At 37.5% G+C, this 115,070-nt stretch overlaps 6 protein-coding genes across 21 annotated transcripts; all 6 read right to left on the bottom strand.

Moving 5' to 3' along the window:
• Nucleotides 1-907: 907 nt before the first annotated feature.
• usp2a (ubiquitin specific peptidase 2a) lies at nucleotides 908-22,120 on the bottom strand. 7 transcript variants are annotated; one of them, XM_027175232.2, is made up of 14 exons: nucleotides 21,917-22,118; nucleotides 17,823-17,914; nucleotides 15,335-16,044; nucleotides 5,280-5,330; nucleotides 4,690-4,813; nucleotides 4,483-4,594; nucleotides 4,236-4,346; nucleotides 3,716-3,780; nucleotides 3,429-3,532; nucleotides 3,244-3,324; nucleotides 3,080-3,158; nucleotides 2,357-2,464; nucleotides 1,796-1,916; nucleotides 908-1,120 (listed from the first exon to the last, which is right to left on the bottom strand). In XM_027175232.2, exons 3-14 carry the CDS (start codon nucleotides 15,998-16,000, stop codon nucleotides 1,045-1,047), a joined length of 1,698 nt encoding a protein of 565 aa, XP_027031033.1. In that variant the 5' UTR covers nucleotides 16,001-16,044; nucleotides 17,823-17,914; nucleotides 21,917-22,118; the 3' UTR covers nucleotides 908-1,044. The 7 variants fall into 7 exon arrangements, with proteins under 7 accessions (XP_027031033.1, XP_047676616.1, XP_047676617.1 ...); XM_047820660.1 differs by lacking the exon at nucleotides 21,917-22,118 and adding an exon at nucleotides 18,250-18,479 and having other exon boundaries at nucleotides 17,823-18,005; XM_047820661.1 differs by lacking the exon at nucleotides 21,917-22,118 and adding an exon at nucleotides 18,250-18,479 and having other exon boundaries at nucleotides 3,244-3,321.
• A 5,799-nt stretch (nucleotides 22,121-27,919) lies between these two features.
• Nucleotides 27,920-34,484, bottom strand: tbcela (tubulin folding cofactor E-like a). Of its 3 annotated transcripts, none has more exons than XM_027175274.2 (9): nucleotides 34,366-34,484; nucleotides 33,087-33,230; nucleotides 32,699-32,903; nucleotides 32,459-32,598; nucleotides 32,166-32,347; nucleotides 31,432-31,688; nucleotides 30,672-30,798; nucleotides 30,471-30,587; nucleotides 27,920-29,139 (listed from the first exon to the last, which is right to left on the bottom strand). In XM_027175274.2, the coding sequence occupies exons 3-9, from the start codon at nucleotides 32,835-32,837 to the stop codon at nucleotides 28,815-28,817; spliced, it is 1,287 nt and encodes a 428-aa protein (XP_027031075.1). In that variant the 5' UTR covers nucleotides 32,838-32,903; nucleotides 33,087-33,230; nucleotides 34,366-34,484; the 3' UTR covers nucleotides 27,920-28,814. The 3 variants fall into 3 exon arrangements, with proteins under 3 accessions (XP_027031075.1, XP_027031076.1, XP_027031077.1); XM_027175275.2 differs by having other exon boundaries at nucleotides 32,699-32,873; nucleotides 34,366-34,482; XM_027175276.2 differs by having other exon boundaries at nucleotides 34,294-34,380.
• A 3,459-nt stretch (nucleotides 34,485-37,943) lies between these two features.
• Nucleotides 37,944-50,165, bottom strand: LOC113661212 (alpha-2-macroglobulin-like). The gene is made up of 34 exons (XM_027175211.2): nucleotides 50,020-50,165; nucleotides 48,888-49,068; nucleotides 48,661-48,817; nucleotides 48,514-48,566; nucleotides 48,302-48,322; nucleotides 48,032-48,197; nucleotides 47,859-47,943; nucleotides 47,581-47,695; nucleotides 47,337-47,457; nucleotides 47,076-47,185; nucleotides 46,755-46,925; nucleotides 46,427-46,660; nucleotides 46,068-46,280; nucleotides 45,796-45,945; nucleotides 44,864-44,989; nucleotides 44,564-44,657; nucleotides 43,484-43,604; nucleotides 43,005-43,230; nucleotides 42,798-42,924; nucleotides 42,564-42,685; nucleotides 42,443-42,494; nucleotides 42,236-42,319; nucleotides 41,015-41,191; nucleotides 40,843-40,918; nucleotides 40,556-40,712; nucleotides 40,398-40,472; nucleotides 40,082-40,244; nucleotides 39,666-39,856; nucleotides 39,125-39,340; nucleotides 38,722-38,843; nucleotides 38,499-38,580; nucleotides 38,324-38,392; nucleotides 38,095-38,200; nucleotides 37,944-38,015 (listed from the first exon to the last, which is right to left on the bottom strand). The coding sequence occupies exons 1-34, from the start codon at nucleotides 50,124-50,126 to the stop codon at nucleotides 37,975-37,977; spliced, it is 4,311 nt and encodes a 1,436-aa protein (XP_027031012.2). The 5' UTR covers nucleotides 50,127-50,165; the 3' UTR covers nucleotides 37,944-37,974.
• Nucleotides 50,166-53,648: 3,483 nt separating this feature from the next.
• LOC113661213 (alpha-2-macroglobulin-like) lies at nucleotides 53,649-68,098 on the bottom strand. 6 transcript variants are annotated; one of them, XM_047820942.1, is made up of 33 exons: nucleotides 67,900-68,098; nucleotides 67,367-67,516; nucleotides 64,809-64,915; nucleotides 63,622-63,802; nucleotides 63,299-63,455; nucleotides 63,154-63,206; nucleotides 62,880-62,900; nucleotides 62,581-62,746; nucleotides 62,407-62,491; nucleotides 62,197-62,299; nucleotides 61,982-62,102; nucleotides 61,756-61,865; nucleotides 61,500-61,670; nucleotides 61,143-61,376; nucleotides 60,800-61,012; nucleotides 60,537-60,686; nucleotides 59,908-60,033; nucleotides 59,619-59,706; nucleotides 59,280-59,400; nucleotides 58,968-59,193; nucleotides 58,758-58,884; nucleotides 58,544-58,665; nucleotides 58,417-58,468; nucleotides 58,252-58,335; nucleotides 56,635-56,811; nucleotides 56,455-56,530; nucleotides 56,175-56,331; nucleotides 56,008-56,082; nucleotides 55,700-55,862; nucleotides 55,161-55,305; nucleotides 54,610-55,087; nucleotides 54,082-54,272; nucleotides 53,649-53,773 (listed from the first exon to the last, which is right to left on the bottom strand). In XM_047820942.1, exons 2-29 carry the CDS (start codon nucleotides 67,439-67,441, stop codon nucleotides 55,737-55,739), a joined length of 3,504 nt encoding a protein of 1,167 aa, XP_047676898.1. In that variant the 5' UTR covers nucleotides 67,442-67,516; nucleotides 67,900-68,098; the 3' UTR covers nucleotides 53,649-53,773; nucleotides 54,082-54,272; nucleotides 54,610-55,087; nucleotides 55,161-55,305; nucleotides 55,700-55,736. The 6 variants fall into 6 exon arrangements, with proteins under 6 accessions (XP_047676898.1, XP_047676896.1, XP_047676897.1 ...); XM_047820940.1 differs by having other exon boundaries at nucleotides 54,610-55,305; nucleotides 55,683-55,862; XM_047820941.1 differs by having other exon boundaries at nucleotides 54,610-55,298; nucleotides 55,683-55,862.
• Nucleotides 68,099-80,957: 12,859 nt separating this feature from the next.
• Nucleotides 80,958-95,599, bottom strand: LOC113661216 (alpha-2-macroglobulin-like). 2 transcript variants are annotated; one of them, XM_047820934.1, is made up of 34 exons: nucleotides 95,464-95,598; nucleotides 94,289-94,469; nucleotides 93,972-94,128; nucleotides 93,827-93,879; nucleotides 93,553-93,573; nucleotides 93,254-93,419; nucleotides 93,080-93,164; nucleotides 92,870-92,972; nucleotides 92,655-92,775; nucleotides 91,319-91,428; nucleotides 91,059-91,229; nucleotides 90,702-90,935; nucleotides 90,359-90,571; nucleotides 90,096-90,245; nucleotides 89,784-89,909; nucleotides 89,487-89,580; nucleotides 89,221-89,353; nucleotides 88,911-89,136; nucleotides 88,701-88,827; nucleotides 88,487-88,608; nucleotides 88,360-88,411; nucleotides 88,195-88,278; nucleotides 85,934-86,110; nucleotides 85,755-85,830; nucleotides 85,475-85,631; nucleotides 85,308-85,382; nucleotides 85,001-85,163; nucleotides 83,429-83,619; nucleotides 82,902-83,117; nucleotides 81,772-81,893; nucleotides 81,550-81,631; nucleotides 81,346-81,423; nucleotides 81,119-81,224; nucleotides 80,958-81,035 (listed from the first exon to the last, which is right to left on the bottom strand). In XM_047820934.1, exons 1-34 carry the CDS (start codon nucleotides 95,547-95,549, stop codon nucleotides 80,995-80,997), a joined length of 4,299 nt encoding a protein of 1,432 aa, XP_047676890.1. In that variant the 5' UTR covers nucleotides 95,550-95,598; the 3' UTR covers nucleotides 80,958-80,994. The 2 variants fall into 2 exon arrangements, 1 of the variants encoding a protein (XP_047676890.1); XR_007144434.1 differs by lacking the exons at nucleotides 80,958-81,035; nucleotides 81,119-81,224; nucleotides 81,346-81,423; ... (1 more) ...; nucleotides 81,772-81,893; nucleotides 82,902-83,117 and adding an exon at nucleotides 84,533-84,773 and having other exon boundaries at nucleotides 83,434-83,619; nucleotides 95,464-95,599.
• Nucleotides 95,600-97,838: 2,239 nt separating this feature from the next.
• Nucleotides 97,839-111,088, bottom strand: LOC113661230 (alpha-2-macroglobulin-like). 2 transcript variants are annotated; one of them, XR_007144433.1, is made up of 34 exons: nucleotides 110,983-111,088; nucleotides 109,854-110,034; nucleotides 109,362-109,518; nucleotides 109,204-109,256; nucleotides 108,996-109,016; nucleotides 108,721-108,886; nucleotides 108,532-108,616; nucleotides 108,233-108,347; nucleotides 108,025-108,145; nucleotides 107,755-107,864; nucleotides 107,499-107,669; nucleotides 107,139-107,372; nucleotides 106,788-107,000; nucleotides 106,522-106,671; nucleotides 106,010-106,135; nucleotides 105,738-105,831; nucleotides 105,393-105,525; nucleotides 105,044-105,269; nucleotides 104,820-104,946; nucleotides 104,605-104,726; nucleotides 104,466-104,517; nucleotides 104,268-104,351; nucleotides 102,470-102,646; nucleotides 102,289-102,364; nucleotides 101,991-102,147; nucleotides 101,826-101,900; nucleotides 101,510-101,672; nucleotides 100,819-101,009; nucleotides 100,078-100,293; nucleotides 99,646-99,767; nucleotides 98,920-99,343; nucleotides 98,734-98,802; nucleotides 98,468-98,573; nucleotides 97,839-98,388 (listed from the first exon to the last, which is right to left on the bottom strand). XR_007144433.1 is itself a non-coding variant. In XM_027175246.2 (34 exons), exons 1-34 carry the CDS (start codon nucleotides 111,066-111,068, stop codon nucleotides 98,348-98,350), a joined length of 4,302 nt encoding a protein of 1,433 aa, XP_027031047.2. In that variant the 5' UTR covers nucleotides 111,069-111,088; the 3' UTR covers nucleotides 97,839-98,347. The 2 variants fall into 2 exon arrangements, 1 of the variants encoding a protein (XP_027031047.2); XM_027175246.2 differs by having other exon boundaries at nucleotides 98,920-99,001.
• Between the last annotated feature and the right edge of the window lie 3,982 nt (nucleotides 111,089-115,070).

Below are 115,070 nucleotides of genomic sequence, written 5' to 3'. Positions count from 1 at the left end.
ATATATACTTTGCCACTGTGAAAAAGTGACTTGTGAGCATAAATAGTATCCATTCTCTTTCTCCTGTTGGATGAACTGAAAACAGTAACAGGTCATTTTCAGCACCAAAGTATAGTACATTCTCTATATTGCATCATATATAAAAATATACATATAGTGTTTTTTTCCCACAAAACCTACGTTCCATGTTGTTCGTCGGCATGAAATCAAAGATAAATCTGTTTGATCAGGACTAGCAAGCAAACTATAATCAGCTCGACTCGACTGCCCTCTCGTTCACAGCGTTTGAGTACCAGATCAGTAGCAGCCACACTGAATAAAAACACGCGGCGGGTCACACAGCCTCCTCTCGACACGACACACCTTCCACAGACCTTCTGCTCCTTTCAGCCCTCAGGAGAGTAAGAGGAGGGAGAGAATGGAGTGGATAGCAATTGACAAGTGATACAATTAAAAAACCAAGCCACGGAATAAAAAGCAGAGATGTGTAACAAAACCAATGGGCTCAAAAACGTGTATGAGCTGCAGCTTCGAGGTTGTAAATCTTGTCTCCCTCAGCAGAGGGAGCCTCAGACCAGTTCATTTCCCCTCTAGTGTAGGGAATACAAATAAAAATGTTACGATTGATGAGAAAACACTACTAAGGTTAAACCAGTCTGTGTACTGAGGCCATCTTGAGCAAGGCGCAGTCGGGACCAGAGTTCTGTTGCAGTGCATAGCGAGAGACTTGTGAGACAGAGTCACGGGGGATTTATTACCCTATGGTGTCTCCCAAGGAGCTGCCCTCAGACTCAGACACACACTCGTACACACACGCCCATAAACACACACTCTCACACACATACATGGAGGCATCAAGACACTCCAGACCTCCTCACTGAAAATGAACTGGACACAGCAACAGAGCGACAGTAAGAAAGTTATGTTTAATCCTGTCGTGTGTCCAGAATGTGGCGACAGTGTCTTCTTTCCGTGAGGAGTGCTGCTTGAGAAGTGATGACCCCCAAGGGTCGTGGCCTCGCTCCTTCTGGCTCCTGTAAGCCCTCACAAGCCGGATCTCTCGTAGAAAAGGACGTACGCGTCACTGCTGCGCACCTGACTGGAGGACATTGGCGTTACTCTGTAAGAAAATGCAGAGCGGTCAGAACCTGTACACTTCAGTCTTATAGATCATGTTTGTCTTATGTACAGTACATGGCTTGGAATGATGTTTGGAGCTCACCAGCCACTATGGATGTCTGTTTTAAATTCAGTATTTTGGTAGCATTTTACAAACTAAAATATTGTCAGAGAAAAATGTGGAAGTTACAGCATTACTATAACAATCTGTGTTTTTCGTTTCATAAACCTAGAGGTTATTATGTAATGTGCATTCTGTAGTCATGCTTTGTTGGATGTTGCACATAATATCATACGCTAAGAATAAGGCTTCGGTGTAGATACATAGGAGATACAAAGACACTTGAGGTGAACCAGCACAAAAAAAGAGTTACAGAATCAAACAGGATGAAGCTTCGTCGGATATAAAGACGTGGTAATGAGCATGAAAATTTTCACCAAGAAACAGAGAATGTGAGTGGGAGAGAGGTTACAGAGCAGAAGTGAGTGTGGGGGCGACATGAGGAGAGAGAAAACGGAAAACACTAATAGCAGCTAGGAAAAAATTGGAGCTGGACGATGGCAACAAGCAGATTCAGAAACTTCAAGCAGGATAGATGTCTGAACCAAAGCCACATAAGAACTGGTTGAACCAAATGCTTATGAACTCTATGTCTTATTCATGTGGACTAAGTACCTGGAGTCGTTAAAGGTGTACCATTCTCCTGAGTCCGGATTGCAGCAGTATGCAGTGTAATGCCCACCCATGGTGGTGCCTGAGTGATTGGACACTGCATACAGATTATACACTGCACTACCTGTGGATAAAGCGAGACAAGCCGGAATACTGAAGAGAACGTTAAACACACTTTAAACAGTGAGAACAGAAACACAGAGAGCTACGATCTACACTATACCTCCAAATACGTCACACAAAACATGGTGACTTGTTTTTCTACATTCTGCCCATTGTTCCTCACGTGATTATTTTACTGTATCATGTTCAGATTGTCTGGGTCAGTGGTTCCACAAGAGGCATGTGAAGCACAGGCAGGGGGTCTGTGCTTTTTTTTTTTTTTAACATGGAATCTTGCAAAAACCCTGTGTCACAGAATGACTGTGCTTATACTGTACTTCACTTGTTTGAGCCTGTGTAGACCATTTTCTTTCATGCATTTCTATGTAATTCTGCGTGATACAGGAACAAGCTAGACTAAATGAGAGACGGTTGTTCTATGTAATATGTAACATTACTAACTGCTCCTGTCAGAGGCAAACTCCCTGAGGTCCAGGTCCTTCATGGGGAAGTTGACAAAAGTGGACAGTTTGCTTGATCTGACGCGAGCTTCTGAGAAACGCTTGAGATCTGAAAGTGTGAATCAAGGAAAGACTTTGTCCCTCCAGTCTGTCAGGCAATAAACATAAACAATACATATACAGTGTTTTGACAAAGCTGTACATTGTACTCTGATGTATTTGATCTAAAATGGAGTAAAAATTTTGAGACATTTCAAGCTATTTGCTTTCGTCTAGAGTCTGAGCATGTATCTGTTACAGGATATGTCCATAAAGCAATGATTCAATGACGCTTAAAGACACTCAGAAATCAAAACCTTGTGCCTTGTTAATTCCCTTGGTTTTATTGTAAATAATTAATAAGTATTAAAAATTTAAAAGATATCATTTATTAACATAATCTTCCAACAAAGTGCAATGACTTTTGACATGATATTGTCTGATTTATAACTACGCCTCCACGTGAGCACAGCCATGAGGAAAAATAAATTAACTAATAATATCTTAACATGTCTTATCTCTCCCTGTCCCAGCCCTCATCTGTCAGACTGAAAATGCTTCCACTTAGAAAAACATGATCATTTTATACGACAATCCCTCATTTCTTCCTTTAAAAAACAAAACAAAACAAAAAAACCAACACACTGTAAAGAGTGTATTATAAAATAGTCATGCAGAAGGATACGTAGCACTAAGATTTTTGGGAACTTCTGAATTGTGAACTTCTTTGTACATTTTCTTCTGGCTTTACATCTGTAACATGTCTGTGGAGACAAATGTGATCTTTAGGGACATCATTCTATTAAAAGGTAAAATAAAGCAGGCAGGATGTAAAGGAAGCATCCTCACCGGCTTCTCGTCTCCGTCCAGCACGTCTTCTTTAGTGAAGAGTCGCATGCAGTCCATCAGACTGACCTCTCCGTAGCCCTTCTGGGTGCAATACACACTGTCAAACATCACTTACATGCTCTCACATTTACGTTACAGAACACAGTAACAGCATGAGTGTAAGAGAGCTTCTGAGCTGAACTGACCTTGGAGATGGGTAAGGACAGATCCCAGAAGGGATCAAACACAGTGGAACAGTAGCCACACTCAGTGCAGGTCAAAGAGCTCTTCAGCTGCCCTACAAACAAGTCTGAACACATACGAATGCACATGAAATACACCAGATATTTACTTCTATATTATATTTAAATGTGTTTTTCTTAGTTTCATGCATGCAAGGTATAAGTACTGTCCAACCCAGAGCTTGGTGATTTCTCTTCTGTCACTCACCCAATAACTCTGAGAGCATGTGGGCGAGCTTGTGTAAACATACCTACAATTTTACTGTCCTCTCTTTCCAGATACTTGCTCCACATCTTTTTCCCTTTCTCATCATCTCTGCAGGAGGAAATGCAGAGTTAGTCATTAACACTGTCTGCAATAGACATCTTTAAATCTTTAAAACTTCATATCTTTGTTTTTCCATCCAATATATCACAGTGCTGTACAAATGAAACATTTCCATAACTAATGTAATAATCTATTGTTACTGATCAATGTTATAAATCTAAGAAAACATTAAAATCAAAATTCGATCAGAGAAAAAAAATCGCAATCCTGAATTACACTCAGTAGTAAGGCTTTCCTAATATTCTCTGGAACAAAATGACAATATTTGGGCTGATATACAAAAAAAAAATGCTTTCCACTGGCTGAGCTTTAAATGATCCACAAGGATATCAGCAGGTTTCAGCTTGCAATAGGCTTCGGGACATCAGCAAGAAATGGTGGATCTAATATGCTCTGACATGCTCTTTTTGGTGCTCATATTTATCAAATGCACACACGCTTACGGTAAATGGTCGAAGTCCTCAGTGTTGGCGCGGGGCCTCACCGTAACCCTGTTCACCTCATTGTGCAGGCCGTCGAGCAGGAAGCGCAGAAACTCCTGAGCATCTTGTTGGCTGGAGAACACAGAGTCTTTCTCTCAGTATTGGCTGGGTAACAGAACTAAAACAAGAAACTATACGCCAACACACTTGGGGACAACAGTTTCCTACCAAGTGTTCAGGTTTAACTTAAGGTCATGTGCGAACTTACTTGTAGCCCACAAATCTGGGCGCGTATCTCTGGATTTGCGTTTTGAACTCGGAAGGGCTGACGGCGTCGCTGGTTGACGACGTCCACAATGTCTGAATGAGCTTGGCAAATTCTGTGATGGAAGACATGGTGAATTGCTGTGAGCATGGTCTTGACCAGGGCTTGTGCTTTTATTAAGGAACACAGAAATCATGTCAGTGCTCTTACCCTCCATCAGTGCAGTGTTTGTGCGGCTGTTGTTGTTGAGGTCGCGACGATGGGAGTTGTGCAGACAGTAGTCTCGCAAACTGCGTGTGTTGCTAAGACATTGAAGAATGGAGTTCATAAAGCACTGCAAAAACAGACAGAAGACAGTAGGTTAAAAACTACAACATTGTAGGCTATAGAAAGGTTCGGTAGAAGCTGGAAGAGCAGTGGGAGCACCGGCTCAGTCTAGTTTAGCATGAATGGCCTAATGATTTATTTTTGGATCGCCTGATTACTGTTGCCTGGCAAAAGCAACCTAACTGAATTTCCAAGGCAATGAGATAGCATTAGAAATAAGCTCAAGTGGAGGGATGAAAAGGAATGTGAAAGTGATACTGAAACACTTTGACCTGCTGGATTTGTCTAGAACAGAAGATAAACAGTAGGACAGATTAAAGAGATTGAACGAGGCAAAGACTCTGTGTTCCCTACTAGAAGCTGTGTTCCCTACTACTACACCAGATGATCCCTTTTTAAGAAATCAGACTTATATATACAGTCATATGGTTTCTAAAAATACTATCATTGGAGAGAAAGTTTGTGGTACTCACTGTATTGCCCAGATTCTTTAATCCCACCAGACCTTGGGCAGCCTTGGAGTTCTGTAAAATGCGTAAACAGACATTTGATCACTTATAAATTCATCACCTTTGTTCATTTTTGTATGATTCATTTTTGTATGCAGATTAAACTTCACTGTGTGCAAATGTATCCTTTAATATATATATATATATATATATATATATATATATATATATATATATATATATATATATATATATATATATATATATATGTAGGGGGTCTGTAACTGAACACAATAAAAGGTCACAGTTCTGCTCTAAGTATGCTCTCAGCTGCATATTTGCTCCGCTTACACACGTTGTTTTCTGACTGTTCAGACACACTGTAGACTGACTGAGCGACTGGTTAGGCAGAAATTGCACTTTAATGGAGTAGACACTTGAAACTGTGCTGTTTTTTTTCCTCTTGAGCATTCAAGCAGAGGAGAAGAAATACAATCCACTCTGATTTAAATGAATGGAGCAGTGTGCTGATGACGACATTTTTTAAAGGCCTCGGATAGATGCCACACCACGATCACACAGCGACTTTATGTTCCTCATAACGCTGGGGAATATGAGCTAACAGACGCTTCATTGTTCCTGTGAACAAAGTCTGACCATTTCCTAATACTAATGCTGAAAAAACAACCTGTTTAATTAAGAATGGATTAACCAAATCCTTATTTACATACAATTTTTGGAACATACTTAAGATGCTCTGCACATGAATGTACACCAAAGTTCTCGCAGTTCCTTCAAACATCTGAGTGAAGACTCACAACAGCACTGATACTGCGAACCTGCTTGCTGTGTCATTTTGAAAGTAGACACTTCAGCTGGATTTGTCGTACTCTGCTCGTTTATCATGAATGCCAAATATAGAATCTTGTTTCTTTTGCACATCGGATGATCTGTTGTACATTGCAGCTATGATGCCATAACAGCAGCTGGTTGGTGACAGATTTCTCAGCTAGGAAGCTATTTTTACAGCAGGGTACAACTGAGGGTACATTTGTACATGTTACTCTGAGGCCTCCTGTGTGTGTGTGTGTGTACAGACGGTAAATGTAAACTCGATTATTGTACTGTAAACAATCGCATGCATTAACTATAATGTGATGATGTGGCCTTGCTTTAGATCATGATTTTGTGATTAGATTTCCAAATGTGTCATATAGCTGAAATCAAGTGAAGGCACTATCATTAATGACGAGAAAGAGCTCAGTCGGTTTATTCATACTCAAACAGCTAATGTATACGGGCTGAGGTCGTGCTACTTTGAGTGTTTTTTTAAGACCCAATTTGTTGTAATGACTTAAAAAATAATCACATTTCAAAATAGACAAATAGAAATGTTCACTCTAAAAGCCAATATAATGGAAGTCCATATTCCTTCTTGTTATTGCTACTGAGCAGCAGCTACAATTAATTCGATTCAGTTCTATATTTGGACAGTTCTTTTAACGGCCATTGTCACAAAGCGGCTTTACAGTTATGTATAAATTCAGGATATTAGTTTAGAACTTTAGCCCTAACGAGCAAGCCAGAGGTGATGGTGAGGATGAAAAAAACTCCAGGACGACACCAGGAAGAAACTTTGACAGGAACCAGACTCAAAAGGTTAGCAATCCTCATCTTGGTCACACCAGATATAAATAATTTCCCCTAACCAGAAAATTCTTTCTATTTCTAACAGGAAGTATATTTTGTTGCAGTTAGTTAGACCTTCATCTAACTGCCGGTATGGCATCGACGGGTACTACACCATTTTTTGATCAATTCACCGTATTTTGTTTTGTGCTGTACTTTTAAAACTGCAGAAGAGAAACTCGTATGAAACAGACAACCAACAGGTTGTCTGTTTCATACGAGTTTCTCTTCTGCAGTTGCAGTCTCTTCTGCAGTTCTCTTCTGCAGTCACCGGATGGTGATGAGTGCAAAGTCTTACAAACTCTTATACAGTCATATATGGCCTGTTATTTGCAACAGGACTATGAGATTTAAGCATATGCAATCATATGAAAAAACATGATCTCATGATTATATATGATTTTGATTTTGATGATTTTGATATATATATATATATATATATATATATATATATATATATATATATATATATATATATATATATATATATATATATATATGTATAAATGAATAATGATAAGTTCCACAGAGAACAGCACAGAAATGATTAAATGGGGCTGACATATTAAATAACATCAGCAATGTCCATGTACTTATTTCCCCTGACTGTACAACACACACGTTCATAATAAATGAGTCATAGAAATAGAACATCTGAAGTAAAATAAAAGGGCCTTAAATCAGCACCGATGTGGTGGTCACACAGCATGTCCTGGCTTTAATTGATAAATACCTGGAAACGAGTCTAAATCGGTTTAATGGTAAACCAATGCACTGGAGCATATCTGCCATGCGATTTGTATTCAAATGTGCAAGCCAATCTAATACAATTGAAAACTTCTTCAGAACATTCATTTTTGTAAAATTCACACAACTAGCAAACACCCTGCATTCAGTACATCGGTACAAATAAGTTATTCCCCTTTCATCAAAAGCGGGCAATTGCTTCAAAGGACTAAAGTTAAATAAATGATATATTTTATATGCTTACTTCATCCATTTGCTCAGGAAATCTAGAAACACTGACTTCATCCTAAAACCTAAGATTTACAACAAGATTCCTGAGGTGACTTGTTGGAAAAAAAAAAAAAAGGTGGGTATGAACTTGAAATGAGATTCCACCTTGCTCCCAAAACGTCATGCTGAGCTGGCAGAACGTCTTAGAAAGCTGGAGAACACTGTGTCCAGTCCTTCCTGTTTCAGCCAGCTGCTCATAAACAAGCCACACTTACTCTCTACCTGTCACTCTGCCAACACCCCAAGGGGCCAGAACAGAGGCCCACAGGAGGTTAGCACATACAGGACACATTCACAATCACAAAGCATGTGAGCTCAGTAATGTCTAACTTCTGATTTTAATCCTAAACCTTAACATAACACGTTAAGGATTAATACAGAAACAATGTTCATTATAATGCTGTATTATAACACAAATACACAGAAAGCTATGTGACATGACAAAAGGATGCAGCTGACGATGACGCTGTATATACAAACCAGCCTCTAATGTGTTCCTTGAGAAAAAAAGGACAGAGGAGCATTATTGTATCAATAATGTCAATGCTGTCACTCCTTTCAATGAATCCTTGCTGAAGATCTCTCTATTTCCTGTCAAAGTCAATACTAGATAATATCTAGATTTCCAAAACACTTGCACACACAGACCATCATCCTGTTTCATTCTTATTCATTTACTGACCTTTATATTATTATTATTTTTTATATATATACACTATATGTCCAGAAGCATATGGACTCCTGACCATCACATCCAAAAAAAAAAAAGTCTTCTTCTGTGCAGCATTCCAATTTCCTCTACCGGAATTAGGTTCCAAGCATGTTCCGATACCCCTGTGTTCATACCCCTGACAATACTCCTGCACACAAAGCGAGCTCCATGACAACACAAGTAGAAGATATTGAATGTTTGCACAAAGCCCTGACCTCAACCTCACTGAACACATTTGGGATGAACTGGAATGTTGACTGCACCCCAGATCTCCTAAACTGACATCAGAGTCTGACCTCACTAATGCTTTTATGGCTGACTGATCGCTCATCCCCATAGTCATGCTCCAAAACCTAATAAAAAGTTTTCCCAGAAGAGTGAAGCTTATTATAACAGCAAATGGAGATTAATCTGGAATGGGATGTTCAACAAGCACATAAGAATGTTACAGTCAAGTGTCCAAGTGTAACATTCGACCATATAGTGTATATTGTTTATATAAGCAAAAAATACAGGAACCTAATATCACTTTACTCGTACAGAAACTATAAAGCTAATCTGTTCTATTACTGTACAACGCTACATGCTAATGATACTACAGAGTCCTGTGGACTCATTCGTAGCATTCTCAGACAAGTTTCCATTAGTTATACACCACAATATAGCCTGGGTCTGAGAGAACACCTCCAAAGACGTGTTGCTATGTTTGCTCCCGGAAAAAAGGAAACTTCCCACAATTCCACGGCTGATACTCAGAAGTACTGCAGCTAAAAACGTTCCGATCAGTAAGGATGACGTAATGGTCAAGAGATACCGGGCTGGACAGATAATAGCTAATGAAATAAAATTAAGTAAAGTAAGTAAAAATAACATTTTCATTTCTTATAGCAGCAAGAGACATTTGTTTGAGAGATGTTATATATTCAAATGAATGCTTTACACTTTAAAGTTTAGAGTGTGCTGCTAGAAGAAAGCACTGCGAAACCAATCGAAACAACCAATCAGGGGATGCGAAAAGCTTCCACCTGCACATACATAGCCTGTGGTGTGTTCACCAGCACCGAGGTCCCCTAGTGCCAAGAAGAGCTGAACTCCTGTTCTATCATTTGAAGGGCCTTTGAATCGAAGCATGCCATCATGCTGTTTAAATATTTTAACATTGCTTTATAAAAAATGTTTTCTATAGCAGAGATTCACAAACCCTTTTTTTCCAGGGTCCTCTTTAACTCAAACCACTCTGTATGGATTTATTTCATGTACATTATTTATATCATTTATTTATTAATAAGTTTTTTAAAGCCATAAAGTTTTCTGTTGCTGAAATTTCCATTGATCAAATGCATCAGGTCTGAGCTGACTTTGGTGCTTGGACCCCTAAATATTAATAATTAATGTGCATTTTCAGACCCTTGAAGTCTCCGGACGCTACTGAAAAAACATCTGTTCTGTATTATCGGCTATTGTAATGCTAGAATAGGATCATATTTTATTTGTTTTGTAGCCAACATTAAAATCGAAGACACTAAAAACACTTCTAGCAATACACCCGTAGTTAATGAAGCTCTAAGAACAGAACCAGTTACAGAAATCATTGCGTTATATCAATGAGGAAAAGTCCTTAAAAATCACACACTCATACCTTGACTTGGTTAATCAGGAGCCCCACGAAGGTGGACACGAGCACGGAGCCAGACATAGAACTCTTCCGCCGCAGCTCGTGTGCTTTCATGAACGGCAATAAAGAAACCGAGCGCTCAGCAGTCACAGTGTACGACTGGTTCATTCTGTTCTTTAAATACAACGCGCTACAAATGTTAACCACAGAGAGATTTTTTTTTTTTACTCCTTCCTGAACGAATTTCAGCTGAACTCTCCAGTGCTCATGTAGAGAATCTGAGCTTATTAACCTGAAGGCACGATCGCACAGGTGAACAGAAGAATAAGTTATCCACAAAAGAAACACTCTACAATAATACGAACCGGTGAAAAAAAAACCGTCAAGAGCTCAGCGAGGAAAGTTTTGTGTGTGTGCGCAAAACAAGACACTTCCCACATTCCCGGCTGCTATATTTGCAGCTGCAGGTTTTTCCACTTTCATGCTAGACCCCACGTCAGTTTAGTGCGACACACACACACACACACACACACACACACGCACACACACACACACACACACACACACACACACACACACACACACACACACACACACACACACACACACACACAGTACATTCTGTGCATAGCCTCCCAGGACACCTTTTTATAAATTACAGTCTGAAAGATAAAGAAAGCAGACCTGTCTCTAAGAAACCTTAATAAAAAGGAGATAAATAATGCAATTCTAACATAACAAATATTCCTAAAGAGATCTAATGATGCACAAAAGCTAATCATTGCACAACAGTATTGACATAGAAGGGACAACTATAACGTTTCTGAGCTAAATATGGCACGAAAAAGGGGTTTGCTAGACGCTCCAGGGAGCCATCTAACCCTTATAATTAGCTACGAGTAACACTGCAGTGCTGATGGCAATGAAAGTAGGACAATAATTACAATCCTTAGGTCTGGGAATGTGTAAGAAGTTACTTTACATGTTGCACACTGGTGCACAGAGGAAGGCGGGTTTGAGCATACGGGTGCCACAGCAATTAATAATAACCTCAGTTCCTCACTAAGTATGTTGTTCCTTCCAATGCAACTGTTCAGATAGCCTTTCATATCACATGTGAAGGTAAAATCTGATATTAATCAACAGCATCTGGGATTAGACTTTAATAGGTTTGGGTTGAGCAATGATTTATTTCAGAAGGTTGCATCGACAAGCATAGTGACAACAAAGTGGGACAAACTATTATGCACACAAACAAAAAAAAACTGGAAGCTGCATTCGTGATTTCATTTTTTTGTTTTTATTTTAAGTGTTTCACTGCAAAAAATGACATGATTATGAAGTGATCATTTCTTGAATCTAGTCAAGTCTATTTATTAGTTCGTACTATAAGATTAAAATGAACTAAAAACGAGATTATTAATGCTGCTTCTAGCCATATTTTACTATTTTTAAGCTTTATATTTAAGCTTCGTATGGAGTCACTGGCGATGGCGTGTTCCTGATGTGGCAGTAAAACAAACAGAAAATGGAGATCTGGCTGCATAAATATACAGTCTGTGTTAGAAGGAGATTAGCCATAACTTTGCTTTGTCCTTTCAATCTATGTATTTTGCTTACAACCAACAGGGGTGCGGTGGTGCTTGGTCCCAAAAAAAGTCCAAAATAACAGCATATGGTAAACCTTATCAAATGCTAAGAAGCTTATCAAGGAATTTTATTATGCGGCGAATTCATTTTGCCCTAAAGAGCAATGACATATTCTACAAGAGCAACACTGCTCAATAACATAAACAAAATGTTAGTGGAGGACGATGCTCACTTTGCTCTGGTAAGATATATCCAATCATATCAACCATATGAGTATTTTACACCACATGCTCGATTCCCATTTGTCAGAAAGTGTGTGTTATTTAGTGTAACAGCACAGATAGTTCTGTCTCTTACGTGAATGTGATTAACCCTCTTCTTCTAATACCGTATTGTTACTAAAGGAACAGCTGTACAGCGGATAATCCGAATAAATTAAGGCTAATGATAAACAGATTCAAAATCGTGTTGGTTTTCTTGTGTAAGTAATTCTTATAATTGTTGATGTGGGGATGTTTTTTCCCATCTATGGTAACTAAGCACTCCAAGTCTTAGTTGCACTTTCAATTTTCTTGGAAAAATTACAGGCTGCTGTGTGTGTGTGTGTGTGTGTGTGTGTGTGTGTGTGTGTGTGTGTGTGTGTGTGTGTGTGTGTGTGTGTGTGTGTGTGTGTGTGTGTCTAAAAGAAAGAAAGTGAGAATGGAAGAGAGAGAGAGAGAGAGAGAGAGAGAGAGAGAGAGAGAGAGAGAGAGAGCACTTCCTATTGTTAGTGGTACTTGGCTTGCACGTCATGCTGAATCACAACCCCTCGCCATGCATTATTTTTGTATACCAGCAGTGTGTTGTGTGTAATTTCTTAAGTATTAGCGAAACAACTGCATCTTCTGGCAGTCTAATAAGCAGCCAGCCTATCAGCATGCGTATTCTGTTTGAAAGTGTAGTGAAGCCACTGTAACAGCGCAACAGAACTGAGATCAACTCCAAGCAATTGTCTGTAATCGATTGATTCACCCCAATGAGGCATTGTAAGGCGTTTACCACACAAACTGAGCCTATATTCCCTGAAATATTTGAATTGACTCACTTTATGTAATTCAATATATATACAGTCCAGCTTGTTTGGTAGTTTACATCAATAAAAAATGTAAAATAAATTGTCAGATATAATATACATTACCGTACCAGAACCAGCAGGTTCCGAGCACAACAACAGTTTTTTCCACACAACAATAGACTTACAATATATATGCTGCTATATGCCATATAGGTTTTATTTGTTGTAACCTAAAAAAAAAGCTCATTATTCATATGCATTATTTTTCTCTGATGGTGAGAGGACACTGAATAATTGCACCAAAACCCACACAGACTCAGGGACGACATGCTAAACCCATCTCAAGCTATAACCGGACCTCATAATGAATAATTCTAGATTTTCCGCTAATGTGTGTGAATTAACAGTGCAAAACACATGACACAGCACCAGAGGCACATCCTGTTTGTCTGCTAAAGAATTACTCTTGGACTTTCTCTGCCTCCAGCGTGTCACAACAGACGAGAATAAAATGTCCTGAACTGTTATCAGTGTCCCTGTGATCACTAATAATGAACACGCTGTTAGTGAAGGCGATCCCGACAGTTTAAAGATTTGTTCTGAGAATTCAATGATACGATCGTCACCGTACGCTAGACGACAGCAACAACTCTGACTATTGAACTTGCTAAACAGAAGTGGAAAACACATATTTCAAACATATTCTCATTTAAGAAAAAACATAAAAGGAAAGCTCAAACTGGCAAGAAATCTGACAGGAACGTTCTGTTAAAGCTCCAGTACTAACTCAGACACTCAGTCTACTGCAATACCACAAAGTATGTTGTTACTGGAAAATAGTGTTCGCTTCTTACATTTACAGACCTGTAGTTTGAACTAAGGGCCCTGGCCTTCAGATTTTATGTGTCAGGATTGCTACAGAAATGCATCGGAAAAGATGTGAAACATAAACTATTTACAACATGGCTTACTTTGGTCAAATTATTCAGTTATCAAGAGTAAACAATTTAGCTCTGGTTCAACATATTACTCTTCCCTTCTGCCGTTTAGATGAACAGCATATTGTCCTGGTTTAGTGTGTTATAAGTAGACTGAATAGACTCGGTCCTAGATAATTCAGAGCATTAGCAGGAGAATTAAAGTGAGTTGCACTCAGATGTGCACTTCTGAAATCCCCAGATGTGTAGACTAATCTGCGAAATCCATACAAATGATTTTGATGTAAGACAGACGTTGAACTAAATTTAGCCCGGCTTCCAAAAAAAGATTCAACAACTTGGATGACAAATAGGGAATCAAACATCCCTGAGCCAACAATCGAAAAAAGTCTAACTCTTAACTATTTTATTTTCGGGTTCGCAAGATGAAAGAAATATCATTTTAATATTATTTTTTATTATTTATTCCATAGGTGAAATGCACCAAGATACAGATGTTTAACATCCAGTGAAAATAATGTAAGGAGAGAAAAGGAGAGAAAAAAGCTATTTCATACAAAACTGTAACAGATAACAAGCTTATCAATTGAAATGTACTGCTACTTCCGATCGAGTCTGAGTTTAATCTGTTGAAATAAATCATAATAGTACCCTCAATAGCGTAGAAAAGTGTTTTTTAATAATTATTAATGCAATTGATATTATATTTTCAAGTTCTAACAAGCAGCAATGGTAATGAAGCTTTAATGTTTTTTTGTCTGGGTTTATTTAATTATCCATCCATCCATCCATCCATCCATCCATCCATCCATCCATCCATCCATCCATCCATCCATCTATCTATCTATCTTAAAACAAGTGTGTACTCTTGTCTGAAACAACACTATTTGTAGCTGAATATTTTGTCCAGATCTTTCACTATTTGTGTCACTTAATTGCAGTAAACTTCAGATTACATTCTCATGTAGTTCTTTTTCTGAGTCTGCTGAAATGCTAGTGATAATTCAGCGACTGTTATTACCGTGTACACTAACACTTCAATGTCATGTGTCTGAGCGGTGACTCAACATTCTTTCCACGTGGAACAGTTCCTCTGGATACATTTGTTCTCAGTCTTGGAGTTATTCCTGGTTTGTTTTAGCACATAAAGTGTCCACTGTGTGGAGATGATTTCCGTAGCATTGAACTAGTCTATCTTTGCAACTGCTAGCTAGCCAACTCAAGAATACAAGTATTTTTTTAATGCGCAGGTTTAAAATTTACCTTCAGCAGACAAAAATTCAGCGAGACTGATAATCTTACATTCCCTTTCCCAAAAAAGAATGTCAGCGAGCACTGAATCTACGCTTACTGTATGTACCTTTGCAACAGCGCCTCTTACAGTATGTCAAGTAAATAAAACACAGAGATTCTCCAGCAAGAACGATCATCACTAACATATTTAGAGAGTGCAGGAAGGCTTACCGGTCTCACTGGCTCCTCCCTGAGCGGTGAAGTAGAGCATCCAATGGAGGAGGAGAAGCGGCTACTGCTGCTGCTGCTCAATGCATCCTGTGTGGAGCTGCGTGACATCCCAAAACCAGAGCGCAAGCTGCTGCTACTGTAGGAGTCACTTGTGGCATCACTTGTCCGGGTCCTGTAGGACTGCTTCAGACTGTTGCTGCTGGGAGTGTCATTGAGGGCCAGCGAGGACAACTCCCGCGTCAGGTCGCTCTGACTAACAGATTTTCTTCGGTTTAGGGAGACACTTGACGGCATAGGAGAAGTGGAGAGGTAGCTGGTCTGTGCCGGCGAGTAGCCATAGGTCGAATAGGCAGAGCCACCATTCAGTCCTGAACTATAGCCCTTTAAGGGCGTACGACTCAGGCTCTCGCTTCGCCGGCCGCTCAGAAGGTCAGTGCGAGGGATAGGACGGCCGCGATCAGGCTCCGTGGAGCTGTAATTCCGTGTTCGACTGCTGCCCGAGCTCAGGTAGCTAGAGGAGGAGAATGCAGTCGAGGGGGCTTTGTAGGGAAGCTTGTCACGATCATAAGTCCCGAGTGAGGGCGTCAGGGAGGAGCTGTAGGTACTATAGTGGCTGGTATATGAGGAGCCACCGTAGCGCTTGGCCGTGGAGGAGACACGAGACATGCTGAGAGCTCGGACAGAGGAGAGACAGTGACAGGCCGCATCGACTGCAAAACAATAATAATATCTTTATTTTTATTTTTGCCTACTCAGGGTTATTTTACAATATTAAATGCAAAAATCAATACAAAACTCTACAAAACTATACAATCATTAGCAAAAATCGTGGATATCTTGAAGTATTGAGGTTACAGTGTTCTTAAAACCTTTCAATTATTCATAACAAACATTGCATAACTATTTTGCACATGGCACACATGACATGTGTGCAAACAGGGTATGGCAAGGTAGGGCATTGCATTGTCCAGCTTTCTCCCACATTTTTTAGAGAGGTCTGATGTGACTTGATGTGTGTGTGCGTGCGTGCGTGCGTGTGTGTGTGTGTAACATGAGAGTCTCCTGAGCAGAGCTGTACGTTAAGCTGGCACAGCGTGTTCTCATGGAGAGTCAGGCTCTTGTTCGGGCGCCACTGCAGTGTCTGAATAAATAAAAGTATCTGGTGTTGTGGATCCGTGTTGGGTTCAGTAAAAAGGCTCCTATTTCTTTAACTGGTCTCTTTTGGTCTCTTTGCTCTCGCTCTTTCTTACTTGCTCACTGATATGCATCCACATTTGATGTCTTTCCTTTCTGTGCCCCCCTCTCTCTCTCTCTCTCTCTCTCTCTCTCTCTCTCTCTCTCTCTCTCTCTCTCTCTCTCTGTGCAGTCCACAGGGCCATCAATAATTCAGCCCTTAGTTCTGGGGTAGGTAGCACTAGAGGCAGACCAAAACACATGGAATACTAAGACTACAAAAAGCCTCACTACTGAGAATACCAAAACCTAGAAGGCAATTTACCAATCTAAACCATGTTTCTTTAGTGACCAAAAGCAAACAAAAACTAACCGATAGTATGTAGCATTGTGGTCAGTCTCTAAGGTAAGTTTCCTAGCAAAACAATCCTAGCAGATACAGGAATTGTTTTCTTTTTTTTCTTATACTCTCTGACCTCTAAAATAAATTCAGAATATCGCTCCTTTTGTAAAACACTTATAATGATTAAAAATGAACTAAATACATAAAATCAATTCTTCATCTTCAGTAACCGCTTTATTCTGGTGGATCCGAAGTGTAGATCTGGCCATCACAGGGCACGATGCACACACAATCACAAACACAGCCGAATAGGAGTATTCAGCCTGAGTGGGAGGAAACTAGAGAGAACTTGGAGGAAACTCCACATAAACAGATCAGGGTTTGAATCAGGAACTCTGGGCACTACATTCTCTACATTCTCACTACAGAAGGAATTTAATCATTTTGTGTCAAAGACCTGAAGGTGTTTTTTACAGAACATAAACAATGCTCATGGTCAGCATGTTCAGTATTTAAACCGAAAGTCCCAGGCATGTCTATATTTACCCGGGAATATGAGCAGCTAAGAGCGTATGGTGTCATGGCCAAACTTATACCTTAAGTCAAGCTGTGAGTCCCTCTCAGCTAAACTCAGCCATTTAGTCATTGAATAACACAAACTTTATATATATATATATATATATATATATATATATATATATATATATATATATATATATATATATATATATATATATATTTTTTTTTAAATTTAGTTTCTTTTTATTATGATTCACTCAGAAACCCATTAACATACTAATTATGTTAATTAATTTTAACTAAACTCCATAAGCTCATGTAGTGTATGTGATTTAAGTTTGTTCAGAAATAATCAGCAGCCCTCTTCGTTCTTTGCATATGCGATCAGTGCCACCTGCTTCTTGGTATCATGTACATGCCCGTGTAGGAGACAGACGTTAGGTTAATAGGTACCTGCTGTACGGTGAGCCGCTCTCAGTTCCAGTCAGTGGAAAAACAGGGGTTGTGGCTTGCCATAGATCCCATCCAACCTTCAATGCTCAAGACTGAAGAATAAAAAAAAGGAGACTACAGTGTGGTCCAAGATATAAGATGAAATTTGGATTGGCAGTCAGACTGGCAGTCTATGTGAACCATCTGTGTGATCCAAATATTCAAAGTATTATTACAATATTTTCAAAGTGGCGCAATTCAAGTTTAAAACATGGCTGGAACACTTCACAAATCCCTCGTGAAACACAGTTAAAAATAACGCATGACCTAAAAGTAACACCCCTAATTTTCCATTACATTGTCAATGATACTCAAACTGAAAATACTATATTTTTAAGAAAAGCTACAGATTAAAGCAAGTACTTTAGAGATTGGCTTTAAGGCTCACCAGTGGCGCATTTCGCAGTTCGACAGTGTTCAGCTTTGAAGGCTGTTGCCCAGAGTGTGAAGACCAGAAGGATTGCATGTGCACAATGATCCAGAATGCCAGAGATCATGTTACCCTGATGGTAAATATAGCTGTTGCCTACGACCTCACTCGGTCACTCAACACTAGTGGCATTCCAATCTGCTCTTAAAGGAATAGCATTGATGCTTTTTATGGGATACTGGTTGACATGCTAATATTTTTCACCCTACATTCTTGCAACAGGAAAAAAGGATCTGTTGTCATTTTGGTGTCCATATAAAAAGAATCCATGCATCCATCCATCCATCCATCCATCCAGCCTTCTGCCCAACCATCCACCAACCAGCCGTCTGTCCATCCATCCATCCGTCCATCCATCCATCCATCCATCCAGCCTTCTGTCAAACCATCCATCTGCCCATCCATCCATCCATCCATCCATCCATCCATCTACTGTATACATCCATCCGTCAGTTCAAATGTTAACTGTTTCCCCTCTACCTGCAAGGCTGCTGAGTAAATATTGCTCATGTATTTATATCTGAACTAAATGATCTGCCATAACATATGAAGATTGTTTTTATTTTAAATATGCCAGAAAAAAAAAACATATTTACACACAGAATTACTTTCTGTTACCACCATAAACACAGGTGTAATGTTGACATCTGTAGCAAGTATATGAGGATCTGGATATGTTGTGTTATGTAATGGATTTTGGATAAAATTTCTGGTATTTGGCAGCTAAAAGTAACAAAGTGACGTGCTGAGGGAAGTGGAAAATTATTCCAGAATAACAGCTTACATATGCAGATCCGAGTGTGGTCTCTTCTAGAAATGTCCCAAAAGACTGTCTGGTGACAATCCTTCACACTCACCAGACCTCAACACATACAGCTGGACATTTGTGGGAGATTTTGAATTGACATGCTCTCCACCATCAACATCTAACACCTTTCATCGGATTGAAAAAAAAAATCATTTGAAAGTATGCTGTTCGGTTCCAGAAACTTGTAGAATACCATATACCAATATTATGTTGCTGTTTTTTTTACTCTTAATCTGTCAACCGTATGACAATAATAGTCACTAAAGAGAGTTGAATGCACTCTTTGATGAATTCAAAGCATTTTGCATGAAAAGATGCTGAAATTTTAAGCAGCATGCATGTTATATAATCTACCACTTATATTAATCTTGTTTTTTATTCACTGATATCCAAATTCAAAACAAACAAAAAAATCATCTATACAATATTTATGTGCAAAATCATCACAAGCTTATTTAAAATATAGTAATCCATGTTAGATGCTGTTTTTATACAATTCTGTCTTTAGTAGATTGCATAGAGAGAGCACATGAGCATTTGGGAAAACCCACTGAATCTACAGCTGAATCCTGACAAAAAAAATAAATTGATAGACCATAATTGATAGCTTTAGGACTGCAATTGCCACAAGCAGTTTTGCTCTCATGTTTCCATCAGTTGATAACCTCAGCATTATATACGTCATCTTAAAACATTCTGCCAAATGCTGTAAATGTAAATGTAAAACATGAACCCAGATAAGGATGGGTTTAATTCTGTTTCCTCTCAAGATTTCATCCTAATATCATTCCAGGGAACTGCCATCATTACCTCTGTCTTGCTCAATAAAAATATTGTGATAATGTCTATTGTTAAAAATGCTATGCAAATAAAATTTGACTGAAGTTAATAATCGGAAACTCGCTAGGAAAATGTCTGTAATTTTCTCTTTTTTTCTTTTCTCTGTAACCAGAATTTAAAACGCTCTTGACACTGACAGTTGAATATCTTGTCTTGTCTGTGATAACTTTTGTGGAGAGAGTGTGTGAAATATCAGGGATATGTTTCTGATTTGGTCGTGATACTGGCCTGAAATCCTGGATCGCTAGTAGGTTTGACATGTTTCAGTTGAACGATAAAGTTAATGCCATGGAAAATTATTTATCTTTAGGTAGACAGACTAATGATCATGCACGAGAACCCATGACTTGTTACTACCTGTCAGGATTTAGTGCGACTTTACCACAGGATTAAGTTACTAAATAACGTCATAAAGATTGAAATGTGGTACATCAACAGATAACTGTGATAACTGGTATTGTATTAAAAATAGAAAAAATGTGATGTGGCAAGTTCTGTATTGTATTGTTGATACACTTATGCTCCAAAAGGCTTGAGTTATCGGTTATTCACCCTAAGAAATAAACAATAGCCTTAAGAACCATTTTCCCCTATGTTATTTTAGTGTATTCAAATATGATCAGATATTGTATTATATCATATTTTTTGTTTGTTTTTTTTTTGTTTGCAATCAAATATCTACAAGACTCTGCATTAACTGAACTAACATTCCTTCATTTAGATGTTATATACACAGTCATATATAGTAATACAACAAGGCCTCTTAAAGTCCCTAAAGCATTGATTAATTTTCTATTACAGTAGTTATGACAATAAGTCACAGGATACAAATATCTTATTCTTTCTATATTGACAACTAACAGAATTACGTATGGTGTACACGCCACGTAATCGAAGGACAACAATAAACATTATATGAGAAAGAAAGTAAAACTTTATCTAAATAGATGTTTATATTTAACTGGTGTGCAAAGGTTGTGCCACAGCAAAGCCTTTAACCTTTAACTCTCTATACTCTATACTCTATTACATTTTACCTCATTTGTAAGCGACTTCACTGTATATCTGTACTGTATATCCCACTATACAGCCCAACTCATCACTTTAAGACCCAAGGTCCTTGATGGAGGCTGTATATGATGATGATGATGATGATGATGATATTGATGATGATATTGATGATGATGATGATGTATGTGCAGGTAGATGAATGAACTGCACCCAGACAAACTTTTAGAAGCTTAAAAGGTTTTGCAGAAGCAGATGTCACTGAGGTCAAAACCCCAGACAGACATCCAAGCAAGCAATAAACTGTACTGCAGTAAAACAAACATTAATTAACTCCTTTTAAAAACTCTGTGTGCTGCAATTATCAGTTAATTGACAGTCACTCATTTTGGTCTTTTGTCACACTCTCCCACCACACATTGTAATTCTCAAGCAGACTATTTTTGAGAATTTATCATATCTAGGCCAGTGGATCTCAAACTGGGGGCCCTGAGATGGTGCCAGGGGCCCCCGGCTTTATGACATTTTATAAAATAATGAATTTATCTTAAATTTTGTGTAATTAAATCTCAGAAAAAACAAGGCTACTATCCACAGCACTACATTGTATAACTTAATATGTTTTGTCTATTCAAATATTAAGTTTTGGAATGTTTTATGTCATAAAACATATTTAAGTTGATAGACATATTTACAATATGTCACTCTTGCCTGTCTTCAAAACTTATAATAATAATAATAATAATAATAATAATAATAATAATAATAATAATAACAATAATACAATATGACATAAAACAGCAATTATAGCTTTACATAAGGCATAAACATTAAACAGCTAGTTAACTATGAGTTACACACAGCCGTTTGCTATGAAATCTGTGCTCAGCTAATCCACACTTTAATCAATCCCACTCAGGTTAGCTAGCAGGCTAAAAGCAAACCGTTAGAATAACGTGCATTACTCACCACAAAGTGCACTATATCATCCACTGTGCTCCTTAAAATAACGCTGCTGAACACTCGAACCCGTAATTTCAGCCTCCTACGAACGCACTAAACAAAAATGACTGACAAATTCGTAGTCTCTAATACATTAATAATAACACAATTTATCGCACCTTTGGCCTTTGTAAAATTCCAGGCTGTTGTGTCCTGATAACGGTTCTCTCTCACTTTAACTCTGACGTCAGAGACCCGTCCTGTCACCTGATTGGTTCAAAGCTTTCACTCACACGTCAGTCTGTAGCCCCGCCCACATGGTCACCGTGGTGACAGAAGTAAACACTGCATTGTTCTCAAGTGGTGGGTGTAAAATATGTGAAGGGTTGGTGTTTTTGGTTTTTTTTTTTTTGAGAAATAATATATTAATATGGTATTAATGATAATAGGAATTTCCACAGACTATACACTATATGGCCTCATGTTTGTGGACGTGACCTTCATATCCAGAACTCTGAACATTTCAGAATCAGAATCAGAATCAGAATCAGAATTTGGCCAGGTTTATTGGCCAAGTGTGTTTACACACATGAGGAATTTGGTTCCGGCTGGCTCGCAAAAGTACAGACATAAATAACACTATACTATACAAGACAATACAAACTATACAAGACAACGCAGATGTGGTACAATAGACATTATGAGTATTAAATATGAATACAGAATATATGACTGATCAGTTATGTACATAAAGTGTGGGAAGTGCAAATAACAATATTGTGCAATATTATGCTTTTTGTACAATATGCAGCAGCAGTAGTGTGTAACATACACGGATGATGTGATGACCGACAGCTCTGATAATGCAGTACTTATGCTATGAAGCAGTGAATATAATTATGGTGAGTTGTTAATCAGGGTGATAAGGGGCCTGGGCAAAGAAACTGTTCATGTGTCTGGCAGTTTTAGTAAGCAAAGTTCTGTAACGCCTGAGAGAAGGGAGGAGCTGAAAGAGGTTGTGTCCAGGGTGCGAAGGGTCAGTGGTGATTTTTCCTGCCCGGTTTCTGGTTCATGTGTCGTACAAGTCCTGGGGAGTGGGCAGGGGGGTCACCAATTATTTTTTCTGCTGTTTTCAGCCTGTTTCTGTCCTGTTTTGTTGCTGTGCCAAACCAGATGGTGATGGATGTGCACAAGACAGATTCAATGACTGCAGTGGAGAACAGCATCAACAGCTCCTGTGGCAGACCATACTTCCTTAATTGGCGTAGAAAGTAATTCCTCTGCTGGGCCTTTTTTGATGATGGAGCTTATGTTGCACTCCCATTTCAGGTACACACTGTCTAACATTTCAGTCATTTTGCTCATACTGTACAATATTTCAGTTGTTGCTGTTTTTTGCACAATCTTATACACTATCTCAGGGACCTGCTGCTAAGAAACTGTGTCCATTCGAGTATTACTGCACACAATATTGTTTGAACTTACAGTATTTACATACAGTATTGACACTGGTCGGTCGGCACTGTTTTTTGTTTACTGTCTTTTGTGTACTATCTTTTTTGTATTTTGTGTATTGTCTTGTAATCTTTTTTCTGCACTGTCTTGTCTGTCTTGTCCTGCACTGTCTTGTCTGTCTTGTCTTGCACTGTTTGCACCAGGTTGCACAGTTGCACTTTATGTGGCTAGGAAACTTACTAAGTCATAGCCCTGTCTTTGTTTTATGTAGCACCTTGATCCTGGAGAAACTGTCTCATTTCCTTATGTACTGCAACAGCTATATATGGTTGAAATGACAATAAAAGCTTCTTGACTTGACTTGACTAAGGTCTTGGGAAATGGTAGTGCCCAGAAACTTGAAGGCCTCCACAGATGACACTGAGCTGTTGGATATTGTGAGGGGTAAGTTGTGTTGAGAGGTCTTTCCTAAAGTCCACTATAATCTCCACAGTTTTGAGGGTCTTTAGCTCTAGACTGTTCTGACTGCACCATAGCACCAGCTGCTTCACCTCCTGCCGGTATGCAGACTCATCGCCATCTTGGATGAGACCGATGAGCGTAGTATCATCTACAAATTTCTGATGTATTCCCTTTACTGTTATAATAACCTTCTTTCTCCTGGAACTGCTTTCCACCAGACGTAGAAGTGTGTCTTGATTTTCCAATTCAACCTATTAGTGAGGTCAAGTATGGTAAGGACGTCAGGGGCATAGTTAGCGTTCCAGTATAGCCCCATAGTGATCAGTGGGGATGTCGGCAAGCCATGTGTTACGTCTGTGTGGCCGTGTCTGTGTTTTGCTCCTTTTTTTTGCTCTCTTGCTCTCTCGCACTCTCTTCAGGTCCATCCTCAGTTTCCGATTGGTCCGTTGAACCGTCAATCTCCCGGCTTCAAAAGTGACTTCATGAGTCTCTGCTCCAATCACAATCATCCCAGTGCTTTAAGACACGCCACCAGAGGAGTGCAAGTGGCTCTGAGCGTCTCATTGATCCTCATTGTTACTCTTTGTCAAAGCTGAATGTTTGTGAGTTTGTGTACTGTGTCGTACCCGTCCGTTTGTTCTGTTCTGTCACTATTTGTGTATAGTGTTGGTGACTTGTTTCCCGGGTAAAGGGGAAAAGTGGACAGTCGAAGTCGACATACATTGTGCACATGTAGGATACTTTATTTTTGTATTAGACACACTAGGTTAGGAGTGAGTGCCACCCCTTGTCCCCCCCCCCACCCCCACCCCCCACCCCGATCATTTCGTTGATTGACATAAATATTGTATATACTTTCACCTTCTAAATATATATTTTGTCACTCACTACTTTTGGGATAAATAAACTACCTGAGTGATTGAAGTTGTTGTCTGGCCTACCTCCATTTCACACACATACTCCTGGGAATAAATCCTTTTCTTGAGTGTTACTTCCCTAAATACCCCTAGACCATAATTGGGTCTTAACATTTAATGGGGTCTCTCCCGGGATCAGCACCAGGTTCAGCACTTTCTGCACGTTTCTTTGGACCGTATATCATAAAAAAGAAAATAAGTGATACAGATTATATGATTTACACTCCTGATAGAAAATGCCAAACCAGAGGCTGTCATATGAACATGTTAAAACCATACCATTCTTTATATTCTCATGCTGGAACAGGTTTGGGCCAATTAGTTCCAGTGAAATGAAAATATAGCAAAGTATGCCAACTTTGTGGCAATGCGCTATTAAAGGGTCAGTTATGGGTGTGATGGTCAGGTGTCCACCTGGCTATATGATGTGTGTATATACTATGAAGCATGCATAATAGCAAAACCATAGTGGACAAAAAATTATTAATGTTGTAGTAGTAATTGTAATAATATATAATAACAGCCTTATGACTCTGATTCATGCCTTCAAGTTGTTTTTTTTTTAAAGAAATCTTTCCAGAAAAGTTCACACAGCATCTACGCTCTACTGAAGCTCCTCTTATAACTATCTAAACAACACAGCTAAAAACCATGGATGATCAGGCTTTTTCTTCTTTGGCTCCCAAATTGTGGAATTCCCTGCCCTCAGAGATTGGGAACGCAGAATACCTGGGTGTTTTTAAATCCCACCTTAAAACTTACTTTTTTAGGGTAGCTTTTATGTGATTAGTTTGTTTGGTATTTATTGGCTTTTTATTTTTTGTATGGTTAGTTTTAGTGCCTGTAATGTTATGTGTATCTGTCAATTTCATCTTTTTATGTCAGGCGCTTTGTGATGCGCTCTTCTGAGGTGCTATACAAAATAAAGTTTATTATTATTATCTGGCTGATACTTGAGGTTTGCATTGCTTTACTACAGTACATGTGAGTGAGTTAGCGATCAAATATGAAGCTCATGGTACAACGTAAGAATGCATTCATTTACACCATGCTTTCAATCAACTTTATTAACTGCCTGATCATGGTCAATTCACTCTACTTTGCTTATATTTATGTATATTTATGTACTAAAACTATTATTCATTTTCCAAGAGTTACTGAGGCCAAACGTGAAGAAATAAATCTCAAAGATATAATCATCACTCAGAAATGTCATTTATTTCCCTTCAACCTTAGTGGAATTTCTCTCATCATCCAGAAAATCACAGGCAACTCAATGCAAAGAGAACTTATTTAAGCAACAGCAGATTAGTTAACATGCATGGGAATTGAAGAATGGTGGGAGTAAATACAAACCAGTCACATTTGAATTGAAAATCAATTAGTTGGAGTTTCAGAGCTTGTGTTAATAGAGAATAAATGCATTCAGTAGATGGGAATAAATTAAGTCTTTTGTGTTGCGATATACTGTTAGGAAGCTTTCACATTATACATTCATCATGAACTTAAAGCGGTAAAGGAAATCCCTTAATTTTAATAATTAATGCAAGATTTTAAAATATTGACAAAATAAAGAGGCATTAAATTAGACAATATTAATCAAACACAAAACAACTGTTAGAAAATAAAGAATTTCTACAAACGATTTCCGTTAATGCAAATAAATAACACGACAATAATTAAACACCATTAAAGTGCAATGATCAAAATCAACACAATAGCATCTTTCGTATTATCCGTTATATTACCACTTGAAAATGGATCGTTTTACAAATCTGTTCGTTCAGACGTCCATCTGTAAAGATGTTCATTATGAATGTGGTCTACTTCATTTCTGGCTTCAACATAGATGTGTGTGCAATTTTATATGAAATTTAAAAATCTCTTTACTTATAGCTGAACTAGGTTAAATCTGAAAAGCATAGATTCCACTCTGGGTACTCGCTTAAAAAAACAAAACAAAACAAACCAGGGAAACTTGTTTTACATGGACAAGTCCCATAATGAAATATTCTAAAAAGCAAATAGACTTTATTCTCTCTTCAGTTATGATTATACAGATTAATTCCAAGTTTAATTATTTCTCTAATGAACTACTCTTCAATACTATTATATACCATCTACAAGATATAGAAAATGACCACACACACAGTACTTTATGAAATATGATCCGGAGAATTTACTCCTTACTATTCTGGGGGGAAAAACAAAAAAAGCTAACACCATGCTTCATGTTCATTAGGAATCCTAGCTAAAATTCCAAGATTAGTTCATCACACCGACCTCTAGGTATCCTCTAAGCTTGGGTTCAACCTAATGACTACATAGACACAAGAACAGTGTCTGTCATCAATAATATAGACACAGTGTTTGTGATTACGATTGTTATATCAGAAACGCAATAACCTCTAGCGTGATATTTTATACAAGAAATCTTTATATTCTCACCAAGGAGAATACTATGTACTGTAGCAATTACAGTAATAACTGCAATAAAACAAGAAGGGAATGTAGAAGAGTTGCACTGGAACCAAAAATGATTTCATTTGTTAAATTAAGCTTAAACTGCAAATTTCATCCTTATCTATGGGAAACAATACTAAAGTACAGGTCCGCTGCAATGTAAATAGAAATCTGCTACCCGAATGCTGACAAGGTTTTAATGTAATTGTCAGGTTCTGAAGAAAAATAAGAAAACCATGACAAACACTGTTACAGCTTGAATGAGTCCTAACCAGACATTTTTTCTGTTCAACATGAGATTAAATAGACAAGATTTTTTTTAATGAAAAATATATTTTTAAGAAACTTTCGACCTCACACGGCTTCATGTGTCCTATTCGTGTACTTTACTTATATATTTATATCTGCAGCATTATCTTTATCTCCAATCAAGTAAACCAGACTCCAGTGAAATGATAAAAAGAAAGAAAGAAAACAGCAAGGAAAATGCAGTTTCAGTGCACTTTGGGAGGTAGGATATATATATATATATTTCATATAATTCAGGTTATTACATATGCTACACCCCTACACTTTTTCTAAACAGTTCGGATGTACTTCTTTTGTTTTATAATGTCTGCAGAGTTGCATATTTCTTTGAATTAAAATGAGTAAATATGAGTATACTATGATTGCAAATATAAAAAAAAATCCAAACAGAAGGTAGTGGGTCACTGACCCATTTCGGCTTCTCTTTATATGTTTAAAAAAAAAAAAAAAAAAAAAAAAATGAACAGATCTCAGACGGGACACTGACTGACTTAAGGATTAATCTGAATGAATTCAGAAAACTATAAGGGTAGACAATAACTTGTAGTGTATTCATGCATGGACCAAACACTACAAAATATGTAGATAAACAGAAACCTTCATTTCTCTACAGGATGTCCGTCGTTATTATACTGTCAGATTATAAATTACTATTAAACGGTATGGCCTGAGTTACACTACACATATACCATCTACAAGTCCACTGTTTGCTCTGTATAACATTCGCAGGATGTGACACCCTCCCACGATATAACTGGTGGCTGATGATTGTCAAGTTTCACAGGACGCACTTATTGAACTACTAAAGCTCTTTGTGCTTTCCTTTTAAAGAAACAGGCATTAACTGACAGTTTAGAGCAAACCGCATTCATGGTCAAAGGCAACATAAAGAAGAAAGCCATATGTACGGCATGGCAACAAGCGCAGCGGCACACTGGACTGCAAGGTGAGCTGCAAGATGCCCTTTAAAACACAAAGTAATGTCTCTGAAATTCATAGATAGATAGATAGATAGATAGATAGATAGATAGATAGATAGATAGATAGATAGATAGATAGATAGATAGATAGATAGATAGATAGATAGATAGATAGATAGATAGATAGATAGATAGATAGATAGATAGATAGATAGATAGATAGATAGATAGATAGATAGATAGATAGATAGATAGATAGATAGATAGAATTAAAGCCTAGAATTTCTTTTTTTATATTTCTGGAATCCTGTCTCAGTTACACAGTGTGAAATCTATGTAGTGTTAACGTGCACGCAAAAGATTCCAGCACAGTTTTGTCTTGGTTCTTGTGCCAGTCAGTCATTTGCTCTTGGGCACTACCAGGAGCTCGTCCCCATCCCGAATACTGTAGGAATGCAAGGCCCTTGTGCTATACTTCATCTCTTCCGGCCCAAAGGCTGAGTGCAGGTCCTTGTCAATGTAGTAAAGACGCATGTTACTGGCTGAGAGTCTCACCACAGTTTTCAGCTGTTTTTTCAGCTCAGCCACGGTCTGGTCTAGCCTGATGTTCACCTGCTCTACCCGGTCTTCACAGTGCACTTCCACCTTAGCATGGCAGCGTGGCCGCAGGTCGATCTCGGCCAATGGCGCCAATTTCCCATACTTAGCTACCAAATAGTGGTACCTGTGAAGGACAAACAGGATTGTGGCTGTAACGTGTAAGAAATATCTATACACATAATTTCTGGCTATAATAACAAATGTAAACACAGGTCTTTCAAAACTATAGACACCATTTACAAAGTATTTATTTATTAAGTATGTATAAAAATTATAACACAGAGTAACTAATATGGGGTTTTTTCAAGCTGGATACAAAAAGAGATTCATGAAAATCCGCTTAGGTCAGAAAAAAGTTTGTACATCCTACCAGAACTCATCGCAAGAGGACTCATTAACATGAACTGCAAATTATTAGCTTGAAATCATATTACTGCAATGAGCTACTGCAGGTTTCATATATGGATCCAATTAAGCTTTATAGGATTATTTCTGTTAAATGCACACACAAATTTAATGAACATTTTGTGAAGCTTTCATGTTGATGACCTAAAAAAAATAGAAATCCAAACCAAATCAATACATTTAAACAGATGCGACCTTATAAAAAGAAAAAGAGTATGGCTCAGTATGGAGTAGCTTATATTGTATCTTGCATTGGCTTCTGCAAAGGGATGCTGCATGCAATGATAAGGAGGCGATCTTTAAAGGTGGGATGTACGATGTTTGAGAAATGCTTCAGAAAACTGAGTCGGGCCGACAAACAAAACAAACGTGTAGCCAATGAGCAGAAAGGGGCGTGTCTTGTCAATATGCGGCGGAGAGAGTGTTCAGTGTGCATGTCTGACATTAGCAGAAAGCAATTGAAACACTGACATGGCGGATAAAAACGAAAAGCAAAAAAAGGCTTACGATAAGGAAAGAAGTAGGACCTGTGTTAATATAGGATCAGCTTCCTAGCGCTGGAGAGAACTGAAGGAGCGGGAAGGCCTGTGATGGGACGCCGAGGTTGCTTCTTTCTTTCTCGATAGGTGAGTAACGTTGGTTTTGCTTTGTTTCACAGATCTAATATAGGCTGTCTTTTGCATGATTATGCTTGTGTGTCATTTTTGCTTGCCTGTTTATCTGCAATCGTATTGTTCTTCCCTTCAGCTATGATAAAGACACATTTCTTTCCATTAGTTGCCTGGGTTACATATGTATGTGTGGGCGGAGCTATCAATACAGGGGTGGGACCCATTTGGGTTAGGGGCGTGTTTGTTTTTGGTGATTTCAAATGTCAACATTGGCTTTACAGCTATACACATTCTGCACAATATGATCACATTTTCCCCTCTTCTGATGTTTAATAGCTTCATAACTAAATGAATGTGCATGGGTACAGGTGTTCCTATTAAATTGTCCAAATAAATATATGTTCCAAGTGATCCCCTCTCTGTATTGAAGTCACTGTACCTCTGAGGCAGCTCCTCTTCAGAGTAATCCCGATAGTAACGGATGAAGAACCTCTCAGCATCCTCGCGCTCTCCCTCTGTAACGATGCTTCCGTTGAGGCAGCCCACTGAAGGCAATCTGAGGCAGAACCACAAATGATCTGAGGTCGTGCAGGAAATGGTTGAACTTATAAGAGTAGCAGAGTGCTAAAGAGACACTTACTGAGCTATCATAAGACTGCGCCTCTCTGTGTTAGTGTAGGCCTGCAGCAGAGGAATGCCTTGCAATCGTACCTCCTCCAGTTTAGGCAGAACATTTAACTTCTCAATGTCTTCCCATTGATTCAGACCTACACACACATACAAGCAATATCAGAGACAGCTGGGTAATATGGGTTTAACTGATTTAAGAAAATGTGGTACTTAATATAATACTTTCTGAGCTTGTATAATAATGTTGGCAACACTTGATGAAATTTGAATGCTACTTAGAGTATTATTATGAAAAACTGCATTTGAAACAAAGACCGAGTTCAGCTTCAGCTATCTCGGTCAATGTGACATTGTGATTTTGAATCCCTGGTATGGAGCGATGGTTTTACTCTCAATCGGAACAATAATAACAAAACACAATCTTGGGTGACATCCTCTGATGATGATGCACAGGAAGTCAGCATCTGGCTCAGAAGAAGAACATGTGAGCCCTCATCCTCTCTGTTTACTAGGTGCCCTGTAATGGGGCGCATGAGTGGGTGGGTGTTAATTGGTTAATGACCAAACTAACATCTAATCACTAGTTTGCAAACAGAGATTGTATTTATTGATATAAAAGTATTCAGGTTTCAGAAAGCTGTATGATGACATAATTTATCACTATATTTATATCATGTCATCATATTTCCGTGATTAATCAATTACAGCTGAAAGCTTTGGCATTAAAGAAGGATTAAACATAAAGCGTTTTATCAAAAACTACAGTATACCCGAGTTGTGCAGATTGATGCTACGCAAGTTAGGAAAGAGTCGGCGAAGATTGTCCTCAGAGTCAAGAATGGAGTTCAGGTTGTTGTTAGCCAAGACGAGTGTGCTGAGCGAGGGAAACATGATGCCAAACTTGCGCACCTCGCCCCAGTCCTCCAGACTGTTGTCTGTAATGTGCAGCAGCCGCAGAGAAGGACATGGAGATGCAGACACCGTCACAGTGCTGTATTCATTAAGGCACAGGAACAGCTCTTCCAATCTAAAAGACACACACGGACTTAACTGTCAGCTAAAAACAGTGATTAACTACCTACATTCAGACAGCGATCATCATAAAAGGATGTAAAATGGTTCCAGGTTTGTTGCCCTGACCTTCAAGAGTAAATCAATCTTTTCCAACATTGTTCAAAAAAGTACATATGCACTGACCATATGATGCAAAGACATGATTAAAAATACACCGGAAGAAATATCTCCTGGTTATTATTATAATTTTACCTCAAAACATAAGTAAAAAAGTAACATAAACATGATTCAAATAACTATTAAAGCTATAAAACCACTCCCAGGATGTGGTTTTAACTGAGACTTAGTTAATCAGTAAACGTTTAAATTCAACTTTGTCCTAATTAAAGAGAAACAGTAAAGGAGAGTCAATGGCATTAAATGATCTATAACATTTAAATAAGATCATACTATTTGAATCATTGAAATGCAATGTCCTATACTTTCTTACTCAGGCATCTCGCGTGTAAAGGCGTGAACAACATCCCACGAAACCCGAGTGTTGTTGAGGACGAGACGGCGCACTCTACAGAAAGCCTCAGCCAAATCCGGATCCAGCACTGTGTCACTCAGAGGGTTTGAGCTAAGATTTAGGAAGTCCAGGTTTGGAATGCTCATAACAATCTTGCTGATCTGAACAGAGGAAAGTGACAAGTAAACTTGACAGTTCTAATAGAAATTGTACTGGTTATGTGTGATAATGTGTCGGCAGTCCAAAAAATTAGCACGAATGAAGACTCTTACCTCATGCCAGTCTTGGAGTTTGTTATGAGATAAGTCCAGTTCCACCACATGAGCACAAAAAGCTGCAATCTCTCCTTCATCCCCTGCATGGCTAATTCCACAGCCATTCAGGACCAGCACACTGGGCAGGTTCAGTCGGTCTGTTAGGGTAGTAAAATAATGACCTCCTAATTCATTATCTCTAAACTTTATAAACAAAAATACAGAGCAACTGTGTGTCAATGTCTGACTTGGTTATACCTTTCATAGGGGATCCCTGATGGCCTGACGGTACAACCACCCCCATGCCAGGGCCCCGGCGGTAGGGGAAGTTCTCAGGGCTGTATTTCTCACTGATCACCTGCATAAATGTGCGGCCTTCCCCCTCAGGTGCCTCCATGGCCCTGTCCAACACTCCCTGCCAACTGCTGCTCTGCTGTGATAAAAACCCCAAAATTCTATATTCCTTTGAAAATAGATTTCAAACAGAATCGAATTAACAATAGACAGCTCTGTTATTGCTCAAGTTAATGTTATATGAATGTAATCTTAACTAATTATACCAATATAAGCCACACAAAATGTGTGCTGTTTCTCACATGCATTTGTATCTGTCTAAAAATTAACAACACTAACAAACCCCTCTTACCTGGTGTAATTTGCACGTCTACAAATCTGTAACAAGCCAAAGTGGCAGGCCACTCGCGAAGGTGTGCTCGTCTCCTGAAAAGCCACTCTGCTCACTGTATTTAAACAGTGCAATTAGATTTAAGTGGAGGGACTGTAGAAACTCCTGAAAAACAATAGGTGACGCTTTTTTTTAAAATCAAAAACAACTTGCAGGTGTAACAACCGAGCAGGAATCAATGCCTTAACCACTGAACTCCAATCAATTGCTAAGTAATGTAAAACAGCAAAAGTAATTAGTGTCACATATGTACATCTCTTTTCAATTTATTCAGTTAATCTCTCCTGATAATGGTTGGATTGTATTTTGAAAAAAAAAAAAAAGAAAAATAAATAAATAAATAACAGATTTAATAGGTGTGAAACTAAATGGGAAATAATCATCAGTGGGAAGATGGTGCAGTCTCACAGCTCCAGGATTACTAGAGTTCTCCCCATGTCCATGTGGGTTCCTCTCAACTCTCTGGTTTTCTCCAACCTCTCTCTCATATCTATCAATCTATCTATCTATCTATCTATCTATCTATCTATATATATATAGAGAGAGATAGATAGATAGATAGATAGATAGATAGATTCTCTCTCTTTATATATGACTATATATGACACACACACACACACACACACACACACACACATATATATATATATATATATATATATATATATATATATATATATCTGTATAATTATACATACAATGTACATATTACATATTGTATATACTCTTCATTCTCTACACATATTGTGCTTACATACATCTTCACTATTTTATTATATGCCTAATATTTCACATTCATGTGTATGTACACACGTACAGTATCTCGCATCGTAGAAATGTAATAAAACAGTGATATATATATGACATATCTTCTATTCCTAGCCTATTCTATCATTTATGTTTGACAGCCTGATCATTCATTAGACTGAACATTCGGCTTAAAAGAAATAGAAATAAAAATGTAACGCACTGTAGTCTAACAGACGTGTTACACACGTGTGAAACAGTAGCATTAGCATCGTGTATTGTCCTTCTAGGAGAAAGCTAACCTGGTAACCTGGCTGTAACTGACAGTTAACACAAATTAGCTTGTAAATAAACCCTACAAACACCAGCGCCTTTAATATAAACCGGAGCTTTTAGATAAATGACCCGCAAAATGACTTACACAGCAGAACAAACAAAAAAACAGTCAACACACTCTTATTAAGTGGTCTATGGTAACCAAATATATATTTACTGTAATCGCTGAAACGTTCCGCTTTGCTCTTGTTGTGGATGTTTCAGCCGTTACAACGAGACACCTGTACAGGAAGTGACGTCACTCCGGGGGATTTGACACAGTTTTATGTTAAAACTGGGTATAAAATAAAAGTATGCAACATACAATTAAATGTTAATTATCCTTCATGGAAAAAACATTATCAAACCCTCCAGGCATCAATACACCATTCATCAGTCTGTATGTTTATAATCACACCCTCCAGTCATCAATACAACATATTGTCAGCAATACAGCCATCTATACAACATTCATCAGTCTGTATGTTTATAATCACACCCTCCAGGCATCAATACACACACACACACACACACACACACACACACACACACACACACACACACACACACACACACACACACACACACACACACGCGCTTATGTTATGTATGATGTTGTTTTAAAATAACAATAGTTCATAGCCCTGTGTGGAATACAATAGACTAGGTTGTATAGCTATTTGTACCCCAAATAGCTCTATCCATTATGTATCAGTAGGTTTTAAATTCAGAACACAAATTCTACATTCATTTGGTTGACCTGGTGAGAAATGTTATTGAGCAGGTTCCATATGTCCCCTGATCTAGATAGTGATTAAACCACAACATCTCTTGTGTCATTTGAGTTTTATTGTGGTGAATAAAACATTGTATATTGAAAGGCATTACTTTCTTGATGACAAGGATCAAGGTTCATGTATAAATGCCCATGTAATTACTGATTTTTACTGAGGCAAAAAAAAAAAAAAAAGTATAGAAGGTTTTTGCACATCAATTGAATCATTTTTCAAACCAAAATACTTATTCTTGAAAATAAAACTGTAATCTAAGCTGTGACAAAAAAGTTGTCACAATGGCCCTTTGTGTAAATATTACATTTAGATCCTACACGCATTGGACCTCATTTATCAATATTTTAGTGAAGTTAACAAGAAGATCACAAACTCAAATCCTTGCAATGTCACCAACTGTGGCTTCGGGCCAAGAGAGAAAACCTGTAATCTCTTTCTCATTACACACTCTTTACCCTGTCAATCACTGCAGCATTAGCCAAACACTGGTTACTTTGAGCTCATGTATGCTTTCCTCCAAGTCTGTGACATTGAACTTAAACTGCATGAATAGCATATGAAAAAGAGGCCCAAATTAGTGAGAAAAAAACTATTTTACTGAAAATTTATCCTGAGAAGAATTTATTTTGCACTGATGTTTTAAGAAAGCAGGTGTCATTCATTATTATAAATAAAGAGCTATACCTTAACTGGTATTGTGTATCATACTGTAATACACTATCAAATATTTTGATCTGATATATCACAGGATATTCGCATGATAGGATGAAACTAATCACCATCCCAAGTTAATATTAAGTTCCTTAACACGCAGTGTGAATTTGGTGAAAATCGGATTTGGGTGAATTTTCCAGCCAAAAAACACACAAACTGACTACTTAGCATTTTATTTATTTATTTATTTATTTATTTATTTATTTATTATTTTTTTTTTCAAGAAAAAGTCCACGCTGTCTGATCTTTATCATAATTGCACTATGTGTTACGGAAATAAAGACTAACATTGTGGTTTTATTCAAATACCATCATATACAATAGCTGAGATCTTAGTTTGTATTCTGTATTATACTGTATTAAATCATCAAATATTTTGCTCTGCTATATCGCAAGATATTTGCACAATGGGATGAAACTAATCACCCTCCCAATTTACTATTTAGTATACAAATACGCATTGTGAATTTATTGAGAATCGGTTTGGGTGTTCAAAAACAAGTAAACCTGTGGGTTTAGCATTTTCAGTTTATTTTAAACTGACGTATATATGCAATATGTATTGAGGGGTCAAGACCAGTGTTGTGCAGTAACGCGTTACTGTAACGCAGTTTCTTTTTACAGTAATTAATACTCTAACGCATTACTATTTAAATAAAGTAACTCCGTTACCGTTACCATATGGTACGTTTGTCCGTTACTTTTTTAAATTAATTCATTTAGACTGAAGTGTAGCCTACAGACTAACCTGTTTACAGCAGCGACGCACAGGATTGGTGGATGCCAACCTGTAAACACGAAGACGCCGCACTGTGGGTGTGTTTCCGTTTATTCAGGTATGTGTGGCAGTAATGGCGAGCCAAGGCGAGAGCAAGTGCACACACGCAAGGTCTCTCGCTCCCCCTCACTCTCTGCCGTGCGCGCGCTACACGGTTTGGATTGCACTCTCTGTCGCGCATGCGCGCTCTTGTTCGCTGGCTCTAGATTCCAGGAGATTGTGACTAATTTGCGGACATCAGGGAGCCGCTATCAATATGCGGGAGACTCCCGGAACATCCGGGACACTTGGAATGTCTAGACCATAAGCATAAAAGGGCATTAATGGGAACATTAAAGAACGTTCTTTTAAAAAGTTACTTTTAACAGTAACGCGTTACTTTTTGGTGTAAGTAATCAACAAAGTAATTGAGTTACTTTTTGACTGAAGTAACTAGTAACTAGTTACTATTTCTTAGTAACTAGCACAACACTGGTCAAAACTAATACTGTGGTTTAAATTATATCCATCATGCTTGAGAGCTGATAATTTATACTTTGAACTAGCATCATATATTTTGCTCTGCTACATCACAAGATATTTGCATAATAAGATGAAAGTAATCACCTTCCCATGGTATTATTGCGTTTCATTGTGAATTTGGTGAATATCGGATTTGGGTGAAATTTTTGGCAAAAAACACGTAAACCAGTGGGATTCGAATTTTGAGAGTTATTTAACCAAAATATTGAAATTGTCTGATTTTCATCAAATTTGCATGAATTGTTAGGTGGGTCAAGACAAACATTGTGGTTTGATTAATATCCTCCTATCGTGCACATCGTGAACTTGGTGGGAATTGGATTTGAGAGAAATTTTCAGACAAAAACCCGTAAACCAGCAGTCTTAGCATTTTGACAGTTTTTTTGTTGACAAAAATATTAAAATTGTCTGATCTTCATCAAATTTATTCATCATACATTTTTAGGTGAGTCAAATGGTCACTTTTTTTTATTCTGCCGGAAAGTTAAGCTCTTAGCTGGTATTCTTTTTTTATTCTGTAATACATTAGCATTAAATATGTTTGCCCTGATATTTTGTAGGATATTTGCATAATAGATTGAGATCACCCTCATATGTAACTATTGAGTTTACTATTGTGAATTATGAATTTTGTGACAACCGTATTTATGAAATTTTTGCCAAAAAACACATGGGGAGAAAATGGCTAATTGAGCCCAATTTGGACTTTTTCACTTAGGGGTGTACTCACTTTTGTGGCCAGTGGTTTAGACATTAATGGATGTGTGTTGAGTTATTTTGAGGGGACAGCAAATTTACACTGTTTTAGTAAAGTGTAATTTCTTCTGTGTTGTCACAAGAAAATATATAATAAAATATTTATGTGTGTGTGTGTGTGTGTGTGTGTGTGTGTGTGTGTGTGTGTGTGTACACTAGATAAAAGCAGGACACAGAAGATGTACAAAGGTTTTCTGAAGGTTATCTTTAATGCAGCTCTGGAAGCTTACACACAAGGTGAGGTGTACTCTGTTTCAGACTGGTCATCTAAATGAAAAAATCATTAAGTTAAAGCAATGTAGTCATAATAACAATGCTTAAATCACACTTGTTTGGCAAATCTTACTTGTTTGGTAGTAATCGTAAACTTTGATCACAGCTGGCTTGAGATTCTTGACAGGAAATGCTTGTTTAATGTGTAGATAATAGTTGACAGGAAGATTCCTTTGGAGCTGTTAGAGATACAGAAGAGTTTTTAAACAACACATCCCGTCATATTGTTTTATACATTTTAAAAATGAAACATATATTATTTAAAAGTAGGTGTACAGCAGATGTGTGTAATATTGGTGTACCTTATTGATGTACATGATAATATGGTCATCTTTGGAATCAACTCGTTGAACCAAAAATTGATTTTTCAGCTAAGAAAGTAAAAAGTCAGCATTACTAAATAAATACTTAACACACAAATACAGTAACTAATATTTTAGCATTTTTACACATTTTTGTATAGCTATTCTCACTTACTTCACCAGGATCTGCTGTGAACCCTGATAAGAGTTTTATGTCCACTATGATCATGTTAGTACTGTTTAGTTCCCCATCATATCTGAAAATAAAAAACAAACAACATAAATATACTCTAATATTTTATGCGATATGATCTAGTTATTTAATGTTAAAGATTGAGAAGAATCAGGCACTTATTTACTCATATTAGTATAAGGATTTATTATATGTTTATTCTTACGTGACAGTGAAATTGATTGCTAGAGTGTATTGGAATGATTTTGTGCATTTTCCACCAGATGTAGCTGAGATACGCAGTGTATTGGCATGAGTAGGTGTGGGGACATTGTAGAAAAGTGCTGTCTGCAAATTGGGATAAAAGAATATCATTTATAACTGCAGTGAAGTATCTGAAGTAAATAGAAATCTTTAGGAACATTCAAATTGAAGTTGTTGAATTGCCTTTAAATTACAAATACTGTAACTCAATATTACAAATGTATAATTTCAATAATAATAATAATAATAATAATAATAATAATAATAATAATAATAATAATAATAATAATAAATGTGTGTGCACTCTTATTATTTAACAAATAAAGAATTGTAAAAAATGTATTGAAATAATTTAGAGAACTGACCTGCACTGATACACAGGTGGAGCCCTTCACATCAATGCTGTATTTACCAGGAACATCCTGCAATGATCTTTCTTGGTACAGTAACTTGTTGTTCTGATTCACATCAAAGTTGTGACTGTGTCCAGCTGCAGACTTTACAGTTACTGTGCTAGAGCCTTCTGAGCTGAACACTTTAGTGGAGTACAGAGCCAGAGCTTGGAGAGCCACGACTGTGTCCTGATTAAGAGTATGAAAATATACATATAAATATTTACTAAGTAAAAAATATATAATAATATAATTAATATAATCATACAGGTATAGTCAACACTTTTTTTAATATCTACATACAGTATATTGTGTGTTTTTAAATATGAAATGAGATCTTTAGAAATTGGTGGTATCAGTCAGCATATATACTGTTTGGTGTTTTGTGTATTATTGTCTGTGTTTTATGTGCTGGTTGGGCAGGCATGTTGAAGACTGTATTTGGGGCACAAATATTTAGATCTTCTTGCATAATCATGCAGAAAATTTGCATAAAGGTCTGAAAATCGGTTACCTGGGTGGATGAAAAGCCTCCATAGGGATTTTGCTGTTTCACGAGCCAGCTGACTATCCTATTAGCGTAGCCCAAATCAGCAGCAGTGAGTTGACCTGTACTGAGAACAGCTAGGAGCACATAGGAACTGATTTCCACTGACAATGAGCTGGAATCATCTAATGCTGACTGAGACCAGTGAAGACGACCATCTAAAATAAAAGAAAATACAAGATAATTAAGACAACCTCATTGGGATGTTAGACTATCATATGTATTTGCCATTTGTATCATACATTCACATACGTATTTACACCAAAATTCCAGACCACCTACTAGCAGGAAGAAGTCACTTACACATGGTCAAGAAGTGAAACTCCACAGAAATTTAATTGTAATATATTTATATAATGCAAAATACTTGAACGCTCTCATACCTCCTGTAATAGCAATACTATTTAGCTCTTTTAGTAGCTGCTCTCGAGTTTCATTCTCTCCAGCCAGACTGAAAGTGTAAGCCAAGAGCGCAGTGGTGTAGGTGTTTGTCAGGTTACCAATAGAAGATTTTAGGCATAACAGCCCTTTATTAACAACAGGATCCTGCAATCAAAACATATTTAATGATATATAAGAACAGCAATCTTTTGGCAGATTTCTAGAAAACTTTCAGTTTTATTTATTTTATTATGACTCTTATGCCTATAGAGTTATGTGTCATTTAAAAGCAATCGTAAAAATGCATCATGCTCTTACTTGCACTGTAAGGCCCAATTCAAGGAATGATGCAGTGATGTATGCAGTAATGGTCACATCATCATTTACACCACCCTGTAATACATGATAAATTAGATTGGATACGATATATTTAGAAACATGTTCTCTCGATTTGAGAGCCTTAGAACCAGAAATACCTTCATTCTGTTATTGAACAGATTTCCCTGTCGTATAAAACAGCCATTTGATCCTTGGATACGTATAAGCCAATTCTTTGCACTGTTAATGATATCTGGATCAATAAAGATGTAACGCTGTGCTTTGCTGAAGGTCCTTAAGACAAATGCAGTTAACCTGGTGGTGGAGATTTATTTGTAATTAAATAATAAAAATATTGTTTTAAATTCACAATGTCTGAAAATCATTAGATAAAAATAGATTTGTAACCATTTTACATCATTACTACTACTTGTAAAATTCTTACCATGTGTTCTCCTCTCCACTGCCAAATGTGCTATATCCACCACTGATATGTTTATAGTTTAGCTGCCTCTGATATCCTGTGTAAAGACAAATGATTCTGAGTCTGATTACTTCAGCAAGACTTTAGCCAGTATTGACGTAAAGATTATAAAGAGAAATATAACGTCACTGACCACTCTTAAGGAAACCGGTAGCCTTCTCACGGATATCTGTGGTGAGCTGCTCAGTGTTCTCTAGATATTGAAGAATGTAGATATTTGGGGCGAGAAGAGCAATGTTTTGTTCTCCACAGCCATATGGCATCCTTAGTAGTCCATTCAGATTTTTTAATGCACGACCAAGTATGTCTCCTACGAAAGAACAGAATAATTTTTTTTTATAGTTTAATTACATAGCCTAATAAATAATAATAAATAATTTACCTAATAAAATTTTGAGTTTATAAAAAGTACCATGATTTACCACGTCAATCTGACTATAGAGAACAATTATAATAGCCATTACAAAAAATATATACACCTGACTATTTAAAGAGACAGGCACCTTGGTGTTGTTAACTTTTGAATCGCTGGAATTCTGCTATATTCCATTAAAGCAGAAATAAACCTGTATCTAATCTATAGTTTTAAAATGACCTCTGACTAGACACACGTATTGACTTTCTTAAAGAAATGTATGATAACATGAAATGTAAGAGTTGTAAGACTGCGAAAACTGAAATGAAATACCTTTAGATATGTAAAACTTTGACCTCAACTATAATAATATTTTTATTTTATCTAAATTCTTGTGATGCTTGCTGCCTAAGTTAGTTGCAATTTGACTTAGTATTTTCCTTCAAACATAATATTGTTTTATTATTGATATAACATTATTTATTTATTTATTTATTTATTTATTTATTTATTTATTTATTCATTCATTCATTCATTCATTCATTCATTCATTCATTTATTTATTCGTTCATTCATTCATTCATTTACTTCTGCATAATAGGGAACATGACTAAAATTTGTATTTCTAATCTTTTACTCTTTTTATTAAGGACCCAGAAGTCATTAACTGATAAACAAAATTTGTATTAAATTCCTTTGAAAGTCCTATCAATTTAAACTTTGAGTGTAATCAACAAGCTGATCATACCTAAAGAATTATTTTCCTCTATAATATAGTCTATTTAAGACAAGATTAGTTGCAATTCTTTGTGAAAATCCATGAAAATGAATATAGTAAATTCAATCTTCGAAAAAAAAAAAAATATAATAGTATATATAGTATATAAAAATAATATATGCATATTATATAGTCTTCTATAATTTCATATACATTTCTATTGTTTCTGTTGGCAAGATTAAAACATTACATATTTGTTATTAATGTATACTGTTTTTTACCAAGCACTGAAACAGAAGCTCGTGATGATCCCTTTATTACATCCTCAGGAAGAATTAGCTCCAGCTCCTCTGAAACACTGTTGCCTGTAAGTGAAAGGTAAGACATCTCTATCTTTTCTGAGTGGTACTATTATACATTTATACAGTTATACATGAAAACGTAGACATAAATAAAGGTGTGGACATAAATCAAGAGTATATTCCAACCTTGTGGACATAACAACCAGCTTTGGCTCTTTGTCTTTTCAGTTCCTTCAGCCTGCATGAAAATAAAGTTTTATAAATTCAATGCAATTAGCTGAAACTTCATTTTTTGAAAGACACTGACCTTTACAATGAGGCTTCGTGTAACTGTGTCAATACGGCCTCTCTCGGGAACACTCACAATCTCATTATCACACACAGTCTGGGATTGTTCTGCCTCTGCACTCACTGTCACATTCATGACTCCTGTAGCACATTTAAGGAGATGGATTTTATTGCTTTTTTTGTTATTTTTAAATCTCTTTAATTCTCCACAAATAATGCAATAGACACACACTTGCAACTTTTTATGCCTCACCAAGCACAGAGGGAATCAGAGTCCATTTGAAGGTCTTTCTTCCATTTGCACACAGACAGGATGAATATTCACCATCAGAAGATTTTTCCAGAGTGTAGTCTGAGGAAGGGACTGGAGTCACTTTAACCTGTCAATGAGACACAGGTGATTAATTTATATCTCAACATTTATAAAAACATTTCTGTTGAAATCTTGAAAATAAAGTACCATAATGCATTTGGAAAGATAATTGAAGACAGTAGCCTTCAGCTCAAAAACCTCTCCACGTATAATGGAGTAAGGCAACGAGAGCTCCAGGAAGAAGGGCTGAAACACTGTGAGCTGAACAGGAGGAGCGAGACCCAGACCTATAGAGGACACGCAGAAAGCATCAGTTTCCCAAGTGGTGATGGTGTCAGGAACAGTGAGAGGAAGCTGTACAGATCCAGAGTCCCTGTGGACAATCAAAACACTTACATGTCTAAATTTTGTTTGTTTATCGTAAATCAGTATACTATCAATGTATATTCTTATAGATTTCTCTAAAAAGGTGTCCATGGCAAGATTTAGCAACTAATTACAACATACAAAGTTTTTTTAAGTCTAATTTAATCTTCAGAACACTGATTTGCATTCTTTTCTGTTACTTAATTTTTTTTTAAATTATATGCCAAATAAAACTAAAAATGAAATACTAATTCACTAACCCCACTTCCACAAGTTGCCAGATCCAAGTTTCTGGGAAGAATTTACGGTCCGTTTTGATGGGTCTAGCTTCTGAGGATCTTGCAAATGAACCCTCTGAATAAATTCTTGACCTGAGGCGCCCTGCAAATCAGTAAAAATATGACAAAAAATAACTTACTTAGAACTGTACTTAGAATGACTTCCTTAACAGAACCCATTCGGTACTTCCCAACTCATAAGATACACAACATTTTCAGACACAATTTAATGTAGATACACTATATGGCCAAACATAAAACCACACTGACACTCATACCTGCTTGCTGAAATTCCAATTTCAGATTTTGTCCCCCTTTACTGTTATAACACCTTCCCCTCTTCTGAAAATTTTAGAGATTTTGGAGTGTGGCTGTAGGGATTTGCCCATTCACTTACAAGAGTATTAGTGAGATCAGGCACTGATGTCATGCAAGGAGGTCTGGGATGCAGTTGGCAAGTGTGGTTCATCCCAGTGATGTTCAGTGGGATTGAGGTATGTGGGATTTGTGGGATGTCTTCTTAAAGCTTGATTTGTGCAAATGTGTTGCTGGAACAGGTCTGGGCCTCTTAGTTCCAAGGAAGCAAAATGTAATGCCCCACCTTACAAAGCCATCCAGTTTTATTGAAGACACAGGAAAACAATTCCAAAATGGTTGGCAAGGGCATTGTCAATAAATAAACAGAGGTCAGGTGATCACTAAACAACTCAACCTTGGCAAGGCAAAATGTGAAATGTAAAACATCTATATATCTATCTCTCTAACCAGAAGGACTATAACAAATACAAAGGCTTGCTAACAACTGGTGGGAATCACAGAGAGTGTTCATCACAATGTGAGTGTGACTTCAGAGACCTTTAAATACTGTGTGCTGTGATTGTGAACTGATGTATGTGATTAGTATCATGGCTGTGTGTGTTGTAGTTGACACGACCGTGGTGATGTACTGTAGTCGAACAGCAATTATAGCACTACATGACAATGTGATGGTCAGGTGTCCACAAACCTTTGGCCATATAGTGTTTTCCCTATTAGGAAAAAAACAAAATGTTCCATAATTACCATTTGAACGTCCACGATTATACCTCACACCTTTGTATATCAAACACTCAGGGTGTCTTACAGCCAAGTTTGTTGCCATCTTTAGCCCCACATCCTGTCAGATGATAATAATTCATGTACTGTAGCCAGGTGAACCAGGTAGTTTCAGAAATTAAAAATTTTATATTCTATACATAAAACTTATTATGGTATTTTCATACTCAATTTGTTTTTTAAATCAGAATATCACAAAAATATATAAGAAGTTACATAAGAAGTTATATACACTGTTATTCAGAATTTTACTGGTTAGTCTGTTACCTTTAATGTTCTGTAAACATGGTCATAAGGTACATCACGCCGAGGTCTAATATGTAAGCACTCAATTTCTTCTTCAACATCATAGGGATAATAATCTGCTGATCTCATTTGCAAAATATCAAATATCTATGGAAATATATAACAATAACAACAATTTAACAATTAACCTCAAATAATTTTGTGACAGTCTCTGGCAAACCGATCACTTGATCTGAAACTAATATCTAGTATATGCACCATGTTGTAGGGAAAACCCCTAGACATCACAGCATGTGAACTCCTCATTATTACTATCCTAGGAAAATAGTTCTCAAGTTCTCCCGGTGAACTAAGTGAAAAATTTTGTAAATAATTTGTAAAGGTTTTCTAAAAATTAGATGTTGCAATCACAATATATAGCACAGTTGCTCATCAACAGTTTTTGAATGTCTACATCAGCGGTGTCCAATCTTATCCAGAAAGGGCCGGTGTGGGTGCAGGTTTTCATTCCAACCAAGCAGAAGCCACACCTGATTCCACCTGTTTAATCAGTTGTTCTTGGCTTTTAGTAGACTCTGGTGTGGCTATTGCTTGGTTGGAATGAAAACCTGCACCCATACCGGCCCTTTCTGGATAAGATTGGAGACTGCTGGTCTACAAGAGGTCTGAAGAGATGTGTTGTGGAAAACATTAAAAATGGCTGACACATTTTACACATCAAAGTGTATTTGAATAATAAATCTTAAATAAGAGCTATATGTTCAATAGTAACTCCTGAACATCTGTAATTGAGAAGGCTATGAAAATATAATTGCAGCATTTTAAACCATGCATGAAAACTAAACTAAAATAAAATAACATATAAAATAAAAGAACAAGCATTAAAACAAAAAACAAGCACTTATATAGTTATAGGTATATAGTATAATATGTGTAGCACATCTTAATTTCACCTTGTCAGCATTTAGACGGTTTCCTGGCACTAAGATGAACACACTCTGATCTACAGCACTGAGGCCACAAAGTGACCCAGGATGAGCTGAGACCCCAAGAGTGTTCTTCTCACCTGGAACTGCTTTAGAGGGAGAGAACTGTAGTGAAACCTGCAGCACATGATGAAAGCAAGTTCACACAGTTTTTTTTTTTTTTTTTTTTTTACAACAATCTGAGCAATCAAACTAATTGAATGAAAATAAAATGCTCACAATGTAGGTGCTAGCATTACCTTATTTCTGAAACACTTTTCAACATCAAAATTCCTTCTAGATGCAATGACGTTCTCACTGGGCAGGACAGAGTACGCCACAACCTGCACTACAGGAGCCAGCTCAGCAAGAACAGATAGTTTAAATGAGATTTTTCCTTTTCTGAGATCTGTAGATGCTTCCACTTCAACTATCTCATGCCCATAATGGAATATGGCTCCTTTAGACAAGACCTGAACCAGAGGCACAAAATATATTATAATAAATGTGCCGTGAAATATATATATAAAAAAAATATATAAGATCTGAAGGAATAAAGGTAATACAGGTGACTCTCATTTCCTGTCTCAAGTAGCGTACAATTACTACAAGTACTTACCATGTATATGAGATCAATACTGTAACTTTCAGTAGTTTCCCCAACAATATAGTAGTTAATTGTTATGGGAATTTCTGCACCACATTTAAATGGTTCTCCTGAGCTCTCTATTGACAGTTCACTGTACACTGGACTGTAAGGTGTAGCAGGTTGGAGCAGATGGATATGTGCAGCATCATTGGAAAAGAATGGTGTTTTGTATTTTTTGTGTTTAGCTTCTGGGTGGACACTTGCCTATACAACAGAGAAACAATAAAAACAGTCACATTGATCTTCGATATAATATATATATATATTTTTATGTACTGCTTAGGTAATCCTGCCATACCAACAATGTTAGATCTGTTTTAGGATGTTCAGGAGAAGCAACTGAGAAGTTTGCCAAGCCATTACTATCTGTTGTAAGGTTGAGTAGTAAGATTTGAGACCACTGATCACGTTCAAAAAGATACACCTTCTTGTTAGGAATTGGTGTTCCACTGTAGGTAGTTACTTTAATCTAAATAGGAAAAAAATAATTATTATCAATCACCTATTTGTCATCAAAAGCATAAAAACAATAGTAAATGTCAATGCAAATGTAAATAATAATAATAATAATAATAATAATAATAATAATAATAATAATGAAAAGCATTGAAAGACATACCTTTCCTTCTATAACTTGCCCCCGTTCAAAGTTTTTTGGTAATTCGAGTATTTCCACTTTACCAATTTTAAAAGAAAGCCTTATCATTTTATCTTTCTTCACTGAAATATCTAAAGAAACAGAACCAAATTGCAATATGGTATTATATAGATACCAATAAGATAAATATAAACCCTGTTAAGCTTATATATATATATATATAAGCTTAATATATATATAGTCATTCTCTGCTTTGTTGTGAGAGATCTGTTAGTGACTCACCTGTCCCTTCCTCCGTGAGTATAATATTAGCAACAAGACGATTATTTAACTTTTGTTCAAATTCAGTATTCATGAAGGTTGACACATTGATGATAATCAATGAACAGCCATTCTGACTCATCTGAGAGGAGCAATCAAAACAAATGCATGACTTCATTAAAGAGAGAGTGAGAGAGAGAGAGAGAGAGAGAGAGAGAGAGAGAGAGAGAGAGAGATTATTTTTAAAAGAGTGTTACATGCTTACCTCCACCGTTTCACTCAGGCAGGGTGAAATCATTGAGGTATCATCATGACTTGAACTAAACTGGCGGCACAGCTGCACCACTGTTTGACCAACTACTGGTTGTCCATAAGTGTACCTTCATAATCATACATTTTATTTATGTAAGATATATATCAGATAGATGTTTTATACATGTGCACTGGACATTCAACGTAGTCAACACTATGTGATGTATTAAAAAACTGAATTCATCACAAATGTGAAGAGATTAGTTTTTTCCCCCTCAAATTTGTACCTACTTTCCACAAACTTCAAGCTTTAGTTCCTCCTCACCGATGCTGTGTTCTTCTGGTGCTTTTACTGTAACCTCGAACTTGGGTAAAACTAAAAGCCAAATGCAGTTAGTTTATTTTTACAGTAAGATGTTGGTTACAGTTGTGATTAGCGTTGTGTTACTAGTAATTTCACTTACCATAATTGTCCACCTTAAATGTGTGCTTTGTCAACTTTTTTCCAGTCTCAGCAATTATCTGATAATCTCCCTTTGGAGCCTCAGCGTTTAGTTCATGAGAAAGCTGCAGTATCAAACCTGTCGTGGACACATTTGTCCACTGACCAATCCTGTTATGATTTCCATCCTGTTTTGTTCCACAACAAATACTTAGAATTGACACAATATGGATATTACATGACACAATATGGATATTACAAATGTTTAGATATTACAAATGAACCAGTTTACCTCAAGACTCACTGTGCTGTACTGTGGAGTATAAGACAATACATCTTTACTAACAATGTACAAATATTACACTGAGAAGGGTACAATTTTGGTCTGCTCTTATAAAAATGAGCATAGACTAATGTCGATGTACATCTTCAAAGTTTAATGTTCAGTTGAAGGATTGTCAGTTTTTTTATATAAAATATTTAAATGACAAAATCAGCTCTTACTTTTTGTTCCAGGGGAATAAAAGTAGAATCCATATTAACAATTCTGAAATTTACTGTGGAAAAACAACGGTACAGAAATGTGTTGTTTTATTTTACTAAATATATAAGTATGTTTTAGTAGAAATGGCGGGCTATTGAATGAGTTACCTGTTTGTCCTGGATTGTAGATGGGTTTATCAGTCTGAATGAAAATCAATGTGTCGTAGGATTTAAACATCACTTTCCTTTTCTCTGTCATCTTAAAACGTTCACCTGTGACTTCTACTTTAATATTTTGCACTGATTCACGCATAACCCATGGAGCCTGTAGAGTTGTTTCCATGTTAATAATTAGACATAAAAGTATAATAAAAGTAGTCATTTGTATTTCTGACCTGAAAATCCAAGCAGTGGTGAAAGTCCTTTTCCACTGTTTCTTGCAAAAGAGTTTTGCTACGGTTGTTGCGAACCAGAAAGATGTTCATTTGCAGAGTCTCATTAGGCTTCAGAAGACTTGCACACAATTTAGCAACAGAGCCAGCCTCTATTACTGCAGGAAATGTCACCATGAAATATCTAAATACAAAAACAAAGGCTTGAGATGATTTTTAATGGACTACTACTAGTCAATGACAGTTATATATTACTTACATAGTATTGCAGCCAAATCATATGACCTCAATTTTTGCAATATGGCTGCACACCACATTCCATTCCCTCATCCAACTGCTGCTATAACAGTGTATATATGTTTGCAAGATCCCTCTTTTTTTTTTTTTTTTTTACAATCCTCTATTTTTGAACAATGAATTGTATAATAAACAGAATGCACATGCATCTAAGCAATTTTGTGTATCTGTCCTGTAGTGTTTTGTATTGTCTTTTGTCTTTTGCACTCAGTTGCACACTATACACTTTCTGTGGCTAGGACAACTTACTTTAGTCCTTAGCTCTGTGTTGTTTTATGCAGCACCAGGGTCAGAGAGGAATGCTGTTTCATTTCACTGTGTACTGTGTCAGTTATATATGGTTGAAATGACAATAAAAGCTTGAGTTGACTCGACTCGACTTGAATGTCAAAGATTAGTTAAAAAGCCTACAGCTTTCCTGTGATATCTGACTCCATTAAAAACTCTTTTTATTAGGCTGTGTCTCTCATCACAGTTGAATTTTCACAATAAAAATAATATTTCTTGATAATAGATTTTACACCATTTCCTTTCTTATTGAGTCATACTTTTTTCTGAGCCAACGACATTTTCAGGAAGACCCCAAAACAAGATCGATTTTGATATTGTGATATTATCTAATCATTTTTACCATCAGCAGATTGAAACTTTTTTCTAATGTGGGTCATTTTTTCTAATGTGGGTCATAATGTGTTTCCATGCCATGTTTGCTATGATAGCACGTTCTGCCACTGCAAACTCCAACTTTGCAATTTCTTAGTTAGAACATTTTTTTACATGATGGCTACAAGATCTGGAATAGTTTATCACAACTTTTCTAAAATTATATGATACTTACGGTCCTGAAGTTTGTCCATAGACAGAGAGAAAGAGTAGGCTGACTAACAGTAGCCTTATCATTGTGTTTGTATGTTTAACCTCCATCACCACTGCCAAGCTGTACATACTGAAAGCCTTTTTAATGTCACCACTCCATCTGAACTTATCCTCATCAATGATTAATCACAATCTGAGCAAATATAGCATTCTGACTCCATAAAATAAGCATAATAGTTTGGCATACAGTGGATTATCGATTGTGCTTTTTTGGTTAAAACATTTGCAGTAGAAATACAAATAAGACAGCTGAATAACATGCTTTGTACAGCACTGAATTAGGAATATTTTCACATTCATTTATTTAAATGTAATCTAGTAAATCAAGAGAAGTATTACAAATTTTCTGACATTGCAGGTTGAAATAATTTTCTATAGCAGTCATAAGTGATTTTCTTGGTGCATTAAATGATTTTAATGTAATTGCAATGGACAGTCATCATGCAATCATACCACATTATTTAAGAATGTGTAATATTAATGATTTTTAATTATAATTATGATTATGGTTTATAATAGTTAAAACATGACTGTGATAGCCTACAATGCTTCTAGTAGAAGCACTACACATTTAGACAACTCTTCCACACTTGAATGTCACTAATAGATATTTATATGAATTTCCATGCATGGGTTTTATGACAGGGAACTTCTTTACTATTGATTGTATGATTATTATACTTTTAAAGTAGTCATATTTAAACTGTGTGGAATTGCTATTTTATATTGAGACATTTGTGTTCAGTTGTTTTCAACAGAAAAAAGTTCAAAGTTGCAGTCTACATTTCGTCACACTGTTCAATGCCAGTAAACATATAATCACTAACCTATTTCACTTGAATTCAAACAAATCTCTTCAAACAAATCTCACCCACACAGACTATAGGTAATTTACTTTAACAAAAATTAGGAGTTTGAAATATAAGGTACACAAATACAACAATATACTCATACTTTTATTAAAGCATGAAACTACTGCAAGAAATGAAAATCAAATACTGTGTATGACAATATATATTAATAACATATAACAACTGAACTTAGGCCTTATCAAATCTTTATCTGTAGTACATAAAATTGTGAAAGAAGCTGTACTGAATCCTTTTCGTTTATGTTATAGTTATAAAACTATAGATGCGTTAAAAAAAGAATAACGGAAATCAGAATGTTGGCTTCTACAAAGCCAACATAATTAAACAAGTTGTTTAATTATGTTGGCTTCTACAAAGCCAACATAATTAAACAAGTTGTGATTGCTTAATTGTGAAACCCCTACATTTGCTCTAGGCTGACCAATTGGCATCGGAATGTATACATAAACAAACACAGAGAAGTCTATGGATCTACTAAAGCATCTAACAATTAAAGTTCTGGAAAAAAAATCAGAACTTGGTTATACAAAATATCCCAAACATCTTTTAAATGACTATTATATTTATTATTTAATAAATATAATAAAGAATGGATTGGTCATACAATATACATGAAATGTAAGGGATGTGTAACCCTGTTCAAACACCTGACATGAGTGTCAGACTCTGATTTTACTGTGCTGGGCTCATTAGGACTAATTACATTTATACCCTCATGAGATATATATAGAGAAAAACATTAAAACTTGAATGTAACAGCAATTTAATATGTATGTGAAGTGCATGTATAACCAGTACATTAAAGACCTTTTCTGAATCTTTAATGCAGATTAAAAAACGCAGCACACAGATGATATCCATTCAGCTTTTCTAAATCTTTAATGCAGATTTTTAAGCTTACACACAAGGGGAGGTGTACTGCATCTCAGACCGGACATCTAAATGGAAGAATCAGTAAGTGGAAGCAATGTAGTCACAATAACAATGACAATAACAATCACAGAACACAGGAGAATCTTACTTGGTTGGTAGTAATCATAAACTTTGATCACAGCTGGCTTGAGATTTTTGACAGGCATCGCGTGTTTAATTTGTAGATGATAGTTGGCAGGAATATTCCTTCGGAGCTGTTACACCAGAGATACACCAGATAAAACATGCATGTTTTAATAGAGTAGAGCAGATGTACAGCAGATGTGGATAATGAAGGTGATAATTCATGTTGTGTACAGATTTCTAATCTTTACCTTTTGTATATACATGATAATATGGTCATCTTTGGAATGTACTCTTTTCACCAAAGGAAAATACTCCAGCTTGTAAGCACAAAATTAACTCTGCATTAGTAAATTAGTAATTAAACAGCATAAATGAAAGTCCTGGCATCTGCTTTCTAGATATACTAAATAGATTTTTGTGTTTAGCGTGTTGTCTCTGCTTACTTCAAACGGATCTGCTGTGAACCCTGATAAAAGTTTTATATCCACTATAATCATGGTAGTGCTGTGTCGTTTCGATTTATAACTGAAAATTAAAATAAACAATATATATATATAATTCAGTTAATAAATAATATATTTAAGGATATTTATTCATTAACTAAAAGAAGTCTTGATTTGAGTGTATTTATGACACTTTCATTCTTACGTGATGGTGAAATGGAGGGACGCTATTTCTCCAAATGATTTTTTGCAGTTTGATTCAGTTGTAGCTGTGATGTTCAGTGTATTGGTTTTAGTAGGTGTGGGAACATTGTAGAAAAGTACTGTCTGTAAAGAGGATAAAAGTTGCATGAAGCAGTTATTAAAGTGAAAAATGTGTCTTTTTAAGCTTCTGTTATTCTTGTCATCTTGAAATAGTCTGAACATTCACCTCTGACCTGCAGAAATGGTAGTTATTGAATGTTTTCTGTTTTTGTTGCAACAACGTAGTGAATTGTTTGTGAATATCATGTGTATATGTGAGAAAATTAACATCAAAATTCTAATATACTGTTCGTCTCTAGATCTCACTCCCTATTGTCTTCAGTGTATAGAAAATAAAAAGAATTGGCCTTGCCATTCCAATGCGTTCAGAGGTGTATGTATATGACATATGATGTATATAACAGAGATTGATCGGAAACTGCATACCGAATCTCTGTACTCATTTGTACTAAGGGTTTGTAATTTATTCATTCTTTATATTCTAGGATGTAATATGTCATAACACACAAATTGTTGTTGAATAAAAGTAAAAAAATAAATAAATAAATAAATAAATAATAATCTTGAGCATTTTTAAAACTTGGGTTTAAAGACCAAAGTATAAATAATGTATAAATAAATGTGCATTTAAATTATTATCCGAAACAAAAAAAACATTTAAGTTTGCCATATTAGACATAATGAAGATCATACTGAAGATTATACTTTAATTATTTAGATTATACTGTTATTTTGTGTAATTTTAGGTATATGATTAGTTTAGAAATGAAGACTTGTGAAAACTTGCATGCTACCTCCTAGAATGCATGTTACTTTCTAAACATCACAATTTAGGATTTGGAAATGGCCTGGTTTTATTTACCATTAGGCCACCTAACAGAAGATTCATAAAACAGTTATCGAGATGAAAAGATGCACTGACCTGCACTGATACACAGGTGGAGCCCTTCACATCAATGCTGTATTTACCAGGAACATCCTGCAATGATCTTTCTTGGTACAGTAACTTGTTGTTCTGGTTCACATCAAAGTTATGACTGTGTCCAGCTGCAGACTTTACAGTTACTGTGCTAGAGCCTTCTGAGCTGAACACCTTAGTGGAGTACAGAGCCAGAGCTTGGAGGGCCACGACTGTGTCCTGATGAAAAGTGGAAAAGTATTGTTTTTCTCGTAATGTTTTTACATTTACAACAACATGTATGTGCTTTATATTAAATATTTTATTTTAAGGATTTTGTGTAAGTAAGGATGCAAGTCAGAGCTATTTTGGCCTTCTCAAACAATCCTATCAAGGGTTATACACAAGGGTCTAAACATATCGCTCTGCAATGCTATGTAGAAGCTTATTAAAACATTGATTCTCTCAATTGTGTTTGTAAATTGTTTGGTATTTTGTGAGTCCTATTCTGAGACAATAAAGGTTTAATTAAAATCACATAAATGTACCTGGGTGGAGTAAAAGCCTCCATAGGGATTGTGCTGTTTTACCAGCCAGCTGACTATCCTATTAGCATAACCCAAATCAGCAGCAGTGAGTTGACCTGAGGTGAGAACAGTTAACAGCACATAGGAGCTGATTTCCACTGACAAAGACCTGGAGTCCTCTGATGTTGAGTGAGACCAGTGAAGACGACCACCTAAAATTCAATCACAAGATAATTTGATTGAGATACTTATGTGTTGACTTAGATAATGTATGACCAGAGATGTCAGCACTCTTCCCACACTTCCTGGCTCGCTACAATACTTTCAGGTCAGTGGCCATCTTGGATTTTCTCTTCCAGGGCGGTGGCCATTTTAGGTATAAGGCACTATATAAAGACGCTGCTTTTACATGGTTCCTTGCCAGATGGTCTCCTCAGTTTACCCTGTGCACCTGTGATATCATCCTGCCTTGTTCCTGTTCTGCCCTGCCTGGTTTGACTCTTTGTTTCTGGGTTCTGGGTTTTGTCTGCTCTGCATTATCCTGATTACCTGTGCACCGGATTATTGGTTTGTTCACGATCCTCCCAAGAAATCCGTCTCCATCCTTGTTCCTTCTTCTCGAGGCGCCTCAGTCCGGCATAGCAGGAATATCCTATAGGTGAACAGGAACTTTTGGCCACCAAGTTGGCCATGGAGGAGTGGCGGCACTGGTTGGATGGTGCTGGGTAACCCTTCCTAGTGTGGACATACCACCAGAATCTTGAATATCTTTGCTCGACTAAGTGTCTGACTTCCCAGCAAGCCCATTGTGGTCTTTTATTTGGACGTTTTAATTTCACCCTATCACCAGGGATCAAAGAATGCCAAGCCAGATGCTCTATCTTGGTGGAGGAGGATGAAGAACCTGTTGTGGAACACATACTCATATACTATATATACTCCCTTCCTCCGTCATGGTCTGAGTCCTTTGCCTTGATATCGAGAGGAGGGTCCAGCAAGCCACCTTCAATCTCCCAGTTCCGGATGGCTGTCCAGAGGGAAGGTTATTAGTTCCTGACCGTCTACACTTTTTAATCCTCCAATGGTGCCACAGCTCCAACCTTTTCTGTCATCCCAGCTCTGTATGCACCTTGTCAGTCCTCCAACAGCACTTCTGGTGGCCTAAGATGAAGAGGGATGGCGGCATGTCCTTTCTAGGCTCAGCATAAGACACTCCAGGCCCCTCCAGCTGGCTTGCTCTGTTCTCTCCATGTTCCCAGGTCATACAAATTGAGGGTAAATCCAAAAAACAAGGCAAAAGGCAAGACAAAAGTCAAGTCCAAAACAGGCTCTGGATAGTAAACATGACAAAAACAGAACTCTGGATGGGCTAATAATAAAACTGATGAAAACAAAGTGACAGGCAGGTCGGGAACAGGCTTGGACAGAAACACATGGAAAGGCCGACTCATTTAGTCGACTCACTTACATCATGACTCAAATTAATCTTGACTTATTAATGACTCATTTTTCAATGAAACAGGAAAAACATGACAGAGAAAGAGAAAAGACAAAATATGATATGCTCATGATGGTATGTTTAACTAAAATAATGTATCTGTTGCAAATTATTCTGCTAATACCTCCATGTACTCCATACCTCTTGAAATAGCAACACTATCCAACACTTTCAGCAGTCACTCTCGAACTTCATTCTCTCCAGCCAGGCTGAAAGTGTAGGCCAACAATGCAGTGCTGTAGGTATTTGTCAGTTTGCCAATTGAAGATTTGAGACAGAGTAACCCTTTATTTACCACAGGATCCTACAATCAAAACATAAATAATGCTAAATAAGAAAGTATACTTTTGAAAGTTTCATTTAGTTGTAGCTTTATTCTGGCTTTTGCAGACCCTCCCTAATGAATCATGTCAAATGAAAGCAATCGTAAAACTGCATCATGCTCTTACTTGCACTGTAAAGCCCAATTCAAGGAATGCTGCAGTGATGTAGGCAGTAATGGTTACTTCATCATTTACACCACCCTGTAATACATGAAAATAATGCACACATAAAATAGAAATTTGGTACATTTATACAGAAATGTGATCTCTAGTATCCTTAGAACCAGACATACCTTAATTGTATTATCGAACAGATTTCCCTGTTGTATAAAACAGCCATCTGATCCCTGCATATTTATAAGCCATTGCTTTGTTTGGTTAATGCTTTCTGAGTCAATAAAGATGTAACGTTGTGCTTTGCCAAAAGTCTTTAAGACAAAAGCAGTTAACCTGGCAGTGGAGATTTATTTGTGTCTATAATTAATCTTTTTTCACAATTTTCAAAGTAAATTCACAATAGCTGAAAATGTTATGTATAACAGGCATTATTACTACTTCCTTTAAAGTTCTTACCATGTCTTCTCCTTTTCCTTAACAAATGTGCTATATCCACCACTTGCATGTCTATAGTTTAGCTGCCTCTGGTATCCTGTGTAAATATAAATGATTGATTCTGATTACTTCAGAAAAAAATATATTGGACAGCTAGTATTGACCTGTAAAGATTAAAAAGAGAAGTATTATGTCACTGACCACTTTTAAGTAAACCAGTAGCCCTGTCATGGATAGCTGTGGTGAGCTGCTTGGTGTTTTCTAGATACTGAAGAATGTAGATATTTGGGGCGAGGAGAGCAATGTTGTCTTCTCCACAGCCATATGGCATCCTTAGTAGTCCATCCAGATTCTTTAATGCACGACCAAGTACGTCTCCTACAAAAAAGGAACAATAATATAATAATCTTTGTATATTCTTTTTACCTTGGCAAAAATCCATTGCAGTGCCTACTGTACTGTATATATGTCCATATATGTTTTCATTTCATATGTTCTGGATTGCCAGAAAAGCTCAGTAAACCTTTTGTGTAGAGTTATTTACTAACCAAATACTTTTAGCCATCAAAATAATGAATCAGTATATAATTAATAAGTTTATAAACCAATTATACACTCAATAGCATATAATTGAAGACAGGGAAAAGCATTTTCCAGCTTTATGTCACACATTCCTGCTCACTATGTAATCATGCCTGGTTGTGCACCTATGTTGTTATCCTTTGAAGTTATCATATTTTCTAATAATTATTGTTGTAAACATATGAAATCTGGCAGCAAGGATTGCATTATTCAGTTCCACTTGGGCACATTTGACTTCAGCTGTCCTAGAGCTTGTCAGCTGATAAATGATTTTTTTAGACAATAAAGCTGAATATGGCAGTTGCACCCAGGTCATATTCTCATTCTAAATTTGGTCAATGAGATATAAGTGGCGGTGAGACAAATGACAGCTTTGTAGATGTACACCATGTATCATTCTTCCCAGTGATAAACATCTTAAAAAAGCAGTGTGACGAGAAATAAAAAAGATGAAGCTCTCAATTTATCCTTCCAGGAAAATTGACAGACCTATGAAAGAAGCCAGGGCGAAAATAATCCTTTGGATTTTAGGATTAGTTGAGCTAATATTTAACTCCTTGTGAAGGGATTTTTGCCCAGAACAGAACCATACTGCCAACACTAACTGTATGCTATCACCTAATAAATGCTCATTTGACAAAGTGCTCCTGACATAAAAAATAAACATTCTTACATTTTTAACTATTCTTTAATATTTAATTAAATATTCTTAAGGTATATGAATTTTCTTTGTAGAAAAATGGAATTATTTAAAAATTAGTTCTTATAAAAATACAGTACAATATATGTCAACAAGTATGTGGACACCTGACCATTATACACATATGTAATTGTTGAACACACTATTCCAGATTTACTCATGTGCTGCACTATTCTGGGAAGGCTTTCCAATAAATTCTTGAATGTAATTTTAAGGGATTTGTGCTCATTCAGTCACAATGAGATGGTGAGGTTGGGCATTAATGTTGAATAAGAATGCCTGGCATGCATTCTGTGTGTTTCAATTCAAACCAATGATGTTCAGAGGGTTTGAGGTACAAATTAATGCAATTCAGCAACATTTGCATGCTTTTTTGAACTGTGTAAATTATTCTATTTTTTGTTGGCTTTCACCAGTGCTGTATCTATCATTTTATATAATTGTTCATTATACTCATTGCCAACAGTACATTTTACACATCAAATTCATGGCATATGAGAAAGTACTTTATTTCACGGTAATTTTTTCTCTCTTACCAAGCACTGAAACAGAAGCTTGTGCTGATCCCCCTATAACATCCTCAGGAAGTGTCAGCTCCAATTCCTCGGAAACACTGTTGCCTGTAGTGCATGTATATTAACTCATTATCTTTACTGAGTGGTACAGTACCCTGGGAACCAGTTCATATGTGTAAGTCTAACCTTGTGGGCATAATATCCAGCTCTGGCTTTTTGACTTTTCAGACCCTTCAGCCTACATAGGGGAAATTTGTCATTAAATCATAGAAATAATTTGTAGAAGCATACATTTTCAAGCTTTTAGACTAACCTTTACAATCAGGCTTCGTGTAACTGTGTCAATACGGCCTCTCTCTGGAACACTCACAATCTCATTATCACACACAGTCTGGGATTGTTCTGCCTCTGCACTCACTGTCACATTCATGACTCCTGTAGCATAATAACAAACTCCCCAAGTCTCTACAATGTAATGAAAGAGAGATACTAGGTTCTGTCTTAGTTGAAGAGGTTTCAAGTCTCACCAAGCACAGAGGGAATTATAGTCCATTTGAAGGTCTTTCTTCCATTCGCACACAGGCAGGTTGAATACTCGCCATCAGAAGATTTTTCCAGAGTGTAGTCTGAGGAAGGGGCTGGAGTCACTTTAACCTGTCAATGAGACACAGGTGATTAATTTACTGTGCATCTCAAACGTCACAATACTTTCAGAAATAAAATAAGAAATAAAATACCATAATGCATTTGGAAAGATAATTGAAGACAGTAGCCTTCAGCTCAAAAACCTCTCCACGTATAATGGAGTAAGGCAACGAGAGCTCCAGGAAGAAGGGCTGAAACACTGTGAGCTGAACAGGAGGAGCGAGACCCAGACCTATAGAGGACACGCAGAAAGCCTCAGTCTCCCAAGTGGTGATGGTGTCAGGAACAGTGACAGGAAGCTGTACTGATCCAGAGTCCCTGTGGAGAATTACACTGGAAGCTGTTCAATGTGTAAATGTTCAAAAGTGCAAATATGCCAAAGTAAAAAAGAAAAAAATTCTAACCCCACTTCAACAAGCTGCCATATCCAAGTTTCTGGGAACAATTTGCGAATTTGCAGTTCTGTGTAACTAAAGAATGTAATGGAATCAATAGATGCTGCAGGTCTGAGTTCTGGACTGAAGCCTGATGCAAAAAAAAAAAAAATCATAATTAATAAACATATTGTAAACATAATTCATTAATTTGTACAATAGGTGTTAATTTGAATAGGACTATGTATTTATGCTTATGAAGATGTTCTTAATGTTGCCCTCTAGTGATATATGAATTCCAAAGGAAAAATTTGAGAGAATGAAGCACTACTATTGAACAATAATATATGAATAAATGCCTGGGTGTACCGTGGAATTGTTTATAATACAGGCCTTTGTACACCAAACAATGAGGTTCTCTAACCACCAAATTTGTTACCATCTTCAGCCCCACTCCCTGTAACATGATAATTATGCATAGTCATCAAAATTAACAGTACACCATGGAACCAAATATTTTTTTAAGTTAAAATAATCACTTTATATTGAAAGTATTAAAAAAAATGTGTATTTAGAATATTCATCTACATTTTATAGTTTTCCAAGATTCACTTTCACAAACAGTTATGCAACATTTCCCAGTCAGTCAGTCAGTTACCGTTAATGTATTGTAGACATGTTCAACCCATACATCCCGCTGGGGTCTAACATGCAAGCACTTCAGCTCGTCTTCAACTTGACTGGGATAATTTAATACTGATTTCACTGGCAACAAATGAAATATCTATGGGTGATAAAAAAAACATGACAATCATTCAATACTATTTTTCTTTTATTATTAATGTTTCTGATATGAATGTTTCCATAACATACATATATCATATGTTTCCATACAAATTAGACACCTAGTTGTAAGGCCAAACCCCAAATCATCACAAATGGGGATATATATTATTTAAATACACTAAAATATACTAAATAAATATTCAACTATACCAAAACAAACAAACAAACAAATAAAAAAATAAAAAAATGTAATAGTACATCAGATAAAATAGTTGACAATCATATTTTGGATTATTATGCATCAAACTCAACATCAATCAAAGTTAAAGCTGAGGGTACACTAGAGTTAGTTAAACAAACTGTAGGTTCAAGCATGTACATAGATGAAAGTAGATCATTTTAAACTATAATGCAGATGTAACCACTCTATTAAAAAATCTTTTAAAAAGCACTTGTTAAAAGCACTTTGAATGTTCAGGACTTTAAGTATCTAAATTTCACCTTGTCAGCATTTAGACGATTTCCTGGCTCATTGATGAACACACTCTGATCTACAGCACTGAGGCCACACAGTGAACCAGGATGAGCTGAGACCCCAAGAGTGTTCTTCTCACCTGGAACTGCTTTAGAGGGAGAGAACTGTAGTGAAACCTGCAGCACATGAAGAAAACTAGTTTAGATGGGTTTAGTTTTTTATGCCAAACAAGAAAGAATTAGATTATTTCACTGAACATAAGCTATTAAGCTATTAATGCTAACATTACCTTATTTCTAAAACATTTCTCCACACTGAATTCCCTGCTAGACGCAATGACATTCTCACTAGGCAGGACAGAGTACACCACAGCCTGCACTACAGGAGCCAGCTCAGCAAGAACAGATAGTTTAAATGAAATTTTTCCTTTTCTGGTATCTGTAGACTCTTCCACTTCAACTGTCTCATGCCCATGATGGACTATGGCTCCTTTAGACAAGAACTGAATTAGAGGAACAAAATATATTACAATAAATGTGCAGTGAAATATATTAAGATCTGAAGTAATAAAGGTAATACAGGTGACTTGCATTTCCTGTCTCAAGTAGCATACAATTACTACAAGTACTTACCATGTATATAAGATCAATACTGTAACTTTCAGAAGTTTCCCCAACAATATAGTAGTTAATTGTTATGGGAATTTCAGAACCACATTTAAATGGTTCTTCTGAGCTCTCTATTGACAGTTCACTGAACACTGGACTGTAAGGTGTAGCAGGTTGGAGCAGATGTATATATGTCTCCGCAGTTAAAAAGAATGGTGTTTTGTACTGGTGGTATTTTTCCTCTGGATAGACACTTGCCTAGATAACAACAACCCAAGAACAATAATAACCATAAATGTTTGCTTTACCACATGATGGTGTACTAAAAATTGGTTTCTTTTTCTTTCATTTCCTATTTTGAGGTATTTTGCCATAACATACACTCAATAATATCTCTGTTTTAGGATGTTCAGGTGAAGGGACTGAGAAGTTTGCCAAGCCATTACTATCTGTAGTAAGATTGAGTAGTAATGTTGGAGCCCATCGTTGACCTTCTGAAAGATACACCTTCTTGTTAGGAATTGGTGTTCCATTGAAGGTAGTAACTTTAATCTGTTGATGAGAGAAAGAAAAACTACTGTCAATATAGTGTCAAACATAAAACCAATAATAAAAAAAAAAGTATGAAAAGACATACTTTTCCTTCTATAACTTTTTCTCTCTCAAAGTATTTTGGCGAATCAAGGATTTCCACTTGGCCAATTTGGAAAGAAAGTCTTATCTCTTCAGATTTCACTATGAAATTATCTAAGCAAAAAGAAACAAAATGCAGTATGTTATAATGAAATACAAACAAAAGTTTTGTTAAAGTATATTAACCATTTGTTCTTATCTTTGTTTTTAGAGATCCAATACTGACTTACCTGTTCCTTCCTCTGTGAATGTAATACTAGCGTGAAGATAATCCTCAAAACTTTGATCAAATTCAGTATTCATGAGGCTTGACACATTGAAAATAAGGAGTGCACAGCCATTTTGACTCATCTATGGGAACACCCAAAACAAATGGTGTGAATGTTTTATTAGTGAGAGAAAGAGAGAGTGATATAGTTGTCTGTGAAGTTTGTTACATACATACTTTCACCGTTTCACTCGTACATCTGGCCTCATTATTTATCTGCTGTACATTGCGACACACCTTCACCACAGCTTCACCAGGTACTGGCTGTCCATAAATGTACCTTCATATAATAAAGTTACATAAATACAAAAATAATTCTGAGCTAGATATCGTATATACTGTACATGTGCTAAACATTCAGTTGTGTAAAATACACTTGAAACATACTTTCCACAGACTTCTAGCTTTAGTTCCTTGTCACCAACGCTGTGTTCTTTTGGTGTGTTCAAAATAACCTCGAATTTTGGTAAAACTAACAGTAAATGCAGCTGATTATTACAGATATTACATTATGTTGGATACATTTGTAAAAACTGAACTGTTACTAATAATCTAACTTACCAAACTTCTCCACTATAAATCTGTACGTTATCAAACTTTTTCCAGTGTCAGCAATCAACTCATATCGTCCCTGTGGAGCCTCAGCATTTAGCTCATGAGAAAGCTGCAGTATCAAACCTGTCGAAGACACATTTGTCCACTGACCAATCCTGTTCTGATGACTATCCTGTTTGGTTTCACAAAAGGTATCTACATTTAGTTCAGTAATATGAAGATTTTGACAAGGCATTGCCTTATAGATATTACATCTAAACAAGAGAGTCATAAAATATGTAATGTTGTACTTGGTTCCACTTCACCTGAAGACTCACTGTACTGTACTGTGAAGTATAAGAGAAAAATCAAACTTTAGAATTTCCTTTATATAATAATTGAGACACCATAAAATTACCCAGAACATTATAATCAAAACAAGTATGTTTTATTTAATGGAATTTGAGCAATTTAAAATATACAAATTATTTTTAAAATTGCTTATTGGTCTGTGTGATTATTAATGAATTAATAGATATAAATGACAATAATCTGTTAAATAGGTGTCTTTTATGTATTAACATAAATCTCTCCTCCTACCATTTGTTTAAATGGGATTAATTTATAATCCATAGAGACAATTCTGAAATTCACTGTGGAAATATAATAATTGTGAAAAAATCTTTCATTAAATAGTTGAAATTGAAAACTGAAAAGAGTGATTGTTATTGCAGGAAGGAGTCACCTGTTTGGCCTGGACTGTAGATGGGTTTATCAGTCTGAATAAAAGTCAGTGTGTCATATGGTTTAAACATCACTTTTCTTTTCTCTGTCATCATAAAACCTTTCCCTTTAACGTTTACTTTGATCTCCTGCACTGATTCACTCACAACCTGTGGAGCCTGTGAAGATGTATTCCATGTTGAACAACACAAACAACTTAATAAATATGAATTAAATTAAATTAAAATACGTAAACTAGCTAAAAAAACTTATTGTGCACTGACTATCGTAATAAATAAATAAATAAATAAGTAAACAAACCATTATAAAAAATACATTTCTGACCTCAAAATTGGAGCAACGATGAAAGTCCTTTTCCACTGTTTCTTGTAAAAGATTTCTGCTCTGACTCTTGTGAACCAGATAAATGTTTATTTGCAGAGTCTCATTAGGCTTTAAAAGACTCACACAAAATCTGGCATTAGAGCCAGCTGATATTAAAGCAGGAAATGTCACCATGAAATATCTACAGACAAAAAGAAAGGTTTATGATCAATCAATTTTCAAGTGAATAATATGCAATCAATGAAAATTAGAGAAAGGTTGTTGAAGCAAACTACTGTAGCCATACAGTATCATAGTAAATGTTTGAGTAAACGCTTAACTAAACAGAACAGATCTCAACAAACAATAGTATTGCAAAAGTCTAAACAGAGGGCCTTAACCTAACATTGACCTGTGCGCTTACCTGCAAACTGAATCATGCAAATTAAATGTCATTGCTATATAAGATCTGTGTAAGATGTTTGCAAAATTAGCTCATTTTCAATTTAATGCATCAAAACAAATTGTTTTTCTAGGGCACAAAATTGTATCAGTCATAACATGTGAGCCAATTTCTTTACTTCACATTATACCTGAACTGTTGTTTATTATAAACAATGGTATCATACATCATGTCCACAAATGAAACAGGCAATTAAAAGAAGAAGAATGTATTTATTTATTTAATATGTGCTGATAGTATTATAATAGTTTAAGTTTATGATTCAATATATCATAAGATAAAAACTAAAAGTAGACATACTTCATATGTTTATTTGACAGAGGTCAGTCACAATCACTGATAACAGTAATATCAGTGTAACTTACATGACAATAATAAATATGATCTTTTGAGCAATAACTTTGTTACTTTTAATTTCTTTCTCTTAGTTGAATCCACAGTAACTGAAACAAGGACTTATGCTCTTCTGGGACCAACTCTGGTAAGTAGATCATTTTTTTTTTGTTGTTGCTTGAAAGCTTTGTACAATGTCATGGTAAATATGATAGATTTTTTTTCAGTGCATGAGACCTTAGTGGTCTCATGCACTGAAAAAAAAACCAATCAGTTTTGTCTGTAATGTGTCTTTATAGGTGAAATGCTTCACTGGAGTACCGTAGCTTCTTATGCATTATCACAGTGACAATCTGTAATTGTTAATGACAAATAATATTAAATTGTTTATTTATGATTACATGATACTCACGGTCCTGAGGTTCGTCCATAGACAGAGAGAAAGAGGAAGCTGGCTAACCACAGCCTCATCCTAATGTAGACCCAACTGACCAACATGATGATATCTCCACTGCCAAACTGGAGAGATCAAAATCCTTTTTAAAGACAGCCCAACTCCACTCATTCTTTTATTAATGAGTAACCACTTTGAGCAATCTGAGTACATTTCAAACTTCTGTTATAAGCAAAAATATAAATATAGCATAGTCATAAAACAAAGAAGCATAAGTTTTTCAGTCTTAAAAAAAATCCAATAATCATGCAGACAGAGAAATTGACATCTACGGACACTTATTTAGGCACGCATTGTGTTTTATTTGAACTATTAATTACAGAAATATTACTGTGACATTTTCACGGAGTCACCAGGTCCTTCCCTCACTCACCAGAGTACTAATCAGCACCAGTGTCCCTCATTCACCAATCACCACACACTATATAAACCACTCTCAGTCACTCACTCATTGTCTGGTCTCATACTGTACAGTACGTACCAATGTGCTTTCTGTACAGACATTTCGTTCTAGACTTCTAAGTTGGTTCTCCAGCAATCGGCTACCCTCTCATCGTCCTTGACTCCAGATCTTCTGGATTTGCTCCTGGATCTTCTTCCTCTAGATAAGGATTTACTATTACTTGCATTCCTGTGACTTTCCCTGTGTGTGCATGTGTGTTTCAAAGATTCAGTGCTGTAATGAGTCTGTCTGTGTTTTCCTTTGTTTCTGTCTGCTGTCATTCCCTGCTCTTAATTGTTGGCCCCACCCATTTATTTGTTACCATGGAAATTAATTGCACCCAATCTCTTCCCCAGGTGTTTTGTCCTAGTCTTTGATTGTCTCCGCCTTGTGATTGGTTCTTGTTCACTATATCTACTCTGTTTGTCCACTTCCCTGGTGTTAGTCATTATTGGTATGTAGTCTGTTTATGTCTCTGTCCCTGTTCTGCTCAGTGTTCTGTCCTGTTTTTGCCTGCTTGTCTGTTGCTCATTTCTTGTTTTGGCCTAATAAAAAGTCAAACTACAATTGGATCCTCACTCGCCTGTGTCTCATTGTGACAGAACGACTAACCACAAATGGATCCAGCAGAAATCTTGTTTTGCCTACGTCGGGAGGATTCCCTAGTCGAGGAATATGCTAAGGTATCCGTGGACTTGTGTAACCAGGTCGACTTTGGAGAGAAGGCTCTCAAGGACCTATTCAGGTATGGACTAGAGAACAACCTGCGCTACTCAATGCCGACTAGCCGAGAGATAGGATCGTTGTCGGATTTCGTCAACTTGGCGTTGATTCTGGGTGGGTCCTCGGTAACCATGGGCAGTGGAAAGACGGAAGCCGGCCTTAAATATTGGGGGGGGGGCAGCAGCAAGCATCAGGGTCCGTGGGCTGCGGCGCCAAACCACCCACGGACGCCCGAATGCCCTACAGTGCCTCCGTCCAGCCCAGTCCCGTGCACACCTGTGACCGAGCCGGTTCACATGGCTACCATACCGGCAGGCTCGGCTGAGGCCCGTGCGAACCGGCTGGTCTCCTAACTGGCGGATAACCCGATGAGGTGTTCTGTCCTGTTTTTGCCTGCTTGTCTGTTGCTCATTTCTTGTTTTGGCCTAATAAAAAGTCAAACTGCAATTGGATCCTCACTCGCCTGTGTCTCATCGTGACAAGTGCATTGTTCCATCCCCTACTCTGATATGTTCACCGAATACAATAAATGCCTATTCCGTTTTGCTTACCTCTATTCTGTCTTTAGTGTGTTTATCATTAGACATGCACATATTGCTTTTTACCTACAGTATGTGAACACCTTTCTTTCATTAAGCACACAATGCTGACAAACAGTATATACACTGTAAAAAACAAATAAACCTCACATTTTACGGTTAAAAAAAATGGCAGCTGTGGTTGCCAGTACTTTACCTTCAAAAATACAGTAGGAGCGTTGTTGGTTCTACAGGATTGCACCCATTGTACTGTACATTTTACGGATTTTTTTATGCTTTATAACTGTATAACTTTTAGAAAAGCAGTTTATACCTGTCAAATTACAGGATTTACATTGTTCTAATTATAGTTCATAACCATCTTTTTTACAGCTCAAAACTGTTTAATTTAAAGTTTTATTTTGTAATGAATACAACCTATAATTATTTCCCAGAGCAGATTGGAAACTATTTAAACTAAGGAAAAAACAATAAATATGTAAATGCTGTTATACTATTTTGTATTATAAATAACCAGTGAATTCAAAGCATCATTTAATCACACTAGCAGGGAGCTGAAGAGATAGAAGTTACATTTCTAAACATTTCAGATTTTACTTTAAATTTTACTTTCAGATTTTCTCATCAATTAGAAAGGTACGAGATTAGGGTGAAGACTCTTGGGTTCACTTGGAGTCGCTTTTTGTTCTTTTCCACAACTTTTGCGCCCTTTTCAGGATTGATGATGAAAAAACACCTTGAAAAGAAAGAAAACACATTGAAACTCTGTAAATATTAAGTGAACCTCCCCTCCTAGGTGTCTTTTTACATACCTTTTGCAGGAATTCAAGCACTGACACCAGTTCAGTAGGGTAGTGAATGTTGAAACAGTAGTAACTGCCAAACATTAGGCAAACAGCAGCGATGTCATCGTTCACAATCTAGCGGGCCACAGTGAGCATGAATCTAATAGCAGGAGTGTCCTGTGGATACATTTCAATTCAATGAAGGCGTACATGTAGCAAGGTAATTGTGTATTTATATATGACTATCATACACATAGCAGTTTATTTAGTACTGCTCTGAAAATACTATTTAACATAATAGATTTCTACACATTCTACAACACAAACTCCATTTAATAAAATAACCCAATTCAAAGGTTTAGATACCCCAAATGCTTAATACTGTCTAATATTACATAAAAGATAAACATTGTTTTGTTCATTAGTCTCATTTAATTTGAGACATTAAACAAAATCCACTAGGTCCTGAAAATACTTTGAATTTCCAGCATCCAAATATCTGACCATGACCCTCATCTTTAACACTAATGACAATTATAAGACTCATACACAACTATTACCTGAGTCTCTCAAATGTCCACATTATTTAAAGACAAATCTCCAAATTATAGTCAGTGTCAGCTTACTCCTCCGAAGCCCACTTTCGCGGCGCGCACTGGTGACGTCATCCTCGAGTCGCATGACTTTTATACTCGTTAGCGCTATTTAAGCGTGCCGTTCATGCTGGATTGTCGCCAGATGAGCTTTCGTTCCTACGTGGCGATTTGTGAGTCACTCTTGCCATCTTCCAGTCTGAGTATTATCTGTGCCCCCGCTGCTGTTTGTTTCCTAGTGGACTTCCCCGGGATTTTATACGTGAGTTGTTCATTCATTGCTGCCGGTTGTTTTTCCGGTTTTTGCCGTTAGGATTGTTCTTTTTCCTGTGTGGATTACTTTTGCTCGTGCTTGGATTAACTTCCTTTTCTGTGTGGATTACCTTTTGCCCGTGTTTGGATTATTTATTTTCCCCGTGAATCGAACTTCCGATTTTGTGACTGTTACGCCCGTGGCTTAAGACTAGCACCTGTGCTCTGTTTCCCTCCGCTACTGTGTTCTGTAGGCGGTTCAGCCCTAGACTCTGCCCGGCTACATCCCCTGTGCATTTTATATATGTATATAGTACAGTTATTTATATATATATGTATATATTATACCCTTTTTTCCATTTCAATAAATCCTCTTTTTGGACACTGGCCTGTGTTTGGGTTCTCCTCCCTTGCACCCTCGTTGACAGTCAGTGGTAGAAAGGAGCTAAATATGCAGAACATGTCAAAAAGCAAATAACGTGCAAGTACTGGGTTAATTTTGATAGGTTCTCTTTCATCATCTCATGTTCGAGATCCACCTATGGGAAGGGCATCTGTTCCTGACCTCTACAGAAGCATCCAATTGCACCAAGTCTGGCTTGAAAGACAGGAGCGCGTGCCAAAGGCAGGTAAGGTAACGCCTTTTACCCGAGTGCATAATGCACCTGCACGTGCTGCCTTTCCACAGTTCACTTTCGCTTCTCGTGACTTCTGCTCCTACCTCACAGCTCTGTTTTTTTTTTTTTTTTTTGGACTGCACTTTCTGTCTTCAGGAGGACATATCGCTTGATCAGCCTCCGCCGGGCATGCTCGTCCTCAGCCAGGTTAGCTTTGCGAGCCGCCCACGCTCGCACCCCCCTTTTTTTCCGTGGGCTGCCCGCATGCTTTTTTGCCTTTTTTTCCTCCTTATGGCGCTCTCCAAAGCGGCTCCAGCTACTCCGGTGGACAACCTATCGCGAGCCTGCCCCACCTCAATCGGTGCTGTTGGAGCTTTGCGAACGCGCTGCCGCGAGCTCTCAATGTCTGCTTGTTGTTGTCTGCGTATCAGGCTGAACTCCTGCTTGATTTGGGCCAGCAGCTGTAGAGTGGGTCACCATCCACCGATCTCTGGAAGGAGATCGTCACGGTCAATGACCTCGTCCTCCGCAATGCCCGTCAGGCTGTCCAGGCTAGCGGGCGCTCTATGGCTTTGTCGGTGGTCGGAGAACGTGCGCTGTGGCTCAAACTATATGGTCTCCCCGATAGTGAGAAGCGTCGCATCGCTGGGGCACCAGTTGAACCGGGTCAAGCTCTTTTCGGCCCAGCCGTTGTGCTGATGCAGCAGCGCTGCATTGATGAGAAGAAGGAGGACAAGGCCTTCAAACTGTGCCTTCCTAGGAAGCCGGCGCCGTGCCAGATGCCATCTGGGCGGCTGCCTAACGCTCCTGCTGCGGGACGCCAGTCCTACTACGCTGGCAGGTCCAACAAACCCAGTGGGAAGCCACAGGCTAAGCAGGGCGGGCCCCCTCCCCCCCCCGATAGGCCCTGGGGTAAGACGTCTTTCACTGCGGCCGCGGCTCTGAAACCTCCTATCCCCGCTCCCTCTGTTCCGAAACGTAAGCGGCCAACCTGATGTTCGGCCTCTGGGGGTCTTCAGTCCGCGTTCATGGGCGGCCAGCCCTCCGGACACCCGTTCTACCCTCCAGGTTCACCCGTCCAAGAGACGGAGGGTCTCCTTCGGTGAGATCAGCCCCCTCTTGCTGGCGAGGGTCATCCTTTTGTTCCACACAGGCTTCACCGTTCCCCGTGTCGCCCAGAGTGCGTTCCCCGGTCCCAGTAGGGACGGTTGTTGGATCGAGTGCAGAAGCAGTGTCCCCAAACACCCCCCTTCAGACACCTCTCACATGTCCAATAAAGGCTATGGCCCCAGTTTTTCACAAAAAAATTATGATAACATCTCTGGTTTGGCCACTGGAGGGCGCCGTCACACCATCAATGAACGGTCCGGCCGGACTGGCCCCTGGCGTCCCGCCCTCCCGTGTAGGGACGCTCGGGAGTCATGTGACAGCCTGGCTGTCTGTCTCGGCCCCCGATTGGGTGATTCACACAGTCACGAGGGGTTACAGACTTCAGTTTGTCCAATCACCCCCGCTGCTCAACAGAGTGGTCTGGTCCCACACGGACCAGGGCTCCGCCCACATTCTGACAGACGGGATCTCATCTCTTCTCGAGAAGGGAGCGATTTGAGTTGTACCCGCGCATCTAAGCAATCGGGTTTTATTCTCGTTATTTCCTGGTCCCGAAGAAGGACGGATCTCTCCGTTCTATTCTGGATCTCAGAGTGTTGAACAAACATTTACGGAAATACAACTTCAGAATGTTAACACACGGCTCTCTCATACGTTCGATAAAGCAGAACGATTGGTTTTGCTCGATCGATCTGAGCGATGCTTTTTTCCACATAAGCATCTATCCTCCACACACAAAATTCCTTCGTTTCGCCTACCAAGGCGTATGTTAGGAATTCACAGTCCTTCCGCTCGGGCTCACGCTGAGTCTGCGGACGTTCCGCCTGTGTGTGGAGGCGGGACTTGCCGTCGCAATGCGCGTGCGCCTAGTGCGGGGGCACGTCTCTTCATTCATAAACTGTCTATCGCGGTTCAGGGAAGGGGCACGGATACAGTATCGCACATGTCTCAGATTACAGGGTCTTATGGCTTCGGCTGTCCATGTCATGCCTCTAGGTCTTCTGAGAATGAGGGCTTTCATGAAGTGGATTTTGTCCCTTCATCTCTGCCCGTTGCACGATCTTTGCTACTTTGTCTCGGTGATGCACGCATGCATGGCCGCACTGCGCCACTGGAGAGCTGCAGAGTTTTACGCACATGGGACCCCTCTCGGGGCAGTCATGATGCGGAAAGTGGTCACGACAGATGCCTCGGTGACAGGGTGGGAAGCCACTCGAGGGCAGATCAGTGAACGGTGTGTGGCCGTTCTCACTTCGCTCAGCCCATATAAATTACTTGGAGCTCCTCACTGTGTGGAAAGCTCTGATGCATTTCTCACGTGGCATTTTCTGTCGTTACGGGCGACTCACGTCCTGGGCCTTTTGAACAGGAGTGCAGACCTTCTGTTGAGGTGGAACCCTCTGTACGGAGAGTGGAGGCTCAACCCCCAGATAGTGGGACTGCTCTGGGAGAGGTTCGGCCAGGCTGCCGTCAATCTCTTTGCCTCGCGCGAAACGCCTACTGTCCTATGTTCTTGCTTTCTGGACGAGGACGCCCCTATCGGCGTGGATGCTCTGGCTCATCCATGGCCAACACGCTGCTCTCCGCTCTGCCTGATATCCCCGTCCCTGGCCACGGTCGTGGTGCAGGGTTTATCTCTGATCCTCATAGCTCCCAGGTGGCCCAATGCACCTTGGCTAGTGGAGATAATTCCTCTTCTGTATGCGGAGCCAAGGCCCCTCCCGTTGCGTACGAACCTCCTGACCCAGGCAAACGGGGAGATTTTTCATCCTCACCCAGGCAGGGTGGTTATCTGGGCCTGGCCCGTGAGAGGGCAAATTTGAGCACGTTGCCCCCACCCCCCCACCCCCCGTGTTATCACCACGATTCAGAGTGCCAGGGCACCTTCCACACGCTCTCTCTGATTGCAAATGGCGTGTGTTTGAGACGTGGTGCGAGGAGCACCAGATCATCTCGTATCTGTGCTCAGTCACTGATATTCTGGGTTTTTGCAGGTCCTTTTCGAAGATTAAGGTCTATTTGGTGACTATCGCTGCATGTCACGCTGGTTTCAGCGACGCTACGGTGGGGCAGCACCCCCTTATCTGTAGATTTATGAGGGGCACGCGGGCTCCCTGCCGGTCACCAGGAGTGTGGTCCCAGATTGGGATCTCTCCATGGTGCTGGAGGTGTTGGCCCAGCAGCCTTTTGAGCCCTTTTGAGGGGGATATCTCCCTCAGGTTGCTGTCCTTCAAGACGCCGCTGCTCCTGGCTTTGGCTTCCGCCAAATGTGTCAGTGATTTTCATGTGCTCTCAGTTCATTCCTCGTGCACTAAATTCTCGCTCAGCGGGGATAGGGTTTGGCTTAAGCCTAACCCGGCCTTTGTGCCTAAGTGCTTTCCAGCCTTAACTGGTGGTGTGATTGAGCTCTCCGCTTTTCACCCTCCTCCTTTTTCCTCAGTGGAGGACCAGAGGTTGAATGCTTTGTGCCCTGTGTGCGCCCTATGGGCGTACGTGGACAGGACGAACTCTTTTCAGGGGAGCGATCAGCTCTTCATCTCTTGGGCCCCGCCGAACACGGGAAAACCCATCTCTAAGCAATGCCTGTCTTGTTGGATTGTAGAAGCTATCTCCTTAGTATATGAGTCTAGGGGATGCAGCCTCCAGATGGCCTCAGGGCTCACTCCACTAGAGGCTTGGCTGCTTCGTGGGCTCTGTTTGGGGGAGTTCCCTTGCAGGACATTTGTGCCGCGGCGAGCTGGTCCTCTCCGCACACCTTTTGTCAGGCACTACCGGCTTGAATTTACCCGTACCACCGTCGCTCATGTGGTCTTGAGTGTGGGCTCTTCGTAGCCATGTGCTAAGAGGCCCGCACTCTTGTCAGCCCTGTCCGCCCGGCCTGGCTGTGCATGTTTTCAGGCATGTGGTCTTCTCCCAACCTATACTGCTGTTTTAAACATCTACATGATGTTTCACGTTTTGGGCTGGAGTTTGCAAGTCTGACTACAGTACATGTGCTGCCTAGACATGCTTATGCGTCATGAAAACAGGTACAGGATACATGCTACTCGTGTTTAAAACCACACACTGATTTAAACAGTTCATTCCAATTTACCAATGTGCCAATACACATTTATATTAAAGAATATTTCTACCTATTTGTAGTTCAGCCCGACAACGCTCCACAACAATCGCCATTTCGCCACTTCTCAAATACTGTAGACACATGTCAATTTAAGCATACAAAATGTTTTTTAGAATTCCTTATATTACAACTTTACGCAAAGATGATTTTATCAAACATATGTTAGAACTATTTATGTCCTGTGCCCTGCATTGTGGTTTTCAATTGCACACTACACAGGGGTGTCAAATATGTTTATGTATTTGTAATAAGATTAGGAGGGCAATTCCATGAAACAACTGTAGCGATTTTGGCTCGCGAAGCAAGGTAAATATTTATAAGTAACTATAACGTGTTATAGTGACTTCTAAATATTTTAACCTAAGTTGAAATTAACAGAAATGGAATTAACGTTACACTTATTTGGTCTGTTCGTCCGGCGAACAGGCCGTGTTACCTTTATTAATTCTATGAAGGCGGTATCTTCCCGGCCAAGAAAGATTTGCTTCCCTTTTACTTTATACCGTAATTTAAATTAAATTAACTTAATAGAGCATGTAGTTCAGACCAGATGTTGCAGGTACCTCAATTTGTGAGCGATACTCAGAGACAATCACTTGTGGCGTAAAAATATGACATTTAATGAATGAGACAAACACAACATAAAACTAACTACACAAACAAAAGAAATGGGGAGAACAAAGATGAAAATAAAATAAAACAAAAGAAATTAAAATTGGGGAAAGATTGGGGAAAGGGAGGAAGAGACTGGAAAGAAGAAACTAGAGAAAGGAAGGAGAGGAATGGGAAGCTTAGACTCAAAAATTAATCACACCATAACTGGGAAATCATCACAGAAACTTAAATTCACCTTATGATTCAATGAAAGATTCCTACTTAAAATTACGCATCTAAATTGGTTGGTAAAGGAAACGGTTACTTGCATTGGCTTACTGCACAAGAGTCCGGATGCAACAGAGAAATCTCTGAAGAGTCAGTTAGGGTGGGGTCAGACGTTCTTTCAAGTTCTCCTGAAGATCAGAGCAGTTGTCATTCTTGGAAGTGAAGCTTGCTGGAACTTCTTTGAAGGAAGATGGAGTTGTCTTGAAGCTGTTCCGAAAGTCTGACCATGGATTAGTGGTGTTTGACAATTTAAAGGTCGCGAACTCCACCCATCTTTGGGGAGATGGCCAATACTACGCCAAGATTTTGGAGGGAAAACTCCCTTTGTTTTCAGTTGTCTGTGGGCGTGGTTTAGCTATCAAACTCTTAGATGACTTTAAAGTTTGATCCAGGGTGTATTAAGACGGTATGGCGCCTTTCGTGCTCAAATAAAATACACCATTGTTTGAAAAACGAGTAACCGATAATTTTGTGGTCATTTGATACTAAACATGAAGGGTAATGACAGTATAAAGGCAGCGGTACATTACATACACAGATCAGTAATCGAAGGGTAACTGATGTTAATACGATATTGTGTTCTTATAAAGGCAAAGAAACAAAAAATGAAACATAAAACAAGATGCACTTTCATTAGGGAAGTAAAAAGTAAACGATAGCTTCGTATACATTCTGACATCAGAACTTAAAGGGGCATACAGCATTTGAACAGGTATACATTAACATGCCATGATCAGTAATTAGAGTATAACTGATGTTAAATACAATGTTGTTTTCTGACACATGAATAAAATACACCCTTGTCAGGAAATTAAGGAGCAAATAATTTTAAGTCAGGCAAGCCTTAAATGAAGCACACATTACAAAAAGGGTTATAAGAATGAGAACCTTAGAGTACCTTATCTTTGGGTTTTATTAGTAAAAGGAATGTCTCATTGTGCTGTGTGTGTGTTCTGGTTGAGGGCCCCTATGAGTTCAATCAGAGAAGCCGCATGGGGTTATCTGGTCTTTGTGTAGGCTCCAGACGTTCTGGAGCCAGTTGTGGGTGTGTGACACTGTGGAGTGTTGCCCTCAATAAAATCGTAAAACTGAATGGTCATCAGTTAATTGAGGAGTAGATGTTGAAATTTAGGGTGCCTGGGACATGAAATCTAAAATGACCTGTACCAGATGCTACACAACCTTACAATGAATTTTTTTTTTTACCAAAGGTATTTTCACATTCATGACATTTATTTCCCTTTTGTAAAACAGAAAGACAAAATTATTTTTTTAAGGTAACTAATACAGTATGTTGTTAATTTTAGTGCAATAAACCATATTTTCATATGTTTTTAACTGTTAAATTTAAGGTCTCACTCTGTATAATTACAGTTTTTTCACTGTAAATTCTAAGGTTATTCTAACACGTTACAATCCTTCATGCTCTCTGAGATCACAAAACTCAGGACTTCTGGTAGTTCCCAGAATATCAAAGTCCACTAAAGGTGGTAGAGTGTTTTCTTATTTAGCTCCCAAACTTTGGAATAGTCTTCCTGATAGTGTTTGGGGCTCAGACACACTTTCCCAGTTTAAATGTAGATTAAAAACTCATCTCTTTAGTCAGGCATACACATAATACATCCCATAGTACTGTTCACTATTATATCAGAATTGCAAATTTTATGAACAGCAGATATGTTAATCCCTCTCTATTAGTCAAGAAGCTTCAAGAAGTCAAGAAGCTTTTTATTGTCATTTCAACCATATATAGCTGTTGCAGTACACAGTGAAATGAGACAACGTTTCTCCAGGATCAAGGTGCTACATAAAACAAAGACAGGGCTAAGGACATGTAAGTAGTCTTAGCCACATAAAGTGCAACTGTGCAACCTGGTGCAAACAGTGCAGGACAAGACAAGCAAGACAGTGCAGGACAAAAGACAGTGCAGACATTAAGTTACAAGACAATACAAAAAGTACAAAAAATGCAATACACAAAAGACAATACACAGTAACAGAAACAGCGCCGACCGACCAGTGTAAATACTGAATGTTCAAACAGTATTTTGTGCAGTAAAAGAATGAACAGCAGCAGGTTCTTAGCAGCAGGTCCTTTGGATTATATATGGAGTTGTGCAAAAAACAGCAGATGACTGAGATATTGTCCAATATGTGCAAAAACAGCAGAAAAGTGTGCAAAACAGTGTGTGTGTTTTGTGAGGGTCTGTGCAGTCCATACAGATGATGTGTGTGTATGTTGTGCTCAGTATAGTACAGTTCGGTTATTGAGAAGTCTGATGGCTTGTGGGAAGAAACTGTTACGCAGTCTGGTCGTGAGGGCCCGAATGCTTCGGTACCTTTTTCCAGACGGCAGGAGGGTGAAGAGTGTGTGTGAGGGGTGTGTGGGGTCATCCACAATGCTGTTGCCTTTGCGGACGCAGCGTGTGGTGTAAGTGTCCATGATAGAGGGAAGAGAGACCCCAATGATCTTCTCCGCTGTCCTCACTATCCGCTGCAGGGTTTTGCGATCCGAGATCGTACAGTTCCCAAACCAGACAGTGATGCAGCTGCTCAGAATGCTCTCAATGGTCCCTCTGTAGAACATGGTCAGGGTTGGGGGAGGGAGATGTGCCTTTCTCAGCCTTCGGAGGAAGTAGAGACGCTGCTGGGCTTTCTTGGTGATGGCGCTGGTGTTGAGTGACCAGGTGAGGTTCTCCGCTAGATGAACACCCAGAAATTTGGTGCTCTTGACGATCTCTACAGATGATCCGTCGATGTTCAGCGGAGAGTGGTCGCTCTGTGCTCTCCTGAAGTCCACAACCATCTCTTTAGTTTTGTCCACATTCAGAGAAAGGTTGTTGGCTCTACACCAGGCAGTTAGTTGTTGCACCTCCTCCCTGTATGCTGACTCGTCGTTCTTGTTGATGAGACCCACCACGGTCGTGTCATCGGCGAACTTAATAATATGATTCGATCTGTGCATTGCTGCACAGTCGTGAGTCAGCAGAGTGAACAGCAGTGGACTGAGCACGCAGCCTTGAGGAGCTCCAGTGTTCAGTGTGGTGGTGCTGGAGATGCTGTTCCCAATCCGGACTGACTGAGGTCTCCCAGTCAGGAAGTCCAGGATCCAGTTGCAGAGGGAGGTGTTTAGTCCCAGCAGGCTCAGCTTCCCAATCAGGTGCTGAGGGATGATTGTATTGAATGCTGAACTAAAGTCTATGAACAGCATTCGTACATAAGTGTCCTTATTGTCCAGATGGGTGAGGGCTAAGTGGAGGGCTGTGGTAATGGCATCGGCTGTGGAGCGGTTTGGACGATACGCGAACTGTAGGGGGTCAAGTGAGGGTGGTAGCTGGGTCTTGATGTGCCTCATGACGAGCTTCTCGAAGCACTTCATAACTATGGGTGTGAGTGCAACGGGACGATAGTCATTGAGGCAAGACACTGTAGACTTCTTTGGGACAGGAACGATGGTGGTAGTTTTGAGGCACGTAGGAACAACGGCGCTGCTCAGGGAAATGTTGAAGATGTCCGTAAAGACATCCGCTAGCTGTTCCGCACATTCTCTGAGCACCCTGCCAGGAATGTTGTCTGGTCCAGCAGCCTTCCGTGGGTTAACTCTGCATAGAGATCTCCTCACGTCGGCCGTGGATAGACAGAGTACCTGGTCGTCGGGACGAGGGATGGTCTTCCTTGGCGTAACGTTGTTCTGTACCTCGAACCGAGCGTAGAACTCGTTCAACGCGTCTGGGAGGGAGGCGTCGCTATCACAAGCAGGTGAAGCTGTCTTGTAGTTTGTGATCGCCTGTATGCCCTGCCACATGCGCCGGGTGTCTCCGCTGTCCTGGAAGTGGCTGTGGATTGTCTGGGCATGTGCACGCTTTGCCTCTCTGATGGCTCGGGACAGTTTGGCCCTTGCTGTTCTTAGGGCCACCCTGTCCCCTGTTCTGAAGGCTAGGTCCCTAGACCTCAGCAGAGCACGCACATTAGCATTCATCCACGGCTTCTGGTTGGGGCGTGTAGTGATGGTCTTGGAAACGGTCACGTCATCAATGCACTTGCCGATGTAACTGGTCACTGCTGACGTGTACTCCTCCAAGTTGACGGAGTCGCCGTTGGTTGCAGCCTCCCTGAAGATATTCCAGTCAGTGCACTCAAAGCAGTCCTGAAGAGCAGAAGTGGCTCCTGCTGGCCAGGTTTTCACCTGCTTCAGAACCGGTTTTGAGCGTCTGACGAGTGGTCTGTATGCTGGAATTAGCATAACAGTGATGTGGTCTGAGTAGCCGAGGTGGGGGCGGGGCTCCGCACGGTACGCGCCGGGAATGTTTGTGTAAACAAGATCCAGCGTGTTTTCACCTCTCGTAGCAAAGTCCACATGCTGATGGAATTTAGGGAGCACTGACTTAAGATTTGCATGGTTGAAATCTCCGGCGATGATAAAAAGTCCGTCGGGGTGAACATTCTGTAGGTCGCTAATAGCTCCGTATAGCTCACTTAGCGCCTCTTTAGCATTAGCGCTAGGAGGAATGTAAACTCCGACAATGTAAACAGTAGTAAATTCCCGTGGTAAATAAAATGGTCTGCATCTAACAGTCACAAACTCTACTGACGATGAGCAGTAAGTAGAAACAAGCACAGAGTTCTTGCACCATTCCGTGTTGATATAAACACACACACCACCACCGCGAGTCTTACCGCAAAGAGCTGCATTTCTGTCGGCTCTAAATGAAGTTAGCCCGTCCAGCTGAATGGCGGCGTCCGGAACTCTGTCGCTGAGCCACGTCTCCGTGAAAACAAACACACAGCAGTTTCTAACCTCTCTCCGTGTAGAGCGTTCGAGTCGGATGTAGTCCAGTTTATTGTCCAGGGAGCAAACGTTGGATAGTAGAATGGATGGGAGAGCCGGCCGGCTAGGGTTTGTTTTTAGCCTAGCACGGACGCCCGCTCGCTTACCACGCTTCCGCTTCCTCGCGAACCGCTTTCGGCGTCCCCTCCCCTGGTCTCTGGTATCAGGCGACACCGGGGACTGGAGGCCTGGTCTCCGCAGCAAGCCGAGGTCACGAAGCCTAACCAGTACATCATCGTGCAGGTTGGTTGTTACACGATTTCTGTACTTTATTAGGTCCTGGTGTTTGTATACATGTTTGTATACATGAACACCGCTGTCTCTGGCATCCATGTAGAAGCAATGGTCGGGCTCAGAACCGTAAATAAAAACTTAAAAACGTAATTAGCACCGTATTGAATCCGGAGAGGCCGCTGCGTGCTACTGCCGCGCCGCCATCTGAATATCTGAATATTACTTCTCTCTTCTACCAATCCCGAGGCATCCCTAAATTATACCAGCCCTGATCATCTTCTGTGCGATGAAGTTTTTGGACCACTGAGATGAGGCCGACCCAGCGAACCCTGAGGCATCCAGAGATCTACCAGCTACACTTAGACTCTGCTATACTAAAAAGATGTGAACTCCATGTGATCTTTTGCATCTATATAACATTTGTTAGACTGTATATTTATAATCACACCCTCCAGTGTCACCCATATTAGGATGGGTTCCCCTTGAGCCTGGTTCCTCTCAAGATTTCTTCCTTTACCATCTAAGGGAGTTTTTCCTTGCCACTGCTGCCTGAGTCACCTCAGACTTGCTCATTGGGGATAAATACATACACATTGTGAACTAAATCTATCTAATATTAATCTTGAATTTTGTATTCTATTAATCTTTATATTATTCTTATAATAACCCTTTGTTCTGTGTTTATGTTCTGTAAAGCTGCTCTGAGACAATGTCAATTGAGAGCAATGTATGGACATTTCTTACATATATGTAAGAAAAAAATTTACATCAAATTCTGTTCAACCAGTTGAAATTGAAATGTATTAATTTCCCTGGGCATCTGTAAGAAGCCCCAATTAAGTCATAAAATATAGTCATACTGGTCTACCTGTTTCGGTTCCTTGTTAGCTTAATCCAGTGCCTCAGGGTTCAGTCCATTAATACATCAGAAATTACCTTCTAATTAATTTACTGAGGTTTTTTTTGCAGCTTTGATAGCTTTGATAGTCTTTATCTACACCTTTCGCTGCTGATGTAATGCCTCTACTCAAATTAGAAAAATAAATTTTTAGCCTTACTAAATCAAGCAACTTCGTATTCTGACCAGCTACAGCAAGTGTGAAAGCACTTTCTGTCAGGGAACAGCGGTGTCTTAATAGACCCAAAGGCAGGTATAAAGTAAATGGAAAAAAAGAAAAATAGCTATAAACACTAGAAAACTGGAAACACAAATACTGTACCAATACAAAAATAACAAACAAAAGACAAGGACTCTAGCACATTACACAAAAAACAAAAGCACATGGCACAGACACAAACTGTCAGAATGTCCCCCAAGTGTCCAGGTAGGGAACAGTTGAATCCATTCCTGACAATAAATCCCCCAACCCCCTTAAGGCACGGCTCCCAACGCACCAACCCTGAACCACGCCCGAAGGTCCAAAGGGGTGATGGTCCCAGCTAGAATCTATGGCGGCATAGCCAGAGGGGGGCCAAGCAAAATCCACAGCCGAGCAGCCAGAGGGGGCCGAGCAACGTCCACAGACAATAAACATAAACGCAGAGAGGTCTATGGATCTACCAAAGCAACTAACAAGCAAAGTTCTGGAAAAAATCTGAGCATTGTTATACGTAATACCCCAAACACCTTTTATATCACTATTATAGTAATTATTTAATAAATGGTAAATAATCAGCCTGTATTGGTCATCTACAAAAAGCAGGCTGAAATGTATTACATCATGTACAATATACATGAAATATAAAGGGTGTGTAACCCTGTGCAAACACCTGACATGAGTGTCAATGACAGGCTCTGATTTAACTGTGCTCGGCTCATTAGGACTGATTACATTTTAACCCTCATGAGAAAAAAAACATTAAAACTTAAATTAACAGCAATTTAATATGTATGTGAAGTGCATGTATAACCAGTACATTAAAGACATGCAGACCTTTTTTTGAATCTTTAATGCAAATAAAAAACACAGCACACAGATTCAGCTTTTCTGAATCTTTAATGCAGATTTTTAAGCTTACACACAAGGGGAGGTGTACTGCGTCTCAGACCGGACATCTAAATGGAAGAATCAGTAAGTGGAAGCAATGTAGTCACAATAACAATGGCAATAACAATCTCACAACACAGGAGAATCTTACTTGGTTGGTAGTAATCATAAACTTTGATCACAGCTGGCTTGAGATTCTTGACAGGCATCGCTTGTTTAAAGTGTAGATGATAGTTGGCAGGAATATTCCTTTGGACCTGTTACACCAGAGATACACCAGATAAAACATGCATGTTTTAATAGAGTAGAGCAGATGTACAGCAGATGTGGATAATGAAGGTGATAATTCATGTTGTGTACAGATTTCTAATCTCTTACCTTTTCTATATACATGATAATATGGTCATCTTTGGAATGTACTCTTTTCACCAAAGGAAAATACTCCAGCCAATGAAGCTTGTAAGCACAAAATTAACTCTGCATTAGTAAATTAATAATTAAACAGCATACATGAAAGTCCTGGCATCTGCTTTATAGATATACTAAATAGATTTTTGTGTTTAGCGTGTTGTCTCTGCTTACTTCAAATGGATCTGCTGTAAAACCTGATAAAAGTTTTATGTCCACTATAATCATGGTAGTGCTGTGTCGTGTCAAATTATAACTGAAAATTCAAATAAACAAAATAAATAAACAAACAAATAAATAAATAAATTCAGTTAATAAATAATATATTTAAGGATATTTATTCATTAACTAAAAGAAGTCTTGATTTGAGTGTATTTATGACACTTTCATTCTTACGTGATGGTGAAATGGAGGGACGCTATTTCTCCAAATGATTTTTTGCAGTTTGATTCAGTTGTAGCTGTGATGTTCAGTGTATTGGTTTTAGTAGGTGTGGGAACATTGTAGAAAAGTACTGTCTGTAAAGAGGATAAAAGTTGCATGAAGCAGTTATTAAAGTGAAAAATGTGTCTTTTTAAGCTTCTGTTATTCTTGTCATCTTGAAATAGTCTGAACATTCACCTCTGACCTGCAGAAATGGTAGTTATTGAATGTTTTTTGTTTTTGTTGCAACAACGTAGTGAATTGTTTGTGAATATCATGTGTATATGTGAGAAAATTAACATTGTATAAAGAAACTGTATACTGAATCTCTGTACTCATTTGTACTAAGGGTTTGTAATTTATTCATTCTTTATATTCTAGGATGTAATATTTCATAACACCCAAAATGTTGTTGAGTAAAAGTAAAAATTAATAATAATAATAATAATAATAATAATAATAATAATAATAATAATCTTGAGCATTTTTAAAACTTGGGTTTAAAGACCAAAGTATAAATAATGTATAAAGGATGTGCATTCAAATTATTATTCAAAACAAAAAAAACATTTAAGTTGGCATATTAGTGTCATGACTCAGCCCGGACTTGGCCATGTGCATCTGTTTACGTTCTTCGTCAGGTGTCTGCCCCTCCCTGTCTGCACACCTGTTTCCTATTGTGATTACTCTGTGTATTTAACTGTACCGCGTTGCCTTGTGCAGCGCGGAATCTACTGTTGTCTTGTCCTGTCTTCAGTCCGTGTCCTGTTTTGTGTTCCCTTTGTTATTAAACCCTGTTTGTTTTGCTATCCTGTGTTTGGGTCCGCTTCCTTACCCCGCGTCATGACAATTAGACATAGTGAAGAACATACTGAAGATTATTCTTTAATTATTTAGATTATACTAGATTATTTAGTGTAATTTTAGGTATATGATTAGTTTAGAAATGAAGACTTGTGAAAACTTGCATGCTACCTCCTAGAATGCATGTTAATTTCTAAACATCACAATGTAGGATTTGGAAATGGCCTGGTTTTATTAAACATTAGGCAACCTAACAGAAGATTCATAAAACAGTTATCGAGATGAAAAGATGCACTGACCTGCACTGATACACAGGTGGAGCCCTTCACATCAATTCTGTATTTACCAGGAACATCCTGCAATGATCTTTCTTGGTACAGTAACTTGTTGTTCTGGTTCACATCAAAGTTGTGACTGTGTCCAGCTGCAGACTTTACAGTTACTGTGCTAGAGCCTTCTGAGCTGAAAACTTTAGTGGAGTACAGAGCCAGAGCTTGCAGGGCCACGACTGTGTCCTGATGAAAAGTGGAGAAGTATTGTTTTTCTCTTAATGTTTTTACATTTACAACAACATGTATGTGCTTTATATTAAATATTTTATTTTAAGAATGTTGTGTTTGAGTAAGTAAGGATGCAAGTCAGAGATATTTTGGCCTTCTCAAACAATCCTATCAAAGGTTATGCACAAGCGTCTAAACATATGACGCAATGCAATGTAGAAGCTTATTAAAACATCGATTCTGTCAATTGTGTCTGGAAATTGTTTGGTATTTTGTGAGTCCTATTCTGAGACAATAAAGGTTTAATTAAAATCACATAAATGTACCTGGGTGGAGTAAAAGCCTCCATAGGGATTGTGCTGTTTTACCAGCCAGCTGACTATCCTATTAGCATAACCCAAATCAGCAGCAGTGAGTTGACCTGAAGTGAGAACAGTTAACAGCACATAGGAGCTGATTTCCACTGACAAAGACCTGGAGTCCTCTGCTGTTGAGTGAGACCAGTGAAGACGACCACCTAAAATTAAAGAATCACAAGTTAATTTGATTGAGATACTTATGTGTTGACTTAGATATGAATGACCAGAGTTGTCAGCACTCTTCCCACACTTCCTGGCTTGCTACACTACTTCCAGGTCAGTGGCCATCTTGGATTTTCACTTCCAGGGTGGTGGCCATTTTAGGTATAAGGCACTATATAAAGATGCTGCTTTCACATGGTTCCTTGCCAGATGGTCTCCTCAGTTTGCCCTGTGCACCTGTGATATCTTCCCGCCTTGTTCCTGTTCTGCCCTGCCTGGTTTGACTCTTTGTTTCTGGGTTTTGTCTGCCCTGCATTATCCTGATTACCTGTGCACCGGATTATTGGTTTGTTCACGATCCGCCAAAGAAAACCGGCTCCATCCTTGTGCCTTCTCGAGGCGCCTCAGTCCAGCATAGCAGGAATATCTAATAGGTGAACAGGAACTGTTGGCCATCAAGTTGGCCGTGGAGGAGTGGCGGCACTGGATGGATGGTGCTGGGAAACCCTTCCTAGTGTGGACATACCACCAGAATCTTGAATATCTTTGCTCGACTAAGTGACTGACTTCCCAGCAAGCCCATTGTGGTCTTTTATTTGGACGTTTTAATTTCACCCTATCACCAGGGATCAAAGAATGCCAAGCCAGATGCTCTATCTTGGTGGAGGAGGATGAAGAACCTGTTGTGGAACAATAGTATACTCATATACTATATATACTCCCTTCCTCCGTCATGGTCTAAGCCCTTTGCCTTGATATCGAGAGGAGGGTCCAGCAAGCCACCTTCAATCTCCCAGTTCCGGATGGCTGTCCAGAGGGAAGGTTATTAGTTCCTGACCGTCTACACTTTTTAATCCTCCAATGGTGCCACAGCTTCAACATTTTCTGTCACCCCAGCTCTGTATGCACCTTGTCAGTCCTCCAACAGCACTTCTGGTGGACTAAGATGAAGAGGGATGTCCGGGAGTTTGTGGCGGCATGTCCTTTCTGGGCTCAGCATAAGACACTCCGGGCCACTCCAGCTGGCTTGCTCTGTTCTCTCCATGTTCCCAGGTGGCCATTGTCTCACATCTCCATAGACTTTGGAGATGTTGCGGACAGAAACACATGGAAAGTACACTCGGAGGCTGACTCTTTTAGTCGAGGATGTCTAACAAAGTGTAAATCAAAAGTGAAACTGAAAACAAGTGAATAACTTCTAACATCATGACTCATGAACTTAATCTTGACTTATTAATGACTCATGTTTCAATGAAACAGGAAAAACATGACAGAGAAAGAGAAAAGACAAAATATGATATGCTCATGATGGTATGTTTAACTAAAATAATGTATCTGTTGCAAATTATTCTGCTAATACCTCCATGTACTCCATACCTCTTGAAATAGCAACACTATCCAACACTTTCAGCAGTCGCTCTCGAACCTCATTCTCTCCAGCCAGGCTGAAAGTGTAGGCCAACAATGCAGTGCTGTAGGTATTTGTCAGTTTGCCAATTGAAGATTTGAGACAGAGTAACCCTTTATTTACCACAGGATCCTACAATCAAAACATAAATAATGCTAAATAAGAAAGTATACTTTTGAAAGTTTCATTTAGTTGGAGCTTTATTCTGGCTTTTGCAGACCCTCCCTACTGAATCATGTCACCTGAAAGCAATCATAAATTGTATCATGCTCTTACTTGCACTGTAAAGCCCAATTCAAGGAATGCTGCAGTGATGTAGGCAGTAATGGTTACTTCATCATTTACACCACCCTGTAATACATGAAAATGATGCACACATAAAATAGAAATTTGGTACATTTATACAGAAATGTGATCTCTAGTATCCTTAGAACCAGACATACCTTAATTGTATTATCGAACAGATTTCCCTGTTGTATAAAACAGCCATCTGATCCCTGCATATTTATAAGCCATTGCTTTGTTTTGTTAGTGCTTTCTGGGTCAATAAAGATGTAACGTTGTGCTTTGCCAAAAGTCTTTAAGACAAAAGCAGTTAACCTGGCAGTGGAGATTTATTTGTGTCTATAATTAATCTTTTTTCACAATTTTCAAAGTAAATTCACAATAGCTGAAAATGTTATGTATAACAGGCATTATTACTACTTCCTTTAAAGTTCTTACCATGTCTTCTCCTCTTCCTTAACAAATGTGCTATATCCACCACTTATATGTCTATAGTTTAGCTGCCTCTGGTATCCTGTGTAAATATAAATGATTGATTCTGATTACTTCAGAAAAAATATATTGGACAGCTAGTATTGACCTGTAAAGATTAAAAAGAGAAATATTATGTCACTGACCACTTTTAAGTAAACCAGTAGCCCTGTCATGGATAGCTGTGGTGAGCTGCTTGGTGTTTTCTAGATACTGAAGAATGTAGATATTTGGGGCGAGGAGAGCAATGTTGTCTTCTCCACAGCCATTTGGCACCCTTAGTAGTCCATCCAGATTTTTTAATGCACGACCAAGTACGTCTCCTACAAAAAAGGAACAATAATATAATAATCTTTGTATATTCTTTGTACCTTGGGAAAAATCCATTGCAGTGCCTACTGTACTGTATATATGTCCATATATGTTTTCATTTCATATGTTCTGGATTGACAGAAAAGCTCAGTAAACTTTGTGTAAACTAGAGTTATTTACTAACCAAATACTTCTAGCCATCAAAATAATGAATCAGCATATAACTGAAGACAGGGAAAAGCATTTTCCAGCTTCATGTCACACATTCCTGCTCACTATGTAATTCTGACCAATCATGCCTGGTTGTGCACCTATGTTGTTATCCTAAGAAAGTATTATATTTTCTAATAATTATTGTTGTAAACAGATGAAATCTGGCAGCATCGATTGCATATCATTATTCAGTTCCACTTGGACACTTGACTGCAGCTGTCCTAGAGCTTGTCAGCTGATAAATGATTTTTTTAGACAATAAAAAGTTTGGAGCTGAATATGGAAGTTGCACCCAGGTCATATTTTCATTCTAAATTTGGTCAATGAGATATAAGTGGCGGTGAGACAAATGACAGCCTTGTAGATGTACACCATTTACCATTCTTGGCCAAAGATAAACATCTTAAAAAGCAATGTGACGAGAAATAGAAAAGGTGAAGCTCTCAATTTATCCTTCTAGGAAAATTGACAGACCTATGACAGAAGACAGGGTGAAAATAATCCTTTGGATTTTAGGATTAGGTGAGCTAAGAAATTTTTAACTCCCTTCACAAGGAAATCAGCCCTTCTCTCCTTACTTTTTCTTCTATGTATTAAATAGCATTCTGCAGCTAGAGCATTCCTATGGTTGATAAATTATAATTCTAAATAATCATCAATAATCTATAAAAGATTGTTAAAAATGCATTTAAATCAAGCATCACGTTAGTTCAGGCAGGCCACGTCGTCAAGCAGCATCAGCTGATAATCAGCTGTTCATGACGCGCAACAATCCGGTTACGACATCCATATTATTCCCATTCACTGAGCCGCTTTCTAACGCATCTTTGCTGATGTGATTTAAACCCCCCTCCTCCAACCCCGACTCCACCCAGCCGAAACCCGTTGTTTGTTGTACCAGTTTACGTTATAAATCTTCAACACGTATTAGTCCCCCCCACACTTTATTTATTTATTTGTTTGTTTGTTTGTTTATTCATCTATTCATCTATCTATCTATCTATCTATCTATCTATCTATCTATCTATCTATCTATCTATCTATCTATCTATCTATCTATCTATCTATCTATTTTCAAAACATGTAAGCAAGCGTATTTAATACTATGCATGATTATTGATTCTGTTACACGGGGGTTTATTCTATTTTCTAGTTGCTGCTCTACACGCTCTGTCCATGCATGCGCATGGACGGGCACGTGGATTTTTGCCCAGAACAGAACCATACCGCCAACACTAACTGTATGCTATCAGCTAATAAATGCTCATTTGACAAAGTGCTCCTGACTGAAATAAACATTCTTACATTTTTAACTATTCTTTAATATTTAATTAAATACTCTTAAGGTATATGAATTTTCTTTGTATAAAAATGGAATTATTTAAAAATTAGTTCTTATAAAAATACAGTACAATATATGTCAACAAGTATGTGGACACCTGACCATTATACACATATGTAATTGTTGAACACACTATTCCAGATTTACTCATGTGCTGCACTATTCTGGGAAGGCTTTCCAATAAATTCTTGAATGTAATTTTAAGGGATTTGTGCTCATTCAGTCACAATGAGGTGGTGAGGTTGGGCATTAATGTTGAATAAGAATGCCTGGCATGCATTCTGTGCGTTTCAATTCAAAACCAATGATGTTCAGAGGGTTTGAGGTACAAATTAATGCAATTCAGCAACATTTGCATGCTTTTTTTGAACTGTGTAAATTATTCTTTTGTTGGCTTTCACCAGTGCTGTATCTATCATTTAATAAAATTGTTCATTGCCAACAGTACATTTTACAAATCAAATTCATGGCATATGAGAAAGTTCACTCTAATATGACATATGACATGACATATTTCACTCTAATTTTTTTCTCTCTTACCAAGCACTGAAACAGAAGCTTGTGCTGATCCCTCTATTACATCCTCAGGAAGTGTCAGCTCCAATTCCTCGGAAACACTGTTGCCTGTAGTGCATGTATATTAACTCATTATCTTTACTGAGTGGTACAGTACCCTGGGAACCAGTTCATATGTGTAAGTCTAACCTTGTGGGCATAATATCCAGCTCTGGCTTTTTGACTTTTCAGACCCATCAGCCTACATAGGGGAAATTTGTCATTAAATCATAGAAATAATTTGTAGAAGCATACATTTTCAAGCTTTTAGACTAACCTTTACAATCAGGCTTCGTGTAACTGTGTCAATACGGCCTCTCTCTGGAACACTCACAATCTCATTATCACACACAGTCTGGGATTGTTCTGCCTCTGCACTCACTGTCACATTCAAGACTCCTGTAACATAATAACAAACTCCCCAAGTCTCCACAATGTAATGAAATAGACATACTAGGTTCTATCTTAGCTGAAGAGGTTTGAAGTCTCACCAAGCACAGAGGGAATTAAAGTCCATTTGAAGGTCTTTCTTCCATTTGCACACAAACAGGATGAATACTCGCCATCAGAAGATTTTTCCAGAGTGTAGTCTGAGGAAGGGGCTGGAGCCACTTTAACCTGTCAATGAGACACAGGTGATTAATTTACTGTGCATCTCAAACGTCACAATACTTTCAGAAATAAAATAAGAAATAAAATACCATAATGCATTTGGAAAGATAATTGAAGACAGTAGCCTTCAGCTCAAAAACCTCTCCACGTATAATGGAGTAAGGCAACGAGAGCTCCAGGAAGAAGGGCTGAAACACTGTGAGCTGAACAGGAGGAGCGAGACCCAGACCTATAGAGGACACGCAGAAAGCATCTGTCTCCCAAGTGGTGATGGTGTCAGGAACAGTGACAGGAAGCTGTACTGATCCAGAGTCCCTGTGGAAAATTACATTGCTTTTAATGTTTAAAAGTGCAAATATATCAAATAAAGTAAAAAAAACAACAAAAAAACATCCTAACCCCACTTCAACAAGCTGCCATATCCAAGATTCTGGGAACAATTTGCGAATTTGCAGTTTTGGGTATGATATTTCGGGATCATAAAGTCTGTGATATTCTTCTCTACCGATGTCTAGAAGTAAAGAAATGCCTCCAAAAAAAACAAAAACAAAAACATAATTAATTAATTTGTACAATAGCTCTTATATTGGTTAGTACTATGTATTTATGCTTATGAAAATGGTCTTAATGGTACCCTCTAATGATATGAATTCAAAAGGAAAAACCTGAGAGACCGATACGATTATAATGCACGCCTTTGTACACCAAACAATGATGTTCTCTAACAGCCAAATTTGTTGCCATCTTCAGCCCCACTCCCTATAATATGATCAATATAAATAGTCATCAAAAGTAACAGTCAACCATGGAACCAAGTAGTTTTTTTAAAGTAAAAAAACAACAACTTTATATTGAGAGTATTAAATAAAGTGTATTTAGAATTTTCATCTACATTTTATAGTTTTCCAAGATTCACTTTCACAAACAGTTATGCAACATTTCCCAGTCAGTCAGTCAGTTACCGTTAATGTATTGTAGACATGTTCAACCCATACATCCCGCTGGGGTCTAACATGCAAGCACTTCAGCTCGTCTTCAACTTGACTGGGATAATTTAATACTGATTTCACTGGCAACAAATGAAATATCTATGGGTGATAAAAAACATGACATTCATTTAATACTATTTTTCTTTTATTATTAATGTTTCTGATATGAATGTTTCCATAACATACATATATCAATATATGTCTCCATAAAAATTAAGTAATGGCACCTAGTTGTAAGGCCAAACCCCAAATCATCACAAATGGGGATATATATCAAAATTTCACCTTGTCAGTGTTCAGCCGTTTGTTGGACTCCATGATGAACACACTCTGATCTACAGCACTGAGGCCACACAGTGAACCAGGATGAGCTGAGACCCCAAGAGTGTTCTTCTCACCTGGAACTGCTTTAGAGGGAGAGAACTGTAGTGAAACCTGCAGGTCATGAAGAAAACTAGTTTAGATGGGTTTAGTTTTTTATGCCAAACAAGAAAGAATTAGATTATTTCACTGAACATAAGCTATTAAGCTATTAATGCTAACATTACCTTATTTCTAAAACATTTCTCCACACTGAATTCCCTGCTAGACGCAATGACATTCTCACTAGGCAGGACAGAGTACAAGACAACCTGCATTTCAGGAGACATCTCAGCATCAACAGATAGTTTAAATGAGACTTTTCCTTTTCTGGTATCTGTAGACTCTTCCACATCAACTGTCTCATGCCCATGATGGACTATGGCTCCTTTAGACAAGACCTGAATCAGAGGCACAAAATATATTATAATAAATGTGCAGTGAAATATATTTAGAGTTGAAGTAATAAAGGTAATACAGGTGACTCTCATTTCCTGTCTCAAGTAGCATACAATTACTACAAGTACTTACCATGTATATAAGATCAATACTGTAACTTTCAGGAGTTTCCCCAACAATATAGTAGTTAATTGTTATGGGAATTTCAGAACCACATTTAAATGGTTCTTCTGAGCTCTCTATTGACAGTTCACTGAACACTGGACTGTAAGGTATAGCAGGTTGGAGCAGATGTATATATGTCTCTGCAGTTAAAAAGAATGGTGTTTTGTATTGGTGGTATTTTTCCTCTGGATAGACTCTTGCCTAGATAACAATAACACAAGAAAAATAATAACCATAAATGTTTGCTTTACCACATGATGGTGTACTAAAAATTGGTTTCTTTTTCTTTCATTTCCTTTTTTGCGGTATTTTGTCATAACATACACTCAATAATATCTCTGTTTTAGGATGTTCAGGTGAAGGGACTGAGAAGTTTGCCAAGCCATTACTATCTGTAGTAAGATTGAGTAGTAATGTTGGAGCCCATCGTTGACCTTCTGAAAGATACACCTTCTTGTTAGGAATTGGTGTTCCATTGAAGGTAGTAACTTTAATCTGTTGATCAGAGAAAGAAAAAACTACTGTCAATATAGTGTCAAACATAAAACCAATAATAAAAAAAATTAAAAAACAAACAAACATACTTTTCCTTCTATAACTTTTTCTCTCTCAAAGTATTTTGGCGAATCAAGGATTTCCACTTGGCCAATTTGGAAAGAAAGCCTTATCCTTTCAGATTTCACTATGACATTATCTAAGCAAAAAGAAACAAAATGCAGTATGTTATAATGAAATACAAACAGAGCCGGATTAACGCAAAGGCAAACTAGGCACGTGCCTAGGGCCCGATTGGCGGGATGGGGTCCAGACAGAGGGACAAAATATATATATATATATAAATATAAATATAATAAAAATATAATAAATATAAAAAAAATAAATTATAATAAAAATAAAATAAAATGTACAAATGTCCTATCTACAATTTATTTCATTATTTATTAATTAAATAAAAATAGTAACGATGTTTATTTAAACCATATTTATATAGAGGCGCCAGCCAGTTAAGTCCGAGGAGACGTCAGCGGCGGTCAGACGTCAGAGCGGGAAAACAAATATAGCAGGCAGGTGTGTTTTGAGTAGTAGGCTGACTTTGAAGATGCCTTCGGGTGCGGCAAAACGTAAAAAGAAAAAAAATGAAGAAGAACAAAAGAAGAGACAGCGGGGGGCTTTGCAAAAGTTTCTGTCGGGCAGCCGTCTGACAGCTGTGAACGCGGTGGAAGATGCGGCGGGAAATGCGGCGGAAGACGCGGTGGAAGATGCGGCAGGAAATGTTTAAATCCTCCATCCTTATATTTATTATTTATTGTTAGACAGTTTCTAAATGGTCTTGATGATTGTGAAGGGGTCATGTTTGCCTTCTTGTTCTTAATTACAACATTTATAAATGTTGTAAGCTATTGCATTTTGCAGAAAATCTTAATTAAATGTGTTGATTAAATGTAAACAGAGCAAATAAACTTATTTGCTCTGTTTACATAGTTTACTGACACCTATTGATTATTTGCTGGTACTACTGCCTTAACAATGACACTCCCAATGGATGAGGATAATTTAATAGCGTTTAATAGAGCCGTGTAATGACGTATAAATAATGAATATCAAAAAATAGTCTGATAGACTGTTTAATATACAACATAACCAATTTGTAACTAAAGACTGGGCTATGTAAAATGTGAATTAACTTTTATTAGTAACTTTGGTAAGTTTCAGATTTCAATTCATAAATAACATCGATGGAGGGGGGCCCAAAAAATGCAGCCTGCCTAGTGTAGTCCATTTATTTAATCCGGCTCTGAATACAAACAAAAGTTTTGTTAAAGTATATTAATGGGCATAAAGTATAACATAAGGAATCAGACTGTTAAGAGCTGTGGCTTTGTTCTTATCTTTGTTTTTAGAGATCCAACACTGACTTACCTGTTCCTTCCTCTGTGAATGTAATACTAGCGTGAAGATAATCCTCAAAACTTTTATCAAATTCAGTATTGATGAGGCTTGACACATTGAAAATAAGGAGTGCACAGCCATTTCGACTCATCTATGGGAACACCCAAAACAAATGGTGTGAATGTTTTATTAGTGAGAGAAAGAGAGAGTGATATAGTTGTCGGTGAAGTTTGTTACATACATACTTTCACCGTTTCACTCGTACATCTGGCCTCATTATTTATCTGCTGTACATTGCGACACACCTTCACCACAGCTTCACCAGGTACTGGCTGTCCATAAATGTACCTTCATATAATAAAGTTACATAAATACAAACATAATTCTGAGCTAGATATCGTATATACTGTACATGTGCTAAACATTCAGTTGTGTAAAATACACTTGAAGCATACTTTCCACAGACTTCTAGCTTTAGTTCCTTGTCACCAACGCTGTGCTCTTTTGGTGCGTTCAAAATAACCTCAAATTTGGGTAAAACTAACAGTAAATGCAGCTGATTATTACAGATATTACATGATGTTGGATACATTTGTAAAAACTGAACTGTTACTAATAATCTAACTTACCAAACTTCTCCACTTTAAAATTGTACTTTATCAAACTTTTTCCAGTGTTAGCAATCAACTCATATCGTCCCTGTGGAGCCTCAGCATTTAGCTCATGAGAAAGCTGCAGTATCAAACCTGTCGAAGACACATTTGTCCACTGACCAATCCTGTTCTGATGACTATCCTGTTTGGTTTCACAAAAGATATCTACATTTAGTTCAGCAATATGAAGATTTTGACAAAGCATTGCCTTATAGATATTACATCTAAACAAGAGAGTCATAAAATATGTAATGTTGTGCTTGGTTCCACTTCACCTGAAGACTCACTGTACTGTACTGTGAAGTATAAGAGAAAAATCAAACTTTAGAATTTCCTTTATATAATAATTGAGACACCATAAAATTACCCAGAACATTATAATCAAAACAAGTATGTTTTATTTAATGGAATTTGAGCAATTTAAAATATACAAATTATTTTTAAAATTGCTTATTGGTCTGTGTGATTATTAATGAATTAATAGATATAAATGACAATAATCTGTTAAATAGGTGTCTTTTATGTATTAACATAAATCTCTCCTCCTACCGTTTGTTTAAATGGGATTAATTTATAATCCATAGAGACAATTCTGAAATTCACTGTGGAAATATAATAATTGTGAAAAAATCTTTCATTAAATAGTTGAAATTGAAAACTGAAAAGAGTGATTGTTATTGCAGGAAGGAGTCACCTGTTTGGCCTGGACTGTAGATGGGTTTATCAGTCTGAATAAAAGTCAGTGTGTCATATGGTTTAAACATCACTTTTCTTTTCTCTGTCATCATAAAACCTTTCCCTTTAACGTTTACTTTGATCTCCTGCACTGATTCACTCACAACCTGTGGAGCCTGTGAAGATGTATTCCATGTTGAACAACACAAACGACTTGAATTAAATTAAATTAAAATACGTAAACTAGCTAAAAAAAAACCATATTGTGCACTGACTATCGTAATAAATAAATAAGTAAACAAACAAGCAAACCAACATAAAAAATACATTTCTGACCTCAAAATTGGAGCAGCGATGAAAGTCCTTTTCCACTGTTTCTTGTAAAAGATTTCTGCTCTGACTCTTGTGAACCAGATAAATGTTTATTTGCAGAGTCTCATTAGGCTTTAAAAGACTCACACAAAATTTGGCATTAGAGCCAGCTGGTATTAAAGCAGGAAATGTCACCATGAAATATCTACAGACAAAAAGAAAGGTTTATGATCAATCAATTTTCAAGTGAATAATATGCAATCAATGAAAATTAGAGAAAGGTTGTTGAAGCAAACTACTGTAGCCATATCATAGTAAATGTTTGAGTAAACCCTTAACTAAGCAGAACAGAGCTCAACAAACAATAGTATTGCAAAAGTCTAAACAGAGGGCCTTAACCTAACATTGACCTTTGCGCTTAGCTGCAAACTGAATCATGCAAATTAAATGTCATTGCTATATGGGATCTGTGTAAGATGTTTGCAAAATTAGCTCCTTTTCAATTTAATGCATCAAAACAAATTTGTATCAGTCATAACATGACTATCTAAAGCACCTGACATTTCGCCATTTTAAAGTGTCCATGTGAGCCAATTTCTTTACCTCACATTATACCTGAACTGTTGTTTATTATAAACAATGGTATCCTACATCATGTCCACAAATGAAAGAGGCAATAAAAAGAAGAAGAATGTATTTATTTATTTAATTATTTATTTAAGAGATTCATATGTGCTGATAGTATTATAATAGTTTAAGTTTATGATTCAATATATCATAAGATAAAAACTAAAAGTAGACATACTTCACATGTGTATTTGACAGAGGTAGGCACAATCACTGCTAACAGTAATAGTGTAATCTTACATGACAATAATAAAAATCACCTTTTGAGCAATAACTTTGTTACTTTTAATTTCTTTCTCTTAGTTGAATCCACAGTAACTGAAACAAGGACTTATTCTCTCTGGTGAGTGGATAATTTTTTTTGTTGTTGCTTGAAAGCTTTGTACAATGTCGTGGTAAATATGATTTTTTTTCAGTGCATGAGACCACTAAAGTTTTGTCTGTAATGTGTCTTTATAGGTGAAATGCTTCACTGGAGTACCGTAGCTTCTAATGTATTATCACAGTGACAATCTGTAATTGTTAATGACAAATAATAATAAATTGTTTATTTATGATTACATGATACTCACGGTCCCGAGGTTCGTCCATAGACAGAGAGAAAGAGGAAGCTGGCTAACCACAGCCTCATCCTAATGTAGACCCAACTGACCACCATGATGATATCTCCACTGCCAAACTGGAGAGATCAAAATCCTTTTTAAAGACAGCCCAACTGCACTCATTCTTTTATTAATGATTAACCACTTTGAGCAATCTGAGTACATTTCAGCCTTCTCTTATAAGCAAATTTAAATAATTCCAATAATTGTGCAGGAGGTAAAATCTACAGTTGGACACTTATTTAGACACACATTGTGTTTTATTTTAACTATTAATTAGAAAGAGATAGTATTACTGTGACATACACTTATTACCTTTAGCTTCTTAATTAAAGCCTTTAATCAAATTAGAAAAATAAAAATAACCTGAGAGGTTCAACTTGCAAACTTTACTAAAGCTTTGAACTTCTTATTCTGACCAGCTACAGCAGGTGTGAAAGTTCATCCATTCTAACTGAGATCCCTTCTCTTTATTTAATTTCATTGATTAATATAAAAATGTTTGTTTTTAATCCTTTATTAAATTAAATTAAATTAAATTTTATCACTCTCTCAGGTAAGTAGTTTATTTTTAATGCCATAATATATATTTTTTTTTACCTCAGGCCTTTGTTGTGAAGCATGTCTGTATGTTTACAATGTGTTTTTATTTGGTTCCTGTACTGTCTACACTCATGTCTTATAATTGTTTTTCCCCCATATGTGTCCTTATTGCCTGCATCTATTTTGAGTTTTCCCGTTGATCTTTTTTGTCTATTTAAACCCTTGTGTCTTTTGCTTTGTCTCTATTCCTCCAGACCCAGTTCTTGACTTTGTATGCTTTCCCCATTGAATCTATTTTGCCCAGTCTTCTGTACATTGTCTGAAGATTGCCTGGAGAATCCTTTTCTCCTCTCCTTTTCTCCCTCAATACTCATTCTCTTTGTAAAGTTATTTCATCACACAAGTTCTCTTACCACTGCTATGCTGATGACACTCAACATATCATCTCCTTCCCAATCTCAGATACCATGGCTTCTGTTCGATTCTCAGCATATCTGGCAGGCATCCCATTGTGGATGACAGCTCATCAGTTGAAGCTCAATCCTACCAAAACTGAATAACTGATCATCCCAGGTGATTAATCCCCAAGACAAGATCTTACAATATCCCTGCACAAAAATCTGATCTCCCCTTCAGTCACAGCTGGCAACCTTGGGGTAACCATGATCAATCAACTTTCCTTTTCCTCGCATGTTGCTAATGTGAAACGCTCATTTCTATTCCCTCTCTACAACATTAGAAGGATTCGTCCATTTTTGTCCACACAGGCTGCTCAGGTGTTGTCATTCACTCTTGTCATCTCAAGATTGGACTACTGCAACTCAGTGCTGGCAGGTATACCTATGAATGCAATTTGTCTTCTGCAAATGATCCAAAATGTAGCTGCATGACTTGTTTTCAACCTGCCTAATTTCTCACATACCACCCTGTTGCTGCGATTCCTCCACTGGCTTCCGGTTGCTGCATGCATCAGATTCAAAACACTGATGCTTGCCTACAAAGCCAAAAATGGACCAGCTCCCTCTTACCTCAAAGCCCTCATCACTCCTCGCACTGCACGACTGGTCCCACCATCTCTCAAGGTAAGAGGTAGGTACAGTATACAACAAGACTCTTTTGAACTTTCCCTAGGGGTCCAGACAGCTGAATGTTTGAATAGCTTGAGCAGCCAGACAGCTGACCAGACAAACCGTTTGAAGACCTACTTCTTCAAATACTTGAACTAGCACTTTTCCCATTTGTTGTATGTGTATATTTAAACAACAACAACAACAAAAAAAAAAAACTCTGAACAGTGTTTTAGGCTCATGGTATCTCAAGTCTGTAACCTAGTGAACCAGAGTTAATGTATTCAAAGATAGAGACTTAAAAGCACTTGTACGTCGCTCTGGATAAGGGTGTCTGCCAAATGCCGTAAATGTAAAATGGCCATTGCCTACAGTATGCTTTGATATTGAGCATTTTGAAAAACTGCACTAGCCGCCTCTCCTGACGGAGGCCAATAGCGCACCAGCCAATGGTCCTTCCCTTGCGTTTTCTGTCTTGCTAGCCTGAAGTTCTTGTTTGACCCAATTCTCTGTATAGCAGCTCACTGCCGGTGAGTTTTGCAAGTATATTTGTGCTAATGTATATATGATCCATAACTGTTCCCTGTTTATGATTTTGGATAAGTATTATTATTATTATTATTATTATTATTTTGATAACAAAATCATGCTATTGCATCCAGATGATGCCTCCAAATTTTCAGTGATAACTGACATTTAAATTAAATGCAGAAAACATTGTCAGACGTCCGAATCTACAGTAATTATTACCTCATTTTATTTAAAATGTGTCTCAATACTTAGATACAAAGAAAAGTCCTAGCATCGTGATCTAACAACTACAGCTTAAAACAATTTTTGAACGTTAAAAAATAAGTCATCAGCTAAACCCATGCTGCCCAGTCAACACTGTGCTGCTATTTCCACCAGAAATTATACCCATAAATCATTTTTACAGCAGCAACCCCAGAACAAATGTGGATAGGAAAATGGCCTTAAACACACTGCTAAAGCTAGACTAAGACCCTGAATATGTTAGAACGACCATAGAAAGCTCATAAGTTCATTTCATTAGCAAGACAAAATTTCAGGGAAGATGAAATCTATGCAAGGCACTGTATACATTTGTTTGGATGCAAGAAAATTCAGCTTTACTAACAAGAGGACAAGCATATCAATATGATTGTTTGTTTTTTACAGGAAAAACATAGCACACAGAAGATATCCATTCCGCTTTTCTGAATCTTTAATGCAGATCTGGAAGCTTATGCACAGGTGGAGGTGTACTCCGTCTCAGACTGGTCATCTAAATAAAAGAATCAGTAAGTGAAAGCAATGTAGTCACAATAACAATGTTTAAATCACACAACCCAGGAGAATCTTACTTGTTTGGTAGTAATCATAAACTTTGATCACAGCTGGCTTGAGATTCTTGACAGGCATCGCTTGTTTAATGTGTAGATAATAGTTGGCAGGAATATTCCTTTGGAGCTGTTAGAGATAGACCAGATGTTTTATCATAAACACAGTCCATCGTATCTTATTTTGTGTGTAATAAATAAAACATACATTCTCGGAATACATATACAGGTACAATACAGTTAGGTAAAGAATAACGTTCTCTACAGGTCAGACCACATTTTCATCTTACCTCGTTTATATACATGATAATATGGTCATCCTTGGAATCAACTCGTTCCACCAAAATCTGATTTTTCAGCTAAGAAAACAACACAAAGGTTACTCTGCATTATTAAATTACATTTTAACCACATATATAAAAGGCAATGGCAAGCACAGACACACAAAACATGCTAGCTTTTTTAAAACTCCTTACTTCACCAGGATCAGCTGTGAACCCTGATAGGAGTTTTATGTCCACTATGATCATGTTAGTGCTGTTTAGTTCACCATCATATCTGCAAATTGAAGACAGACAACAACAAAAACTAGGTATCAATTACTGTAATAAACATCAATGACAAATAAGGACCAATAATAGCCCAGTAACCAACAATAATAGCAAATAATAAGCATTGTCCTAGTGGTAAAATGGAAGCAAATTCTGCTGGACTACTCGATAAATTCTTTTAAAATACTGTATCTCTGAAATATACATGGTAATTCAATAAAATATGGTGAAACACTTGAAAATGAACTGTTCACTCTTTATACTGCTAAATCCTTAAATTTTTGAAGAAGCGATAAAACAAATTCAGTGGCAGAAGTTTCAGAAGTTTGAGCATTTCCCACATGATTTCCTGTAATGTAGACGAAATGGAGATGGAATCACCATGATGATGTAAACGTAATAAAATGCTAAAAGAAATTGTTATTATATAAATATAAAAATTTCCTCAGGTGATTTAGAAACCGATTTTATGTACACTTCTAATGCAAGCATAACACTGCTAAGTGTATATCTATTTTTATTTGATATAATTTGAAGTAATTTAAGGTAAATTTGAATGACTATACATAGAATTGTACTTAAAATCGGTTTCTAAATGACCTGAGGAATCTTTTATATGATTTCAAGGATTTAGCATGTATTTATACTTACACGACAGAGAATGTGATTGTCAAAGTGTGGCCAAATGATTTTGTGCAGTTTCCTTCGGTCTTAGCCATGATGCTCAGTGTACTGATTTCAGTAGGTGTAGGGATATTGTAGAAAAGTGCTGTCTGTAAATGAGGATAAAAAAAAAAGTCAAAGCAGGTAATAAACAGAAAATATGTCTGCATTATGTATGTCAGTCACTAATTTCATTTTTAATGGCATGCAGATGGCAAGGCAAGTGAATTTGTTCACTCCAAATATACAAAGGTAATTCAGTGTGCTTTTAAATGGACAACATCTTGAGTAAGAATGAATGAATGAGAAAAACTTTGGTAAAAATTCTGAGTTAAGATTAATAATGTGAAAGACAAACAGGTACAGTATGTCAGGACAGCAAGATTGATAAAGCATTTATCATGACAAATATGCACTGACCTGCACTGATACACAGGTGGAGCCCTTCACATCAATGCTGTATTTACCAGGAACATCCTGCAATGATCTTTCTTGGTACAGTAACTTGTTGTTCTGATTCACATCAAAGTTGTGACTGTGTCCATCTGCAGACTTTACAGTTACTGTGCTAGAGCCTTCTGAGCTGAACACTTTAGTGGAGTACAGAGCCAGAGCTTGGAGGGCCACGACTGTGTCCTGATTGGAGGAGGAAAATAATTATATTAAAAAAAGGAAGGGCCTACCCCTAAATCAATAAGAAAAAAGATCAACAATTCAGATTATTGGATAACTATAAAAACCTTGGTATAGTGAGATACCAAACAAAACGTTAAACCCGATCTGAATAGAACAGAAAAAGCTAGAAGATACTTGTATTTAATCAAAACTTCAGCAATGATAACAGACTTAATATAAAACATGATCAGTAAAATGACCAAGTCCAAGTTTCTAACATTTACAAGAAGAAAATAACAATTTTAGGCCACAGATAAGCACCTTGTGGAAGACCTAGATTTCTAAAAGTGTTTTAACTCTACAGTCACTGCTATGCTTAAAATTTAGCAGTGAATTCTTAATATTTAGTGTGAACCCAATGGTTTTTGGCCTACATTTTAGTTTTCATGAGCATGCAAGTTTTATGAGCTGGTTGTTGCAAGTTAAAATTTGAGACAGTGAAGCTGGAAGTGAAATAATATAAAAGAATGCAAATGAATCAAGTACCTGGGTGGATGAAAAGCCTCCATAGGGATTTTGCTGCTTCACGAGCCAGCTGACTATCCTATTAGCATAGCCCAAATCTGCAGCAGTGAGGTGACCTGTACTGAGAACAGCTAGGAGCACGTAGGAACTGATTTCCACTGACAATGAGCTGGAATCATCTAATGCTGACTGAGACCAGTGAAGACGACCATCTAAAATAAAAGAAGATAATCAAGACTGACTTTTTGGCTCTGCATGCTCAAAGGTGGCATTCATCTTGTCCTTTGTACCTCAAGCACGATTCACACTGTCAAAATATCATATAAGCTTGAAGAACAGATCACTTGCTTGCTAGACAGCCAGATTTATACCTAGAAGCTGTAAGATATGAATATCTGTATAATGCTACATTCTAGAGACATTGTCTCAGCTGTCACATCAATAAATTACTCTTTTTGTACATCCCATGTGTCTAAGTCTTTCAATTGTCACTACCATAATGTAAATTTGTATAATCCTATTATGTCCTCACTTTAAGCAACCGACATAGCTTTAGTTACACACTAAAACTATCTTGACGGCTATCTTTGGATACAAAGGATGATACTATTAAAATTTTACAAATTATTCTACTCATTCCTCACCTCCAACAATAGCAACATATTAATTGTAATACATTTTTATAGTGCAAAATACTTGAACGCTCTCATACCTCCTGTAATAGCAATACTATTTAACTCTTTTAGTAGCTGCTCTCGAGTTTCATTCTCTCCAGCCAGACTGAAAGTGTAAGCCAAGAGCGCAGTGGTGTAGGTGTTTGTCAGGTTACCAATAGAAGATTTTAGGCATAACAGCCCTTTATTAACAACAGGATCCTGCAATCAAAACATATTTAATGGTATATAAGAACAGCAATCTTTTGGCAGATTTCCAGAAAACTTTCAGTTTTATTCATTTTATTATGACTCTTTTGCCTATAGAGTTATGTGTCATTTAAAAGCAATCGTAAAACTGCATCATGCTCTTACTTGCACTGTAAGGCCCAATTCAAGGAATGCTGTAGTGATGTATGCAGTAATGGTCACTTCATCATTTACACCACCCTGTAATACATGAAAATGATGCACTTATAAAATTTTGTACATGTATACATAAATATGTTTTCTAGTATGGAGAGCCTTAACCATTCATACCTTCATTCTTTTATTGAACAGATTTCCCTGTTGTGTAAAACAGCCATCTGTTCTCTGCATATTTGTGAGCCACTGTTTTGCACTTTTAATGATTTCTGGATCAATAAAGATGTAACTTTGTGCTTTGCCAAAGGTCCTCAATACAAAAGCTGTTAACCTGGTGGTGGAAATTTGTGTCTCGTTAAAAAAAAACCCTTGTATAACAGTTATCATGATATTCATAATTCAGAAGCTTTGTGTTTTTTAAAACATTTTGAACATCATTAATGCTTCCAGTGTGCCATATAAAAATTCTTACCATGTGTTCTCCTCTCCACTTCCAAATGTGCTATAACCACCACTAAAATGCTTATAGTTTAGCTGCCTCTGGTATCCTGTGTAAAGACAAATGATTGATTCTTATTTTTTCAGCAAATATCTATTTAGGTTGACTAGTGTTGACCTGTAAGATTATAAAGATAAAATATAACTTCACTGACCACTCTTAAGGAAACCGGTAGCCTTCTCACGGATATCTGTGGTGAGCTGCTCAGTGTTCTCTAGATACTGAAGAATGTAGATATTTGGGGCGAGAAGGGCCATGTTTTGTTCTCCACAGCCATATGGCATCTTTAGTAGTCCATTGAGATTTTTTAATGCACGGCCAAGTATGTCTCCTACAAAAGAACTTTTTTTAATATTCAAGTCAAGTCAAGTCAAGTCAAGTCAAGTCACCTTTATTGTCACATCACCACGGCACATGTGCCTTGGTGAGTGAAATTCTTGGGAGTGAGCTCCAGACATTGCAGAACCATTTACATACAGTAGTAACATAACATAAACATAAATAGAACAGTTTACAGACAGGTTAGAAAAAATGTGCAAAATGCTCAGCATCATTGAAATGTGCAAATGTGGAAAATGTGGAAAGGGTGCGATGTGTTCATACATAGTCAGTACACACTGTGTACTGCTAGACATATATATATAAAACCATTCTTTCCTTTATTCAGAAAAAATACATTGCTTTGCCTGACAAAAAAAATAAATAAACAATTTAAAACAAACACGTATACCAGAGAAATGAAAATCAAAAATTCTTTAAGACACTACAAGATATCACTAATGTTTTGCTGTCTTATGTTCTGTACTACCAGAGCAGTTACTTTTGGGACAATAAAGATAGTTCAGCTGTCTTGCTTAAAGAGATAGACCCTGTTCTGTCTGTGGCGGCTTCTTATTGTCTTCAGAACATTAATGAGATCACTTTAGCTTGCCAACTGAGCTTCCTGAAGATCTGAGAGCAATGCAGTAATGAAGCTCAGCAGTGGCAAGTACAGGATGGTATTCAGGCTACCTTACTGAAACAGAAGCTGATTATACACATCTGAGACAACGAGCTTTATGGCCATAATGCATGCATCATACAGACGAATATTAAAGCAAACACATTATAGGTTGCAAAATGTATGATGTCATGTTAGCTTTATCCAAAACAGGGTGTACATTTTCTCCTGCGCTTTAATAAGATGATGCCCAAATATGCAGATGCAAGAGGCATTAGGAGAAGAGACACCTCTCCTTCAACCTCATTCAATCCACAACATGAACTGGAGATTTTTGTTTCAGTTATATGGTGAATTCATTTGCATGGTTTTCTCAAATATGTAAATCGATCATGCGGTCGAGCACACGGCAAACAGTGAAAAACTGGAAATCTGTAGCTTGAACCAAATGGGTCAATTGGGATTCCCTAAAATCAGTGGATGTCATTAACAAATACCAAGTCATTCCTATCTATGAAACCCTCAGAGATGTTTATAAATTTAGCCATCATAATATATCAGACCTGATTAAGTAAATTCTATAGTGAACTGCATTGTGCAAGTCTGCACTATTAAAGGCTTGCTGGCTTTATGGAATGTCATCCCTTTAATATAGATTCCTTTAATTCGATTAGAGTGTTTTCAGAGTGGTAGACAATCTAATATAGCCAATGCAATATTTTTTTACGAAGATATTACTGCAAGACACTCATGGAGAAATATTTTAATCAAAATGGTTGCCAGTTGCAAATCAAAAGGTGTGCATAGCTGCATTCCCTAAATAAATGATGATTTGCTAATTGTTTAAGCTTTTTGAAATGTATAAAGATAACCAATCCAACTGTAATGAGTGAGATTCAGGAGGATGTCTATTATTGTATATACCTTTCTACTATTTGTTTTATCTTGTCATTTTTCTTTCTTGTTTTTTCCACTACTGACAATAATGAATTTTTAATGTTTCCTTTCTTACCAAGCACTGAAACAGAAGCTCGTGCTGATCCCTTTATTACATCCTCAGGAAGAGTCAGCTCCAATTCCTCTGAAACACTGTTACCTATATACAAAAGGAAACAGATTTCTATATTGACCTAGTGATACTGGTGGCACTGGTTTTACACGAGTGTGAACAATTAGAAATAAATCAGAAGTTTACATGTCTAAGTCTAACCTTGTGGACATAATAACCAGCTTTGGCTCTTTGTCTTTTCAGTTCCTTCAGCCTATATGAGTATAAAGTGTTACAAAAATCTTAGAAACAATTACATTAAGCATATATTTCCCGATTAGATCATTTTTAAGTCACCGACCTTTACAATGAGGCTTCGTGTAACTGTGTCAATACGGCCTCTCTCTGGAACACTCACGATCTCATTATCACACACAGTCTGGGATTGTTCTGCCTCTGCACTCACTGTCACGTTCAAGACTCCTGAAGAGTAACAAGTAGCTCATCAGTTCTCCACAATATAATGCAATAATATGAGACATACATGTCACAAGCTGAAGATGTTTGAAGTCTCACCAAGCACAGAGGGAATCAGAGTCCATTTGAGGGTCTTTCTTCCATTTGCACACAGACAGGATGAATATTCACCATCAGAAGATTTTTCCAGAGTGTAGTCTGAGGAAGGGGCTGGAGTCACTTTAACCTGTCAATGAGACACAGGTGATTACTTTACTGTGCATCTCAAACGTCACAATACTTGTAAAGACCTAATCTCAGAAATAAAATAAGAAATAAAATACCATAATGCATTTGGAAAGATAATTGAAGACAGTGGCCTTCAACTCAAAAACCTCTCCCCGGATAATGGAGTAAGGCAAAGAGAGCTCCAGGAAGAAGGGCTGAAACACAGTGAGCTGAACAGGAGGAGCGAGACCCAGACCTATAGAGGACAAGCAGAAAGCCTCAGTCTCCCAGGTGGTGATGGTGTCAGGAACAGTGAGCGGAAGCTGTGCTGATCCAGAGTCTCTGTGGAGAAAAAGTTACATATATAGAAATATATCCTGTATTATAGTTAATTTGATTTCAAAGCAGTATAGTACACAAACATACAAAAAGTAAAACAAAATTGAAATATTTTAATTCACTAACCCAACTTCAAGAAGTTGCCATATCCAAGTTTCTGGAAAGAATTTACGAACTGTCTCGATGGGTTCAAAGCCTTGATGATAATCTGCTAATGCCATTGGTTGACCAAAAGCATGAACATTTGTCCTGTATGCAACTACAAATCAGCAAAAATATGAACAATTAACAAAACACATACAACAGCTGGTATATCTATGAGAACACTGTATATATGAAGCTTTTATGTGCATATCAATATTATGGATAACAGTTTATCCATAAGAAACATTCTATTTTTTGGAAGTTATAACCTAATTACAGGAATGAGAAATTTATCGAACAATAATATATGAAAAGTCCTGGATGTACCATATACATGTTCACGATGAAACTGCACGCCTTTGTACACCAAACAACGAGGTTGTCTAACAGCCAAATTTGTTGCCATCTTCAGCCCCACTCCCTGTCAGGTGACAATACATTATAGCTTAATAGCATATAGCATAACCAAAAGCACTTCAAACAATGTTAAACAAAATACACATGGCATTTTTATTCTAGATTTGTTTTTAACAAATCGATTTAATTTCAATTTAATATTATTCAAGCATTCAACGTTTTACAACCGTCCATTCAGTTACCTTTAATGTATTGTAAACATGATCAACCCGCACATCTCGCTGGGGTCGAACGTGCAAGCACTCCAGCTCATCTTCAACTGTATATGAATAATCCGATACCAAGGTCACTGGCAACAAGTTAAATATCTACAGAACATATAATCAAAAATAACTTTTAATAAAATATTTTGACATATATATTTTGATTAAAAGATTTCATATATTTTCATGTATATCTCATAAAATACACACGGACAGTTCATTTTGTGAACTGTATATGTAAGCTTAATACATAGAAGATTTTATTAACATGAAGGACAAGACTTGAGGGCCATTTTATTCACACATTGAATACCAGATAAAACACTGGACATGTCAGTCCAGACTTATTTCTCATCATTGAAATTAAGTACAGTATGTGCATAACAACTGCTGAGACTTTCAGGATTTTTTAGCCTAGACAAATAGTTCCTGAAGGTTATGTTAAAATTACACATTACAAATTAGACAGCACAAGTACATCCTAATTTCACCTTGTCAGCGTTTAGGCGGTTTCCAGATTCCAAGATGAACACACTCTGATCTACAGCACTGAGGCCACAAAGTGAACCCGGATGAGCTGAGACCCCAAGAGTGTTCTTCTCACCTGGAACTGCTTTAGAGGGAGAGAACTGTAGCGAAACCTGCAGGTCATGATGAAAGAAAGTTCATACAGTTTTAGCAATTTCATTGCTCATATTAGGGAAAACAGACTTGTTGAATGAACATAAAATGTTCACAATGAAGGTGCTAGCATTACCTTATTTCCGAAACACTTTTCAACATCAAAGTTCTTACTAGCTGCAATGACGTTCTCACTGGGCAGGACAGAGTACGCCACAACCTGCACTACAGGAGCCAGCTCAGCAAGAACAGATAATTTAAATGAGATTTTTCCTTTTCTGGTATCTGTAGATGCTTCCACTTCAACTGTCTCATGCCCATGATGGACTATGAGTCCTTTAGACAAGACCTGACCAGAGAGAGAAAAAAATATAATAATTTTCCAGTGCATTATATATGGAGTTACTGCAAGTTAGATGCACTAATGCAGGTGGCAGAAAGTAGTGCATCATACAATTTGTGTATGCAAAGTATACAAGGAACTTACCATGTATATAAGATCAATATTGTAACTTTCAGAAGTTTCCCCAATAATATAGTAGTTAATTGTTATGGGAATTTCAGCACCACATTTAAATGGTTCTTCTGAGCTCTCTATTGACAGTTCACTGAACACTGGACTGTAAGGTGTAGCAGGTTGGAGCAGATGTATACGTGTGTCCGCAGTTGAAAAGAATGGTGTTTTGTATTGGTGGTATTTTTCCTCTGGATAGACACTTGCCTAGATAACAATAACACAAGAACAATAATAACCACAAATGTTTGCTTTACCACATGATGGTCTACTAAAAATTGGTTTCTTGTTCTTTTATTTCCTTTTTTTTTGCGGTATTTTGTCATAACATACCCTCAATAATATCTCTGTTTTAGGATGTTCAGGTGAAGGGACTGAGAAGTCTGCCAAGCCATTACTATCTGTAGTAAGATTGAGTAGTAATGTTGGAGCCCATTGTTGACCTTCTGAAAGATACACCCTCTTGTTAGGAATTGGTGTTCCACTGAAGGTAGTAACTTTAATCTGTTGATCAGAGAATAGAACTGTCAAGATAGTGTCAAACATAAAACCAGTAAAATAAATAAATAAAAATTCATAACAGACATACTTTTCCTTCTATAGCTTTTTCTCTCTCAAAGTTTTTTGGTGAATCAAGGATTTCCACTTTACCAATTTGGAAAGAGAGTCTTATTTTTTCAGATTTCACAATGGAAGTATCTAAGCAAAAAGAAACAAAATGCAGTATGTTATAATGAAATACAAACAAAAGTTTTGTTTAAGTTTATTAATGGGCATAAAGTATAACTTAAGGAATCAGTCTGTTAATAGATCTGGCTTCATGCTTATCTTTGTTTTTAGAGCTCTGTTACTGACTCACCCGTTCCTTCCTCTTTAAATGTAACAGTAAATTGAAGTTGATCCTCAAGTCTATTTTCAAATTCAGTATTCAAGAAAGTGGTCACATTGATGAGGGAAAATGCACAGCCAGTCTGACCTATCTATAAAAAAACCCAATAACAAATGGTGTGAATTATTATCAATAAAGATTGAGAGAAATGATTCTTAATAGAGTGTAACACATATACCTTCACTGTTTCACTCAGACAGGGTGAAATCATCAATGGCACATAATAATGCTGCCTAAATCGCCGGCACACCTGCACCACTGCTTCACCAGGCACTGGCTGTCCATAAGTGTACCTTTATTTCATAAGGTTTTAATACAATACACATAAATCTGATGTATGACATACAGCATGAAGGATAAATATCATATACACATGTGCTAGATACTCATGTGTTAGATAATATGTGAACACTTTTAATAAATCTAAAATTTCAAGCCAGTTTTTCCCTAGTTTTTGAGAAAAAAAATTAAACTTACTTTCCACAAACCTCTAGCTTCACTTCCTCGTCACCAATGCTGTGTTCTTCTGGTGCTTTTAATGTAACCTCAAACTTGGGTAAAACTAAAAATCAGATCCAGTTTGTTATTATAGTGATTTTTAAGTATGCTTACATTTCTATAAGCAAAAAATAAAACCATCCACTGTTACTAGTTAATGTCTCTTACCATACTTTTCCACTTTAAACTGGTGTCTGATCGACCTGTCTCCAATGTCAGCAATTAACAGATAATGTCCCTCTGGAGCTTCAGCATTTAGCTCATGAGAAAGCTGCAGTATCAGACCTGACGAAGACACATTTGTCCACTGGCCAATCCTGTTACCATTATTATCCTGTTTGTTTCCACAAAAGATATACTTATAAGAAACGCTTAGAGATAAAACCATATTAATGAACAAAGGTGTCATTAAATATGTAATGTTGAGTAGGATTCCACATTACCTGAAGATACACCGTGCTGTACTGTGGAGTAAAAGACAGCGCTTAATATTTTGTAATTTCAATGATAAAACTATCAAACCATGTTAAATTCAACACATTACGACAATGCGATCCAAAACGTTACACGCAAGAAATCTACGGTTTAATCTTTTAGCAACAGAACACTGGTCTGTTGTTTTGTAAACTGACTATGAAACACTCCTCTTACCTTTAGTTTAAGTGGGATTAAATGAGAATCCATAGAGACAACTCTGAAATTCACTGTTAAGTCAAACAAGAGAAGAGTGATGTTCTGAGCTGTATGATAAATAACCTTTTTACAGTTAATATTTTAGCATTTTTAGCCATATTGCACATATGAATCACCTGTTTGTCCTGGATTGTAGATGGGTTTATCAGTCTGGATAAAAGTCAATGTGCCGTAGGATTTAAACATCACTTTCCTTTTATCTGTCATCTTAAAACTTTCCCCTTTGACTTCTACTTTGATGTCTTGCACTGATTCACCTTCAACCTGTGGAGCCTGTGAAGATGTGTTCCATGTTAAACCATCACCTCAATCATGACCAATATCATTTGTGTGTGTCTCTGTCTCTCTCTGTGTGTGTGTGTGTGTGTGTGTGTGTGTGTGTGTGTGTGTGTGTGTGTGTGTATTTACCTGCCCATCACAACCCAAAGTGTTGCCAAGAAAAATTGGTTCAGAGCCCAAGCTCACAAATGCGCATGTGACTAAATGGCCAAATTCCAACAGCCTCATTGAACTGAAGGAAGCCCTTCAAATGTTCAAAAAACACTTGGTTGTGATGGTCAGTTTTCTACATTCTTCAGTTAAGAAAATGTAAAGATGCAATTGCTGACCTCAAAATGAGAGCAGAAGTGAAAGTCCTTTTCCACTGTCTCGTGTAAAAGAGTTCTGCTCTGGTTGTCATGAACCAGATATACGTCCATTTGCAGAGTCTCATTAGGCTTCAGAAGACTCGCACAGAATATTACTTGAGAGCCAGACTCGATTACTGCAGGAAACGTGACCATAAAATATCTAAAGACAAAAGAGAGGGTTTATGATAACTTTCAGTATGTTAAAATGTAATCTGCGAAAAATGGAGGCAGTTTAACTAAACGATTGGAGCCAAATATTACATCAACAGTTTGAGCAAACTCTAACCTATCCAAACTCAGTTCAACAATCAATACTGTTGCAAAAGTATACACAAAGTGCCTTAAGGTACACTGACCTAAGTACCTATCTGCAGTTTGCAATCATTGTTATTGCTGTGTAAGATCTGGGTAAGATGTTTAAACATTCACCATTATATAATATCATGCATCCAAACTAACTTCAATTTATGAGAGAAAATGATATCACACAGCATGACTGTCTAAAACATCTGAAAAGCATTAACCATTTTGCCATTTTATATAATAATATATACTGACATGAGTACCAATTTACAATGGTGTTGTTGTGTAAGACCCTAGGGGCATAATTGTGGGTGCTGAGTCAAATGCCTTGGAGTTAAAAGTTGATTAGTCTCATTGATCTTCTATTGTTAATGCTCCAGCAGTGTTGGTGGTGGAAGACAGTCATCAATTTGAATAAAGCATTTATTTAAAGTATGTATTTCTTTGCTACCTGGAATGTTTAGAGAATCTGTTCTAAAAATGTTTTTTAAAAAATGTTAAATTATATTCATTTACACGTGTTTCATTATAGATGTTTGTGTGTGTGTTGCTACACACTCCCTGTTCTCACTGATTGCTGGAGCCCTGTAGCTTGTTACCTGTTGTTGGTTCTTTTCAGCTGTTCTGCTCACTAGATCAATCTTAGTTACTTTTTATTATACATTTTCGAATCCAAAATGCAAATACAATAAAAAAAGGAATTATTTTTAAAAACTTTATACAACTTTATAAAATAGGAGTATAATTTACACAGTGCCGCTGCAATCTGTCAGAGTTCATTACAACAATGTAAAGTTGTACTTACGGTCCTGAAGTTTGTCCATAGACAGAGAGAAACAGGAAACTGGCTAACAGCAGCCTTCTCCTTATGTGGACCTGACTGACCACCATGATGAAGTCTATCACCACTGCTAAGATATAAAGCAGAAATGCCTTTTTAAACCCAACTGCGCTCATCCTCTCGTTAATGATTATCCACTTTGAGCAATCTGACTGCATTGAAAACATCTGCCATAAGCAAAAATGTATTAACATGTAGGTTTCACAATAGTATGTGATATGTGAGATACAATAGGCAGATAGGCAAATGTAAATCAAATAAATCCTATTACTTTTTCAACAATAATTACATCGCTGGTGACGATAAATCACACAATAATGTTTTTAATTGCATAAACAATATAACAACTTTTGTATGTTGATTCAGTACTGACAATCAATTGAGTCAATAAGACAGCAAAGCAACAGGGTAGCAATATAAAATATATAGAATAAAAATAATCACCGTAGGCATGTAAATAAGTGTCTATAATTGAAAGACTGTTTAATTCTATAGATTCAATATATATTTAATAAACATTAAAATACATGTAACATGACTGGTGTGTTTTTGCCCTTCTATGAGAAAGTTACTGTAAGAAAATATGCACAATTTGCTTGCACAATTGCAAACTGTACAATCTGGCACACAGTTAACATAAAAATTCATTGGTCTGATATTGAACTTTTTGATTCAATGGTGTTCCGAATTTGCTCTTAGTCTCACAGTGTTTACTTACAGTAAACATACGGTCACTAACCTATTTTGCTCTGCTTTTGGTAAACACATCACCCACACAGTAACAACCTTGATCTTTAGATAATTTACTTGAACAGAAAATGGCCAAGTAATATTTTTTTAAAACAGTGATAGAACTTGAAATATAAAGTGCAGAAATATTCCAAGAGTGCTCTAGCATGCATTGAAGAAGAAGCCTATTGCAGCAGATAAAAAGATTTATAACTGTATATAAGAATTCAAAGAAATGAATGAATTAATGTAACCCACATTTGTAATAAATGAATTACTGAAATAGTTTAATTTAGTGTCATTTCAATAACTGCTGAATACTTAAAAAAGAAAACACACACACATTAAAATATTCATGAATTAAGGCTTATAGACAACATTGAAGGAAAAAAATTTAAGAAAATGAGCAACGGGTAAAATGCAAAAACTTACAGAAGCAGTGAAATGAACAGACCCTCTAAGTATGATTTTTAACTGCGTTTGAGCAAAAACAAGATCAGATCTGGAGCCTTCCTTGAGATCAGATGGCACAGTCTCTTCCCCAAGATCTTCTCCTCTAGATCTAACCCTACTTATACCCCATGCACTTCTTTGTAGTGTATAATGGCCAGACTATCAAATGGGACAGACATAATGGCAGGATGGACCCCCAACCTGGTAAATTCGCCCCAAGGTGTTCTATGCTAATTCGGTTTCTGGGAATGATTCCGTGAAACAATGGCAAGAGTTCCCCTGTGTAGACCAAGTGGCTCCAGTACGTGTGGATGTAGGTGTGTGTTTGTGAGAAAAAGAAGGACATGTAAGCATTTGCATTATTTAAAACCATATACTGCAAATGTTATTCATAAACTTGAATGATATTTTTGATGTCACCATATTGTTCATGATGAAATATTGATTCATTTAATACTAAACATTCCCTGAGGAATATTTTATAGCTTAGATAGAGAGACACAACTTTATTGTCATTGCATAGCATACCAGAAGTGCGAATAGCTGTGCAAATAAACATATTCAGATAAGGTAAGCGGTGAAGTGGGGTCGAATCCTGAAACAGGTTTTTGTAATTGGTGATGTCTATATACTTAGACATGGTTGTTCCATTGGATGTTGAAATGTTGCATTGAACTTACTGTTTATACATTTTGGACTGTGTTTCAAGAGTTATAATTTAAGATTCACTTTAAAATATTGCCTTTTCTTCAGAAAATAATTGAATTTAATAATTGCAGTATATATGGTTTAGATTGTTATACCACTAACTGTTAAAAGTACTGTTTGCTACTGCATTTTTTAGGTTTCTTGTGTTTTCATTTTTAGTCCAGTAATGGGCATTTTTGTATTTCTTTACCAGAAACAAATAAATCTTAATAACTAAACAAGTTGTATACATTCTTTAGTTTTAAAAGGTAGAAAAAAACACAGATATCGGATCGGTATCGGCCGATACTGGCAAGCTCTGGTATCGATATCGAATCAGAAGATTGGTGCATCCGTAGTCTGTACAATATGTGTAATAATTATTACGTGCATTATTTACATTGTATTTACAACAGAAACCAAGACAATATAGAATGTATAAAATCGATCAGATTCTTGATCATTTTAATCAGACTAATCTGGGCTCATGTTACTGCCACACAAAAAATGTATCTTTTGTGTCACAATAAAAAATATTTTGAATCCAGTTTATGCTTGCATACAGTGAGGTCTAAAAGTCTGCAATCACACTGAAAATCTGTGTTTTGTATGTGCAACTGACAGAAGGTTAAACTTTTTTAAAACAAATATATTCAATATAATTAAGATTTAATATTCCAGATTCTGTACCATTTTAGGTCCTTATTAAAACTTTTGCAAATTTCCAATAATTACCGTTAACTGCTTTGTACAAAAGATTTTCCTCATATCTAATCGAAGCATGTATACAGACCACTCTATTTGATCTAAAGTGGATAATAAGCTTTTCACAAACATGTGGAGTCCATGCTACCTGAAGAGCACATTGTTATTAAAGCAAAAAGAGTATCTACTTTCCAGATTGTTGTCAATAGTATAATGTGTATGGAATTTCACCTTCCAGGATGATAACAACCGAAATCACAAATCAAATTCGATAAAGGAATGGTTCCTGGAGAAGTCCAAAGGTTTTGAAATGGCCCAATCAGAATGCAGATGTAAAGCCAATGGAAAACCCAAAAAATTACTTGAAGATGTCTGGGCAGGAGAGGTCTTCAAAATTTAATTTATTTGAAGCATTTTATTTGCAAGAAAGTTTAAAATAAAACTGCTAATAATGTAAACTATGGTGCTAAACTGGTAAACACAGAAATACTGACAAATGGTGATTTAGCAAAGCATACTCATAACCTGATTAGAACTGAATACACCGCGGTTAAGCCAGCCATAATTAGATTTAAGGGGCGCGGCTTTTAGATACTTAGCGGTAATAACCTATTCTATTGTGGAATTTCTTAATAATTCTTCAAATTGACGATATCTGAAAATAGAAATAGAAAGAGAAACAAGCACACACACACACGCATTCAATATACATCTGTGTTTACATCACCTCTCATATAAACACTGTGTATACGATGATTTTTCACATTCACCCCAATGCTCAATTTGCACCTCACTATTTAACGCTGGCACCGAGTGATGCTGTTGTATGTTTACATAATGTTTATAATAATCCTCTTTCTGTTTAAAATCCTCCTGCATGTATAATAGTGTGTGCGTTCTTCGGTGCACTGTCTTGTGCGTCTGCGTTGTCTTTCATCCAGCTCTGTTTGCACACTACGCACTTTCTCTAACCAGGATAACTTACTTTAAGTCTTTAGCTCTGTGTTGTTTTACGCTTCACCAAATGTACTGCGTCAGTTATAAATTGTTAAAATGACCACAAAAGCTTCTTAACTCTTGACGTGTATAGTAAGTAACTGCTTTAGCTGGATATCTATCCCAAAGGCCTAGTTAACACTGTCATTAACACATGCGTATACACAGTCACCAGAGCTTACCTCAATGCACACTTATAAACCTGTTCACTGCTACACGTTAATCCAGACCACAATCCTGCATATAATAGACTGTCAGTGCCTCCAGAACATGACTATGGCAACTTCATCGCGATTGATGAACCACAGAGAGATCAACGGAAACTTGTATGTAGGTGAGTGACGGAGGGGCGGGGACGAGCGGCGGCTGTGTATAAGAGGCAACACATCCCTTGTTTAATCTGACTTAGCAAACATAAACAAAACCTATGCTAAATAAAACTTACAGCACATGAATCTTTAATTGCAGACAATACTATCAGA

Source organism: Tachysurus fulvidraco, chromosome 11 (assembly GCF_022655615.1).
Source record: "Tachysurus fulvidraco isolate hzauxx_2018 chromosome 11, HZAU_PFXX_2.0, whole genome shotgun sequence".
In the NCBI taxonomy this organism is placed as follows: domain Eukaryota; kingdom Metazoa; phylum Chordata; class Actinopteri; order Siluriformes; family Bagridae; genus Tachysurus; species Tachysurus fulvidraco.
Note: the sequence above shows the minus strand (reverse complement) of the source record. Positions and strands in the feature narration are given on the sequence as shown.

Bases quoted from the DNA above. Each gene is read 5' to 3' on its own strand.
- usp2a (XM_027175237.2), bottom strand. From the start codon at position 16,000: ATGTCTCGTGTCTCCTCCACGGCCAAGCGCTACGGTGGCTCCTCATAT. The intron at 4,595-4,689 runs GTAAGAGCACTG...CTTCCATCACAG, and splicing joins AAACACTGCACTGATGGAGG to AATTTGCCAAGCTCATTCAG. The intron at 3,159-3,243 runs GTGAGGATGCTT...TTGTCTCCACAG, and splicing joins TGGACGGAGACGAGAAGCCG to ACATGTTACAGATGTAAAGC.
- tbcela (XM_027175274.2), bottom strand. From the start codon at position 32,837: ATGGAGGCACCTGAGGGGGAAGGCCGCACATTTATGCAGGTGATCAGT. The intron at 32,599-32,698 runs GTATAACCAAGT...CTACCCTAACAG, and splicing joins TCAGGGATCCCCTATGAAAG to ACCGACTGAACCTGCCCAGT. The intron at 29,140-30,470 runs GTACAGTGACTT...TGTCCTTCACAG, and splicing joins GAAGAGGAGCTGCCTCAGAG to GTACCACTATTTGGTAGCTA.
- LOC113661212 (XM_027175211.2), bottom strand. From the start codon at position 50,126: ATGTACAGCTTGGCAGTGGTGATGGAGGTTAAACATACAAACACAATG. The intron at 48,323-48,513 runs GTAAGAGCTGAT...TATACTCCACAG, and splicing joins TTATTCCCCTGGAACAAAAA to TACAGCACAGTGAGTCTTGA. The intron at 42,320-42,442 runs GTTGGAATATAC...TTTCACTTACAG, and splicing joins CTGGTTGTTATGTCCACAAG to GCAACAGTGTTTCAGAGGAG.
- LOC113661213 (XM_047820940.1), bottom strand. From the start codon at position 67,441: ATGTTTGGCAGTTACTACTGTTTCAACATTCACTACCCTACTGAACTG. The intron at 61,671-61,755 runs GTATGTCTTTTC...TCTCATCAACAG, and splicing joins AAAAAGTTATAGAAGGAAAA to ATTAAAGTTACTACCTTCAA. The intron at 56,531-56,634 runs GTCAGTGACATA...ATATTTACACAG, and splicing joins TACTGGTTTACTTAAAAGTG to GATACCAGAGGCAGCTAAAC.
- LOC113661216 (XM_047820934.1), bottom strand. From the start codon at position 95,549: ATGGTGGTCAGTTGGGTCTACATTAGGATGAGGCTGTGGTTAGCCAGC. The intron at 91,230-91,318 runs GTATGTTTGTTT...TCTGATCAACAG, and splicing joins AAAAAGTTATAGAAGGAAAA to ATTAAAGTTACTACCTTCAA. The intron at 88,412-88,486 runs GTTAGTCTAAAA...TCCCCTATGTAG, and splicing joins CACGAAGCCTGATTGTAAAG to GCTGATGGGTCTGAAAAGTC.
- LOC113661230 (XM_027175246.2), bottom strand. From the start codon at position 111,068: ATGGTGGTCAGTCAGGTCCACATAAGGAGAAGGCTGCTGTTAGCCAGT. The intron at 107,373-107,498 runs GTATGTTATGAC...ATTGTTATCTAG, and splicing joins AAACAGAGATATTATTGAGG to GCAAGTGTCTATCCAGAGGA. The intron at 100,294-100,818 runs GTACTTGATTCA...TCCTCCAATCAG, and splicing joins GAGGCTTTTCATCCACCCAG to GACACAGTCGTGGCCCTCCA.